Consider the following 144,179-nt stretch of genomic DNA (forward strand, 5'->3'; position numbering starts at 1 on the left):
TCAGCTCCTCCTTGTTKTTGGCCTGTCCCTCGCTGCTGGGGTGTGTGCATCCAGAATGTGCTACTCTGAAGCCCAAGTGTCTGTGTATCATTTCTGCAACCTCACGGATATTCCACCTGTGCCCAAGGATACAGGGAAGCTTCTCCTGGCTTTCAACTACATCGGACGAGTGACCGCGGCTTCGTTCCCGCTGCTGGAGCGCTTGTGGCTGCTGGAAATCGGAGGTCAGTACRTCCATCCCGTTACCATAGGGAAAGGAGCCTTCAGGAACCTGCCAAACCTTCGCATCTTGGACTTGGGGTCCAACACAGTTCTTCATCTGGATCTCGATGCTTTTGTGGGCTTGTCAAGCCTGACTGTGCTCCGTCTGTATTACAACCGCCTTGGAAATGCCATCCTGGAAGAAGGTTACTTTCAAGATTTGAGGTCATTGGAAGAATTGGATCTTTCAAAGAATGCAATCACAAAACTTCATCCTCATCCCCTGTTTTCTAATCTAACAGCCTTGAAAAGAGTGAACCTGAAACTAAACCAGATATCCAACTTTTGTCAAACCAATCTTACCAGCTTCCAAGGAAAACACTTTTTGTCTTTTGACCTTAGTTCTAATTCTATGTACAAGACAGAAGATGTGGCCTGGGCCAAGTGTCCCAATCCTTTCAAAAATATTACATTTACCTCACTAGACCTTAGTGGCAATGGCTGGAGCACAGAGAAAATCCAGTACCTCTCTACAGCCATTAAAGGCACTCAAATCCATTCTTTAATACTTGGCCCTCATACAATGGGTTCAGGATTTGGCTTTGATAATTTAAAAAACCCAGATGATTCTACTTTTACAGGACTAGGGAGAAGTAATCTTAATTCCCTTGACATTTCAAGGGGTTTCATTTTCTCTGTTAATGCTTTAGTCTTTCAAAGTCTTGGTAATCTGCAATCACTGAACCTTTTCAGAAACAAGATAAATCAGATCCAAAGGCAAGCATTTTTTGGCCTAGGCAACTTAAAAATTCTCAATCTCTCAAGTAATCTTTTGGGTGAGTTGTCCGATTATACTTTCGAGGGTCTACGTAGTGTAATGTATATTGATTTACAGCAAAATCATATTGGGATGATTATGGATGAATCATTCAGGAAATTAGTAAATCTGAAAATAATTGATCTCCGAGACAATGCCATTAAAAGGCTCCCTTCCTTTCCACATCTGACCTATGCCCTTTTAGGTGACAATAAACTAATGTCTGCAGTTGACAACAACAGAGCAATAACTGCAACACACCTTGATTTCGAAAGAAATTGGTTGGCAAACCTAGGTGACCTGTACATTCTTTTCCAAATTCCAAACCTGCAGTTTCTCTTCTTAAAACAGAACCGCTTCTCCTATTGCAAGAAAAGCACAAATGCTATAGAAAACAATCAGTTAATATTTATGGACCTAGGTGAAAATATGTTACAGCTGGTGTGGGAGAGTGGTTCATGTTTGGATGTCTTTGGGGCACTGTCCAAACTTCAGKTTCTGCATCTGAATAACAACTACCTTAGTGATCTTCCACAGGAGATTTTTAGAGGTCTGACATCTCTTAAAGGTCTTAACCTGGCTTCCAACCTGTTGTCTCATCTTTCTCCTGGGCTTTTTCCACAAAGCCTAACAAACCTAAACTTATCCGGAAACCAGCTGCTTTCCCCTGAGCCTGAAGTTTTTATGACTTTGAGTATTCTGGATATAACACACAATAATTATATCTGTGATTGCTCTTTGAAGAGCCTGCTGGTGTGGCTGAACAGTACCAACGTGACCCTGGCTGGCTCCCCRTCTGACAGGTACTGTGTGTACCCCCCTGCCTTTGAAGGGGTGCCCCTGTCCTACCTGACATACGATGACTGTGACGAAGATGAACTCCAGCAGACACTCAGATTCTCGTTATTCATCTTCTTCTCTGTCACACTTCTCCTGTTTCTGGTGGCAGGCGTCATTTTCAGTCGCTGCCGGGGGATTTGTTTCATCTGGTATAAAACCATCACCAAAAGAGTGATAGACAGCCAGCCACGAGTAGCAGATAAAGGTGAATATAAATATGATGCCTATCTGTGCTACAGCAAAAATGACTTTGAATGGGTGCAGAATTCTTTGCTAAAGCGCCTGGATTCACAGTATTYTGATAAGAACAGATTTACCTTGTGTTTTGAGGAAAGAGATTTCTTGCCTGGGGAAGAACACATCAACAATATTCGCGACGCCATTTGGAACAGCAGGAAAACAATTTGCATCGTGACCAGGCAGTTTCTCAAAGATGGGTGGTGCGTGGAAGCCTTCAATTTCGCCCAGAGCAGGTATTTCTGTGATCTGAAAGATGTCCTCATCGTGGTGGTGGTTGGGTCCCTTTCTCAGTATCAGCTGATGAAACACAAGCCAATTCGAAACTTCTTACAAAGGAGTCAGTGTTTGTGGTGGCCTGAAGATTTTCAAGATGTAGASTGGTTTTTAGATAACCTTTCTTGCCAAATTCTGAAGGAAAAAAAAGTGCAAAGGAAAACCAGCGGTATAGAGCTGCAGACTGTAGCAACTGTGTCACACTGACAGTGTGTGAGTTCCTGGCAAATATCCCATTTCCAGCTGTGCCGTGGCAGGAATAAACAGAAGTTTGCTTCATCTTTCCTTGAGAAGACAGGMAGAATGGTGACTGTTTCAGAATAAATCCTACAGAGCACAGAGACAAAGCAAGCAGCAAATRCATGAAAGTGCAGTTGTTTTATGAACTAAAACAGGCATTTTCACAAGGATTGAATGAATCACAGATGCTTCACATTTTGGATGCATCTTYGGGGACTTTAGTCCTGATTTTTGGAGTACTTCTTTCTTAATGATCTGTTTCATGAGCTAGAGAAAGGATGCTCATGGTTTTTTATCAAAGTGAGCCCACGGTACTGTCCCGGAGTGACCAAATGTGCTCTCAGGTGCTGCCAAGCCTGACCATTGTGGTTCCTGGAMAGCTCACCCCTGTGCTTGCTGCACTGGTAACTTTTCACGCTGTTTCACAGCGCAATCATGGTTTTGCACCTTTATGCTTTAAATTAGTGTAACACAGATTTCATTTGTTTATTTTCTACTCAATTAACTTCAGCTCAGCTGGAACATAAAACTTTGGACTYCATTCATGCTCTTCCCATCCACAACTTCTGGGCTTGGTGGTCAAACTACAGTGGTGGGTCCAGAGCATTTGCTGCTGTTTCAGCTTTGGTGCTTTTTCAGCTGAGCTTCCTCCTGCCCTGCAGAGACAGGGGAACAGGTGGATCTGAAGCAAGTCTGAGCTTGGAAAGCAAACAAGAAACTACCTCAGTAGCTGTGTAGACTGGTACCAGGTACCCAGGGCTTTGGCATTCTGGGAGTGTTACAAGTACGTTACCTGTACTTTGTAATTGTCCTGAGCAATTTGGGTTGTCCTCAGCACATCCTGTGGGCTGAACAATTCTAAGATGTTTTTCTGCTTCTGTTGCAGTATTTTTCTAGAGTCATTAATGCCTGATMCACTCTTACTTCTCTAATTATTTTACCACTGTCTGCTCAGGTGTGGTGTCTTCAAGGGGTTGTTCAGGGTAATTTTAATAAAAATCTGATTCAGTGTTTGCTGTTACAGAACCTGCACCTGTAATTTTGATTGTGACATGCTCCCTGAGTGTACTCTTCACCTCTGTTTGTGCATTTATTCAACAAAAGTTTCCCAAAATAACTTCAGTGTGGTCCCAGTGAGGTTTTTTGCACTGGTAAGGAAGCAGGAATGGGAGGTTTTATAAGCTGCCTGCTTCAACCTTAGCTGCAAACAAATAACACACAATAATTATATCTGTGCTTTGATAGAGAGCAAAGAGTGTAACCCACTGTATGTGAATGCATGCGCTGCAGTATAAATGTGTCTGTGGCTGATCTAATTTACTCTCAGCACACTACACACGATTTCTATTGATAAAATTACTACAGCAAAATAACTCTTCCTTCTCAATCAATGTGCTCATCCGGAAAGGCAAAAAGGGCTAACCCTTGGGATGTTTTCCAGCCGGCAGGRGACACGGGGCTGCAGRTGGAAGAAGGGCCGGACTGAGCTGSTGGAGCCCTGGGTGTCGCTGTTGGCTCAGGGAACAGCCCGGCTTTCCCGAGCCTCTCCCGCTGCAGCTGTGGCAGGAGGAAAAATCCCGCTGCAGGAAAAGCACCAGCAGCCCTGGATCCGCAGAACTCCCCCAGGCTCTCAGAAAAACCACCACGGGCATTTCAGCCCTCTGCACTTCTTACATTTCTCTCACAATGTCCGGCTCTCTCTCCTTTTTGTCCCGACAGTCCGCGCAGATATTTTCATTCATCCTTTAAAAGCAGAGGCTGCAGCAGGGAACATTTCACAAAAACCCTGCTGGCAGATAGCCAGGAAAGCAGGAATGAATCTCTACAAYGAAGATCCAGGTCCAGGTGCTCGATGGATCTAAGCTTGGTGAAAGAGTTGGGGATTTTAAAAGCATCCTTAAGAAATTTTGCTTGAATGAGTATCACAAAATATTTTTTGTCAAGTGTTAATTAAGAGCCCTCTCCACTTAGGGCCTTACTGTAGATTTACAAAATATTCCTCTCACTTCAGRCACTTAAAACTTTCTCCTGCTAACCTGTGTATGCAGGAATGACAAGTAGCTACAGGAAATGGCTTAAACCAAGGCTTTTCCATTTCATTTGAAACACTTCTGTCTGCTGATGAGAGGTGGCTACAGAGGGTTTGCATTCATTTTAGGCTTTGGAAAGGCCTGACTTTTTACATAGAGGTTTTAATAAATCCCTTGGATGAAATTTCATTGTCTGCCTCTGTGCTTAAAAACCAATTTTGAAACTTAAAGTGATCACACTTGTGCTGGAAGCAGCTGGGAAAACTTCTTTTTTCCACAGAGAMAGCTTAGAAACGTAGAATTAGTTCAGCCTTCATCTTGCAAATTCTATTGCAAGTTGTCTACAAAAAGCAGTAAAAGGATTCTTGGAGAGTATTTTCCTGAACCATCCCTGACTGTGGAGTGGTTTGCAGGCTAATGAATAACTGCAGTGTCAAATTTTAAAGAGATCCAAAATAACTTTCTTTTTTATTCTTTGTGAAACCATTCCAAGTCTGAGACTCTCAGAACATGTAYAGTTGGTACAGTCTGTCCTATCTGACGAAAAATGCCTCCAAATAGATCATGGGACCCTGATCACCACCTCTGTAGAGTCACCCATCTTAAATGACAAAGCCTGGGGAATTGTTGAGAAAGGGCTTGCTCAGACTTAATACTCCTCTGCTCAGCAGGAACCACAAAAGCATCCTGTACAAAAATGGAGAATGACTATGCTTGATGAATTAAGGCCATAAATTGAGCCTCAACCTCATAACTATTGATTGGATTTCCTTCAGGCTCRCTGGGAACATTACTGCTCTATTAGAATTTTATGGCTCCTCAGTTAAGGATACTCTCATCAGTTTTACTCACCTTCCTCAGTGGAAAACATTAACTTGTTGGAGAGGGTCCAGAATAGGGTGCGAAATGTGGCACTGGCTCTAAAGCAAGCTGTTMAGATGGAAGCTGGTGAATTTATTCACAGTAGCAGCACAGGGAATCTTCAGAGGGCGGTGACTCAGTGCCCCATGGTATCAGCCCAGATATTCAATAGCAAAAGCCCACTCCTGCCATGGCAATAGATGTTATAAACAGTAACTGGTCAAGTGGGCAGTGTTATCCAGAAGCAACATTTGCTGTCAGAGTCCAAAGATTGTCTTGAAATCCAGGCACTCAGGACCAGACCTCAGATTCTATAAACATATCCTGATGGAGAGTAACAGAAGCAAAAACTTGTATGGCCACATATTGTTTCATGTGTTACATTATTGTTATTTCACACACATGTGTTACATTATTGTTATTTCACACACAAAATCAGTGAAATCAGGGATCCCCTCGCATCTGACAGGTGGAGTGGTCTCAGCAAAACCCAACTGTGTTTGCTGATCCCCATCAGAGACTATTCCACAGGATGTATTGTGCTGTTAATTAACAAGGTGATAGATTGAATTTCCAACAGTATCCAGCATTGCCCCACCCCARGAGCTGCACTGCCTGTGTGGAGAACTGTCATGGAWAAGTAAAAYCTTATAARACAAAGGCCTCGTTACCCTTGTAAAACTCCTGCTCTCTCCTGTTACTGTGGCTAACCAGAGAAGGATTCTGGGAATGACTCAGTTAAACTAGAGGGGAAGAAAAAGTTAAAGAACCTTGGAAAACAAGTGATGGACCTAATGAGAGCTCACACTGTGGTGTAGGGTGGTTGGTTCWGACCATCATGTGTTCCTAACATGATTTATGGYRGTTGGCTCAGATGCTTCGTTGAGTTTCACAAGAATGTAAATCCATAACAAGTTAGTGGTTTTAAAACTCTAGATTTTCACAATAAACATCTTTGCATACAGTGTGAAGTTCATGTCTTAATTGCTGCAGAGAACACGAGCACAGATAACCCTACAGAGAGCTCAGTCTCGAGTGGGACACTCCTACATGCATCACCCAGGGTTTCTTTGCACTTGCACAGTACTGCCAACAGTCAGCAGGCACTTCTGCAAAGTAAGGCTTCCAAAATCAGAGATTAGTGTGAAAAMCCCCAAAGAATAGAAAACAATTATAAATGTCTGGTGTTTGACYCTGTAAGACCACATTTTTATGCATTCCACATAAGATGGTGGWTATCCATGCAGACTGTGAATACAAGAGCCAAGAAATCGCCCGAGTATTTCAGAACTTTTGCTTAGCTGTGAAGAACATTAAAATTATCCAGACCTGGAATAAAGAGCTTTAGGAACATGATGAATAAAAGACAGGTTGGCCTTTTCAGCTTCCCAGCCCCCTCTGGGCAGTGATCTTACATCACATCCTCTCGCATTCGTGCAACATATTTTAGTTGTTGCTATTAAATGGCATCAACAGGACTCCAGCGTTGACTGCAGTGAAATAACATGAAGGAGAAGTGACAACAGGAACACTTCCCACTCTGACAAACTGACATSAGCAGTCCTCACAGGGTCTCCTCCGCTGGTTGTTCCATTAGGCTGCCTGTCAGACCCTGGGAAGGTAGGATGCACCTTTGGAATGCCAAACAGCTCATTCTGCTTWTGGGAATGGGCACTTTTTTCATACACAACTTTTAGTTACCCATTTTCTGATTTGTGTCTCCCAAAGATGAGCTGAGCATCTTGGTCTTCAGCCTCMCTGTGCTGCTGCTGGCAGCCATCAGAGATTCCACACACACCTGGAACAGAGCTGCAGGTGCTGCTCCACCACTGTTTCCATTAACTAAACAAAAGCTGCAAAAGCAAAGTTTAGAAGCTGAGATTTACCCAAAAGGCTACTGTCAACACTGACTTGAACAAGAGAAYGCTGTGTGCCAAGCAGGTACCAGAAGTTTTAAATTCAACCTTGCATCACATTTAGAAACTACTTTTGGGCCAGGCTGACTCCCTACATGATTCCTCCTCTCTGTTTGCACAGATTGACAAGAGGCTTTTCTTCCCTTTCTGACCTTAACTTTCCTTTCTGTATTGTGCATGTACAGTGCAGCGGGCGCCAAAAATAAGTCTACATTTCCTTTCCCAATATGCAAAAGTCAGAATGTAGGTATGACATGAGTTATTTCATAGTGCAAAGACTATCTATTCATAGCAGACTCCRTTTGTTTCAGACATGTGGTTTTCCTTCCTTTTAGATAGTCTATTGTTTGTCGTTTTCATTTGTATTAAAAATAAAATCTTTGAGAACTGCAAGGGGGAGAGAGAAAAAAAATATATTTCTTTCTGAAACTAACAATTCTCCAAACAGGAAGGTTAACTTTTTCCTGTTTAGACATTATGTTCAAAGAGAGGAAGTTGGGATTTTCAATGATAATAATAATTACATGGTATGTAAACATCAGTAAATATCAAATAAGGCTTCACTCTTTATTTAGTGTGTTCCAAATGCTGCTTAGAGTATTTTTACCAGTTCTCCAGTCTCTTGCAAAACTGGATATATGAGCAGTCATTGCACTGGGTTGATCACCTTACACAAGATTCCACAATGTAAGGAATCAGGCTGCCAGAAGCTTCCATGAAGGGCAGTGATGGAGAGGACTGGAGCAAATGGAGAATCCTCATGCAAAACAACAATTTGAAAYGGCAGATTAGCACATTTTGGGGGGAGAGTGTTGAATCACAGGATTATACACACCAGGCTGAGTCTTTCCATGCTGCCACCTAAAACTGAGTACTTAACTCATGAAGTCTGTAGATGCTGTTCCTAAAAATTGGATTGGCARTGTAATTTGAGCACTGAGATCACGTGTAATATCAGTACACGTATTTGGTACATGTGGTACCTTGTAGCAGTGCAACTAGGAGTGTTTTATAAAGATGAGTGCACTTTATTATCTCTCCTTTAAAGATGGAGGAATTGAGGCAGAGAGAATAAGTTACGCTCTTGTGGTCATGGGCAGCACTGGGAGGAGAGCTCGGGGTTGTCAAAGCTCTTAGGTCTGTTTGCTTGGTTTGGTAGGAGTTTTACAACGTGCATTTTTATTACCTTGGAAATTAGAGTCTTCTATTTACCTGCAGGACTAATTAACAGTTCAACAGTCCATTTAATGTGCTATCACTCTGTGGGGCAGAAATGGTTTTACAGGGGGGAGAAGGGGGCTGAAGTGTCATTGAATGTCACCAACTTGATCCGAGCAAATTCGGGGTGGGAGCAAGAACCCACTGGGTGTTCCACTGCTAACATTTTTGGGAGCTGCTAACACTGTTCAGGTGCCCACACAGGCTCAGATTTCTGATGAGGGCTTGCAAATTCAGAATGATAGGAAAAACAGTGGAGGACATAAGGCCCCATAAGGACATTGTCCTCCTGAAGGATGACCTGTGGGAATGTGAGCAGTGGAGTAGGGAGAATAGGGAAAAGGCAAGGTAATCTGGAAAGTGTGAACTCTATTTTGAAAAMTCTCAGATACTAAAATTCATCAATCATCATGAAAAATCTTCAGAACGGGCCATTTGAATATGCTGCTTCAAAACAGTGAAGGCTAAAGATTTAATGTCAAAAAGGGGGAAAAGAAGGTGAAACAATAAACCGTAGAGAGCATGGTAAATGAACAAAACTATCCTAACTATAACTGTTTTTCCAAAGATCTGGTGTTCTAGAATTTACACCCTTTAACTCATCACAAAAGAGAATCCAAGGCTCATACACCCAGCTTGCCCTTTGGGATGGTGAGAAATGCCAGGTTGAATCACTCAGTTTGTGTAAGAGCCCTAACACCTGCATCCCTCCAGACACAAAAATTCAGCACTCCCAAAAWGCAGGCCTTGAATTCCTCACTCTTTTGCTAGGGAGAGCAGCCTTTAAGCTGCATTCCAACTGCCTGTTGGAAGCAATCTTGCAATTTTCAGTGTCAGCTTCCTTAATTTCAAACCTTAACTGCTTTGCAACTCCTTTTTGTAGCCTCCTTTGTTCCGCACTGTCAAACATCACCTCAATCTTTCGCGATAATCGGATTTGCAGCCACACAGGGAAAGGCCATTCCGTGAAGAGAGGGAGGGTTGGGAGCAGCTGAGAGTCCCATGGATGTCTGTGGGATTAAATATAAGTTGGGAAAGTTCTGCAAACCATTTACCCAGGTATGTCCACCATAGCCCCTAGCCAGGCTTCAGAGAAAACCCAGGGGTTGATCACAGCCCTTCCTCACATCTTTGAAGTGTGGGCTGCACTTTTCCTGTCAGAGGCAAGACTTTTTTAGAGGATGCCAGCTCACTCTTCAGCTGTACCAGTCACCGATTCTTCTGACAGACCTCATGGCACAAGGGGAAACACAGGCTGGTGTGGAACAAAGRGAAACCCACAACACACATCACCTTTGCAAAATCCCTTGATGCTCTTCAGGAACACATCCAGCAAGAGGAAAAATGTAGGCTGTCGGKTAGTACAAAGCTGGTGCTATTTCACTCAGTTCTGTCTTTACAGTTCTTTATCAGGAGTGATTTTGGAATGTGACTTGATGGAGAACAGACCCGAGATGGGAATGACAGAGCTGGGTTATTTAAATAAAGGGGGAAATTCTTTTTTGTTCTTAAACTTGAGGCATGCTTTAGAAAAGCCCATGCAGTTTTCTGCCCTGTTTTCCACTTTTGAGCGATTCTCCTCAGCTCCTCGCTGAAGCTGGAAATGAATCACTTTGCGAAAGGAAAAAAAAGTTAGAAACTATCTTTAGTCTGATTTTAAAGAGTTGAAGAACACAGAGAAGCAGAAGAAATAGCAACAACAGCTGCAGGAAAGTTATATCTGAAGATAACACAAGTTTTTCAGTGTGAAGAGAGAGGAGCTGCTCTATCACAGAGAGCACTGTCCTGTCCCCTGTTCATTCTGAGATGGACAATGAAAGACAGAGTACTGTGAGATGCCCATCACCTCAAAGAATGTAGACAAATTCAGCTTCTAAAGAATCTTGAGCAAATTGCCCTCCCCATGCCTCACTTTTTTGTCTTTCTTGTGAGAAGACAGCACAAGCCCTGTATGACAAGGATGCTGTAACTAAAGATATTAAATCTGTGGGACAATTAAACAACATGCAAAAGACAGATTAGAGCTTAGCCTTTTTTAACTTACTGAACTCCTTTTTAGAGACAAATCCATAGGCTTGTCCTATGGCCAGGGAAGAACACTGGGACTTGTCTTCACACCCTGAAGACCTTACAGTAAGGATAGACGTTATTTCAGTTTTTTCACTAAAACTGGAAAACCTTTCCTATTTAGCGTTAACTTCTGAAAAGAAAATAATGTAGTTCACTAGAAAGTGAGAAYCCACTCCCCCTGGGTGTTCTTCCTTTGGAGTATTTGCTCATACTTCTGTGGTCGTTTTTGCTAACAGTGTCCTTTTCATCAGTGTTCTTCTCTGAAGAGACTCATTCATAATATTCTCATTTGGGTACACACACATTCGCCCCCTTGACACTTCAGAAATCCGCAGTTCCATTCATACCCCGGCACACACATCAGAAGGCTGTTTAAAAAGCCCCAGGAAGTTTGCTCAGACATGCTATTTTAGGAGACCTGGACTGGGTCTTGGAATTTTACAATATTTAGAGAATTTGGCACCGTGACTGTTTCCACACCAGGCCCCGTGTGCCGTCAGAATGCGGAGCCTATGCCCCGGGAGGGAGGAATAAGCTACCTGCGAGCTGAGCACTAAAGGGAAGGCCATTAAAATGCTTAAAAGGAGCTGCAGTAAATGATTTGGGGAATTCTGACACCRTCTGCCAAGAGCCTGACCCTGAGGAGAGAGGCAGGAGAGGCTGCAGGTGGCCAAGCACACGCTGGGGACAGCTCCGTGCCCTGCCAGAAGGGCACACAGGAAAAGCTGGGCTGCCTGAGGATGGGCTGTAASACAGCTTGGGGTCAGCTGAAGGGACAGAAATGAACCATCCTKTTGGTGTTACAGCCCAGGCTGCAAAGCCTGACACCTCCTCTGCACAGCTCCACACAGGTGTTACAGCCCTAAAACCAGTGGGAGATGAAAGGGCTGCCCAGGCACATCGAGCACGAGGAATAAGAACAAATAACTCACTGCAGYTCTTTACAGGACTCCAACACACTTGGTGGGGGCTGCCACAGGCACCAGAGAGGCACCTTTTTAGTACAGTATCAGCACAGTATCCTACTGATTCTGTGGGGAGGAGGCAGCAGTGGCCACTCTACTCTGAGCTTTATCCTTCTCCTCCAACAGGAGCTGGGGACACATGCTCGGACACCACGGACTGACCTCAGAGACCTGCACCAGGGATATTCTTATTAATAAACAATAATTCCTGCCACTCAAGTTACTCTCCACGGGCTCCTTGCAGGGTCCAAGACTTAGGAAGGATCCATCAACTCAGGTTTGCATGTACTCAGTRTTTGCAAGCCCTTAGTAAAGAGGTCTGACACTATAAATCAGGAATGTATCAGGAATATCTGCAGAAAAAAGGTTTTATGAAGTAGGTTGCTGCAAGTACCCATCATGGCTGGGCTGTTCTGCYTCCTCAAGTTTCAGAGAAATGTGGTGTTTCTCAGATGTCCCGTGGGAGCAGGACATTTATCCAGAAGCTGGCTCATGCTGCACATTGGTGAGACCCAGCAGTGGGTGGTGAAATCCCCTGGACAGACCTGCATCAACTTCCCAGCAAAKCCTCACTCTTCCTACTGCCATGCCAAGGATTTGCCTCGCACCAAATGGCCTCACAATCCAGAGGTTTTAACTCAGTTTCTTACTGCTCCCTGACCTGGGATTTTGCCCTTTGAAGGAAARCTGGAGACACTCCGGAGGGATACACTCGTTCTTCCCATATAGAAGGAGAAGCTTTCCTTCCAGTGACCCTGTGGTAGCCCTTACTGAGGCTGGAGATCTCCCCATATCCTGTTGACTGTTTTCCACTGGCATGACAAGGCAGCACATCCTGCCTGAACCTGTGAACCCGAGGCCAGACCTCGTCCTGAGGGCTTCAGGATATGTGCATTAATAATTCCTGATGATCTCCCACAATGAGTTTGGTGCCTTGGTCATTGAAAGGTGACCAAAGGTGACCAAATATCTCTCTGTTCTCCTRGAATGCACATCTGGAGCCAGAGCCTTCACTCAGAGCTGCTGCACCTCCAAAGCAGTCTCCACAGCGAAACCAGCTGAGATTTCAGACAGGAGCTGCTGGGTTTGTTCTGAGTTCCTGTGAAGACTGGAGATGTGTGAAGCCTCAGTTTGCACAGCAGCATCTGGGATCAATGCAAAGCTTTGTCACAAGTGGCTTTAGGTGCAAGGCCTGGGCTGCCTCCCACCGAGACCCAGCAGCTGCACACAYCTCTGAAGGACTGATCGCTGTTTACACAGCAGTAAATATTTTCTTACTGCATCTATTTAGACTTTCGTGTTGCTTCAGAATTATTTATGTTTTTATTTTAAATCAAAGATACCGAGAAGGCTATACAATCCTGCGTGTTACTTCACAGTTTGATAGAGAAAACATGACCKAGAAGGGTAAGAGTCTGAGAAGTGAGATGTGATTACTTTAGCAGAAAGATTAATTAAATAAAATTCCTCAGGATCTAATCCCTCCCGCCTAGCTCCCACTTGGCTTTTGTGACTGCTCGGCATGTTTCAATCTACCCACTGAGAAGTCATTGAAGGGGGTAAAGGTTGCAGCCCACCTGCCTGATACCCTCTGACTTTGAGGAGGATGGGAAAAACATCTTTGACTRGTTTTTAGTTCCAGACTTAGGAGAAATAAACCTAAACAGTGTTGGTGARTGGTTAATGGGTGTTTTGGCTTTGATGAGCCCTCTGAGATGTGAACCTGAGAAACATCTCGATGGTTGCAAGCTGGATGAACTGGGGAGGGAAAGTCTTACCCAATTATGTTGTGGTAAAAAGAGAATCAGGGACCACAATCCAGAAGAGAACAAAAGGGCTTGAAAATCAGAGASAGTTAGAGGAAAATAAAAAAATGCAGAGAAAAAAAACCAGGCTTTTTACATTTTAAGCAATCTAAGATCTGACCCTGCTTTATCAGTGGAAAGATACCCAAGGAGTTCTACAGATATTTTAGGTTTTTTAAAAATCAATTTTTACTACATCTTGAGTATATTAATCCTGCAGCAAGGAGTATAATCTTTGTTTTCCTAAATCTTAGCCCTTACTGAGAAATGTTTTAAAACAGTATTAGATCTTGATGGGGCAAATCAGATGACCTCAGAGCTGGCCCAGCTTCTGACTTACAGCATCCAAAATTATCAAGATTATTCTTCTGCAGATGTGGCCCTAAGCATTTTTAAAACGTACAGTTGTCTATGAATTCCACATTTAAAAAGGAAAACATTACTGCAAGGGACCAGCATGGTGACTCACAACTCAAATCTCCCTTATAAAAGAGATGTCTTCATCCCTTCCCAAAATGTGAGTCACAGTTCTCTGATATGGGCCAGAAATCTGCCCTCTAGTTCTCAGAAAATGGTGYTTTTAACACAGAGTATCCAATGATTAAGGAATTGCAAGGCCTCTTGGAGAAACAAAAGRGGCTGCTACACCCAGGTTCCAAGCAGATAACACAACCCCTGGAGAGAAGGCATCCTTGTGGATGAATGTGGGATGGGAAAACAAAGATACAAGGATTGCTTTTGCTAAGGCACAATCCTTGCATCTTCCCTGTGACAGCCACACAGTTCCACAGTCATAGCAGGAATTYGTTTGGCGACAGCAGCTTATCAATATGCTTTTTAAATAATTCCCAGGTTTTGATGCCTCCAGGAGCTTCTTCAAAAGGTACTTGTGTTTCGCAAATCAGAGCATCAAGCACACAGGAAAAGCAGCAACCCAGGAACTGCTCTCAGCAGGAGCCACGAGCAACATCTGCCCTGCTACATTACCTTCTCCATTAGCCTTCTGAAATCAGGTTTGACTTTGCAAAAAGGAGTGTGCAGGTACCCTTGTCAGCTCCAGAGGCAGGAGACAGGAATGGCACTTTAACAATCCACTTAAAAGTAATGAAACAGCCATTTATCCTAATTGGAGGAACACTAATTATATCAGAAAGTGGCACACTCTTAGATGGCAGAGTGCAAATGCTATCTAATCAAACTTAATGAATAGGTAAAGTGTCCTGACAGAGCATCTGTGCATCACTCACGCATTCCTGCAAACAGAAAAATTAGCCTGTAGGGAGCTCATCTGGAGCTGGAGGTTTCCAAATGGAAGGTTAATTATGGTGGTTGGATACAAGTTCTTTAYGTAAAAACACGCTTGAACCGTGAGCCTCAAGGGATGTTTGCCTTTTGAAAAAAGGGAAAGTGGCTGGGACACAGGGGAACATCCGGTGTGGAAGGCTACTGGGAACCATCCAGTTGGTTACTGGAAACATGTGAGGCACTCCCTTCTATCCATGGGACAGAAAAAGGAGGCTCAAGATGGCCTGTGAGTAAAGACCCCACTGCTGGTAAGTCACAGGGGTGAATCTTACACTGGAATGTCTTTGCTTCCTCTCTAATTGGCTCCCAGAAAGAAGAGGGAGGCCTCTGGCACTGCTGCTGGGAGGAGAAGGTCAATTCCAGCATCTTCCCAGCCAGACACTCTGGAAGGCAGCAGAAGCAGTGTACAGCCCTGGGAATCCTTCAGCCTCTGTCCTTAAGGACAGCAGTGRGGCCACTTAAAACCAGGCACTGCAGAGACCTCACGTGCTCTCTGGCATTAGCCAGGAGAAGGGTGGCTGGGGTGCAAGGCTGGGAATGGACATGAAACAACCATCAGTGAAGAGGTCCTGGAGAGCTCATGGGAGAGCAGAACTCCTGGAAGAGGAGATTATTACTTCAAGGGGAGCACAGGGGTCTCACCTTGGGCAGTCTCACAGACACACTGATTCATTTGTACAAAGTGAGCTGGGCTTTCTGTGAGCTGTTCACTGACAGGATCCCAAAAGCTATGAAAAAAAAAAAAAGATAAAATGTTTGACACCCTTTAAAAAAAACCTCTAATGAGGAATAGAGTGAATTGACAAAGTTGAAACCTCTGCCAGYGAAAGGAAGTCATCAGAATTTGCTCCTGTGAGGAAGGTACAATGTTAAAGTCAGAAAACATTTACCCTCAAGCCACATTAGTCAGAGCCTTGAAATATTAGTAGAACTGGCTGCAAGGAAGCCATGCAAACAGCACTGGGTTTATGTACTGAAGATGCCAAGTAAACACACAAGTCTTGACCAAACAAGTACTGCACTGACAGCTCATCTGGAAAAATTTWAAAAAAAAAGCCATGAGGGATGTAATAAAACGCTGAGCAAAATGTGCTCCCAGCCAAAAAAACAAAACAAACCTCAACAACTCAGGATAAAAAGACATTCACAGCCTCTGAATGCTTACTGAGATTAGACATAAAAGGCTCTTCAACTTATCTTGAGTTGTGCTTTCCTCTTAATGTCAAAGGGTACCCTGCCGCATAGGGAGATGTTTATACCCTCTCATGGGAAGCCAGGGGCTTCAGATAAGGGAGTGTCTTTGGAAGAAGAGGGCTTTAAAGTCTTGGGGAGATAGCCTGTGCTATCAGCCTACCCTCTGCTGGGTTGGTGAGATTCCTGTTTGATTTGGCTGCAGTCTCTCGCCTCAAGTTCCTGCCTGAGCTTTTAAAATAGAACCAGATCTCCCTGCAGCTGAAAAAGGGCGAAGGGYGGAACGTGTAAATAGCAATTAAAGCAAAAATCTTGTTTTTAAAAAACCCTCCCCTAGAAGATACTCTGTGCTCTTCCCCAGGGGCCAAGACTGGCGGGGTGACAAAGCCAAGCACGCTCCACAGAGCAGCTCAAGTTAAATGTGACTTGCCCAGWTATTTCCAGCTGCAGATGACAACACAACCCTGACATCACTCTTTCTTGCTCTCAAGATTAAAGCAAATCCAGCCAAAAGGACAGGCTCCTTGAGTGCTGGGTGCTCTCCTGGCTTCCCCACCAGCCCACTAGGTAAGCACCTTGGGGCATGTCTGCTGCTTTAACTTCCTGARCTATTTTTGAGACCTGTAAATAGGAAGTTCTGCATTAGGTATTTGTATCTATTCTTACAATCCGTGGGTTTTGTTCCATGTAGCTTGGTAAGACTCCCTCAAAAAATAAAACAGCCAGGCAAACCAGACTTGGACTGGGGAATAAGAGCTCCCCATATTCTTTCCTTCCTTCCCATCCCTGTCAGACTCGTGCTTCTCAGGAGCTGAGTGTGCTTCTCTCCCATYTACTGCTCATGTTTTGTGACCTTCCCTTACCTGTTTCTCAGTTTTGCACTGTACTCTCATCAATCATGAATTTCTTGTCTCTCAGCATTTCAATCAATGTCAGATGAGATAACTGGTGCTCTCTCGATGTGCTCTAATGTAATTTCATAATGTGATTTCACTTTTCAGAGAAAGATTCAGAAAAGCTATTATTGGAACAGGAAGAACCAGCTAATCGATCAAGGGCACTTTAAAGRCAAAATTTTTAGAGTTTTTGAGTGCAGTATTTGGTTTTGGATTATATACAGTTGGTTTCTGTGACTTCCACTCCACTTGCACATGCTACAAACCAAAATTTTTCCAAATCCTAAGCACATCTACAACTGACCTTGGATAAAGCATCCACTGGACACCAAAGCATCACAGGATGCTTGAGGGCCAGTATTTTGAGAAGTCAGTTATGCCATGGAAGTTTTTCAGCATCTGTGATGTCTTTTGATATAGCATTAATATCACATGGAAGTCATCACACTCCAGCCCATTGTTTTCTGTCCAATTTCCAAGSAATATCTGACATATGGGATGTATCTAAGGTGAAGCATCTCCAARCATGACAACGCTGTACAGAAATCTTGAAGAGCTGCAAACTGCGAGGTGTGAAATGGAATCAACTGGAAAACATTGGGGAATAATTAAAGAATTAGGGAGAAAAAAAGAAAGAAGAAACAGAGAGGAAAAAAAATTCCAAACAAAACCAACCAGAGAAACAAACCACTTCAAAAATTCAGGCTGATTGTTGAATCTGTACTCCAATAAATACAAATCCAAGATACAGACAAGATCCAATCTCAGTGGGTGTGGAACCAGAGCTGTGCAGTCACAAGATGAAGTTSTGCTCGTGTGTTTGAATGTTTTCTCTCCATTTGTTCAGGGCCATGTCATCCCCCCTGTGTTAGGAGATGACACATTTCAGCTGGGATTCCAGGGGGGCTCCCTGCAGTAACCAGGCTGTCTCTTCCAGGATCAGATTAGGAATCTCTGGGTGAGCTGCTGACATTTTATGCCATGTAAAAGCAGCTGCTGAATGCTTTGTAAGCTTTCCTCAGCTCCCTGAAGGATCAGCATAATCTCTGCCCCACTGCTCAGACTTGGGAGCATGGAGAAATTCAATAGTACACAGCATTGGAAAAGTCAGAGTTTGGGCCATAATCACAATCCTTATGGTTCTTCCTCTTGGGCCATCCAAAATCTTTTCAAAGAATAATCAAATAGTTCCATTTTTGCTCAGCTGAGTCATCAGACCCAGTTTTTGCCCAAGGATTGGTTGGACACACTGAGCACCTCAGTGGGAAATACAAGTAACTTTCTGTGGCTGCACTTTCACTGTGCAGCTTTGATGAGCAGTTTCTTTTCGACTTGTGAAAGCTTTTGCTTCATAGGAAAGGAGGTTTGGTTGAGATTTAAAAAAAAAGTCACTGCATTGCACAGTTCTTCTTTAAACACCCCTAATTTCCAAGTGCTTTTGCCAAGAAAAACATCATAAACAGATTTTGTGTGAAACATGGAAATAAGCAAAGAAGCAGAATTAAGTATTGCTGGGACAGACTAATTTGAGATGAGAGGGGAACTGCAAACAGAAATTGGGGAATGCAGGGAGGGAAATCAGCACAATGGACATCTTGATGAGAGTAAAAACTGCCCCAAAAATCACTGAAAYCACAGTGATCCCAGATATTTTTTAGCACTGATAAGCTGTGTGGATRCCAGCACATCAACAAAGTTGTAAATTTTCTTAAGAGAAAAGAAGGAAATGAAAGTGAAGGATTGAGGAGATCCAGGCATCTCCTCACAGAAAGACTAGCAATATGGCAGAAAGAAATGCATGGCTTTTTTCAAACCCTCTGATGCTAAAATTACCAGGAATCCAGCCTTCAGTGGAGCTGGATTTCATCTGTAGCCTCTGCTTGCAGGAACTCGTGTTGCCAAGAACCAGGCACACGTGGCAGAGCCGGAGCTGCTGTTTTTAATTGTTACCTGGAAAAGTGTGGAAGGCAATTTCACCTTGAGGTGATGGAGATAAACCAGACACCTTGGACACTGTTACAGGGAGACAACTTAATGTCAGCCCGTGCCTTAAAGCACAGAAGGTTATGTGGGCAATTTGACACAGGCATACCTGACATTCTTCCCAAATTGGAGTGAAAAGACCAGCCTGTGCTTTATAAAAAAGGAGACAAAGCTGCACAAAGGCCAGGGGCAGGAGAGAGATCAAAGTCTTAAACAAGGACAAGCYTTTTTTTATCAGATTGAGGTACTTTTTTTCATTTCAGAAAGCATTTAAAATATTCATTTCCAGCAAAAACCATATTTTCAGATTCATCTTCYGAAAAAACTGAACCCTGGATTAAAGAAGCTTCAGTTTTCCTGTCTTTTTTTTTTTTAATGTTTGTTTGATTTATTTCCTTTATCTCTTTTCCTCTTCTTTTGCTTTTTCAGTGGCAAAATGAAAAGACTTACAGAGACAGAAAAAGAGAAAATGTCAAGCAGCCATAAAAAATGTGGACATTTTCTTCATAACATTTGAAGAAACCGGTGAAATATTTTGAATTAATATGGTGTTAATCCTGAATGCAAGGACCTTCAAAGTGAAAACATTTTTAAAGATTGTTTTTCTATCCTCAGCACTTCACCAGCCCTGTAATAACACTGTGAGTCTTACAAAGCATTTCTGACATTTCAGAATTGTCCAAACTGCACTYGAATAAAATCATAGCAATAACATTTGAAACAAACAATAATCCTGGAGGTCTGAGTGGATTCAGGTATCACTCAGCATCAGTTCGAAAAAAAAGAAAATAACATGATTGCTTCCTTCTTATTTTCTCTCCAGCTTCTCTTTTTAAAAATGACATTTAGTGGGGTACAGGACTCACTTTTTCTTATTCCTGCCCACTGAGATTAGACATAAAAGGCTCTGGCCCCACACTGAATGGCGAGCAGAGCAAAACACTTGCTGCTGCCAATCCATGGCCAGACATGGCTAAGGACAGTATTTTCCAGGGCTGATAAACAGAGATTTGTTCATTAAAGGGCTCGATTTCTGGTATTTGTGTTTTCCTTCTGAGTTTTCCAGCTCAGCCATGGTCTGAGGTTTTTGCTTATAGCTCAAGACTCCCAAATATTGCAGTTTCTGACAACCCCACTCACTCCAGGCCTGTGACTCTGTTAATTCTCTCCAGGCTGCCGGAAAGACGAGGTAGAACAGCAGTCAGTCAGAAAGACACACTTATTTTCATCTCTCATGCAGCTGATATCTGAGAAGAACATCTCAGTGAGGCCCTGAGGGCAACGACGACTTTGATTTATTCCAGAAACTGCTTTCTTAGACAAGTTGCTCTCTTGGCAAAATTTAGAACAAATTCTTGAACTATAAAAGCTTGGGGAAGGTTTTCGACTTCCTGCCTCAGTTGAACAAATATTGTTTGCACTTCACTTGCAGAAAATATTTTGTGTGATCCTCTCAGCCCCCCAGCAACAATACTTAGCATTTCCTCATGGCACATCAATCTGTTGTCTCCATTGTTCACAATACCAATAGCTATTACCCAAGCACAATATTGAAGAATTATTTCAAATCCTCATTAACTTCAGTACCAACAGAAAGAGGAAACCAGGGCAGAAAAACCCTGCAATTATATTGTGCATTTCCAGTAATACCAGTCACATCACATCAGTGCAGTGTCTTCCTTGTTCTTCTCCCTTCTGCTGGAATATCCTCTGGCAGAGCCAGCTCAGGGAGCAAAAGCTGGGTCAGACATTTGTAGGAATAGGAATAGTCTCTAATATTACACTGGATAATGAAAAGTGGGCAAAAGTATCGACTGCCATGCTTCAGGGGGATAAACAGAGCCAGCTGTGAGAAAATGCCTTCCCTCACCTGAACAACACTTCAGTAATTCCAGTGGGAACACAAGGAGCATTTAAACCTTTCTTGGAACAGCCATGCCTTGGAGCAGTGTCAAGAAAAATCTTGACCAGACAACTCACCCACCTCTTCTGCACCCAGAGTAGTGCAAAACCCAGGCAGAGCAGAAACCCAGGCCAAGATAACACAGGAAATTTGGCTCTCTAGTTGAAATGCTGGCAGATGAGCTGCTTGCTGCAATTCATGCCAGCACACCCATGGGTGTCTGGGGTGTCTGTGAAGGCACTCTGGTTACCTAACTCAACACATTAAAGGCTCCTATCCAACAGGACAGCTGTACACAGTCTCATAGGCAAATTCAAAACTCAGGCTCTCCTCCTCTGTCTCTGCATATGGCCTTTCTATTCCTTCAGTCAATATTAAATACATCTCTGAGCAGCCACTTCTGACTCTACTTTATTTACCAGGCAGAAGAAAGATTTTTCTAGCAGCCAGTTCTATAGATTTAACCCACTATCTGAGAGTTAGGCTTGTCTTTGTATTTCATACATTGTTTTTAATAAGACTGATCCTACAGTCACAGTGGAGATGTGATTTGTGGGATGGTGCCTTCTCCGGGAGCTCTGCAAGTTCTGAATCAGGAGCAGCTAATATTAGAAAACTGTCTCTCCCTTAATCTTTCATCTATTTCTCTTTGGTTATATCCTTTCCTCCCAGAGTTGACCTTGTATTTATCTGTAAATCCTGGAACCTCCACAAAAGGGTACAGAAGTAATACAGAACTAAAAATGCTGGACAACCAAACTATCTGCTGTGTTTTGGCACTTTTTTCACTGTTGCCCTATCCATAATATTGCAGAAACAAAGCAGACACCATGTTGTGCCTTCTTTCTTAGGAAGTGAAAGATTACAATTTTAGAAACTAATGTAAACCTGAGCTTCCTCAAGTGAAGTGTGCTGATATCTCTCAGAGCTTCAGCTGGCCTAAACACTGTAAGTAAACACTTAAAAAGATTTAAATTTTTTTTTGTTTTTTCACATTCTCAACTTTTATCACCATATCTACCATTTAAAGAAATCTGGGGCTTTGCCTACTCCTTTAGTTTTTCTTCTTATACATACGCTTATATATGTGTATAATGACAGAACTTTACAAGAAAAACTGTTTCCTGTTTAATTTCTCCTTGCAGAAAAGGATGACCGTAAATCCCAGAGTAAGAGAAAAACACCGATCCCTAAGAACAAGAGTAGATCACCTGTATTTCCTAACATCTGTATTTACTCAGTGGAAGATTCAGAGCTTAAAATTCAGTGCTTCAGTTTACAAGGAGCACACAAGAGTTACGAAGATTTTATTAATACGCACACTGCACACAGAGCACACGAGCAGCTGTCCTGGGTGAGCGCTGTCTGATGCCACAGATAAACCCCACACCTTTTCCTCCTAAAAACTACACAMAAACAAAGGGCAACAATAGGTTAGCCAAATGAATCAAGCTATCCCAAGCCAGCACGTGGCTGAGGACTGACTGCTGGGAGGAAGATGAACTGGATTTGAAGCATTGTCATGGGGGAAGACAAGAGCTTGGCTCAGAGTACTGGGCCCAGAGACGACCAAAACCACTGATTAAACCCCATTGTGACATAGGTGACCAGTCATCCTGAAAAGGAGGTGACCATTGCATAGGATGACTTCCTACAGAAGCCAAGACTGGCTTATGGTTTAATTTCCACAGCACAGAGATACTTGCAGGAGCTGAGTTCCGAAGGTGGGATAAATAAACCAGGCCAGAGCTTGTGCTGTCCCAGCWSRGKTCCTTTGGTACCTGAGGGAAGGCTGTTCACCTTTTCCTTTGCCTTAACAGAAAGGTTTRTGGAAGCCCCTTTGCCACAYTTGCTRCCTCAAAGAGACAAGAAATATATCACTTGTTGTTCCTGTGTTTTCCTACTTTCCCATGTTATTCCAGTTTCAGGTCTCAATCCGCTGGTACRTGGATTAACAGGAAAGAACCTGTGCTGCAATGCTTGCAAAAATAAAAGACATTGCAACCTCTGAAAGCCTTCAGAGGATGATGCTCCAAGTTAGGTATGATTTGGTGCTCCTGAATTAGGACCTTGGCTCTCTAAAAGACACGTGTGCTTCCAGAAGGTTGCATCTGGATTGGCTGTCTGATGGGGGCACATCCCAAGTTACTATTCTATAGTCAGCAGCTTCCTGCCCCACATTTAATTTGGAGGTTTTTGCAGTGAGAATTGAGGGATTTCAGGCGGGGCAGCACAGCCCAGGATGCACATCCCTTTCCTTACAGCAGCAGYCAGCTCTGGTTGCTGCATCCACACCCAGAAAAGCTGCAGCTCCAGGATCTCCCTTTGCTAATTTGGTACATGGGAAAATTTGGCAACTGGGAGTCAAATTTCTCAGTTCAGATCATCAGCTACAGATCAGCCACTGTTCTACACAGAAGGGATGGAAGGACTGAGTCTTTTGACACAGTTTCTGCCCATCTTTCCCATCTCCCCTTCTGCTGTAGAGAAGTTACAAAAAGGAGTTGCATCCAACTCAGTAAACTGAAATACAACTCCAGACCCTCTAAAGTAAAAACAAACCAGTCTGAGAGCTGAGATAACTTTGAGGAAATCTATATTCAGACCGGGCACACCTAAGTGCAAAAACATGAAGAGGCTGTGGCTTCCTCACTGTCTGGGTTTCCTAAGGAAGGGYGGACCCATTTCCAGATAGCTTGGGCTTGGCTGCAGGAAAGCGGGAAGACACCAGCAGCAACAACATCTGACATGGATCTTYGCTCTCCTGATCTTAAAATACAACGTGAAACCAGAGCAAGTGCAGGAACCGAGGACTCCAGCAGGGTTTCACATCCATCAGGCTTCTCAGGTTAAAGCGTGTCAAAAGGCAGGAGCAWGATGGCAAATGTGAGACATCAGGACAATTTCTCAGATCAGAAGACACAAGAGGTTTAAACCTACAGGTCCTACATTCACAGTCCACCCCAGGAGCTCACACCACCCCTGCTCTGTTCCCAGACCCCGGATGGTAGAGGAGGTGACCTTACACCTTTGGGGTAAGGACACTGGAATAAATGAATAGCACCAGCTCTCCTCCACCCAACCAGGGGCTCCACCGAGGCTGCACACAACCCTGAGAGCAGCAGGGACTCTTCCTCAGAGAGGCCTCTCTGCAACTGCAGGTATTTGAGGAACGTGAGCACCGGGAGGGAGCCACTCTCGGCTGCCCAAAGGAAGGGGAACGAATGGCCATGGACAAAAGGCAAATTCAGACCCAGTATCAGAGAGATGAATTGCTGAGAGTTCTAATCCTCAGGGATTGCATGGCCCAGTGCCCCCCTGCTGCACAGGCAGAAACACCTKCTCTGCTGCTCCAGATCAACCCCTCCCTCTGCTCAAAGCTCCAGGAGAGAGATAATAGCRGGGCTTATCCAAGTTCTGTGTCTGGAAACACTAAAAAACACTGCTTAAAAAGCAGGCACACATTGGAATCAGTGCAGCCCCTTGGAGCTGGTTGGCCCCTGGCAGTATCRTAACCAGCTCTTGACAGACAGAAACTGTGTTAAAAGACTCAGTCCCTCCATCCCTTCTCTTTAGGATGCAAGTTCAGKTACTCTGAAGCATCTATGATCCAGACCTGGCATTCTGAACTCATTATTTTAAAGGCCTCATGAAAATCAATCACGAAGTACTAAAACTGGTAAATTAAATCAGAGCTTATATGTCTCTACTGTGCTTGCCCATTTATAAAATAAGTAATAATAACATTAAACATCAGTTATAATCACAGGAGTTTAAGACAGGCATATTATTCTAGYTTTTATATATTTAAAATAAATACAAATTTAAACATAAGTGCACAGTGTTTCTTTGAGAGCACCAAAATGAAACAGATCTTACACTTTGCCAGGGTGAAGGGAAAAATTAAAGTCTGAATGCCAGTAACTTCTTAGCTACAAAAATCCAAGTGTGTATKTAGAACAGCCCAAAAATCCAGGCACATGACAAAGTTTCAGCTACATGTACATAGCACCACAAGGATTTCATTCACCTTTGGAGTTTTGAAATACCTATGCTGGATAAAGTTATTAACTTCTGTATTTAGGGGAGAAACAGAAGTGCAGATTTCAACCTCCCTTCTCCATTGCCCACAAGAAATCAGTATCTGGCACAAGCCAATGCGGCACACTCACATTCTGCTGTCAGAGCAATCTCAGTTTTGAGGGGCTCACTCAGGGGGTGCTGGAGTCCCCATCCAGTGACGGCCAAATTCACTGCACTGATGTACCTGTGAACCTATGTAACATGCCAAGTGGAGGATATCCAGTTATGGCACTAAAACCTGTTTGGATGTGCCTGAACAGAAGTGCTGTACCCCTTAGACACACACAGGTTTGTGGGGCTGGCTGGGAGCCCTCCAAGGGTGCTGAAGGAGCTGGTGGATGTGGCCTCCAAGCCACTTTTTAGCATGTACCAGTAATCCTGGCTAACTGAGGAGGTCCYMGTTTCCTGGAAATTGTTAAATTTGATGAAGCTGGGCTGAAGGAACCTCCGGGCCTTCAGCCTCACCTCAGTGGCAGGGAAATCATGAAGCGGATCAGCTGAGATGCCATCACATGGCACATGCAGGRCAAGCAGRGGACCAGGCTYTGCCAGCAGGGGTTGATGAAGGGCACGTGCTGCTTGGGCAACCTGACCTCCTTCTGTGAAGAGGTGAAGGGAAAGGCAGTGGATGGCTTTGGCAAAGCCAAATTCGGCAAAGCCTTTGCCACCATTTCCCACGGCATTCTCCTGGAGGAACCAGCTGCCCATGGCTTGGATAGTGCACTGCTCAGCAGGTAAAACCTGGCTGGATGGCCTGGCCAGTGTCTGGGGGTTCCTCAGGGCCCTGAGAGAGGCCAGCCCTGTTTAATGTCCTTATCCRTGATCAGGATAAGGGGAGGGAGTCCTCAAATGCTGTGTCCAGTTCCGGGCCCCTCATTACAGRGAGGACATTGAGGGACCGCAGCATGTCCAGGGAAGGGCAATGGAGCTGTACTGAAAGGGCTGGAAAACAAATTCTGTGAGGARCAGCTGGGGGAGCTGGGGGTGTTTAGCCTGGAGAAAGGGAGGCTCAGGGGTGACCTTATTACTCTCCACAAAAACCTGAAGGGAGGCTGTAGCCAGGTGAGGTGGGGGACAGTCTCTTCTCCCAGGTAATGAGCAGCAGGACAGGAGGAAATGGCCTCAAGTTGCACTGCAAGAAGTTTACATTGGATATTAGGAATTTTTTTCCCACAGGAAATGTTGTCAAGCACTGGAACAGGCTGGGGAAGTGGTTGAGGCCCCATCCCTGGAGGTATTTAAAGATSTGTAGATGTGGCACTTAGGGCCATGGTTTAGTGGTGGTTTGGCAATGCTGGGTTAAGGCTGGACTCAATGATCATAAAGGTCTTTTCCAACCGAAATGATTCTGTGATTTACTGCAGGTTCATAGAATGCTCCCTTTTCAAATACTGCTGTTTTCAAATGCACAGAAGTTCACAGCTCCCTAATTAAAGATGGTTCACATTATACTACTATATACTAGTTCACATGCTACTGTTTGGACCTCTGTTTCATGCTTATTGCTCTGAGATCATAAGAGTTACTGTCACCTCAAATATTGTGGTTTACACACAATTTCAAGACACTTAGTCCTTCTGTGTAGTGTACAGGAGTATTTCAATACAAACAAGGATTTGGGATTATGTCTCCTGCTCTAATCTTGTTGAAGGTTAGATGTCTAAGTTACCCAGTGCACCTACTGAGCTGTCTCAGATTCCTGCATACAGGCTCGAGTACCTTGCAGTCAAAATGTATTAGTTCCAGTCCCATGACACTTCTCAGCTGCAAATTATGAAAAAACCCAGATTAAAAGTTGAATGATTGTTTCATTGCTCGGTTCTCTTATTTCACATACGCAAACTTCTCAGGAAGGTGATACTGTCTAGATACCAGAGGAAAGTGTCTTGAATTCTCATTCAACAGCAGCATGTTGCTCACCTGGGATATATTAAACAAGGTAGTTTAAAACCTCCTTATAGAATTGAGAAAGCAGCAGAGCTTACATCGTGGCAAACCACTATAATCCAAGCACTTCTCAATTTTATGTTGTTTTGCTTAATACTTCCTGAATTACTTCTTTTAAGTTTCTTTGTGCAAAGGTTCTGCTACACAAAAGAAGGGGAGAGTAAGTTATTATCTGCCATTTATGTTACAAGGCCCATAATGCCTGTCTTTGTGAGGGGATTATATTCTTSCAGTGCTGTGCCAAATAAAACACCTCTGTGCAATGGAACTACCCACGGCTCCAAGCATGCAAACAGTGTCAGTGCAACACAGCCCTCGCTATTTCTGCCCTGGTTTGCAGTGCAATGCTGCTGTGGAGTCTGAAAAAGCTGACATATTATATTCCCCAAATATAAATAAACCTTCTCTAATAAGAAAGGCTCAAAGAAATTATGCTACACCGCTTCAGAAGCTGTATTTCAGGAGCTGGAAAAGAATCAACAAAAGGAGAGAAGACCTGCTATATGCTTCTTTTTTAATAAATGCATGGGTTACAGGGAGAATTGGTTACCTTTAATGTATACTAATGTCAGAATGAGCTACATTTGGCTCTTAACAGGTTCATTAGTATGTCAGGAAACACATTAAGGTGTTAGGGCATCTAAGAATGGTCCAAAATTTTAGGCTCAGATGWGACAGAACCCTAACTAAGAATACAGAAAAGAAGAAAAGATGAAAAATAGACTCGGAGAACTTTGCTGCTGTGACAGCCACCAGTTCAAGTTCCATCTGACTGAAAAGAGCATTTTTTAGGGAAAAGGTTTGGTGCTCAGCCATGGCATATCGGGCCACTTGGAAAATTTTGGGATAAAACTATCATATATTATAACAGAGATATTTAAAACATAAAATCAAAAGGCATAGATTTAAAAATATATACTGAGACAGACTACTTTTGTAAGAAAAAGAGAAATACATTTTCTATTTTTATACTGCAGGATGGCTCCAACAGATCTCAACACTCAAAGCAGTGTTAAACCTGCTTTTCTATGCTATCAACCCTTTTCAGGACTGAATTCACATGCCTTCAGTTGCCAATTTCTGTTCATTTTTACCTGGACTGTAARAACATCCATGGATTCTGCTTTTGCACATAAACATCTCTCCTCTAAAGTGGATTTTGGGCCAAACTCTTTGGAATTTTTACRAGAGCCARTAACTYAGCAGTTGTGATATCTCTCTTTCTYACACTAAAACAGCTCAAATAACTCCAATTAACTTCCTTCTGATTTATACCACTGAAGCAAGAGGTGAGTTATTGCTCAGCACAAAACACACTGGAAGGTTTTTTTACTACCAAATGGAGATCTTTACCAGTGAGGGGAGAAGAAGCAGCCGATGCAGTTGCTGCCCTCTGCTCCCCACCACACTGCAGGCACYGGGCAATGTCCTCTGTCAGCTCCTGAGCGCTGCCACCACAGCCAGGTGATCTCAGGTGACCTGCTCCAAGGGTTGAGCGAGGGCAAACAGAGGTGCCACCTTGTCAGACAAGCTGTCCTCACCTCTCCTTCACTTTTCTTGAAAATTACTTCAAATAGACATAAATTCAGTAATAATTTCAGTACATCATCCATCTTACAGTTTAAACTACGACGTTTCCTATTACTGAATGATACTGTAAAAATATTATTGTACACAGAAAACATGGCTTGGGTCAAATTTTTAAGATTTTGCCATTACTGAGTGTGTATTTTAGTCACACCGTTTTCCAAGGGCACTGTAATAAAGCCAGCATTACTAACCAGTCAGCCATGAATGATCTGCTCCTTCCCTAAGCCACGGAGAAACRTGCTAGAATTGCTGCTAAGATTGATCTACAGACAATTTTGGTTAAGGCTTTACAAGGGTTTAGGAAAGTTTGTTTAGGCCTCAAAGCAAAGCCATCTGTCTGCTCTAAAGACACACTGCTGGAAGGGTTCAACTTTGAACCACTGTGGCCAGCCCTCAGCAAGAGAGCAAGTGTTACCCTGCTGCTTTTAAGAAGACAGATGGGCACCAGTTTTAAATTAACAGCTTGGGAACTAGACTCAACATACATTTCTAACTAACAGAATCTAAATGAAAGCAACAAGCAGCTGCTCCTCTGGAATATGTCTATCCATTCACAGGTAAAGTGGCAGCGATCAAAACTTAAAATAACAGAATCCAAACCCAAGCTGGATGTATTACCTTTAATATATTTCAGGTGTACCAAAATACCCAAAATTACATGTCTCCAGGAAACACCTGACTCCATGCAGCTTTCTGAAGCGGGGATCTCAGGAAAAACTCTAGGAATACAGGCTGCCAAGTGAWGGGAAACAGCAGAGTTTCAGGAGTCCTTGGTGTATCAGACTACTTAGTATTCAGACAGTAGTACCTAAAACCTGCAGCCTCTTTAAGCCGTGAATGATCTATGTCACTGACTCTCCTCACTCCAGAGACCTTTTTCTGATAAAGTGACTGAATAAATAGTCAAAGGATAACACYATTAAAGTGAGGGTAGTTCTGCAAGGGTGACACCAGATCCAAATTCATGAGTCTGCAGAGATCTCTTACAGACTCAGAGAAGCTCTTGCCTTTCTTCCAGACTGTAACTTCTACAGGCTGAGCTTTTTATTGCACAGGCAAACCTTGTTTTGCACTGTGGGAATAYGCAACATTTAGCAGGATGGTGTCCCAGCTCACCATCATAAATCAAATGCTGCAAGTATAGGCACTTCAGATGTTACTGGCAGAAGTAAAATTTAATACACCTTGCCAGCATGTGGAAAAACTTTAAGGTCCAATTCAATGAAGTCAGTGTGATTCTGGCCTGAATCACCCATCTGCTACCTATATTAAGCAGTATAACATTCTTTATATAAATAAAATATATTTGATTTTTATCACGTTTGACATTTCTTACAGTGCTAAAATTTTTGTCATTTGTCAACCTGTATTTTTAGAGCTCTCTTGGACTGACTGCCAGGACTCCATCTGGCAGAATGAGGGGTGTTCCTAATTCAAAGCACTTCAAAGCGACTCTCCCACATCATTTTAAAAAGATCAAATCAAAGTAATTATGGATGATTGTGAAAAGATGGATTTTAATTTTCTTTAAGAAGACAAACAACGAAACTGTAATTTAAAACTCCTTTATGTTACTCTATCAGCTACCTACCCACCCACCAATCATTTGGATAGATAGAAGCATTTCCAGTAATTATATATTGAGCCTGTTTTAATATTTTAAAGAACTYATTGTAAATTTTTGGGGTTTTGTCAACCTAATCAATGTATTACTCACACTATAAATGTGATTATGACCTGAAAAACCCAGGCCCTAAGGACAATACAGATAACTAAGGTATCTAGTCTGTTACTTTTTTTTTTTCCCCTGGCTGAAGTGAATTTGAGTGACTTGATCTCAGATACAAGCCCCACTGTCRGGAAGGTTCTGGCTCTTGAAGAAAGCGTACCAGCAACTTAAGAGCCACAAACAGACCACTGTCTTCTCACATAAAGTCTCTTTCCTTCCTTGAATAATCAAAGRGATGTCACTTTAAAGACTCTCTACAAGTTACTGTTAAGTCTTTCCTAGACTTTGGAAAGGCAGAAAGCTCACCTATCAAGTCTCAAGCTACATGTGTCATCACTGGCAGAGCAATTCCCAAACACCCCAGCATGGATAATCCACAGAAATAAAGCTCTGCATCTTCTAAAGCATGACCATGCTACTTCTCTCACCCCACCTGGGCAGCCTCCAAGAGAAGCACCTCACTGAGCCCCACTGTGGGGTTTGCACACATCCACATCCCCCATGCAACCCCAAAGCAAGGGAGGACCTCCATGACAGCGAATTAGTTCATGGAAATTCGAGTGTTTCAGGCTCATCAGCTTCCTTTGGGACTCGGCCATCGCTGGCAAGTCTTCAAGAGATGTCTCAGTAGGATGCAGTGGTTCTTGTTAAGATTTCCTGGAGTGGAACAGAATTCCACCTATCCTTGCTTGCTCCCAGTAGCCAGTAAAAAGTGMATTATTAGTATTTATTTCTCTCCAGAATTTTCTGGGGATAGARTAATGAACAGCCTCATGTGTCACTAGAACCAACTCCTCTTCCACTCTCCACAAGTTGCATTGGCTTGGATTTTTGAGTCTGCACATGAATTGACACAGATGCAGGGCACACAYACACACATGCACACACAGTGCTACATCCAGAAGTTTCAGCCTTATSTAAGTCCACGTTTACTCCTTGTCCAGCTAACTGATTTGGAAAAGATTTGTGAACTGATTTGGAAAAGATAAAGCAGCTTGCAAGCAGGAAATGGCAAAGTCACAAAAGGCAGATACAGCAGGGATCCTCCTCGCTAGCCAAGYACATTAGTTCTTTTTAACCTTTCCTAAGAGCACATTGCATCACAGCTCCTTATCTGCTCCATTTTTTTCACTGTATCAGCCTTTAAGAACTTATAAATCATAATGGAAGCATAACATTCATCTCTGTCCCTTACATCACCCGTCATTAACATAAGCAGTCAGAGGTAGTTTCCTTACTGAGAATGCAAGATTGGAAAACTGGCTTAGGAAAAAATCTCACTTGGAGCTCATCAGCTGAGAAAGTCCTCTCTTCTGTAGATGCATTGGCTGGAGAGGCCCATGTCTCAAAGCTGTGAATGACAGCTCATGTGACAGGCACTGTGTAAGCATTACATGCTGCTTTCACAAGGTCTGACAAACTGCACTCCAGGAGATGTTGTGGACAGAAAAGTTGAACAGCAACTGCTCAGTTTATTTCTCACTGCCCTAAATTTCTTTGGATTGCTAGMACTGTAAGTCTTAGCTTACAATTAATGGCCTCTGCAGTGCACAGAAAAGCCTTGAGTTGCTCTCATTACAAACTTAAGAAAGAATCAGGCTCTAAACTGAGTGACAAGTTTGAAGGTAAGTAAAACCSAGTTTTATTTTATAACTAAGAAAGAATGCTACTCTCCCTAAACCATGCAAAACTATTGTAGCTTTTTTTCTGTAGATTTCAATCTCTCACAGTCCCTGGGACATACAAGCACTAACATCACTACTCCCAGCCAAACCAAAGTGGTTTGTTGTATGATATGAACCTTCTGCATGCCTTCAACATGAACACTAGGACAGAATTAGCCAAGCTTTTCCTCCAGTGATTCATTACACACCAAGTACCTGATATCACAGCAGCTCACGAAATCTATCTTCTGTGTCTCATAAATCAACATCATTAGCATAACCAAGTGATGTAAAAAGAGATTTGTTATTAAAGAACATAGCAATTATGACATGCTACACAGTTCAGCTCTCAAATCCACTCTCCCTGACCAGCAAGTGCTCCCACGACTACCCATAGCTATCATGTGACTAAACCCTGTACTTACACAGATATGATGATGTCTGAAATCCAATGTCTTGGTTACATGGTTTAGTTCAGTATTTGTAACTTCATCTTCGAACTTCTCAGATAGGAACACTCAGAACACAATATTTTAATTTATGGCCCTAAGCCTTTTGAATTGACTTAATCTGATACTGTTGGCAGTAAGTCTAGAACCTGTGCATTAACTACGCCTTTCTCCACAGTAGATTAACTCTGTGGGAAAAAGTTCAGTGTTGCAAGGCACTTCATGCCCAGTTTTAGAACTCCTGATTTTATATATACATACATCTGTCAGCCATATAAACTGCATTTTGTTGTCATCACTGAGAAGTAAATAATGTTCATGGACTATTGTTTCCACCTGTACTCTCTGGTATTTAATGATAAAGTCTATACAGTAACTGCCAGAAAGGCAGTTTAAAATGTTTTACTGTACTATATGCACAGAAATGCAACAGGGGCAGTGTAAACGCTGTAGACCTCCAGGAGCTTTTCTTCAGATTTTGTTAGGATGAATAGTTAAAAATATTCCCCGAACAGACTACCCTGGAGAGCTGGTCTGTCAAACAATCCTGAAAGAACACAGTTACAGTCCTGCTGCTGTTTCAAGGTGTGCAGAAGCCTGCMGAGGCAGCAGAATGAAAAAGGTAAATGATGTACCCAGAAAATGGGGCAGTCTCAGTGTGCCCCAAACATTAYTGATCTCACAAGCCCTAGCCTCAGAATAGGGAGAATTTCTTTGTAATGCTTTATTTCTTGAGATGGTTTATAAGGAGAAATCAATTGCTAATACCCTAGAACAAAACCTAAATGAAGCATAATGCATCTTATGAGTTATAGCAAAAAAACATTCTGGACAACATCAGGTTTTACTACATGTAATGGCTTTATGAAATGTATAAATGTTATTGTTCTATAAAATACATTTTTCATTCCRAAAGGCAAATTATAATTCTTATTTATTCAGGACTTTCCTTTCCAGTGCTTTAAACTTACTTTTAAAAGAAAGACGCAGGATTGCCAAATTAAAGGTTTATTATAGCGTTTTTATTAACAAACTTTCATTGGAAAGTTCTGGGCGCAATAACATAGGAGGCACATTGGCTTCGATGTTTGGCATTTGACAGTCAACAGAATTGCACTTCACTGCGATAGCCTTGCCACAACAGTGTGAACTTTCGTGGCAATCCTCAGAGCAAGTCTCTCTCCCTGACCTGGTCAGCAGGTGCTTTTTATCATTTTGGTCAGCCTTCAGAACTCGGTCATTCTGCAAAGAATGCTGATCTATCTTGCTCTCAGCTTTCTTTTTCTGCTTTGACAGAGAGGCTTTCTTGCTTTCAACCCCATTSGCTTCTGTACCACCCTTTTCATCACACTTGTCTGTCTGCTGACAGAATCCCTTTGGGTTATTTGAGACGCTGTTCTCACATTCAGAGCAATGCACTATTAGAGGTGCTGCGTTTCGGCAGAGGAACTGTGAGGAGCCCATCACCTTTGGAACAGTTCTAACGTTTTCCTCTGGGTTCTGATGAGCATGTGTATCTGTCCTGTTTATTTTTTGATGTGCCTGAAACTGTTGCACGGACTGGAGGAAAAAATTTTTAGGCAGAGAGTTTTGTGTCATCGTTCTTTTGAGCCTTTCTTGAAGGCAGCTGCAATGGAGGACGTGCTGGACTGGATGCACGTAACCCTCAGCAGTTTGCTGTAAAGCATTGAGAGGAGCCACAGAGCTTTGGATCTGCACTGTCCCYGRGGAAGGAGAGCACTGGTAACAGAASGTGTCACTTAACTGCTGACAGGAGTGTGGGCTCCACTTCACTGCCACTTGCTTATATGCATCAGGACAGCTACACTGCCTGTTCTGAGAGAAAATCGGGCATATGGTGTGTTGGTCAATGGATGTCTGGAGCACAGCTGAACCAGCAACATTTTTGATGCTTTTGCTCACTTCACTATTATAGGCTGGATGCATAGGCACACACGAGTTTTGGGGCCTGCTGCTGAAGAGCTCTGAGCAGATATGAGTTTCTTCATATGTCACCTTCTCTGCAGGGTTACAGATACCGGTTTGCGATGCCAGAGGCTCAAGCTCATAGTGTTCATGCTCCATTTCTGGTTTTTGACTTCTGGAGTCCAGCTGATACTTGCTAACAGGATGMGATTTATTTTGACTTCTGCCCCCTTGAGCTCCTGAAAAGGTCTGAGAGAAGGCATTACACCGCAGTTTTTTTGGTAGTGGGATCTGGCCACAAGTGCCCTGGGGTCCAAGGCATCGGCACATGCACTGGAAGAAGAACGTTGCGAAAGCCCAACTAATGCACATTATCAGCATCATGAAAGTGCCGAGCTGTGTGTATGCCARCACTGTGGAGGGCATCATCATTGCTCCAGCTACAAATGTAGTCAAGGCGGCCATCGCAATAGCAGAACCCATACGGCTTAGAGAAAAAATGACCTTCCCCTCTCGGTCAGGGTCAGGGGCTAAGCGATAAGCCACTCCATAATGAACAGCAAAGTCCACTGACAAGCCAACAGCCACCGAGATTGTGACAGATTCCAAAACATTCAACTCCCACCCAAGAAGAACCAGAGAACCTACAGTAACGAAAATAGTTCCAGCTATTGAAACTATTGCATAAAGGCTTATGATTATGTTCCAAGTGGTAAGAAGCATTACGCTAAATGCAACAGCGACTGAAAGGCCCATGGCAATCAGAGTACCATCAGAAAGACTGTCCTGAAGATCATAAAATTCAAGGTTACTCACAAACCAACCATTACTAAGACCTTCAGGAGCAGAACTAAGCTCACTTGAAATCCATGAGTCTACCTCTTTGTAGAACTGATGCATTTTCTCATAAGCCAGTGTGAAGAGGTAGGTGCTTTGGAACTCCAACACCACGGCCCTGATGGTGTCATTAAGGTCAAAGCGAGGCCCTGGGGTTTTGCTATCTAAATGGTACCCTGTGCTTCTTTCTAGCTCCATTATAGCTCTCTTGATACATAATTCAAAAACTTCTTGTTTGTATGGAAAGCTCCAGTGGCTGCAGCAGGGGTAAAGAGATGGCTCATCACAGTCTTGATTTTCCATCCATTGCTTAAACGTTTCAATGAAGCAGCTTGTGAAGTCTTGTTCTTCTGTCTGATAAAAAAAGGTTTGATTTCTTAACTTCTGACAGAAACGCAAAATCCAAACCTGTGAGGCTGGGCTAGCGATGTTAAAACTGGTATCCAGCTGCAGCTTTCCTTTGCTTTTGGGGTTTAAAGGGTCACCATTATCCTCAGGTGTGACACCCCAGATTACTGTAATCGGCATGTGAAGCTCTTCTCCGTGGTGGACACGTTCAAACATAAAAAGCTTTTTGTATTCTGCATCATATCGTTCAAATGGGTGAGAAGACCTAAATACCTGAAACTCGGAGAGCTCCAATGATGGCAGTTTCATCTTTGGATTTACGCACACGATATATGCTCCACCAATGGTTAAGGCAAGGAACCAGAAAAGCCAAATATAACGAAATTTGATAACAATGCATGGCAAAACTTTCTCAAAAAATATCCTGGATGCTTCTGAGACTGCAAAAATAATCTTGTGGAACATTTGGCACAACACTGTCCAGCAGTTTTTGTTGTTGTATACCCTCTGCTGAGGTTTCTTAAAGCAACTGAAAATATTGAGAAGGTATCGTTCATGTAAGACAACTACAGCAGGCAGCCATGTAACCATCAAAACATAATTCACCAGAATGGCAGTGCCAGCATAAACACCAAAACACCTGATTGCTGTGATATTGCTGACATAATTAGCATAGAAGGCAGCAGCGGTTGTAAAACTCGTGACAAACATGGAAAGAGCAGCGTGTTGCAATGTGATGCTCACTGTCTCAGAGGTTCCAGCATGAGGTTTATCAAACTTTGTGTAGTTCCAAACATCACATAAGACAAAAGCATCATCTGCTCCAATCCCAACTAGGATAATCAATGCCGTGAGATTCATGAATGGAAAGAACTCGAAATTAAATACTACCCGATAGAGAAAATAAGAAATAATCAAGGAACTAATTATTGCAAACATAGTCATCAGCGTGATAAACATGGACTTGGTGTACACACACATAACTAACAGAACAATTACAATGGCTATGGCAGGATACACAGTATCCATCAACAGGTAATCTTGAAACAACCTATGTTTTATTCCAAACTCAATCCCTGTGACGGTYGTTACACCATCAGAAGCGTTCCAGTTCTCAAAGTTATCTAGGTAAATACTCATCATGCTTTCCCCTTTCTCGGTTGGAGAGAAGAGCATGCTGTATTTTAAAGCTGGTAAGACATAGTCAGCTGTCTTTGGGCTTAGGAAATCCTTGTCCACTAGGTAGTGAAGGATCTGGTAAACTGCATTGTACTTGGTACATTTGCGAGGCACGTTTGTACACTTGAGTTGGTCCTTCCTTTTGGCATTCATATCCCAGCAGTCTGGCCCCAGGGTCCCGTTGTAGTAGTATTTGGCACATGTGCGAAGCAGCTTTAGGGTGTGAGAGACGTCCCGTTCGACGATTTTCTGACATGATGACCTRTTGTTTAGAATGGCAATATAGTTGCCCAGTGTCCAGCTGGGACAGCATGAAGCAGCAGTGGCTCTCTGGCAGAGATCACCAAACTGAGAATGGGATCTGATCTGTATAAAGACAGGCAGGGAAGAAAATCCAATTTAAAGTAACAGTCTGAAACATTCAGTCACAAAAAAAAAAACCAAACCAAAAACCAATTTAAAATTATAAAAACTCAGTTTACGGTCCTTTTGTGTTAACATTTTAAATTCTCATTTTTACACTGCTTTTGAACATTTACAAGTGTCCTCTTACATGCAGCAGACTAAACCATTCATTATATGGACTTGGCACAGTGGCACAGAATGGGCAGAAGTGTTAAGAGAATTATTTGAAGACTCACTGAGGTGTTTTGTTTCTTTCCAGACTGAGGACTGTTAACTCTCTCCTATTATCTCATGCTATACTTCTGAAAATAAGCAATCAGCAATTCATACATCAATGAAGTTTCATTCKGCTTGGAATCATATCCTGAAGTTCCTAGGAGGGGCAGAAACTTACCATCCAGAAAGAATGGATGTGACAGCTTTATGATGCCTTCCATCACCTCATCTCTCTTCTACAACCCTGAWTTCATGAGTCTGTTGTAGCTCTTGTACAGCTGACAGGCACTGTCCCCAAGCAGCTGCCTGCTACCCAAACACTGACTATCCCTCAGTCACGCAGGGTTTCCAGAGCACAAGATAATTCCATTGTTATGAAGCACCCCAAAATAACRGCTCATGCCTCTGAACAATGCACCCATGGTGGGACAAAGTCCCAAGAGTTGACTCAAGAGTGGAGTGGAGGGACCTGCAACAGCAGCAAGATCAGAGAATTCACAGGGRCAAGGAGGCAACAGTGGCAAGTGCAGAGAGGGGACAGACGTGGGACATGGGGGAGAACTGCTGTTGTCAGCTTGAGTGACTGCCCAAAGCCCAGGAACTTTACAAAATTATAGCAATTTTAATGTTCTGCTTAGAGAYTCATCTGAACTAAATGAGCCTTCATGCCTTATGGGGATATTTTTCTTTCACTTCAAGAACATTCCAGATTTAGCTGAAGGCAGGAAGAGCACAACTTAGCCAAATCACCATAAGAGACTTCCATGTAAGTTGAAAGTAACTACAAACCAGAAGTGAAACTCTTCAGTAACAAGGTTAGATCTGAAAATTTTCTCAGGATTGAGAAAACTCAAYCTTTGTAAAGCACAAGGAATATAACTCTCAAGAAACAACTTCTGGCCTTTTATACGCGACAAGGTGCAATGAGTCCTTCAAATAGAAATATGTAAAAGTTCTGTTTTAATCAAGCTACACAGAATGAACACATATTAATACAGTCACATTAATAAAGCCATGGGCTGCAGATTTTATAGGACTGGCCCCTGAAACAGTTGCTCATGTATGCTTTAAATTTAGGTGATCTGAAAGAACCCACTTAGCCTATTTTTTCTTTTTTTGTCCTTTAGCAAAATTGCACAGGTTTATTATTAGCAATCCTTCAAAAAAATACACTTGGGATTATCTCAGCAGTTATAAAAGCTTTAATATGGACCAAACTTTGTCAACCACTTTCTGAACAATAACAAACTGGCATTCCAAAAAAACAGGATAATTCACATTTGATTGTTTCCAGATAAAAACACTCACACATGCAAACTCAGGAAAAACTGAACAACCTACTAAATAAAAGGAAACACTGGAATAGCATATCTATGYTTTTCATGGCACATCTCCAGGTTAGTCCTATGAGGGTATAATAGGCAAACTGGGAGGAAAGGATTGTATTGTCTTCTCTATGTATTCAGGTTCAAGATGGGACAATGAGGTTTATATACTGCTCTTCAGCACTTGCTGCAGGCCATAAACATTCACTGGCAAAGTAACTGTTGCCAAAGATAAAGTAACATGAGCTGGCAGCTGGAAATTAAAAAGCAAAATACAAAACTTAGCTCCTGATAGSTCATTAAAATACTACATAAAATGTTAATAGATGGTAGCATTGGGCTTTGTTGGTGATCCAAAGGAACTCGAAAGGTCATTCTCTGTTTGCAGACCTGGTCTGCCACTGGCAACATTTTTATTTACTTTGGAACAAGAAAGGAAACCAAACTGTGCAACCTGCAYGCATCTGTGGGCAGATCTGCCCAAGTAGGTTTCTGCAGTGACAGAGAATCACAAATCCACTGCTTTGGGAAAGCAGTCTGAAGACATAATATACAGTCTTTGAAGTTTATAAAATAACTGTTTACAGTTTATAGGGAAAATATTCTGCAATTAACAGGTGAAAACAAAAAAATCTCTTCTTATTCAAGTAGTAAAAAATTAGAACACCTTCTATAACTATTTTGTATATAAAGTTTCCATGAAGATTATGGGRCTGGCATATGCTGAGCAGCTGCACGATAAGAGTCCCTAAGTGTCAGTAAAACCCATAGTTAAAGTACTTACAAGCAGATGGGAATGCAATTTATACTTAGAGGATATGCTGTTAGTTCCATAATAAAGCAAATACGACTTGGTGCTGATATCCTGCTTATCATCAGAAAAATACATAAATTCTAAGGTTTGATTTCCAGAAAGCAGTGCCTGATTTTCTTGTCTYTGAATGCAGAAAGCTTTGCCACTTRTTTCAACAGAGCTGTGGCCCTAAAAAAGGATGAACTCAACAACARAAATAACTATAGCCAGAAGAGAGTTTCTAAGACCTGAAGGTCACCAAAGTCATTGATTTCTTGTGATGGCAGCAGTGCAAGTCAGCTTCCTCCCCCTCCCTAGGGACTGGCTGCTACCAGAACTTAGCATAGCAGTATGGCATAGMACAGCACTTTGTGACTTCTAAAAAGTGCAAGAAGTGCTTAAAAACTGCTAGAAAGAGTTAAAATAATTAAAAATGTTATTTGTAAGTAACAAGCATTTAAAAAAGAAACCATGAAAAAAACTTCATCCCTTTCTGAGCCCTGATTATCTAATYTTTATAATAAATTTACATACACAGACTGGCAATAATTGCAAAACCTAACCATATTTATTTGTTTCCTATATTAACTAGATAAAAATCATGCTGCTTCCATGATGCACTGTTGTTTTGCCCAGCTGAGGTGTTCAATTACTTTACTCTTAAGTAAATTACAAATGAAGATCTACAAAAACATTATTTAGGAYAATATTCTCTATAAATATCTACACAACTGAGGGGTGTAGATGACACAGCCAAGATTTCTTTTTCCGAATTGTTCTTATTTCAAAGGAAGAGCTGGTTTTATGGATACAAGATGTGTGGTGCTTGTTTTTTAAACTACTTCCATCCTTCTCTCGGGAAGTAAAGCAGTATTTGAAATAATATGCTATTATCAAGGTGAGCACATGGGGAGGACCAAAAGAAAAATTCCTCAGGAGTAATGCAATCATTACAGAGATATTCTTCAGAGGTAATTAACTGTCCYCTGTTAAACTGAATGATGTTTTTTAATTCAGACTGCATTGCTTYGTAATGACCTACACTGCATGGGATTTACGTGCATCAGCTGCCTGTGTGACTAAACTTCTACAGTTAAATGCACAGATTAGCATCTCCTCCCTCASTCTCAATTTTTACCCTTGTTAAAGGTTTTTCTGCCCTAGATCTCCTGMCTGAACTCAGCTCACTCAAGGCTGAGCTGGGCTAGTTTAGATGCTGTACTCTGCTCACCTGGCTCGTTCTGATTGCAAGAGATAAGGGATAAACACATGAGCCATCCTGTCAGTGCAATAATCTCTGATGGGGAAATAAGGAACATTTCATGAGCATGTGAGGACAAAACCCACTTCCACCAAGGGAGGCCAACCAGGACAAAATGCCTGTCAGCAGACTGTCAAGGGAGATTCATTATACAATGTTCCACGACAGCTCAACATTTTAAGAAAGCAAATGATGGCTGTTGTAGAGAAAATAGTTTGGGAATTTTTAAAATTAATACAGTTGTCTAATAGGCAATGACCAATCTAATAAAAAAATATTTCTCATTTAGCAAATGAAGTGTAATATGAATTAAACTGTTTATGATTAYTTTTGTTTTGGACGAGACCAGAATGGAAATAAATTGTTCAATATTAACAGAAGAAAAACACATTGCTTCATTTCCATGCAAAGTCAYCAGTGTGTGAACCAAAAGTTCATGGTTATTCAGAGGTTCAAAGGAGTTCACTCCACAAAGGACAAGCTTATATTTTACAAATAAAGTAAAGTTTGAAGAGAGAATTAGTATTACTCTTTAAGTATCATTATCCACATCTAATTAACTGGGCTCTATWTCTAGCTATTGTACCTATGTTCCTTTGCTGGCCATTTGCCAACGTATTCTAAGCTAGCAAAAAAAAAAAAATTGAGTGAACCACTGTGTATCAGAGAAAACTACAAATACTATGAGATTATARCTAGTTCACCTGAAAGTGAAAAAGCAAAAAAAAATAATTGTTTGCTGGGAAACAAGAACAAAACTCCATGGAATAATATTCTGACGAAACACACAGTAAAAGTTAAGATAGTCCTTTCTTGAAGCAACCCTCTTCTATTGCACTCTGGATTCTATTAGTAGAAAATCCAAATAAATCCCCCAATAAATAACCTGATATACAAATTGGAAGTTCTTTAACTTCATGTGCATCCTGACTGACCATTTGACAGGAGGTGAACCATGTAAATTCCTCTCACATGCTACTGGATGGCAGTGGGCAACAAAACRAAGTTTCAATTACATGCTCTCTATCTGCAAGTCAAATAAATGCCAYGTTTACTTACCCTCAAGTTGTCTACATTGCACATTGACTTAATTGCATTCAAATTCCATAGATTCTCTCCTTCTCTTGATGTAAACACCACTCGTGAATAGCGATCACCTGAAATTACACAAAGGGGTTTTCACTGATTGTTTGGGTGGGCCTGGTATCAAAGGCTGAGGTATCAAGTGGCACACATGAAATCTTTCTCGAGTCATGGGAATTCACCTCCTTTTCAAGATGAGCTGTTTATATGTAAGAATCACTCCACATGAAAGTTTCCATTTCCTTAAAGTGCTTATAGTAAATATGGCATCTTCAATACTATACACCACTCAGAAGCTCTACAGACTTCTATTCAAGCAAACTATCTTCTGAAATATGACAAACAAATAAAAATCAAAAGACCTAATCAGCAAACTATGAAATTCTTGGCACAGCATAATGGCAGYACACTGATAATAGTAATCAAAGGCTGATTTAGTAAGTCATTTGGGAATATAAATAATAATTATAAAGCTGTTTCTACAAGAATGTTTTTGCTTTAGAAGCAAATGACTGCAGTAGAAATTGTTGTCATATCCTTGAGGCCATTTTCAAGAATTCCACAATTTAGACACATGGAGCTTAAATTACAAATTAAATCRCATTTATCAGAAGACAGATTTAGGAAAGGAAATAATTACTTAGTGGCAGTGAGATCTGTCTGCACAGCTCACAAGGGAAAAAAATATACAAATACAAATATATGGTATACTACAGTTACCATATAACACAGCATGGTACTTTGGATTAAGAAACATTATCACATTAATGAAAATATTAAAAAAACCAAAAGGCTGAATTTCTCCCACTGCTGTGAAGCTGCAGAATCGTTGCCTTTCACAAAGCTGCAATGAAAAGACTCAGGGGTAGCGCTTTATGATCTCCTACCATTCTTCAGGATCAAGGGAACTGAAATCTACAGATCCTGAAGCAGACAAAGAAAGGTACCAGGAATGACAAAAGTGGGTTAAGAGAAAATCAGCTTTTTTCTTTACATAATGGGCTGGCAAGTTTTCCCATAGAAGCACAATTCCTTCATGACTGTCACAACTGAGACTATGCAGAAACAGTAGAGGAAAGAATGAGAGTRAGGCTGTGCAGAAATAGCATCCTGGAAAAGAGGAGTTAATTCTGCTTCAAGTTAATGCTCAACAGAGTTCCAAGTACATTTCCTCTTCCTTACTTATGCTCAGTCTAAATTGGTTCTGTTCACAGGAGGAGAAATTATGACCTTGCTCCCATCCTCTCAMTTAGATGTAAGACCATACTGTAACTGGAAAAAAAAAGAACAAAAATCTGTTCTTCACCCCGGTTTTCCCTGGTCATTGCTCTCTTAGAACAAATAATTTCACAATTGTATTTTTGTGCTCTGTTATCAGTCCTCACATGGGGAAGTAGCCACAAAAGAGCTCAGGTCGTTCTATGAATAGAGGCAAGATCTACATCTCTGCCAGAATAGGACTTATCAAAGTTCTGCAGTGTGCCTTGTAAAAAATCAAGTCTTTGTCTTGTTTGTCCTCTAGTTTAACTTATTCAGCTTCATAAGCCTAAAGTACCTTAAGGTGAGGATTTTTTATTTTCATTTGTTTCTTTGAGGGGAATATTTTCTTTGTTGGTTTTTTTTTTGGTGTATTTTTTTTCCCTAAATAAACCCCTAAATTCTGTATAAGATATAATCTGTGGATGTCTTTTAGGACATACAGAGGAAAAATATTTTGATTTAGGTTTTTCAGCATTAAGCTGATAGCAGACAAAACACAACTTCTTCCCTAGTGTCAACTGAGGACTACCTCTACAGTCACCCACAAAACACTGATTTTACAATGCTCAGCATTACCAAGAACTAATAAAATTCTTTACAGGAAATGGAAACATTTAAAGGAAGCACTTCAAGTAAACACAGTTTCTTCTGAGAAAGAGCCAATAGAATGCATTTCAGCCCAGTTTTCTCAAGATTTTTCCACACACAAAGAAGGTGCTTATTGTGTGTGTATATTAAATAAAAAATACCTTCCTAATACAGTATACAATACAGAGAAAAGTTCAGAAAACATTGAACTGGCAGAAGTTTTTARCCTTCCTTCCATCATTTGTCCACTTACTTGGAATATCACAGAAAAAGGTATCCTTGTGGAAGTTCCAGTCTGCTTGCCTCTTCTCTCTTTCATAGTGATCATCTGACCATCTGTCATCCTGATGACTAAACCAGGATAAAGAGTTTTATCTTAGCAAAGAAATTATTAAAAGAAGGACCATCCAAACAAGTCACATATCTACCAGCTCTTACATAAGAAAACATGTTTTTACTGATGTGACTTTGCTATATAAAAACTGAAACAGTAATTTAATTTTTTTCTTTAAATTGAGAGACTTTAAATAAAAGGACATTGAGTCCAGCACTGAAAATATCCATAAATAAACTATACATAGCAAAAACCATAATTACACACTTTTTTAAGTTTGCAATGGAAAATATCTACCCTGAAGTGAAAGGCCTTGAGAAATTGTAGATTATCAGATTCCAGTGGCAGTTTATATATGAACTTCAGAGGGTACTGGTACAAGCACTGTGTACACAGAAAAATCACCAATAAAACAAAACACATGTTTAATATAAATCCATACCTTTTAGCTTGCTCATCTGCATATTTGAAAGGATAGTTTGCAAGTGTTGCTTTGTACCCTGTGTTTTTCACCATGTTGTTCCATGTCACCAATCTCTGTCCTATGGCTGTCCCTCTTGGTTCAAAACCCTAAGGGGAGAGAAGCACAAAATTCCATTAATGCTTTTCATTCTTCAGCTCAAACAGGAGAGTGGAAACACGATCAAAGTGATGGATAGTTTTCATTATGAAGCATAATTACTGCAGGCATCTACTTTTAGAGGTAAAATGCTTTATGACAGGTCAGACAAAATAATGACTGACTGTAGAGAGTGACAAGGGATTAAGAATTCTTGCATGTCCCACTGCTCTCCCTGAGAAGAGRTGATGTTTCAGTCCATCAAATGTTCAACATTTGGTTTTCAGAGGAAGGGCATTCTATAAAGTATTCTTCTGTATCTCAATTATCACTCTTTATTGATTACATATGATTCCATACAGATATATCTTCTCTATTTCTCCAAGAATAAGACAAATCTTTAAATAATTTTGAAAGTGACTTTGAAACAATTTTAACAACTTGGCTGTTTTCAAGAAATAGACATTACATATGGATATGTACAGATATATATACTATACTATAAATACCAATATCTTACAYGAACAGCTTATTTTTATTTGAGGATAATAATTAAATGTTGTATTTTCAATAAAAGTTCCTGAAAGCTACTCATGCTTAAGACAATTCATGGAAAGTAAAAAATGAATGCAGTATTTAATAGAATCTGATWAAAATTGCTTTTAGTCTTTCAATATAGATGTAATTTCAACCCCAGAAGGCACTTAGAATCTCCTTTAACATCCCATGGCCTTCACTCTTARAAACTTGATTTAGAATATATGGTCKGTGCTGTACATCTAAAACCGGGATGAATTTGCATTATTCAATACAAAGCAGCTCTGTTGAAGGCCCATATGACCTTAGCAAAATGCAGAGGGAATTTAAACTAGTGGATAACATTCTCTGATGGCACCTGCAGCTTTGTATCATTATTTGCTGCTCCGATGCCAAGACTGGCCAATTGTCAGTACTGTGTCAATTGTTGTATTTGCATTCACTGCTTACTGGCCCCCCTGAAAAAAGGGCAAATAAAAAATACCTATTTGATAGTGCAAATGATTAATATTGACTTACCAGCAGTGGATCAGAGAAATCTGGAAGATCTGGAACTAATATTCCCACGAGTGCACACACCACTATGAGCACAGTGCACATGCCCAGGACCACCACGGGCCAGTCGGCGATGAGGGCGGCGTAGCTACGGGAGAGGAGCAGGGAGARGTGCTACAGTATGGAAAGCTGCACACAAATTCATCCATCCTTCTCTAAAGGGCTTTTCATATTAGATTATTATTTTCCCCCAGGATTCTGACAAAAATACAAGCTTATCCATGACTGCAGACAACTAGAAAACAATGCTTTGTGGAAAATTAAATAAGAGAAAACATCACTACTTCTTTTTTTTTTTTTTTTTAAACTTCAGTACTGTAAAGAAAAAAATAAAAGAAAGAAAAAGATCAATTTAAAAGCAGAATCCAAAAAAACCCATTTCTTTTATTTTTAAAACAGTCATTCAAAAAAATTCAAATGCTACATACTTATGATCCATGAAATCTGCTGTAGATTCAAAGATGCAAGGCATTGACAACACGATACATAAATTTATCAGCATTAATTGTCTAGTCTTCCAGCATAATATCCATCCTTGGATTTAAACATCTAGTTCATTCTAAATTTTAAGAGTGGAAGAASTTTTATATGCAAACCTGTTTTCATTATTCTTGTAAAGTATTTTTATTTTTCTTAATTTGACTGAAAARTACCAGAAAATTAAATAAAACCAAGAAATCCTAATTTCTAAATAATTTCTCTTACAGCAGAGACTTGAATTAATAGAGTTTATGTTTCAAAAGCAACATTGTCTAATACTGGGAGCAAMGAGAGTATAGGAAGTCCCATAAAGGCATTAGAAAAGTAATTATAGGCTATGAATCCTTCTATACAAATGGTCTCTGTACACTCTAAATATTGATCAAGAAATCTACACTCTTATTTCCTCCTCAACTTACAAGCAGCATAACATGAAAGTTTATAGCAGAGCTCTTTTATTTCTTTCTACTGTCTTAAAAGATTATGGTTCTTTTTCAGTTTTAAGAGCAACTTGCTAATTAATTGCTAATACAATTATAAGCTCTACAGAAATTTTCTGCCCCACTAYGAAGAAGGGAGGGATTGTCCATCTCCCCATTCCAGCAATGGTTTCCCAGCATTCTGACTGCAAAAGCAATGGCAATGAGCAAGTTTATTCCTGGCTTTCCATAGCATATGGAAATAGGCATCTCTAGGGGTCTAAGTAGAGCTTTAAAGAGCAAGGAAATCCTAAGCACTGGGTGTTTCTCCATTTCCCATTAGGTAAACATGGAATAATTTTGACATGCTCACACAAGAGGTTAATTAGCAAAAGCTTGAAAAGCAATCTGAAGTCTAAGTTTTTATTAAAGTCAATCACAATGGGGCAGCTTGCCCAATGAGCAATTGTACAAAGTAGAAGTGAAGGGAAGTAAATGACCTAATAGAATTTTCCTATTTATAAGACTAAATGCTTTTATAAACACCAAGCTAGACTGACTAGCCATTACAGACATTTGCTCTGAAGTCATAAAAGTTATACCCAMAAGATTTATTTTCCTATTCATCACTAGTGCCACATTTACCACTTTGACATGTTGTCTCTACACTTCCATTCTCAGCTGAGCCCTCTCAAACTGGGTAAATTCTTTCAGCTGTAAAAGAAACTCTGTCCTAAGTGTTTAACTTGATAATAAACCACATACAGAGAACAGTAAGTGCTTGTTTACACCTGCAAATTTGTCCTGTTTCTTGTACCAYATACTGAAATTCAGATGAGCCAAGCTGACCTGGGCTGACAAAAACGACTGATCACACTAGATTTTATCTGWCTGAGCATTTTTCAGTGCTGCTGAGGGCTCTCAACCAAGTTGCCTAAAACCAGCCTCAACCCCAACCCACTGTACATGGATGGCTAAAGAGATGACAGGTTCTTTATTTTTCACCCATTAAAAAGCCAAAACATGAGTTTAGTTACTTTTTTGGTCTATGAAGGGTAAGCCACTGTTCTGACAGTTTCAGAAAGAATTTGGACCACTTGCCTAAAAACGCCTGAGGCCATGGAGAAAATGTTTAAATTAACTCCTCAGTGGAGGAGGAATCACATTCAGAAAGGCTACCCATAGTGCTAAGCACAACCTTCAGTACTTTTCCAAGTCAGGGTAGAACCTCCCACTTCTTGATGCCTAACTAAAACTATTTTTCGTTTGTGCAATGACCTGGACTGGTCATTATAGCTACACTGACACATTTTCTTCTTTTTTTTTTTTTCTTTGAAACTATTCATGCAGTGAATGATGAACTCACATAAGTTTGACACCGACTGAAATATCACTTTTGATGCCATTTTGCTCCCTGCTTTTGGTCTGTTAGAATGGTACTACTGCTTTTAGCTAGCTACATACTACTAAAATGCATACAGCATTCATTAATTTATTTTCTTCTGATGTTTTTCACACACCTAAAAAAGGTTTAGTTTGTTTTGTTTTTTTTTTCTTCATGTTTTAAGTAATTCAAAATGCTTAGGAGATACAGTAATTCATTCTGTTTTAGCACCACTAAAAGCACCACTGTTTTCAGGCAATTTGTCCAAAGGTGATCCAAGACCTCAGATGTTTTCATCAAAATGAGAAGGTAAAAAGGGAAGTATTTGGAATTTTTCCCCATTTTAAGCTACATTATAATGTGAGGCTAGAGCTAAACTTTTCAATTCAGCCCCTATATACAGATGCCCTCAGGTTCAACTACAGCCAGGCTCATATAGAGACAAAAATGTATCATATACAGTTTCCGTATTGTAGAAAGAACACTAGGAACAACAGATTTTTGTGTGACCAAATCATATCAACACACAGATTTATGTAACTCCAATACTTAACAAACAGGCCTGCTCTTTACTGAAGCAAATCCTAAAGATGAATTTTGGTTTTAATATATTTTCACTTGAGATGGTTTCTTGTTGCCATTACTGATGCACGGACAGCTTTAGGCACAATGCTCACTATTTCCTATGACCYTGCCATTGTACAGAGCCTATACACTCAAAACCTAGAGATCTATAATGCATGGGACTCCTGGTTTTAGGAAGAATCAAAAACTACTATGATGAAATTTTCTGAACTTGTCTGTCATGTTTGTTTATCACTACTGATGATACAACCAAGCCACTTCTCAGAGCAACACTTCATCAAAAAAGTACTGAGGCATGRAGTTTCCATGTTTGTGTAGGTAGTGAACATACTGTCTTGGWTTGAAAGAYAGGTGTTTGTTAATGARGGTAGGGATKKTTTTTTTKRRKKGKKRAWWWTWMYTTTTTTTAAAAGTTATTATAATTTTGAAATAATAAAAAAAGAGAAATCCTAATCTCTAACACATACACACAAGGAGAATGGCACAGATTGTAATAAAATGCCCTAAGATAGTTGAGAACAAGAAGCATTGAAATTGGAATAGGTTTTCTAATTCTGGTTGAGTATTAATGAGGAGACTGCTTCTCTGTAAACAGAGCTTGAGTTTGGCTGCCTTGTGTGCTCTATCCCATTCCTGCTTCCCCAGGATTCACAGATGTGTTATTAGGGATGTTAAGGAACTTGTCCCTGGTCCTTGTTTCATTATTTAGGGACCCATTGMAGATAAATTCTTCTAAATGTTGTTTGACATTCTTGTGCTATCTGCCTCCCCAATCTCCCATGGCAGTTGCAGAATTTTACTACCCACTGCCTGAAGAAATATTTTTAAAATCTGATTTAAYTTGAATACCTATTATTTTATTTGAATATTCCTTATTCTTGCATTGTATGGGGAATTCCAGCATTGCCATCATCTCATCTACCACATTTACAATTCCACAAACCTCAGCTATGACAGCATTGGACCTTACCTTTTTGGTAACTTGAACGGTCTGGCTGGCCTGGAGAGAGGAAAAAAGAGAGTAATTGAGAATGCATGAAAGATGCATGCATACACCAATTTGTTTAATTATTCTCATACATGGATAAGAAAATAAATTATAAAAATCATATATTTTAGGATATTAATTATTTTGAAAGGCCCACAATCATATTCAATTGAGTCTTTGCAAACAAGTAGTTCAGAAAATAATTACAGCCACAGACAGCTGGGTTTTCAAAAGTGGAGTTTTATGCAGCTGATTTTTGGGATTACTATTGCAGAGGCTTTTCCTCTTTTCAAAAAGAGACCAAATACTCTAACGTGATAAAAATTCAACACTACTGAAAATCATGACAAATTTCGCATATGATGGGAAGAGACAATCACAACACCATGTTCTGACTGTAATTCACAAAACTTAATTGTCCTTTGTAATCCCATTACAGAAATTTTTTTTGCCATAAATTCTGTCTTGCCATAGTACAAGAAATGGAATGACATACAGTAACCACTATAAAATATTTTTAAAGCAAGTTTCTGTTATTTCTTAAAGATCTAATATAAACTATACTATTTTGAGGAGGAGATAGCAAAGTGAAAATTAATTCTTTTCTGACACTGTTCAGTGAACACTTCAATTTGTTAGCCACTGGATCAGTAAGTTTCACATAAATTTCACTTACAAAAACTTCATGAAGATTCTGCAAGTCCTTTCAAGAATGTCAGACAAAATCACTCCAAAGCTGTAACATGCTATGGCTTCAATTAAGTTATGGATTTGTTTTACCACCAAAGAGATATTTAATTWTACTGCTTTAAAAAAGTACAGAAAGCACTGAATTAAGAAGCAGGCACTTGTATAAAACAGATCACTTAGTAATTCTGATATTGCCAAAAGTGTAGATCTGTATGCTTTCACACCACAGATAAACAGTATAAACTTCAGAATCCTCAAAGATTTTCAGAAAAAAACTTTATCCAGTACACAGAAATGAAATTTGCTGTTCTTCAAAGCAGTAAGAGCTGTTTACTACTACATAGTAGTAAGATTTGCTCCTTACAGCCATGAGGAATTTGGAGAAAAGCAGGTAAAAAGCAGAATAATCAGTCTGCAGTTGCAGTGACTGGAGGGTTAAGGAAAAGTAGAGACCTTTGATTCTAATGATACTCTGTTAAATTCAGCCTCAAAATTTAAGATAAAATTTATGAAGTGCAACCAACCTTCAGACAAGATGCACAAACCTGACTTTCAGAGGTAATGAACATACCAAATTTCCCAATTGATGCCAAAAACTTCTGGTACCACTACAAGAACAACAGATTCATCAGCAGCCAGAATRTAGAGAAACCCAATTAAACTGAGTTTTGAAATGATTTTGAATGGTAAATTCCCCAAGAATGAAAAAAGGTTGTGACAGGCTCAGGGGGCTGCTTGCTGCTTGTCCTCAAACACAAAATCAACTTTTCCCATCTCAGGCTAGACAAGAGGATAAGAAACCAGGTACTGAAGTCAGAAGYCACTCAATGTGAATCTGAAGTTAGCAGTAACAGGACTCTGGATGAAGAGCACACACTGAATGTGCCCTCACAACTGCATGAAAAGGGGACAAAGCCACAGTGCTGGAAATAACAATTTTTTTTTAACTGCAGAATAGACTTCTGGATTTAGAGATGAAAGAGAAATATAAACATATTTACCATTAGTATGGTGATTCAAACATGAATTTCTAGCTTTCATTTATAAAGATCTGAATGTTCATATATATTCAGTCACTTGTTTTTGTCTGTGCCATAATGGGCTCTGCCATGAGCAATGATATCAGACAATGCTTTGGCCCAAGCAACAAGCACCTAACGACAATGATTAGTACAGGCTTTGTATTTATGCTGACTTGTATAAAGGTTTCTATGACAATTCCAGTTTATAATAGCAGATAAAATTGTTTTCTTCCTTATTGGGGCTACTTTAAAATTACATTTGCCTAATTTGGTTTACACAAAGTGGATTAAAATGCCAACACAATCATTCCTCARTCTCCCCCTTTCCCATCAAAACCAAACTACATTTCCCTCTGTTTCCTCCACCTGCAAAATATATTCAGTGCTGAACAAATGAYGATGATTAAGTTCTTCAAAGTTAGGGAGGGTTAAAGGTCACACCTGCTATCAAACTGTTTTGTTTCGAAAAGCATGCATTGAAAAAACCTGTGTACACCCGGGTGAATTCCAGCAGTGTAACCAATCCCTTGCAGCTGTTGTGATGACTCTATTATATTGGTCAATAGGAAAAGTTATCCCTGAAAACTATGCCCCAAAATTCTTTAGTTATGCTCTAAAATCAAGAAATGCATGGCAAAACCAGACCTTTCCCACTTAATTAATGTTGCTGTATCTAATTTTTGAAGTATTATCCTTTCATTGAGCCAGTTTAAATAACAGYACCAGCCTCCATAAAAATGTGGAGACGAAAAAGTTCGCATCGGTTTTCATGAGAAAGGAATGGTGAATTCCATTCTTTTGCTGGGACAAAAGCCAAGTTGATCTGTATATTAAATTACCTTTGTACTCCGTTCTCACAAGTCTGATAGCAGAAAGTGRCAATCACAGTTTTTGTGGCAAGACCAGTACAGCCAAGTTACCACATAAATTGCAGTCACTGATTGAAATCTAATAAACACTTAGCACCAAGAAGGGAAAAGGGAAAGAGGAAGAAAAGGACAGGCTCTCCTACCACCATTTACTGCGAGTGTAAGCCCCTGCTCAACAGATGCTTTGCTTCATCCTGTCCTTCCCTAACAGCAAGTTTTGTCTGAACATCATACAATTAAGAAATATATATATATATATATAAAGAAAAATAGATTGGTTAAAACCTCCAGATGTTTCTCACTATGAAATGTATTTTGGATAACCAGCATCCTTCTGTGTAACACGGTGAAAAGGAGGAGTGGTGCCTTTAAAAAGGGCTGCTGTAATATTAGCAAGTTTACTCTAGGAAATAAGAGAATATCAGGAGGATTGATCAGGTTTGGACTGGACTACTACAGCTCTAAATATTCACCTTTCCAGCCTAAAAAAGCACTTAACCTCAGTGCTTCCACTGATAATTTGAACAGTGAGGTAACAGAAAACAATCATTCCTTTTTGTACAAACTTACTTGAAAAGGGGCAGCTCATAAGTATAAAAAATATGATTGCTTTACAATTGTTCAATCTGACAATGATCAGTGCCTGAGCTTCCTGGAGGGGCACATGCTGTGCCACAGGGAAACATCCCAACTTCCCGTTCCCAGTGAGGCCAAAGCCTACTTTTGATTACAGCACTAAAYGAGTTTTCTCATGGCAGTTAATAGGGTATATCAGAGGGGAGTTTGATCTCAATTTCAAGAATCACAATGGAAAACAACTTTTTGGAAATCCCATGTATTATTAAATTCAGTTTATAACCTTCATGTCACCTGGACATTACAAGGCACAAAGCAATGCTTCACAAACATTTTCCTCAGCATGGGACTGCTGCAAATTAATTGAACACTTAATAATAACACTATGGTGTTTCATTAATCTAATGCATTTCAGGGAAATGCAAACCTGGACATGTCAGAGGACAATAAAAGTATCTAGATATTCCAAGACATTTTTTCCCAGGCTTTCTTCACAAACCTTGCTTATGAGAAAGGTATCAATTTAAGCACCTCTTGGCCTCACACCATAAGGAATGTTTATTGCTTCCTTCATGGGTGCAAGAAACATTGCAGAATTAGTTATGAAATAGAAACTTATGAAAACTTAAGCTGTGTTTTAAATTATATTTTGAAGAATTTTCTAGCTGGTGAAGCAACCACCATTTCAAAAATATGTTCAAAAAGTAGCTATCAATAATCTAAAAGGTTAGAAGAGAATTAATTATGGTTTTAAATAGGAACATTCCTGCCTACATTGACAGTAATGTTGGTTGGGGTTTTTTTTTTTTGAGTCAATTAAAAAGCATCCACATATTCCAATCATATCTTTGTACCAACTTACACAAACAATACCTTCCTAAAATTCCTATTACAATTCTGAATACGGCCCTGGCTAAACATTTGATTTCTGATTTCTTTCATGTCAGCTGCAATTAATTTTTATTTTACCATGTGCAGATACAGAGACTAGAACTCAGATACAGAAGTCTRCCAACCATAATTTCAAGGCTCAAACACAGGCACAAGGATAACAAGGAAATAATCACTGACAGAAACCATAGATTAGGAAAACCCTAATTTTCCAAACAACCACCCGGAGAAAAATGACCAGGTGGCTGGTCTCCTTCACTTTGGTGCTGAGCTGCACAGAAATTTGAAAATTGATTTTTTCTACTGATATTTATCATAAAGAACTTATACAATGTAGAGTCCTAGAATATCTTGAGTTGGAAGGAACACATTAGGATCATTGAAATCCAACTCCTGGCCMTGCACAGGACAACAGATTCATTTTGCACTTCTGCTTTTCTCTTAAAGATTCACTTGAGTCGAAAATGYAAGTTGCAATAACTAGCTGTATTTACTGAAAAAAACCAACTAAAAAAAAATCATAAAGACTCTCCTGTTCAAGGATTATGAGGTGTTTAACCTCAACGCTTTACTTTGCCAGAGGGAAACTATTCCCTTTGTTGGTAGATCTGGTTACCAGAAGTGATAAAACATAGCTTTTTGTSATTATTACACTCCTGGATAAGCTAAATCCCTGCAGGATAGASTGAGATATGCATCATATTGTACATTCTCCATCAGAACATACAATACAAACTAAATCCCTGCCCAGGAAGAAAATCCTCATGTTTTCAAAATGTCATTGACCCAAGAGAACAATTTGAATTGCTCTTAAATATGAAGCTARCTTTTGCTGTTATATCAGATATAACACCTATGTGCTTCATCACTTTAACAATCACTACAATCACTCAGACAACAAATCCAACGGACTGGGTTGCCAAAAATGTTTTTATAAGCCTCCCATTTTATTTTTTTTTGGCTATGATGAGCTGCCTTCCATGATTCTACTCATGAGCTCTGTCTGGATATTTTATAAACATGCAGTGTTCATTGTATTTGTCTGCACTTAGCTTAACTTGTTTACATCCCTAAGGAACAGGACAAGCCACAGCAAAATGATGCTGTAAAGGACATAGAGAACTCAGTTTTCCGATAAGTTGCTTTTTAAAGGATTTATTAAAAACAAGAAGAATGCAACTAATTTTCAGGGGGTTTCCCCCCACAAAAAATATCATGGAATAATCCAAAAGGATTTTTTTAATCCCTAGATTATCATGGTGAAATAATCTGAAACAAACTGCTATTTCATCCCATTGAAATGTGTGAAATGTCAACRTGCAGTTTTGCCCAATGTTGTACAYTGGACTATTCTTTTGCATAAAATTAAGCAAAATGCAACTTTGCAGACCAAAATCAATGCACTATTTGGCAACTATATTACAGATGCCAATTCACATTTTTATAGTTGAGACATGAAGCTTTATAAAGGTTCTTGTCTGCTTCTYCTGTGTTCTTACCTACCTCTTTAACTCCAACTTCACGGCAAATACGAACAAATAACATTGCCTTTCTGCCCCTGAATGGGTCAGGCAGACAGGCTGGGTGACTCTTGCAGATCTCTTCCAATTGAAAGACTATTCTTTCTATCCCTTTGTAATTCATTATATGCTAAAATTTAAACTTCTATAAATTTAGAGCATACAGGTGATTTGAAACTGAAATGATCCTATTATAATAATCTACAAGGCTGGGGGAAATGTTGGCTTTTCTGCCCTTCTTTTCCTCACTGCTCCATATGGATGGTATCCATCGAAGAGCCCAGGATTAACTCACCAAGTCTTCAGCTTAAGGCTCCTGAGAAACCCATTTCTGCAATACTGACTTCTAATGTCTGACCTCTTTCATCTTCAGCAAGTGACTAAATATTATCAGCCACTAGGAAAGCTGGTTCTTTTCCCTTATAGCATCTACTTGGTTCACTGGTCTTGAAAAGAAATTAAATCATCTTCTCTGTAGGAAAATCTGACAGCATCTGAAGGAGCCAAGTCATACAGACMCTCCAAACACTTTTCTTGTATTCTTCTTTCTCTAAAATTTTCTTCAATGAGTGTAGCCACTTTTACATACTGTTCTAGAACTGTCGATAAGAAAATTGTCATCAAACATACCTAAGCTGGTTTCTCCCAGTTTTAAATGGCAATGTTTATACACAATTTAAAGCATAAACTTCTTCAAAAGGTTAAATTGAGGTTATACATATATATATTCCTTTAATTTTTGAAGYACTGAAGGCAGGACCACATAGAGCACTGCCTGGCAAATTAAACAAAAGTTCTGAACTATTTAAGACAATAAAAAAAAAAAAGGTTAGTAAAATACCACCATGAATCATTATTTGAAAACAAGCCAACAGCTAATTTGGAGCAGACTAATATTATTTCAAGATCCTTCACAAGTCTAAAACCATTAGTCTTTTCTCTTTTCTTGGTAATTACAGTGAAATTAATAGATATGTTCTGGGATTTAAATGATGGCTAGAGTAGTTTTCAGCATTTTTACTGGCAAGAAGTCCCTTCCTTAGAAATATTTTATTTCAAAGCTGTTTTTATTACACTTCCCAGTTGAATGGAGCAACGCAAGGTCATGGCCACATCTTGTATTTCTCTGACAGACAGGAAATTAACATGACCCACGAAATCACAACATACACAGAAGAAAAACCCWATCCCATGATACCAAGGAGAATGAAAAAGATGTCCAAGAGTGCCTATTTTTATCATGGTATCTCTCCACACAGGCTGAAATGCACATTCTTATAGGCATTAACGACTGACATTAAGCACATGGAAGTTTGGCCCTGGAGTAGGGAGACTTGGACTGTCATAAATCACACCTCAACTGGTACATGCCTCAGTCGTCCTTCCTGTGCAGATGTAAGAATTCTGGCTGTAATTCACTAGGGGGTTCAGTTTTGCTTTCAGAAAACCTCCTTTGACCAGAGAGATCTTCTGGAGATARACTAAAAGCACTTACAATTTCTCCAAATTATTCATCTGACTCTTCATCTGAAAAACTATTGTTTTTCCCTTTCTGCATTTTTAACCTCCTGCAGCAAATGAAAATACTGTTACTTAAGATCTTTCTACTAAATTTAGTCAAGTATTTCACTTCAMACATATATTTTGGTGTTGAACTGCTGTTCCAATGTATGCAAATTTAGTCATTTAGACTAAAACTTTCAAATTATGTAAAACAAATGCATATCAACATGATTCATATATTTTAAAGCATTTAATATTTAATTACACAAAGAACGCCCTTTATCTTTGGCYAGTGATAACGAAAACTTGTATGTATATAATGCAACATTAGCTTCAGTATCTCCTGACATTAAATTTGTTTTGCATGCTCAGTAGCAAGCAAGCAAAAAAAGAAAACATCTGCTGGACACTTAAGGTTTCCAGTATCATAGCTAAGAAAGCACTGCAAGACTGAACAGACCAYAAAASAGATTTAACATAATCAAAGCTGTTYAGCAAAAAGTTTTCAAAGTTCATCCATCTGACAGGGCAAACAAAACAGCCTACAAACTGGAAATGTAACAGAAGAATTTTGAGGCAAGGTATGCCATTAACATGCTAGAAAATACAGGAGAAGTGGGAGAAGTGACACAAGTAAACTTTTCTAATCTGGTACATTAATATGTTACATTAATCTGTTTATGATTTTAGTAGAAAAGAATCAAAACACATCCTRATTTTCAAATAGTGGGGCAAGGCTCTCTGAAATATCATCAGGGTTTCTACCTGTAACTTCCCTTACCTGCACTGATTTGYCAGTGGTACCACCTCATCTCTATTTTGCATTGATAGTCCTGGCTTTAAGAGATTTCTTTATTCAGTAGAATCTCACTTCAATTTTAGTGTAGCAAGATCAATGCCAAATTGCTCAGGCACCCTCTGTATTTYTATCTTGCACTGTGTTTGGGTTTTTGTTTYGTTTTGCTGTTCAAGCCACTGACTAATCAAAAGCATGCACATAAATTATTATTCACTAAGAGATCAAGACAAAATTGAAATATCAGAGAGGAAGGACAAGTGATTTTAGAAGGAGMTAGAGACAGAGACAATGATGGTAAGCCATAAAGAGCTTTCTAAAGGTGATGCTCATCATTCTCCAGTTTCCCCCATCATAAGGAAGACTCAAAACTTTTGTGTAGGAATATCTAAATGTTTCAAAACCCATCTCTTCAAGAGTGCTGAAAACCAGGTCATTTGCCACGCATAGTTCAAACTGTTGTTCTTTGTTGTCTGGTGTTGTCTTTATTCACATTTGAACCTTACTATAACCACCTATTAAATTAAAAGTACATGAAAACAACTACATATCATCAAAAYATTACAACAAAATTACATAATTTTGGATGTTGTGGGTTTTCTTTTTCCTAAGTGTACATAAACGCTCAGTTTTAAAAGTCATCTCAAACCCCACACCAATAAGTCCTTGTCATGAACRAGCACAGCTGATGCTGGTTTTCCAGTCAATTTAGTACAAAAGAAAGGAGCCATGTTTTTTACGGTTTCCCTCACATTATCAGCTTTACATCTTCTGAAGACAGCAGTTCAAAGGCCCAGCAGACTGCCAGTTWYGTGTKAGCTCTTCTGTTGTCCAGGGAAAGGTGAGGGATACAGGGCACAGGAAATTCATCTTCARGCACACATGGAACCTGAATTCTCTAAGGAGCAGAACCTGCAGGGCAAAATATGGCCAGGCTGCTACTCAGCTGCACTTAGACCAAAGCAGGAATCTCCCAAGCACCTCCTTCCTGTGGTAAAAAAGCTTGATTCCAAACAACTTGAAGTCTAGACAAACACTAATATTTAATTAGTACAATTAAAAGGCTGCAAAAATCCCTTGTACAGTCCAGAATGACTTTCCTAGCCATGTTATTTTTAATTTGGACTGCCACCGAATTATAAATGGCATTTTTATTTGTATTCTGGTCTCTGTGTGTCAGCCCTTTGCTCTCAGCTCTAGAAAGTGCAGCAARTTGTTTGCACAGCCAACAGTGAACAACATCATGGGAAGAGTAAATGAATTAATAAAACCAGAATAAGACTCCTAAATTATCACACMCTGGCTTAATATAAGACTAAAATAAAAATGTGTGCAAATGAGGAAGCACAGCTCATATTAGAGTGACATGAAAAATTATTTCAAACAAAGAAAAACAACCAGTTCATTTGGTTACATGAACTATTTCTCCACACATGMACAAGAGAGAATCCCACATTTGGATTCAGATGGATGCATGAGATGGCTTTACATTCCCTTCCCTTCCTTTTTCTGAACTACAACAAAACCCCTAAGTAAGTCATTGTGTTGTTAATGCTTCATAAAAGGAAGATGAGAACTCCTATTCTGGCATAGAATAARTGGCTTGAATGAGAATAGAGTTAGAATTTACATTGTTTCAGAACTCCTCATCTACAGCACAAACCAAGAGATTTGCAACGCCCCGAACACTGAATGAAATGATAGTAACAGCTTTTGCCTTTTAGCTGCTAAAGGTTGATAAAATATTTCAGAAATTCCATTTCCAGAAACCTGATCTGAAGATTTCTTCATAAAGATTCCTATTTTTAATCTTCCTAGGGGAAGGCAGAAAGGCTCCTTTATTAATTTTTAAGTCTTTATATGCATATGTATTTTTTACAAAAGACATTGTACACACTTCATATAAAAGGTGAAAACAAAAGTAGCTTTTAATGCATCAAACAAAGCAGAAGCTACCAACTATCAAAACAGGATAGGCTGTTGAAAAAAGTCCATATAGGAATTTTCRTGAACAGTTCACATTGCTGAAATATTTGAAAATATTTTATACACATGTATATACCAATCAGCTCTGCAAGCCACGCAGAATGTACTAGATAACTTTTATCCTTTTCCTGGAATCGAGCAGGGAACTGTTTCATAACAAAGTCTTGTTATTAAGATTGGTATTTGGCAARCATTCCCTTGCTTTTTGAAAAAGCAGGAGATTTTTATTTTTTTTTTGGTTCTAATCTTTATGCCAAGTAACTAGAAGGAAAAATATAAAATGGGTAAGAGGCAGCTATAATGYTCTATCCTCGCTTCACAGCTTTTTCATTTTTATAGAGCTTCTTTTTAAAGTATTAAATAAAGTGTAAGTATTCAAGTGTATCTGCAGTACTGTTTAAACAGTGTGTGGCACAGAACTCTGAGACACAGCAGAACCCAGAATCCCAGAACCGCCACATAAATCTGCAAYGCCAAAACACTTCAGAAGAAGGTTTAAATCTAACTGAAAGGAAGATGTGCAGTAAGTCTGGATGCTTTACCAGTTTCCTGACACTGTTTTTTGCCTTCTTTAGAATACAAATTGGTCTAGCAAGCAAAAACTTTGAATCCAGCAAYTTAAACTAAGCTTGTGAGCTAAAGCCTCCAAACTAGGCTGGTGGGGGATGAACAACAATTTACATATATCTCAAAGTCTTACACTGTAGCCAAAATAMGCATTCTGTGATGCTTAAAACAGATTTTATTTTGCTGTTCCAGCTTGAGATGATCGCATGATCTTGGAGAGATCATCCCATATATCCTTTCAGCCTTTTTTACCACAGATAATTCAGAYGTTTTTTACAACAGTTTTCCTTACTTGTTTGCTTTAGTCAAAACCATTAACAATATTTACAAAATGCAAATAACAGTAGGTGACATAAAGCAGGTTCACYCTGAGCCAAGAGTGCTTGTTTGAAATTACTGGTTTGATATTGCAAAAGTGCAAGCACTACACACACTGGCAGTCTGGAGCATTTTGCTTCAGCAGCACTAGCAGTTCTGTCACAGCTCCCTGACCTCTTCTGCTCTACCTTTTGTCTCTGAGTCCATAGATCAAAGTTTTACAAATTTAATGTCTCTCAAAGAAAGATTCCAGCAGAGTTGGCATCAAGATTAACAAGCACACAGTAGCTGTTAATGGTGTTTTCCCATTAAAAACTTCCCATGCATGTCAGAGGGAAGCAATCCAGTTTGGTACCAGAGACAACACCACTGTTATTTCATGCCTTCCACAATCCTGAGATGACTTCCTGAATGATCTCTGCACATCCTTCCTCTTCCACTCCTATTTACATGCCTACATTCCTATATGATGAATAGGTTTTAAAATACACTAGAAAAGACTACAAGAGTTTTCTGGCTTTATTTCTTTTTAATTGTAGTGTTTAGTTCTCCTAGAGAACTATGCAACTTTTCACTACTTTTTCATCCTCCTTTCATCCCACTAAACATGCTGCTGGGCTGTACAGTTTTACTTTTCCCTAGTGACTCCTACCTTTGTTCTTCCAGTCATTATGGATCCATCTTCATGCTTCTTTCACAGCCTCACTTGGTTGGTYTTCCCTATTTCTATTTCACTCTGCTGAAGGCTGTTGATGATTACAGAAGCAGGTGACAGCAAAGGAAGGGCAATAACTACCCATCTTCCAGTGGCTCTAAGCCCCCAGGTTTCTCGAGATATGTAAGWGTATTTCAGCAAAAAGAGTTACTTCAGCATGAGTCCTCCAAAGGGGGAGGGTAGGGAAAAAACCCATCCAAAATACTGAAGAAAATTAAACATGCCACTCTTCACACAGGTAAATTTAGGAATGGTTAGAAACCCCCAGACAACTGCATTCTGGTATGGAAATATGGCTAGAATTTCCCAGGGAGTGTTTGTGTGGTGAAGATATTATGGCCACTGAAAAAAAAAAGAGGTATGAACACGTTTGCATGAGCTCTTCTTAAATATGTGCACACAATAACACAAGAAACTTTACTCAAGATCTTCCAACCTCAAGAAAATATAAAAAAATCATCAGAATTACATTAATCATCACAAAATCATTACAATCAATAGYTGAACTATTTAACCTACTTTTACAATAGAACTTTATCACAATCAYGCTGCGAAACACCATCTACTATTTTCTTTCATGCTACAGGACTTTTTCACCAACCTAAAAAAACTAACAGTTGTCCAGACTTTCAAGATATGGTGGACAGATGACAGTTCCATGCAATTCAGTTAAACTTCAAAGCTGAACMCACTACAAAATTCCAGCCAGCTTTAAGAGGATAGGATAAGTGTGGCATTATTTCAATCTGTTTTTACACACTCCAATCTGCAATGATATACCAGAGACACATTCCTTTAATATTAGGTCACTGACAAATGTTAAGCCTTGGGCCTCAAAACCTGACAAAACCTGTTGTGCTGAAACAATTGGTTACCTGCCCAGAGCTGTAAGCATCAGTGATACAGTTTGCAAAGAGTCTTCACCCTCCTCCATCTAACCACGTTTCTTTCCCCTCCTTGAAATTATAATAATATTTGAATGTATTTTTTAATAATAGAAAGAAGCAAAATTAAATGTAGTTTGACTACATACTGAATTTAATTAATGTATTGTATGAGAACCTGCATTTTAAACAACCCTGTTAAAACATGCACATTTTATCAAGCTGGATGATTTCCAATGAACCTTGCAATAAAAATACCTGGAGAAGAAGCTGCTGTGCAGATTTTAARCTCAAACTGCAATAAAATTAGAGTGTGGAACAATGATCACATTAAAATATCACACACCTAAGTGTTACTCTTCTGTTTACAGGAAGTTACCCAAGCATGTTAGAAATGAATACACATTTATCACCTATCGTTTTTAGCACTGCCAAGTAACTACAAACGAGGCAGTTTGCTACTTCCTGAGTGCGTATCCATCCACCTGCAATGCTGCATCCAGCTGCTCCCAGTTTTTACCATCTCCCACTGTGCCTTCATTGACAGTGGCCTCTCTGTGTGATAACTGCACAATGCAATGAGAGACTGCTCTATTTAGACACACCTTTCCGAGTGTGGAGAGAGAAAGGAAGCCTTTGGTTCCATGCTAAGTCAGATGCATGCACTGTCCATTAATAGGCAGCTGAAGGAGTAAAGAGGCATGGAGGCAGTCCAGTAATCATTTAATAGGGATATGTAGCATTTGCTAACACACAGAGATGATTAAATAAGTGGAGGTGCTTTAAAGGTCAGATTRCATCTTTGTTTTGACTGCTAACAGYATGACAAGCTAATTATCATAAACCATTACCTATAATTTCTGTACATTTTTGTAGAAGTGTATGGTATGGCAAGGAAATGCGAGATGAAAAACAACATCTTGGCTCAAATGCCCAATCGGCGCAGTTCAAACAGGTTTTTTTTTATTTGTGAAGCACAACATAAAACATTATTTTACCAYATCCAAAAGAAATTTTCAGTTTTTATTTCTAGACTAAAACCAAAAACCCAGACTATGGATGGTATTTGTTCCCTTCCTCAAGACTACAGAATACCGATGAAGTTTAACAGCCCTGCTGCACAGGGAGAAAAACAGTGAAATTGGTGCAACCATTCYGACAATTTGAAAAGTATGAACTACAATAGTTCAACTTCCTGCATACCTTTGCATACAAAATGATACATCTTTGCCTGACATTTAAACAAGTATGGGGTGGAAAAAAAACATCTCTGATTGTAAGCAGTTCTGACAACTAAGATTTTTTCCATTTGTAAGTGGAATAACTGGCAGGAGAAAGCTGATTTGCACTTTGTATTATTATACCTATTTTCATCTGCTTTTACCTTAGGGGAAAAATGCTTTATTCACTATGAGTTTTTCCACATTACRTATTTTTCCCAGTCTGATATTTTTARGAGTTTAAAATYAGTTCTATTTCATTAAGACAATATAATTTCAATTGACTGAGAAATACTTAGAGCTCCACTTATAGCTTCTGGAACAAGGATGCAGATGTTGGAGAAGAGAGAGAAGGGTATGTTTTAATGCTCCAATGAAATTCCAGCCCTTTTGGCCCAACTGCAAATAAGAAAAAACATAATCTTGCATAGAAGCTTTTAAGTTTCTTCCCAAATGKGAAATTTGGTTTTTAGAAACTACCTCTTGGATTGACTTATTTTGCCCAGGACCAAGAGGCTGTAGAAGATTTTTCATGTCTTTGYTGCTCCTTGAAGATGGGATTACTGTCACTGGAACTCCAAAGCTAACAAATAAAAAGAGGTAGGTTCTTATGAAGTGGAGAAAGGCCTAAMACCTGGAACAATCCAGAATTTCTCAATCCAAGCACAACTTGAAAGTTCAGCAGATAACCTACACTGAAAAGACATGAGGGTAACTGACTGAACCAGCTGACCTGACAAAGAAAAAAACACTTCGTACACTTGAGAATAGAATTGTTGAAAACATTTTGCAATGCACCTTTTTAAGGAAACRTSCGTTTTGATTGGACTGCAGACAGAYTGGACTGCAGATTTGATTTGGATGCAGACATACCAGTTCTTTTCAGTGTATTCTTAGCCATCTCTGTATTGGTTTGTTTTACACAATAGAGGTGTACACTGTGTTTTTTAAAAGAGCTAATGAGTTTCCAAACAATCCCCAAGAAGAAGTGAAAACAGCTTTTTTTTTCCCCCAAGAAAGAACTAATTCACTTCAGGAATATTCATGCAGCCCAGCAAAACTAATCTCCTGAATTTGCTTTCTTCTGMAAACAGCAACTTGGTAATGCACCAAAGACTGACCTGTGAAATCACTGGGGGGAAAAAATGGTTCATCTTCCTTTTAGATCTTCTAATTTGCAAGAAAACAAAACAGTCCTGGAAAAGGTTACCCATCCTGAGAAATAAAGCAACCCACTTACCTAATCCTGGCTATGTGCTGCTGCACAGGCTGATGCTGGAAATGGTCAGGCCACTGATGGTGAAGGCAGAAGGATGGGGAGGGCTGAAGACAGCAGGCAGGCTGATAGACAGGGGTGTGTTTTTGGCAAATTGATGCTGAGTACTCAGTGTGTGGCTGCATGCAGCACGAGGTCATAGGAGATGGTGCTGAGCTGCCAACCACTGAATGACATTCTTGCTTGCTATTATGGCTACTTAAAGAATGATGGTATGGACAAGGGTGGCAGCATTGCGACAACATCTGCGGAGTTCTTTGGTTGTCTAAAGGCAGAAAGGATGGTTTGATTGTACCATTAAGTTGCAGGCAGCCATTTGGACTTGGTTTTGCTCTTGGGGTTTCCTTGGATGGGAGCTGTTGGACCGTGATGTCACCATCATTGGCTGCAACAACCCCTGGGCCAGCAGCATTTGACAAGATGCTGCCATTGCTCAGGACCACAGAGTCACTGACGTTGCTCATAGCCATGCTCCAGGTTCTCAGTGGATACGTGATGTTCCTAAAGAAACAAATAAAGCAAAGCTTACAGAGCYGCACTGTTCTCAGATGCTCAAAAATAACTTTAGATTAAAGTTAGTAAAGCTCTGCTCTGAGCTTCAATTTCTCAACACACGGAAACAGAAAGGAGTCACTTGCACACTGCTGGGAATGTTTTAAAGTGCTTAAATTTGTTCAACAAAWTGTTAAGAGTGAAGTTATGTAAGTTCTCAGTGATTAAACCAAATTATAAATCAAATTAATAAAAATTTGACAGCATCTGYGTCACAGCTAACAAGTAATGGCTAAAATGCACAGAACAAAATCATTAAGTTAAAGCCACTATTTATAAAACCAGATTTGGGTATAAACYATGTGACCATCCACATCTTGAACTTCAATTTACCTGTGCGCTTTGAAAACCTGCAGGAGACAGGTTCACAGAGTAGAATTGTTTAACAACCATTAATGTGCTGGTTTCAGTAACCTCCTTTCCAGTTTCTATTGAAAACAAGGCATAATCATGCTTTTAAAGAAATTCTTTTGAAATGCCTTCTTTGAATAAATCAAGCCACTTCAGCAGACATATCAAATTTTCTGAATAGTAGACTAAGTCTTTAACAGAAGCTCACAAGGAACTGCTATGAATACTAGAAAGTTAGAATGCAACTACATGTTTTTTTCCAAGTTGACAAAAAATAATTCCAGGGCTGAATTACTGCTGATTGAGAAGCTCTTGCTTCTCAGTGACACGTATTCTAAAGGCAGTACATAATGTACTGTGCTGTAAATAAAGGATATAAGAAGATTTTCTTCTAATGTTTTTCAAGCAATATGTAGGTAAATGAGAACTACTAACACWGTAGAAGTGACCAGAGCTCAAGATCAAAACTTGTTTGAGGTGCTCACAGCAGCCAGTTTCTCCCATCTTAACTAYAACCTTGTTTTAGTAAGCTATAAAGGTAGGTTGGAGATCATTATTTTGATAAATAACACGAAAGGTCAAACACCACACTCAAATCAGAGTTTGCTACCCAATTTACATGGGCAGGGGGGAGGGAGGAGGAGAAAGAAAAACACTAATTACATACTACTTAGGAGAATAAATCAACACTTGCTGAAAAAACAGAATCAGTTAATTACAACTGCTTTGACTTTTGAATACCAAATTTAATTAACAGCACTGCAAGTCCAAATTGCAAGGCTTGCATTACAGACACTGAACTTTGCAGAAAGACACAACATACAGATTAAGGCAGATAAACAAGGAAGTTTCTAACTAATTTTCTTCCCTGATACCTTTGGTGAGTGCTCAAAGAGCTAAGCCTGCCCAGCCAGTTGAGCTATTTAATCGCCTGAATGCTAATTCTGAGCAGAAAGTGCTTTGCYGACTGGAATGCTCCCCCTGGCAGCCCCCCGTGCAGCATCTCCCCAAGACAGAGCTAAATCCTCCCCTTCTGAAACGAAAATTAATCCYCTGCTATTTGTTCTAGATCATGTGCAGAGACAGATGCCCTGGGAAATTACTTTCATTTAGGTAACTGCTCAGAATGGGAGAATATGCTGCTTGACAGGCAAATTTTTCCAGCCTTCAGTTCCAAGCATTCCTGCCGAGTACCCCCTCCCCTGGCCCAGTCAAGCCCAAGGAGGACTTTCTGCTGAGCACAGAGAGCAAATTCAAGTGGCTGGCTAAGCTTCAGTTTGGTCTGAAGAGACATATTAGTTATGTGAAATTCCACTGGGTTTGAGCAGTCTGGTTTTCTCTCGCACCGCAAGCAACGTCAAACCTCAGTGGACACAGCGAGAGCTGGACATCAAGGCAGAGAAAGATCCTCTCCAGGTATCTGGCAGCATTTTAGGAATTTCTGGCTGCTTATTTTCACATTCACTCACATAAGAGATAGGCTGTATGGTGATGCTGTTACATTTGTTTCTAAGCTAGTCTGACCCATCAGTATCATCACTTGAAACTGCTGTACACAAGTTACTGCCTAATACTGCAACCAAAAAGGGACAGAGAGACTGCAAATATCCAACATTCAACACACCATCCCTCTGCTTTAAACCCAGGACACTTGCAATGTAATTGTTAGTAGCTGTTTCCAACCACTTTCTAAAGGAAATTACACATCCCTTAGCCAGGCACACATGTGCCAAACACAGATGCCCAAACTCGTGCCTGCAGCAGCCGGGCAATCCCAGCACAGACCCATGGGCTTGGCCCTTCATAGTATCTGTGTCCCTTGAGAACACTGACATGGGAATTGTAACTTCTCTCCAGGCAGCTCAATAGCCTCCATTTTAATATGCTCAAAGACAAAAATGCTTTATTTTCCACAGATGTAATATTTACCTGCACACCTTGTGTTCAGGAACTTTTAAAAACTACTAAATTCAAAGAAAAGATCATCAGCAGTACAACATATAATTCTGCCTTTTTTCTCCTGTTGAACAAGCTATTCATTAACCATTTCAAACTATTAAAATTTTAACCRATTGAGCTGATTCTTTTTTCCTTGAGGAACTGTAGGTTTCTGTCCTTTTTTATGGAGTCATTGAGAGTGGCAATGGAAGCACCTGCTTGCCTTTTAGTTCTTTCCATGGCATATTAAAGTCAGACTACTTTGCATGCTAAAGTAGCTACCTGATTAAATATTTTATTCAGTCACAGCTAAGAAGACCTGGCACTCAAACCAATTCTCTAGAATGTGAGRAGAGCTGTACATTTTCATTTGGTTTGGTARCTTTYCTATTTTYCAAAGAAATGTAAGACAGTTATGCAATTTGACAAGGCTAAWGTCATCTGAGTTTTGTTTCCCTCATGTTTGCCAGTATTAAAAATTCTGTACTATGTACTTCATTTGTGTCGTGCTCTACAGAAGTGACTGTAAATCCACTGACAGCAGAACTTCACCTGTAGCTGTCACACCAAAATATATTCTTAGATTATATTCTTATTTCTCCACTGTATTTTACCTCCTCTGCCWTAATTGCAATGACTGGGAACTTAGAAAGAGATGAACAATGGCCCAGTGAAACAGTTCACTGAGAGTCTTTTCTTTAGAGGATAAATAAATAAGCCAATYAAAATGAGACAAGTAAAAGCATAGTAAGATTTTTAATATGACATGGGCATGGTAAATCTAACAACACGTTCATAATGAAAAAGAAATTTAAAAGCAAGAACCTTTGAAAATTCAGTCTTTGACAATTCTGAATTCTTTCAATGTTGAAGTTTATTTTTGCTGCATTCCTCCGACTGCTTTAGGACTCAGTATTCTCCAGTAAAGTGGGGTTTTCAGACTTACAACAATTTACACCTGAAAACTCTGAAGCAGTGGACAGATGTTACGGAAAACACAGATTTTAATCCAGGCAGCCCTACTTAATAGAAGATCAAATACAATTAGCAAAACTGTTAAGCTATGTGTTTATTTAAATACAGCCCACTTAGGTACCCACATCTCTAGCTGGACACAARCTAATTTAAACACGATGATCTCTTTAGAAATTGTGCMAGCTGGACTGCTAAGGGAAGAAAACCAGAATTATCTTTGATTACTGCACTCTTGATAGCAATAACTGCTCAGCACTTTAACCACGCAGTTCAAAACAAGTCTTGGAAAAGTGTCATATCTGGAAAGAACCACGGTCTGCAGCGGTGACATTCCTTCATGGCAGTTTCATGGAGTAATCCATCAATTATTTGTGGAACTAACAATGAACACAGCTCACTCAGCAGACATCTGCCATCTGCACTGCAATCCCTTCAAGAAATAAAGTAATGCTGTACCACACTGAAACTATGTAGGATTTGGTGCTCCCCAACTAGCATGTTCTTTTGAAACTTGGATTATGTTCACCTGTTCCTTTGGCTGCAACTGAAAGAATTTAAGTTTCTTAAAAAAAACAACCAAGCCAACAACAAAAAAACCCCAACCAGACTTAAAAAAACATTGGTTCAACAAATCCCATCTGGACTCATAATATGTCTGCAATTGGGAATGACAGAAGTGCAAATCCAAGAGGGAATGACGTAGTGGAAATTTAGTATAACCTAGTATATTAGTACAGATAATTTATAGATCTTTAGAAGACAACAGAGAATAGCCAAGTTTTGAGGGTTGTTATAACCGTGTAAAAAAAGAATACCAAAATCTRTAACTTGCACAAAACCAAAACTAAACTGTTTGTAAGTCTTCAGATTTCCTTCCTCACATTTAAGGAAGGACAAAAGTCAAATATTATTTCAGAGTCATCTAAAGTTTTTCAGCTGTAGTCAGCACTGAACCACTCAGCCAGCTGAACCTGCCCAGGCTTTATGGGCTTTGCAGACCTGTCAGCTCCAAAACATCACGGGTTTGAGATGAACGCAATGTCCGAAGTAATGAAAGTGTCTTTTCATGTTAAAATTCATCTAAACCAGCTGGATTCTAGAAGCACTGCATTTCTGAAACAAGCAACATTTAACAATCCCAGCGCTACCTGTTAAGGCTCCTTCCAGATGAAATACCATAAYGGCCTTGCAGTCCTTGAAGAGGCTGAAGTTTTCCAATGTGGCTAATGGGTTACAMACTCTTACAGTCTGTAAACTCAGTTCAATCCTCTCTAGGCTTCGCTTGCTGTGCCAGCCAGTGCAAAGTCACTCTTAAGGAGGGGTTTCTCCTCCTTCACATTACCAGAATTCTTTGTATCTTTGCTTTTTCTCAGAGCTCAGAGGAGTAACAGGTGGTGCCTGGTATTTGATACTGGTTTCATGGGAGATGTCTACTAAGTTATCACTGCAATGGTCTTTAGCAAGTCAAACTGMTTTTTAATGTTTTATGGTTGTTGATCTCCATTTTGGCTCTCAGCTAGACATTTTTCAAATTCTCCAGCTCTTACTCCAATACTATCATATGTGGTGCTTAGTTTCTCTCAATACCTTGACTCTTGCTTTTCCATTTCAGCTGTTAACCCCTAGATTTTTCCTGAAAAGCTTCCTCTGTACAAAATACAGGCACTTCCCAGAATAAGCCATCCACAGGGCTTTGACTTTTTTCCCCCCAGGTATTTTAAGCATACTAAATACATGCATTTCAGCTTCAGAAAGTCTCGAATTCTTATTTCATCAATAAGTTCATCTGATATATTTATTAGTGCAGTCATTTCACTTCAAGGATTGATACAATGCAGCTCCTATTTTTGAGAAATGCCATTATGGTCAGTTTATTTTCTGCAGTCTATAACTACCCATTTTCTTAACTAACGTCATACTATTAACAAGCAGATTTTCAGCAACCTAAGTMCTTGTTCCATGAGGTAGTAGTTAGAAGACAACTATGAAACAGAAGAGGTTTGTAGAAGGAAAAGCTCCCTTCCTTCAAGTGTTTGGAGAGCCAGCTGTCCCTGTCATGCCTCTCCACAGCCTGCGAGGTTGTGAAGCTGTCCTGTCCTGAACCTGAGACCCCATGAGTTCATTTCCTGCGTCCCAGGCTGGGTCAGCAACTGCAATTCCTCTGAAAGGGAGTTTCCAGATGTCACCATGCCAGCATCACAGCTTACACACACATGGGCAGTGGCAAACCAGCGCTGCCAAGCTGGCACAAGAATTGACCCAACAGTGAAGCTATGGGATGAGGGAGCTGGGAAAGACTCGAAGGGTGGGAAAATCAGGATTCTTCAGACCCTCAGAAACAGATTTTGCTTTGCTTTTAARCTAAAGTTACTTTTACACTACAGACAGAAACAACAACAAGGAGCTCTGAATTCTCTTCCAGAAGTTCTGTATGAGTCTAAAGTTTCATTAAAAACAAACAAACAAACAAAAAAAGCAGCATGCATATCTGTATAGGGAGAAATGGAAGAAAATGTATTAAGAAAGTCTGAAAAAGCTTCAAATACTCTGAGTTTTGGAATGAGATACAGCTACAAGCAAAAGTGATTGGAACCATGCTACTTCAAGAAAAAATGTGCAGAGTTCTGGAAAGCAGGTATACCTCAGCTCAGTTTAAGAGACCAGAAAGCTGTTAAAAAACTTCCAAGCATTGCTTACAACTGCCACACTGTCACCACCCTAAATCTTATTTACACAACATACTGACTTTCCATTACCATATGAAAGACTTTAAAGTTTTGTAATTGCAAATATTCTGGTCCAAAATAGCTCTAATCCTGCTTACACAGAGGGGAAGAAACCAAAATATGTCTTTTTCTGGCTGCAAGAAGAGTTACTTGCATTGGAAGTTCACAGGTTTTTACTTCATCATGCCGTAGGATTAACACTGAAATTATTACAGCTGTAAAGCAACACACAGCAAAAGCATAAAAGCAACACTCTTTAAGATACAGCCCCAGCTATACCTACCATCACCCTGGCTACATAACATTATGTAAGAAGTTAAGAAATCTCTCCACCATCTGCTTAGAATCAGATTTTTTGTTTTCTCTCCAAATTTAAAAGCTGTTTGAAAATGGTAACACAGTAACAGGGATTGTTACTAATAATAGCATTTTTCTTCCTATTTCAATAGGAGAACTAATATAATTGTACCACTTCAGTACATTAAGGAAGGCAAAGACTCGGTGAGAATGTCAGGCAGGTACACACTGGCAGTCACACCTATTTGATAAACACAGAGAATTCTTCACRTCTGGCTACAGAAAACACAGCAAAGTAGTTTTACACGTCCAGTCCGGCAATAATTTTCTTCGAAAGCTAAACATKGGAGAACTGATTTTTCTCTTTTTTGCCGCTTCATTTATCAAGCGTGAGTGGGTTTTAAGTCTCCCATTTGCTGAGCCGCGCTCTGAAGGTCAAATGATAAACCTCCYACAGCACTTTAATCACAGCGCATCAGTTCAAAGAGCCGGATCTCGGGTCGGGGGGCTTTTTGATTTCTCACCAGGCTTTTCAGCGCTGGCAGGGTCCTGAGCTAAGCTCTCCGGCATTTCCCCTCAGCTAAAAAGTCTTTCCCAAGCCCAGGAGCCCGCTTGCCATTACAAAGTAGCAYTGCAATGTAAATAACACACACTAAGTTAAACCCCCATCCGAACGCTTTCTGAACGCACGGAYGGGTCCGAAGCGACCCAAAGGGACGCAGCTCTCGCCACTCACCAGCCGCAGGCCGGGGAAGATGGGCAGGAAGGAGGCGGCAGCCCCGTCTCGATGCAGGTATCCCCGGCTCCGCGCCCGCTCTCCCCGCAGCCGCAGCCGCTGCTCCGCTCGCCCCAGCACTGGCCCCGAGCGAGGAGCGCAGGGAGCCGGGGCCGCCCCTCCCCGCCGCAGGTCCGGGCCCTGGCAGCGCCCTCCGGCTCCTCCCTGCTCCTGCCGCCGCCGCGGGAGCCCCGGGCCGCTCCCCGCCCTCGCTCCCAGCCCCCTCGGATCGGGATCGGGATGGGGATCGTGTTGGGGCGGCGGGGCCAGCCGAGCCCAGCGCTGCAGCTTCACCTGCCGGCGACACCGGGGCTGCGCCACCCGCGGGCCCCGCGCCAGCCTTTCCACGTGGGGAGCACGAGTGGCATCACCCTGGCACGGCTCTTGGAAATTGAAAGAGCCGAGGAAGGGGGGGAGACTGAAAACAGCACCGGGGGTCATTTGGAGTGCTTTTCAAAATCACTTCAGCCCTCATTAGCTCCTGGCAAGGGCTCGTCCCCCAGCACCAAGCTCTTACTTCATCCTTCGGTCGTCAGGCATTTCTTACAAAATATTGCGGTGTGGCTACAAAACTCTAACGGGTCTCCAGCAACAGAAAACCGACTGGGACTTAAAGGCTCTTACCCCACCAGATTTTATTATATTTACACCTAAAAAAGCTTATTCCACACAAGAGTACTTGAGAGTCTGGTGGTTCATCTCCACATAATTCTCAGACAACATTTTTTAGTAAGACTTTATAAAGACAAACATAATCATTACAGATTATTAATGCAAAAAACCTGAAAATTTCACGGTTCACAACTCAAAAAAATTGAGATTACCCAAGTTTGGGGATATTTAAACCCTCAATTCTAGGTATTAATATGGGGAACAAGGTACCCACTCACTTAGTAGAACTATGAGGAGTTTAAAACCCTACCAGAGGAAGTGCCATAAACTGGTCTCAGTCTGTGGTAGACCAGGATATTATGTTCAAACTAACTACTACAGCTCATGTGCTCACAAGCCCTRTGTTTGGGGAGCTGACTCCTGATTTTAACTCAGCTCTGGGTATCTCAGATACAACCTCAGAACTGGCATCTTCCTGGGACAGATCTTCTGAATCAGTTGCCTGTAAACCCAAAGCAGATCACCATCCACGGGGGTCTCACTGGCTTACAGAAGTGCTCTCCTTACTCGCTAGTGAAATACAGGAGCTCTGATTTCAGGGTCAAGTTGAACTGGTTGGAAAAAAAGGAATTTCTGATCTATAAGCATCTTTACACTTTGTAAAGCAAAAGATGTAGCCAAAGGAAACACTGAGGCTCAATTTCCCTTAGTGTGACCTTAGAATTCCAGCTGTGGTCCTATATTCCAGTTGTGGTCCCAGTTTTTACACAAGGCAGCTCTTCCTGCTCATTGGTTCTGGTCTTYAACAGGTGATGGGAAACTGTGCTGCTTCCCCACGTCGAAGGCGAAGCTTTTTTTTTAAAACCTGTCTTCCTTGACTTTCTCACTGAGCTTCAACTGGGAAATTTCACTGGCATCAGCTGCCGTCTCTACCTCCCCCACACTATCAACATCCTATCTAAAACATCACTTTTCTAACATTAACAGATTCTCTAACAGAACTGCTTTCCATCCAAAGTAGAACCATTCAGCATTAATGATCCAGGACAGTTCTTATACAAGACTCACATGTATTTATTGAGCAAAACAGCACTACTACAAAGCAGGTAACTTTCAACTATACTTCAAAATTCAAGTAGGACTGCAATACAGTACWCACTTTCTGARTATCTGAAACAYRTAYTATAACSTGGGAAGCACTAGAAGAAWAATCTCAAAGTTACTTTTCTAAAGYCACAAACTCCATGTACTTTTRAAAAAGKRTCTACTAATAAAAGTATTTCGTACATGTGTAAATATGACTGTATATCAGTTCACTGCAGATACTCTATCCCTTGTATTTGCTAACCACCTCAAAGAAGTGACAAAAGACACATAATATTTGCTCACTGCTTTTATATCTAGGAGGAAAAGGACTATAAAAATCTCAAGAATTACATTCTATTAAAACTGTTAGACTATATGTACTGAAAAAATAGTGTTAGTTTCTTAGCAYATAARTTTAATGCAGATACTTTGTTCCCAWGGATGACAGTAAAATGAATGTATAATGTGTGTTCATAGTTATGCTTAGTAAAAGTATTTGTCTAAATGGGATTTWAAGAGTGTACCATATATTTGAATTACAGACTTGTAGTTTGTTGCCTTTACAGCATCTGAAAACCAAACTCAGTACTAAGTGCTGAGAAACCTTTTCCCTATGCTAGACTCAAGCCCTGAAGAGCCTTGTTTGCCCAGGGTCCCCCCARCATACCCCTGGTTTGGACATTTCCATCATACTCTCTTTGACATCCCCATCTGCGTCACTTCTAATGTTGCTATTTATCCCATTGTTAATCTCCAGCAATACCAGACAAATGCTAACTTCTTTATCTGCAAGTGATCAGAAAATAAAACTGAGCCCTACAGTATWTGGAATGCAGCTACAGGAAAACCAGGGGAAGGTGAAAAAGGATGGAAGAATTTAAAGCAATTCAAGGCAGACCAGGAACGGCAGATTTGATCTGTGGAAGCCTCAAGAGGATAAATGAGTAACACTCTGCTTTGTTCACTGCCTGCAAATGCATCTATGCAGGGAATCTGGAGGACATCTGCTCTACTAATTCAGCCATGGTTTAAGTCAATATGATCCTCCGGCATCAGGAAGTTCTGTCTATCTACGGATCTACCAATACATTTAACAAGCACTTTGCATGTCTTGATTAAAGAAAAATTCTTTAACTTAGTTRTCAGAAGAGACGTTTTGTCCATTTTTTCTATCATAAATAGCACTTTTTTTTTTTTTTACTGGGATTTTAAAATAACATTTTGCACAGTTTACTTGAAGAATAAAATCAAGTAGTAGTAAAAGGACTAATAGAGTTCCCAGATTTTTGCATACAATACTTAAGAAAAAGGTAAATACTGTTATGAAGAGAACCACATTAGAGATTCAAATGAGCTGCAGTCTCTGTAAGAAAATGAGCCTAAAACACTGAAACTTCTATTTATAAAGCAGGGCTGACAGAGCACTGTAATGCATGAAGTTTGACCATTCTCTCTCCTCTAACAAGGTACAGAAAGCTGCAATACTTGGCCATGACGCTTCCTTGGCCTCTCCTAATCTGAAGACATTGGACAATGCCATTGAGTGCCAGCCACTTCTCCGACCTACGGCTGCCCATGATCAAGAGCTGTGACCAAATGCCACCATGGTAGGTGCAGCTCCACCTGGTATCTTTATCTGGCTGGATGCCTTCACCTGCCTCTCTGAGCTTAACATGACATCAATCCCAGGCTCTTCATGTCACATTGTCACTCTCTTAGAGATTCAGAAGAAGCTAAAAGACTTTGTGCACTGAACATTAATAAGAGAGCTGGTGGCCTATCTTGGGTGTTCTAGGGACGAATGGGTGATGAGGGACTAAGCAAGTGCTCATGAAAAAAATTGCAGAGGCTTCCAAAATCCTTGTAAACCAGACAGAAGGCACTAGAAGTACTCATGAAATTCTGGTGAATTGCTAAAAAACTGGAGAGAATAAGGGAATATGGAATAAAAGAYCCAATTAGAGGTTAAAATGACAAAATTAGTTCTGCACGTGGCACATGTACTCTGCACGTATTTTATTACAGCTACATTGGATTTTTATTACAATTCCTATCCACCTACAGAATTTCCTGGCTGGTGGGTTTTTTTTTTCTCCTTGGAGCAAAACTCTATGTTACTTTTTAGATGCCATAGCACAGTACTTGCAACARGCAATTTACCAAATGCCTTTTAAAATAAACAATGTGGAAGGAAAAATATGGTAGGAACCAACCATTCATTTACTACTTTTCATACTAAAGTATATTTTTGTGCAACGCTTGAGGTAATAAGATAGCAGCACCATCAGAGCCACAYAGGGCACAGACTTGCAGCTTCCAGCAGTTCATGGGACATGCCASCACAGTATTGAGGAAGTTAATTGGGCTTAATCAGCTTGATCCATCAAAGATAACAAGGTCTAGACTGCCACTGAKCCTCACATCTGACAGCCTGCAGAGAGATCCAAGTGCCTACACGGTGTTCTCAAGTGCTCTTAGGTCCAAATACGAAGCAAAAACTTATCTGAGACTGCAGCCATGCAACTGTAAGCTGTCTCTCTGAAAAGAGAATGGCTGTGTCCATAAGGAAATGGAGTTGGAAACTCAAAATTGGCATTTAGAAGCTCTGAACATTGGAGTTTATTCACAGCTTGTGTTCCTCACCCAGAGACGAAAAAAAAAATACTGTACAATATAAAACCAAAAGCACCCAGCAGTGAAATCCTGGCACTTCCATCTGTAGGCTTATTTGAGATACACAATGAAGAAAAGGAAGAAATTGAAATTCAAGGTATTAAATGTAAAAATTTGCATCCCCTTACACTGGTAGTCTTCTACACACTTTTTTCTTCCCCTTGAARTATAGAAGAGAGATCTTCCTATAAATACAGATTGCAATATAAACAAACTGATTCAATATCATCATATACCTATGGCAGAAGCCTTAAATAAAGTTCTCCACTTTCAGACTGCTGCCTCCACAAAGATGAAACACTGTCTGATCAATAGAGGACGTGAAATAAATTGACTGTCCTTCTCCAGCTTCCACTCATCCAGACTTTATCACAAAATCTTTCATAATTGATAACCTCRAGAAAAGGTGAGAATTAAGTAAGTTTACAGGCTGAAAAATCTTTAAGCCTTGCAAAGCAGACTTTCTCCAGAACTAGTGAYAGGAGAAAAGTTAAGACATGCTCACTGCTCACACTATTCAGTGTGATTGTTTTTCAGGCTTTTGTTTGTTTGTTTGGGTTTAAGATAGGCAAAGGACATCTGGCTTGGATTTGGAAAATTTAAACTCCATAAACCAGATACCAACACATTCTTTTTAATATTCTAGAAACTGGACATTTAAGGTCACATCAGCTTAAATAACATTGAAAGTCAAAGCACAGAAATAAATTTCTGGGGGCAAAGAGGGTCTTCCATTGTCCACGAAGTGCCTAGAACAATGTTCTCTCAGTCCCTAGTGTAATGAAAGAGTCAGCTCAGTATGAATCTGCAAACAAATATAGCCTGATTCTAAACTATTTCCTTTATTGATTTTTTTTGTCCTTTATTGATTTTTTTAAAAGCTCTCAAAGTATGATAATGACATTTTACAGCCACACCTCCTCCCCCAACTCAAACAAGACACTGGCAGCCATTTCTCTAACTTCTTTCATTGAGATCCTGAGACTTTAAATCAGATCATGAGAAGGCTGAGTTTTATGACATACAAGACTGTCTTGTTTTATCTACTCACAGTACAGAAATACTAACATAAATTTAATGACTTTTTTTTTTGGTGGAGATCTAACAGACATAAACCTTTTATTTTCCATGTTTCCAAACCACATGTACTCTGAACTGAAATGCATATCTGAGACTCCACAGTAAATCAAGTCCCACATCACACAAAAGCCTTGAAAAGCTATTAAGTTTTAAAATTCCCCACACTGGATGAAGTTGTGTATTAATCATGAAAAGCAGAAGAAAACATTAGATTTAATACTCTGCAAAAAAGCTTTAACATGGAAAGTTTATAAGACAGTTTTATTAGCATCTCAAATAGTTTTCAGATACTAATATGAAGAAAACTTGTTAAAAACCCAAATAAATATGGAAGCAGAATTGGATATCTATACTTCTGATTTATCTACAGCTTACAATGTTATGAAAGAATTTTTAATAGCTTGTCTTCAGCTGTAAAAGTTTCATTTTCTAAAGAGTGCTCCAATAATAAGTTACATTAAAATGCAGCTGCATAAACATGTTTACACACAGTTACATTTTCTCATTCACATTCCTTTCTCACAGGTGTACCTTTTCCACTATGAAGTAACTAAAGTGTATCTTATGTAAGTGCACACATGTATAATGTCACTTGTARAACAGCCCAGACTGACCAGGGGGAAAAACTAACAGAATGCTTTATCTGAACATAAAATAAACAAGTGACATAAAAAGCAGTAATTCTACCACTTGTATAACACCAGCACTTWAATTACGAACACCAGCCTGATGGCAGTGAAAGGGACTATTGCAGTGTAATTTTTTTYTCCACAACAGAAGAAATGTATTTTACTAATATTGTTTTAGTAACCACATTAACTTGTCTATAATCAAAGAACTGCATTTCTCTCATCATGTGGAGAAATGCACAGAGCAACAGTCCAGAAACCACAAATACCACTATTTCCATTTCAGTTAGGGAAGCAAAGGAAAAGTCACTTTTTTCAGAATTGCATTCTTAGTTCAGGAAACAGCAAAGTCTTGCAATGTATGGGATTCTTTCAGAATGTATCAAGTATTTTTAAGATAAGGACCACTGTTTTGAACTTAATTTAGGGAAACTAAAAATGTAACGTATTTATTGCAACTGCATAAATATTGCCATACAATGCTTATGCAACATAAACAGCTGTGTGCAAAATAAACTTTTATATTGCAGATACCAGATAGCTATTCATTTTGCTGTTCATTTCATTCACTTACACAGCTAAGTAGAAGGTTCTTGCTATTCATTTAGGAGCAAACTAGGTAACAATGGTAATTCTGAAACATTTCTTCTATCTATTGCATGTTCACCCTTCAATCTAGCCTAGCTCCCTCGGCTTAGTAAAACTAACAGGAGAAGAAATCCRTACCAGCTTCTTACTTGTTCTTTTTTGAAAGATTTTCAAAATTAACTGCCTAAATCTTCAAACAATACATGAAAGAGCTTCCCCTCCTTTTGTGATCAACCAACATCACACCTTCACCTTTCTTCATTAGGAAAGTGGAATAAGCACCAGCACAAATCTTTTTTCTTTTTCTTCTTTTTTCAGAAAAAAAGAAAGATCCAAGTGTTTGGAGTAAACAAGCATTGCTAGAGCCCATAGAGGACYTTTTATTTGAAGTGAGCTTTACTGACACACAAACGAAGGCCTGACGGACAAGGCAAGAGAAAATGGTATTTGAGCACAACCTCAATGTTTGYTCACCAGGCTGCTTGCCTGCCACAGGCTTACCCAAACACAGCCCTGCAATGCGAAGTCAATCTTTTCTGGCTGTCTCTTAGCAATCAGATGTGAGCCTGGGAATTCCTCATACATTCAGATAAATCAAGAACCAGACMTTTCAGAGTCCCAACCTCCATACCTTTAGAAGGAGATGTCAGATTTCTCCATGAGCCTCTGATTTCACACTGCTCAGACTAAAGCACAGTTATTGCCTACCATATGCAAGTCACATAATTTCCAACACTGTTCACCAAGTTTGACAAGTTTCTGTTTCACCTGCTACTCTACAGAAAAAGCCTTGAGAGAAGTCTAAACAATGAAACACCTATGTAACATTTCYCTATGGCTTTTTCAGTGCTATCTCTATTCCTTTTGCATTATGCAAAGGAAGTGAGACATGTCTTCTGAAGAAACTGATCTGGCGTTTTCTAAGGTGCAGGTTCCCTGGAGCCACACAGTTCTAAACATTCAGTACAAAACTTGCCTTGTCAGTACAAAACTGCAACTGCACCTTCCTGATCAATCAAGAAATCCTTTAGAAAAGCATAAGGTACACAAATATTGCATTACAGTTGTAATAAAACCCCAGATACATTACTTCTCTGCATGAGCTCAATTTAACAAACCAGATTTTTATGTTGAAGATGACCCAGTATTGACTAAAATGTCTAAGGTGATGTACTTAAGTGCTTCTCAAACCCAAGGGTACCTCTTGAGATTTACATTCAATAAATACATTTGGGTACCTACTTAAAGATGGAATCCAAGAACAGACRTTGCCTAGATTACTTTCTACATTCTGTGAGGTATGTAGAAATTCAGTTGGACAATATTGCTTTTTTCCATTTTATCCAATTACAATACAGGCTACATATGCTCCATTTCTAGGAGATTCATTGGGACAGGATTTGGTTCTCTACTGGTTACATGAACTTTAGTATCAGATTAGGTCCCTCCACACAAGAATTAAGGAATCTAAAGGAGATCAGCTGCTGAAATGTATTTAGGAGTACAGTATCTTCCCATATCCAGGATTTGTGGATCAGGACACTGAAGCAGCAAGACTTATACCAGCCTGCAAAGGAAATCAGTGTATGGGAATTGAGAAAACACCAGTTCACTTTTGGTCATTAAGAGACTACAACTTTTGGTCATTAAGAGACTACAACTGGGGAGATGTTTTTTTTAATATTTTTTATATTTGCCTCCTCTGGCAAAGAGGAGTGCCTGGGTATGTGCCAGCAGTACCACAGCTGTACAAAGTTAACAGCAGCAAAGCACCTCCATATCAGACATGGAGACAAGGAAATAGCAGCTGTGGAAGACTCCTGGCAGCCCCAGGCAGCAGCAGCTGCACAGCCATTCCATGGCTCCAAGCAAAGTTTGGTCCTGTTGCAATTCCCTCCCTTTCAGCTCCCTTAATTGGGCCATGTACCTGTTCCAGGGCATGGGCATTGCKAATTTTAATGAAGCTGAGAAATCTCTTTACCACCAAGCCACTGGACCTTTATAGCAAGCTTTCAGATATTAAAACCTGAACATTCTTTTTATAATTTTAAATCTTATTTCACAGTACAGCCTTGTTTAGTCTACAGATTTAACAGTCACCAGCAGATATAATTTTAAAGAGCAATGCATGCAAAAGATACTGACCTTCCCAGCAAGAACTCACAGCCCAAGCAGCCATTAAAAAAAAAAAACACCAACTGCAGTAAGATCGCTCTATTTGTCAGAAGATATTAATCTTTGCATATRCCCTTTCCAAAACAACTTAAGTATAAATCTACCAGCAAAAAAATCTTTCCCAAAGAGTTTGCTTTAGAAACAAAGCCAAAAATAATCTAACCTTGAGGGAACCATCCCAATGAATTTTGTATGACTTGTTCTTCATACTTGTATGATACATCCACATTTTTCCTCACAGTGAATGAGAAAAAAGTATCACATGGATCTGGTCACAGTACTYAAAGGCACACCCAGTTACTCCTAGGCATTAGAAGAGACTGTAAGATCAACCAGTGTCCTTTCCACCTTTCCATTACAACAATGAGCTGCCAGGCAGGACCAACACTTTGTACACAGAAAGTGGGAACAGGCGATCCCGAACTCCTTATTGGCATATATGGAGAGCAAGCTGCTCACACATATCAAGGGGAAGGGGGCTGGGAAAAAGGGAGAGAAAGGAACCCAGAAGGCTTGGCCCAGGGTTGGAGGGAAAAGAATTTCAGAGCTAGGCGGTAATTTTAAGAGGCAAGTGCCTATCACGTGAACATGTGCCCATCACACTCACCCACACACTTCCTCTTCAGAGATTAGTTTAATCCCAATAAATTTTCTAAATTCAACCACTCACATATTTGCACAAGCTTGTTTGCTGGCATAAGGATGGTGACTGTAGYAGGCAAGGATAACTAGATGGGGGAGATGCATTTCTTACTGTGGCACTGATGATTTAGGTACACTCAGGAGAGCATGTGCATATAATGTGTATATTAGAGTACAAACTGCAAAAGCAACAGGCTTTACAGGACTAAAGAAACTTTCAAAAAATGCGTAAGAAAAAGCATGCAGTACACAAAATATAACTGAAAGGCAGAAATGCAAATCACAGGGATAAGCATGATGCACAATCTCTGTCTCTAAGTTTTCTGTAAAACAAGTTATTGCTGAACTAGTTCTGAATTCTCACAAAATAACAAAGCAGAAACAAAGGGCTGTGTTCAAAATGCTTACAAACTGAAATTCCAGTCCCCTACACACAGGACTTTCTTTCTTTAGGACAAGATGGAAAACAAGGCAGTGATTAGCATTCTAATTCAATACTAAAACATAGTGGGGTACAATTGGTAAAGGCACTGATGGGCATTTTCCCAGGTTTCTTGTTGAATGACTGCACTTTTTCTTTCAGGGAAAACAAGTCAACAGTTCAACGACATCATTATCTGCCAGGACTTTCTCCACAAGTGCTGCATTACTGAGCTACTTGCATGGCTACTGTAAACACTGAGCAGGAGCATCGATGTTCCTCAGATTATCAGTGAGAGCACGACCAAGAACAGTCAGGCTTCTTGTGCACAGAACACATCCAAAAGATTCCAGCCATCAGGAGCCAGTTTGCAGGTAAACRTGTGAGTGACAGCAGATAAAGCTGTATTCCATTAAAATGGCAGGGGTGAAACCTTCAGAGGGAGGTAATTCAAGGAAAACTGGACTGCGCATTACTGGATTCTGCACAGTATTTCACAAAAGCCTCATGCCTTCAGAAATCAAAGAACAGCCAGGTTCTGCTAAATTTACTGTGCTCACTCCACCTTATATTTAAAGGTGCAAAGAAATATTTCCCTCAGGGAAGAGGGGCCCAGTTCATAATTTCTGGATTAAGCCTATTACTATTAGCTGCAGAATGAAATTATTAGTGACAGGTTCACTGAATTACCTCTTTACAGAGGTCAYTGGAGCTTCCTAGAAACCTAAAACTGCCACTGTAAATTTAGCTAATAAAAACTGAGTTTTTTAAACCACCTAAATTAGAGGTAAACATAATAAAGAATCTGCTTTAATACCCTAATTTAGTCATACATTGTAGTACAATACATCTTCATTTTTTCACTTTGAAGTTATAAACTGAGAAATACAAGAGTTTTGGCATGCACCACTATTACATCAACATTTTATATCCACAGATGTGGATGTAGAATTTCTATTGATTTTAAATATGCTCATTTCTCTTTGAACTATAACACAAATCAAAAATCATTTTTCTGGCAAGTACACAAACYGTAGCTTGATTAGCACATTTAAAATAAGATTAGACAGAGGCTTAAAATAGGATTAAACAAAAGCTTTCACCACGTAAAATTTTGTTATGAAATGAATCAATTTTGCAATAGCAAGAATATGAAGGAAAAAAAAAAGAAAACCACATGTACAAAAATCTTACTTTCATTCTATGTTTAGTACTGCCATTTTAAAGTTTTGTTCAATTAYTGACCTTAGACAGAAATGGTTCAACCACCACTTTACAGGCTATGCTTAGTTCTGCTTAACCTTCCAAGACAGTTCATAAACCATGCACTGCTTCATGTAAAGTACTACAGAGTCCTCAAAGTCCAGCCTGTGTTTCCCCCTTGCAAGGAAGTGACCTCACCACCGGATTATAAAGTACTATTTCTCTTGCTCGTGCCCTCCCTCACCCTGGTCCTGTAAATTTTGCATTCCTAGTAGTACAAAGGATGCCCTTGATCCCAATCCAGTAAACAGCTGAGTAGTTAAGAGCCCACTCCTTGATGAGAAACCTCACCTTGAAATCTTTCAGCTGGATTTCAGCATTAAATCCAAGTCTTTTCTTGGCATTATMACACAGTTGCCTGGCTTGATATCGAAGTTTTGCAGTGGCTGGAGCTGGCATTGGCAGGAGCAGCACTGGGCACAGCTCTGCTCCCCGGCACACCAGTGGCCTCACTGCTGGGACCTCAAGGGGACTGGATRTTACACTGGCTTCCCCCAAGCTCTCTACTGCTCCCACATGCAATGTGAACCTCGTCCCTGCTGGCCCTCCCAACTTCTRATCTCCTTTGTCACAGGTTACTTCATGAACTCCCAGAAGTTCAGTATGCCATTCCATACTAACCAAAACCATTTCGAAATGCCTATTTCTACACAGTGTAAAAATAAACACCTTTAATTTGGATGGTTCATAAGGAATTGACAGGTAAAATGGTGCTATAACTGAATTACTGGGGATGAAATAGAACACCCCATGAAATGGTCATGGCAAATCTTACACTAAAATGAGGGTCACCTGTCACAACTGAGCTGTGTTCSTAAGTATTGAACAAGGACCTAAAAAAGTTCTCATAGTCTCACAAGCCTTAAATAGATTTAAAATGCGATCTGCTATGATTTATTTTATCAGTTGAACACTATTGTAAAAAGATCATACAATCCCATTGACCCCGGTCATGAGTTCCCTGGAACTTTTACCAAAATTGCAGTTGCCAGAGACCCTGAATCTGAAGTAGACTGCTACTAATTTGCAATTAAGAGACTAACCTACCACAGAGTGCAGGTTTCTTGGTCTAAATTCAGTTTCGCTAGTATTTCTTTTTTTTGCTCAATATTGTAAGGGGTTTTAATAACTAATGTATCTCATGCAATKATTAGACATATGCATAACAGATAATGATGCAAAATGCTGGGAAAAGKGCTTGATTAATCAGCTGTAAGATTCAATATCTGTTGCACGGGACACATCTGATTCTGAACCTATGCTGTGCTAGTCTCTGCATCTTTGTGGTAGAGAGAAAGACATATTATTTCACTTCCTCCTGGTTCTGAGTGTCTAGGTTGATAAAAATGATCACTTCTTCAGGAGTCTAGGTTGAACAAATGACCCCACTGAAATAAGAATTTCTTTGAATTGTTCCAAATCAGAATTTGCAAAGTACTCTCAATAAGATTAAGCAAAGAAAGGACAAGCACTTAAATACTGAAGTGTTTCTAATCCTGCAAATGAAACTTAGAGATAACAAATAATCATCTAAGTAGGTAACTAAAATACTGAGAAATTTGCAAGGAAACAGWGGCACTGAAGTCTTGGAATGGTTTAAACTATGTCCAGATACTATTATCTTGTTTTTCAGAACTCTAGCTCCTCTTGCAGAGCAACTTCCGCTAGCCTTCAAGACATTAGGTGATCTAAAATTCAACAAACTCTGTCAAGGGCTGTGCTGAATTATCTACCATCTGGAAACTGTAAAAATCAAAATTATAGGAAGGGACATGAAAAAAAATACTATTAAAACACAATGGTGATGGTAAAGCTTAAAAACTTTCCAGCAGAACTGGAAACCTGCCTTTTTTGAAGATCTATACAACTTCAAGCAAGCTGAGTGAGAGCTAAGAGCCCTGAGGCATCAGATAAGGCTACCCAAGCAGGGTCTCCTACCTATGCAAATTAAACTCTACTTCCTTCTACAATGAAATGCAGAATTTTTTTTGGTTTAGCTTTTAAATGGGATCAAAAATATAAATCTAATTTTGAAACACTGAAGTTCTTTCTAAAAGTACATTTCTCTTTATCCAGCCAACTCTATATGGTCTCTTTCTAAAAATCACAGCACTGCTCAAAATTAAGTTAAAGGATTATTTGGAGTTGTCTTGCACAAACACAAGCCAAGTATCAGCTTAAGTTACTATAATGGTCTTTATATAGGCTCATAAGTCATACRGCAAATTCTGGCAGAAACAGACTTCAGTCTTTACACACGTTTAGGTATTTGAACATAGTGACAAAAATCCCCCAAAGATAAGTGAAACACACCAGGAAAACTGGTTTCAATATCCGAAGAGTTACTCAAGCTCAAGTGAATTTATCAAGATAAAGAATACATTTTTCTTTCTATTCAGAGGACAGATGAATCTTTCTGCTCAATATCGAACAGCTGTTGAAAACAACAGATGCTGCAAATTCTCTAAGAGATTCCACAAAAAATCTTTTATAGAGCAAATTTGGAGCCTAAACACCATAGTTCCTATAAGGAAATCAATTTCTATGCTGTGGTCCTAATTTCAGTTTACTTCATACATTCATTCAACCTACAGCCCTTGAGCTTTATATTCGAAGATGTTCTCATACCAGCAGTTGTCTTCCATAAAGAGCCTTATTCCCTTAACAGTGGTAGTATTTGCTCAGTGAAATACTAGTTCCTGCAACCTGTCAGAAAGGAACTGAACAACAACACACTCAGAAAAATTCCCAAAAAAAAAAAAAAAAAAACTAAAAAAGCCTAAACAAGAACAAAAAGGACACATTTTCAAAACTGGGTGGTTTATTTTACATAGAACAGTTCCAGTTATTCTATAATCCAAAACTGAAAATTGTAACGTTTCACCAATTTACCAAAAAGCTTTTACTTTTTCATCCAAGGTTTAAGCCAAAAGTGTCTGAGCACTGGATCCCAAACTTTAATTTCCTTCTACTTCTGCTATTGTTATGCCAGCACTTCTAAATATTTACCCTTTCCAGATTCCTAAAATGGAAGAAGCCGGGGCTCTTTTGTAGTGCAGATGATTTGCACAGACCCCAAGCAGTGGAAAAATTCTCACGCTTTCATGGGAAGAAACTGGATTTAGGGTTTTGCTCCTAACAGGGTAACACAATCTTTAATAAATTTAAATTGAACGGTCCTTCTAACATAGAAGGATTATGTATATCTTCGTTATGTACAATGATAAACATTAAAGGTATTAGGAGACATTCCTTAGAGAACTACAGATTTACATTTTTCATAATGTGTAGATGTGATTAAACTGCATCTAAAGCTGGAAATGTTTAGCATTAAGCTACTGAAAAATTACTTTTCTGTATATGCACTTCAATTTATCTTCTGAAAAATTAAACTGTCATTATAGATAAGGATTCAGTAAAAGCTTAATCACAAATTTGAAGACAATACTAACAAAATGCAAGCATWAACAAAATTTTTAAAAACTGCATTTTTATGCCTAATGAATCTTGTGGAGTCTCCACAGAGGCAACTTAGTCATTAGTATTAAAGAGGGAAGTCAGCTTAGGCTTTGCTGGCATCAGACAGTCAGCAAAGTGACCTGCAAGAAAAATGCTCCATATACTGTTTGTTTATGAAATCAAAACCATAATCTAAAAAGTCATGCTACAGCAAATCTAAAGGAGATGCAAGCATGTAAGATATCACAGAGTCATCTGAAACAAAAGCAGTTTTCCTGTTTTTGTAAGCATACACTGAGTTATATTCTCCTACTTAACAKAAATCTGTTGCTAAGGATAGACAGAAGGCTTTTTAAAACTTGCTAAAGTCATTGATTGTGTCATTTTAGCTGAAGCTGTGAATGAAAGTATCAATATATTATTCTTTATTTTGAAGTTGTCAAATTATGTACTCTAACTGAAGAAAATCCTTCCAGAAAATCTTTGTGAGCACTGAGCCTCTTTTGTTATCACAGCAAACATTTCTTTGTGTGCCTATTCCATCTGATACAGTTGGATTTTGCCCTCTTATGGATGCTGAAAACTTGGAGGCTAAGAATCTAAATGAGATTATCGTCCTATATATTACAGAGTTCCTTAAAAATCCATACAAGTTTGTAGTAACTGACAGAGGATATAAAGAAACTTAAAACTTTTTCTGCACAGTGGGGAGCTACAGTTTCTCAGCACCCAACTCAGAACACACGGGTAAATCAAAAAGGAGAGTACAAAACAGAGGCCGTCCCAATCTGCTTTTCAGTCTAAGGCTGAAAAATCAAGACACAATTTTTACAAAACCAGGACAAAAATATTTCAAAGGAATGGCTGTTAGTACCAAACCCATTTCACACAGTTCCACCAGTCTATCAATAGCAATCTCTCCTTATACTCCTGGTACTACATCGTTTCTCCTTACTTTACATGGACCTTTTCTTCTTTCTCATCTCCTGCTTCTATTTTTATCTTCTCTCATCCTGAATTTTTCTAATTACAAAGTCTTCTAAATCAGCACAACCAGAAACATGGAAGGATGATTTCTAGAAGCAGCAGTCTAGTTAGGGAAGGGGAATTCTTGGTCTCTGTCCTGGAGGCATTCTTGCTGTGTAGAATACCTGTCTGCATAAACACCACTTTTCACTGCAAGAAGTTTAGAGGGGCAGGACAGTTTGAACACATAACCAAGGAGCTGCGGTGGGAACAAAGGTTTTACAGACTCCATTAACCAGTTTCACCTTTTATTCACTACAGTGACCTGCACTGCACTTGCACCTCACACAACACTCAAGTGCMAGTCACCATAATGCTCATTCATGAGGCATTCCTTGAACTCTCCAGTTTAGGGCAAGATTATTTCCAAGCTATTTAACCCCTAAGGGAAAGAATTGGAAAACAAAATCCAAAATTTTGTTCATGAGACTACCGAGAGACTTTAATACTCAATGGCTTCATTAAAGTGACTTTGTTTTTGAAGACTGACTTCAAGAAAGTATCTCAGAAAATCCTTTCTAAATGATTCTTACTTAACTTCCTTAAGTGGTAAGTTACAATACAGTCCCATTTCACCAATTTCAGATCAAATCCGGCAATGACTTTWAAGTGTCAAAAGACCACTGAAAAAGAAATAGCTATTTATCAGAGAAGGCTCTRTCTTTAGAAAATATTGAAAACCAGTGCTAGAGCTTTAAAACCCTTAAAAATAGAACTTTAGAAAATAACAGTGGATGTTGACAAATTGTAGGCATTTATTTTCCTTAAACCTTTTTTTCAGTAGGTATAATGGTTGTTTTAGGAGTCATAAGAAAAAAAATAAAAGAACAATTYTTTACTTCTACCATTTGAAACTCACAGCTGAACAGCTAGGCTTTGGTGCATCAAGTAACACAGCTGCTGGCTTCAAAACTAGCAATAACGAGAAAATTTTAAAAAGCTGGGAAAAAAGCTAAACTTTTAATAGTTTCCTAACTGCTGTAACCAAAGGTTAAACACTCCCAAGGACTAGACCAAACTTTAAAATATTCTTTGTTCTACCTTTCTCATTTATCTCATTCAAAGGATATACTTTCCCCAAATCTGAATCACAAGCAAAGAGATAAGGCAGCTAGCTGCACTGGGAAATTGCAATAGCATCAAAAGTTACATGGATATGCATCAAAGAAATACATTGGAAATACACTGCTAACTCTGAGTAGCAAAGTAAGATTCCTGCCTTCAGCTGGAAACAAGTTTTAAGAGCAGTCAAGGTGAATTTGCATAGTAAGGAACAGTCTTAAAATGGAAAATGTTCAGAGAGARTTAACAATTCTGTATTTATAGTAAGTAACCTCCAGACAACAGGCCACAGATCCAAGCCTTTCAAAACAATTAGTGTCTGCTGTTCTCAGGAATCTTGCCTTCTCCAATGCAGAATGGATGATGTTACTCCGGAGAGCAACAGGGAACAGGAGAAAAAGCACCTGGAAAGAAGTAGCCCACTTTTAGGGGGGATGATAACATTCTGAAAGCTGCTGCATAAGGAGACAAGTAATTTGAAATAGCTCTTTGTGTTACTCTTCAATACAAGACTTTAATGACAACGAAAACAATTCTGAAAGGGAAACGGAAAAAAAAAAATCCGACTTCAAGCTATGTAAAAAAGCGAACATGTTCTCGAGATGCAAACACTTATTGCCATTTCTTCCAAACATCAATGCAGAACATGACATTCTATGCTCATATGTCCTATGATCTAAATTTTCATCGATGTTCCTCACTAGAAAAGATGTCACTCTCTGGTTCTGGATTAGTTACGTTGAACACAAGTGAGTTGACAACTGTAACAGCACCTTCCTGATACAGCRGAATTCAAATCATGAACTTCCCAGAACCTGCACAGAGTAACCCCATCCTTCCTTACCCAGCCACGAGTGTCACTCGAGAAGCAGCTGACTGCACACAGAACCAAGTCTCTGCTGGAAACCAGGCTCATGTGTTACATTTGATGCACTTCAGGCAAGTGAAAAACTTCATTAGAACATTCCAAACAGGTTTCCAGGAACAGCAGCACACTGAATTAGGGGCTAAAGGAAGAGGAGTTGTCAGTTGTAGCTGCACTAGAAAGAAAAACAGGAACACACTTCCTGGGGCTTTTTAAATTACACTTCAAGAGCTATTTTTCCTAATAGCTGCTCTGAGCTGTAAAAACTGCAACCTTGGAGGGCAAAAGTCAAAGAAACCCTACTGGTTTTCCCCGGATTACTCACAGAATTAATAAGATCATTTGGAAAGCAGCCTTGAGGTTATCAGAAATCTCCCGTCACATGCCCACAGCAAACTTTTCCAGCATTTCTGCTTACAACTCTTTAATGAACTGCAGCACTGAAGCAGAAATCCTCTTGCCTGCTAGCAGGTCGTGCTGGAATGCAATTTGGCTACCTATGTGTTTTGTGTTTCCAATAGCAAAGTTACCAAAAAAGCCCGAAACAGATAGGTCTTCAGCATTTTTCCACTACACGATTCTGAAATAGCTTTTTAAAGTGTATTTCCCACTGAAAAAATACATGTCAAAACTAATAATGTCCTGACATTATTAATGACAATATAAGCAAGTTCTCTTGATTATTCAGTACATAATCAAACAGGTMATTGCTTTAAAGTGCCATAGAGAGTAAAACCTTTTTTAAAGCAATAGCACTGGAACAGGCTGCCCAGGGAAGTCATGGAGTCTCCCTCTCTGGAGACATTCAAACCCCACCAGCACACATTCCTGTGTCACCTGTTTCAGGTGACCCTGTCTTGGCAGGAGGGTTGGACTGGATGATCTCCAGAGGTTCCTCCCTACCCTAAGGATTCTGTGATTCTGTAATAGGTCTCAGGCAGGTAGAAACAATCTGAACAATGAGAGTTCATAGTTGAATTGAGCACTGCTGCTTTGACACACAGAAATTCCTAAGCATCAACAGAACTAAATGGTGGATATAATTCAAACAGATTCTTGTCAAGGAAGGAAGTGTAGGATTTCAGCTAAAATAATGTCTTCACAACCCCATGTTTAGGTACTTTGAGGATTTTAGCCCAAGCCACTATTTGTACACAAGCACCTCATATTCTGAGCACTTGGTTCAGCGAAGCTCCTCACAAAACTGATACCAAGGTGGATATCAAAAACACAGCTTTGCCAGCCAGAACCTCAGACATTCACTATAARTGTGWATTWGTGATGGGAGGTCAGGAGGAGAACAACCYAAAATGGCATGGCCACTACAGGACAGCCTTTCAATGYCACAAGAATAAGTGGAATCAGATAGAGCTGAGTCAAATAAAAATGACAATACTCATGGCAAAGCAGGATTTCAACTTGCCCTTAATGTGAAGGGCTTGGTTAAACATCTGGCATTGCTGGAAGTGTGCATCTGGAAGTGTTATACATCTGAAAATCTTTTCTTTTGGCCTTTTTGACAAACTTTTTGAGAAGAAAATGAAAGGGACTTGAAGAGAGTGAATCAGAGTCAGAGTAATTTACAGAAGAGCAGAGACTAAATATGTATGTCATCATCAGGTTGGAACCCTAGAGAATAATAAAAAACCCCCAAAACTTACTTCCCTCCTTAAAAGTCAAAAAGAGGCAAAAACCCCCAGAACAGCCCATCACAGGTAAAAAGCTGAGTTAACTTTTTTATCATATTGAGAGAAATCAGTATTTGTGGAAGGATTTTGCTGGTTCAATCAGTACACTCACTGGAAACTTAAGATAATCAAGCATTGATTGTCACAGCTTAAAACGATGTTTTGCAATAGTTGACTTCCCCTCCTRCATCCCAGGCAATCCAAAGTGGATTGCAAGCATGCAGGAAAATTAAGRGGTTTTAGTCAATCTCATCTGTTTTACTTGTAAAGTTATAAGCAGCACAAATTCAACACATTAGGAGGCAGAGGACACATAAACATACATCCAAATACACTGCTCTTAGTTTCCAGAACAGAAAGTTAGATYAGAATATGGAGTGGGGTTGCGCATCTCAACTGCTTGTCTTGGTTTGAGACAATATTTTCAGAGAAAAAATGTTACAGGGTAAATGTTTTCTCTGAGGTGAAAAATCTGATAGTTTTTTTTCCCACCAATATGAAATAGATGTTCAGGCAAAAGTGAAGAGAAAAAAAAAAGTAGTTTATTAACAAAACAAGGTGCCCATAGAACACAGATAAAAAGTAACGGTTGGATATTTAAAAGTCCAGGAACATGTGTCACTCCCTCCCCCCACAGCCACTTGGCATGTGGTGCAGAGAAAAGATGGCACAGCTCTTGTCCTAGGGAAAAAAAAATTGAAACAAAAGAAAAGTGCACATGGCCGCTCAGGCAACAGTGACAACCTGGTGGYAGTCCTCTCCTCAATGTGGATAAAACAGAGGGGTCGATGTGCTTTTTCTCTGGCCGGCTTGGCTTCTCTGGAGTCCGGGATGAGATGGAGCGGCACAGATTGTACCTGCCAGCCCCCGGCTGGTCAGTGCTTGCCTCCTGGTTCTTGGACCACAGCCCCGCTGATCCACTCCAGAAAATCACAGGGGTCACAGAAGGGGTGGCAGTCCAGGGAGAGCTGTTTGCCCAAGCTCACAAGCACAAGCTAGCTAAGCAGCAACAACGTAACTCCTTCAGGCAGTGAGCAGGACTCCCGCAGCGCTGAGCTGAGCTCCAAAAGCCCCTGGCAGCGTGGCAGCCCCGGCTTTGAACTGTCTGCACTGCCTTCCCAGCCACCCCTGCCCCTTCTTCCGGGTCGCATTTAAGGCACAGGCATCTTTTGGGCATACAAGCAGACGGAATATAGGAATACAGGATTGGCACAAAATCAACCCAAGACACGGCTGTACTTGGATGTTCATTGTCCAGGGAAGGGCTTATTTCATTTACGAAGAACTTACTGACCACTTGACTATGCAAACCTGAGCATGGTTTTTTGCACATTAGAAACAGCCTTAATGCACTGTCTGAGATATTTTAAGTCATAAATCCTATTGCATGACATGCAGTTTTAAGAAATGCCCTGACACCACGTGTCTGTTATCTGGGYACTGCTGATTCACTGTTTCTTGTGCTGCAAAGACTGCTGTCACATGCAATATTCTGCATCCAAGTTTAGCATCTTGTTTATGTTGGTAGGAACTTTTGCCTACTCTTGACAGAAGAGGCTTAAGATGAGATTTAGAAATTCCTTTGTCAGGGCAGATTCTCCCTTCTCCTCATACTCATTTTAGGGAGCAGGGAGGAAGGAAGAGAAGAGAAACAAAGCTATTAATAAACTCCCAGAATAGAGGAAATCGGGTACATATAATTTAAAGAGTTACCAGTTATTTACACATTTTGTTCCAAAACAGATAGAACAAAGGATGTCTGTTGCCTACCCGGTTAAACGGCCAGCTCTGGGAGCTGCATGTCCTGCCTTGGACTCACTAATTTCAGCCAAATCCCAACAGCAGCTCTTGGCCTCACTCTTTTATTTGTACCATGTTCTGTCAGCAGTAACATGAACAAAATTTGTCTTCTGAACAGGTGGGCAACAGCAGCTTGCCTGTCTTGGGCCTTCAGCTACCTTCAACTTTTGGCWACTGCTCAGTACAAACATTCTTCTATCTGGATGATGCTTTATAAGTTCAAGCAGCACAGTGTCAGCTGGAGCACCCAACAGATGGAACAGATGTCCACTGGCTGGTGACATCCGGGGAAGTAGGGATGCAGCAGACAAGGAAATGGTTGTAAATCATGGAGGTTATCAAAGAAAACCACTGCCTTGGAGAAGTCACTCAAAGAGATAAGATGGGAGGATAATTTCCATTACCTGAAAATAGCAGTCACATCAATTYCCTCATCTATCAATCTTGAAAAAAGGAAATTTTACACTACGAAAAACAAWTGTCTCTCTTGGAACTACTGGGACTAGCACCACAAATGTGTGAGGTAGAAACKATTATTTTCTTTTCCCAAAAGCCTTGTGGATGGTACCTACAGGCATTCATTAGCTTTCTTACTTTTTTTTTACAGCTTTTTTTCAGCCAATCATAGTTCCACCAACAGGCATAACTTCATTCTGCCATTACACACGGAGTCCAAAAACCCCTAGCCCAACATCTGTACAACTCCCTAAAATTTGCCCTGCAGACCCCTCTATCCAAAAAGTTAACAATTATTTTTTTCCTTTTCATGCTGCTTCATTGGCAATCCCTTCTTTTGATTTGTCTGATACAATTAAAATCTAATTTCTACATTTTCTGGATGATGACTTCTTGTCAGAACTGTGTTTAAGTTGGGACTTTTAGACCAAGATGGAATTTTTGGACAAGATAGAATAGAAATTAATAGAAATTATCATCCCAATCCCATTCTCTCTAAAAAGCAACTGGTATGGATTTATTATTTAATCTACAGTACCTTTAAGCAAAAACTTTCAAATCTGAAACAATACAGCAAAAGAAGACAACATCAACACTCCATATTGAAATTTAGACATTACCAACAAAACAAAATTAACTAGAAGTGGCTAACTATTTCTAAARCTGAGTATCAAAACCAAAGAAAATTTTAAATGGTTTAGCCTGAAAACAAGGATTGAGAACTTACAAAAATACCRAAACACTAAATATATGCATGTGAAATGGTTGAGAAAATAACTTCAAAGCTTAGATATCAGCAGTAGGAGTGGACGGTTTTTAACATGCTAGTTCATACTCAGCTTCAGGCAGTATCCACTAAAAGGAAAAGCTGTGTGATAACTTTTTGACTGCTCATGCAAGTTGAATGGATGACTTGTTTTCAGAACTGACAGTCTCAAAGACTCGAGAATTTCTAAGCACAGAATTTCCTGTTCCTACTGCAGTAAACCACCAAGACTTTTTTTATAAAAATAGAAAAAAAAACCACCAATGGTTTCTCTACTGTAAAAAGCTTTACTTGGTAGAAATCTCAGGAATGATGGTAAGGGAGCAGACTTGCCTTCAAAAATGGCCTGATGATATTTCAGCATCCCTCAAAGATTACCATCAGGGCAGAAGACTTCCAAGGATATTCCAGTCAAGGCTTCTACAATGCAGTTTGTGCTGGGTGTGGAAAGCTACATGAATTAATATTCCAAGGAATTGTAAGCACCTCACTGATCTTGCCTACTACATGATACTCAATACCCAAAATGTAATCTAATATGTATAATTCAAATAACCAAAAGGTAAATATTTGTGCGCAACTGATAGCAGATTTTTAATACTTTTAACACCTGATTTACATCAGGAATATGATCGCATTAATCTATTCTTTATTTGAGGTGGAAAATAAACCAGTACAAAGCATTTGTGCTCATTTAGGAAAATCCCACCTCTGCAAAGGATACTTACCAAAAAAGATCAGCATGAAGTTTCTCATTACCAGAATACCATGCCCCCTCACACTTTTTACATAGTTTTTCTAAGAAATCCAGTTTTTATTTTACAGCTTAGAAGAGAGTTAAAAAGCAGTTGTACCTGGATTGAAAATAGGTAGTCTGAACTGATCAGCCTCACAAGGTAATCTCAGCGTAAATTTTTAAGTGGAGCTCTGCTTAGAATTTGAACAAGGTAATTAGGTATAGACCACTTCAAAGTGGGACATGTCTATACTGATCACTGAAACACACAGTATTGCAGAAGGGGAGCCAGTACTTCCAACAACATTTGAGTAAAATATGGATTTTTAAAAAAAAATCTGTACTCTACAAGAAACCTAAGAACAGACTGAGAATATCTGAGCAGGTCTGCTTTTCATTTTCAGCTAACATTATTTATGTCCATATCAGAAGTTTCTTTGGAAGCACCAGAACTTAGCTGTTGGCTCCAAATACYTCAACATAATTGCAGTGGTTTTAAACTTTAGTTATTTTCTAACCCTTCTGTGCAGGGTACTGCAAATCCAGTTTGTCCTTCTCCTTGCTGACTTCAAGCAGCATCACACCTCAACTTGTCCTGCTGGAACTCACAAGTGTGTGTCCCATGTCTCTACTCCAGGTCACACACAGTACTACCTTTGTTCATACATGATGTGTGCCAACATCTCAGCTTCTTTCTTCTGTCTGCCCATTTTCTACTTCCAGACTCCAAGTTTTTGTGACAATAAAGGGAAAACACTAAACTGTGTCATACTTATAGTCACACACTGCCTAGATTGCCTGGAACATTTCTTGTTTCTAATAAACCCTTCCTCTCTGTTCACTGACTCGCTCAGAAGATTTCAAACTTCCAACTCCTCCTCACAAAAGCTAAACTCCCACTACATTAATTGTCTAGTGCAGCGGTAGGACTTGTCCCATCCCTCCCCCTCTGTCAGCAAGCACAAGTGAAACAAGTGTTCAATCATAGTATCTGAGAAAAGAATTGSCTGCTGGGCTCCAAGTGAGCTGATGTTGCAAAACAATAGCTAACACAAGTAGTAGGGCACCTAGCCACTATTTTAGMAAAACCAGACTTCCATGTGTTACAGAATATCCAGGTTTTTGCAAAAGGAAAATTGAAAATTCACTTGCCCTTATCCTAAAATAGAATTTCTATTTTTCAGTTTGCTGGTTTGGGGTTTTGTTTTTGTAATTAAATCATCAATTCATGTATATTCCAATGCCAAAACAGATATGCTTGCATCAAAAATATATTTTGAAAACTGAGGTGCAAAGATTCAGTGAACTAAAACTGCCTGCCAGGATATAAGCCAGGTATCTTCAGCGAAGAGATTCTAGGTACACTGTCAAAACTGGGAATACAGGCCAGAAGTCCTGGCTCCCTTTCGAGAAACCTAAACAGAAAACAGTATTTCGCTTTTAGGATGGACTACACAAAGAAAAATAACATACCTGCCTTCTAAAATAGCAGGTTTATTTGGACAGATGACCAAAGAGGTCATGCCTTCGAATTACCACAATGAGATTTGGGGTGGTTTTTTGGAAGTGTTTGTCTGTTTTTAAAATACAAACATACACACTCCTTTAYAGTCATATTTTGCTCAATGATCTTTAGAAAAAACCTGCCATATTCTGCAGTTTTGCAAACCGAGTCCATATGTGAGCATTATGCACAACACAATAAAAAGGCGAGCTGCCTGTTCAGCTGAACATCTCTTCCTGCACGTGGACACAGATGGAAGCAGCTGTTGACACTAAATAACTCACAGCTAAAAYGCATTTGAGAACTCTGCTCCGTTCCCCAGGCAGGACATGCTCTTACGGACTGCAGCAGAGCTGAATGGGATAGAAAGTAAATGCAAGTAGTGAGGTGATTTGTTATTTTCCCCTTATCTCCTGAAATGAGCTATGAACAGATACTCCTCCAGCTTTTAGAAATGAAAACACAAACACCACTTCCTCCTGTAATTGCTAAGCTAAACAGAAACACAAAGTGCACACTTTTATTTTACAGCATGGCACAAACAAGAATTAGGCTTCTTGCACCAAACCACTAGGACCTGCAATTTGACCATCAGGTCATCATAAGAGGATGAAAAAACGTAATGTCTGCAACACTGATTTATACTGAAAAAACAAGAAGGTGGAAGGATGAGGTAATGGTAAGAGGGAAAGGAGTTTATCACCCCACTCACTGTCCTCTCAGAAAAGATTCTGAGCACTCAGAAAGAGCAGAGGACTATGCTCCTACTCGTGACCTTTCTTTGAAAAAGTGCAGTGCAAATTCTCAAAAAGTAAAAGTCGGGGAGGAGGCAGAAATTTGGCATTCCAGCACTCCCACTCCCAGCTTAAAACTTCAAGGCAGACTGATTGCTATTTCATAGTCTGCTGATTTGCTCTACTTTCCATGAACCAAGAATGCTGAAGAAATTGTAACTTAATCTCTGCTTAATGTCTCAGGTTAATCATGTTAAAATTTTGCTTCTGGAATCTTTAATGTCATCAATGGTAGTAGTGGGCCACTGAAAATGAACATTCAATACTAAAAAGAAAACTAAGAATCTCCTTGCTGGAAGAAAACGAGCCACAAGTTCCTTTTCTCGATGATTTTAGAGACAGATTAGTTTCATTTGCATGTTTTTAGACAGGTATGCACCTTTAGCAGGAGAAATTACTTGTAAATCAATACAGGAATAAAACAGTTCTTTCCAACATTTATCAAGTTAGGAGAAACTWTTAGCAAGGGTAYTGAAGTATATGTATTTACAGATCAKAAAAGGCATTCCTGYRTTCTGCAGCTCTTGAAATAATGTCYCTTGTAGAAAGCAGCTATAATACTRTACACTGCAGCCTATGCAGCTGTAGATATTTACAGTTATTTCTGTGATTGAAATATAGGAATGACTGTGCTGAATCAAGAACGTCTCAAGCCTCAAAACCAACAAAATATCTGATTCTTCAAAGAAAAGTATGACTGCCACAAAATGGACAGCTCTATAGGGAATGCTTTCCCTAGAAGTTATTTGAGCCGTAAATTCATAAACATGGGGTTTTTTTACTGTTTGAATGTTTCACATTTGGAGTCTATGACATTTTTAAGGTAGGTTTCAGACATGGCAGGGGCTCCATTTCTACATTATCAGTTATGAACCATATAGCTGAATTGTCTGATCTCCAAACTATATCCCTTATAACTAAAGAGCTGCATTTCTACAAAGCTAATAAATCTGTAGAAGTAGTTAATGCTGGATGCAGTTTTTCCTGTCATAGAGCTACTTCACAATTAAATCGTTGAAACTACCAAGGCTTACACAAAGAACACACAGTATCTCGCTAATATTTAGGTATTATCTATAGGTGCAGTTCTGCATGGAAATGCAGAAGGTAAGTATTTCTAGCCATTAGCCCTTCAGAGATGTTGACTGGATAATGTGAACAYGGGGACAGGAAAGCACACACATGCAAGTTTTATTTGCAAGTTACACTCCCCATTCTGTCACCTATAAACTTTATAATTTTTCCATTTCTATACAGAAACTGTGCCAGTATCTTCACTCAGACAGCTGCACTTTTCCTTTCATCAAAAAGAAAAGGATTAATTCAAAATTACAAGTAAGTGTTCCTACAGTCACCTCCAGACTTTATCACTTATCCAGGCAATGAAGCAAACAGAAGGGAAAAAAAAACCCCTGACAAATCAACAATTCCATGAATCACAGAAATTGTTTTGCTTCCACTGACAGGATCAATGTTTAAGTTAAGCACTGATGTCATCTTAGTGGCACACCCTCCCCTGCTGCAGGACCTCACCCTCCACAGCCTGTGCCCAACTCCCATCCCACCCAAGCATATCCATCAGGTTTGCACTTCTGCAACAGGGCCCACTCATGTTTGCACTAAATTTTAAAACATTTAACTGTTCTATCTGTTTTTTAACAGAGTCAAATCAGATATAACAGTAATTACAACCAGAACAATGAAAATAGCAAAAAAAAAAAATCAGTAAAAAGAATCCTCAATTACTTAATTGCCTTTTAAATCTCATACATTCAGCTTCACTGCATCCAGTTCTTTTGAGATAATGACTCATTTCACGAGCTCTTATTTAAGAATCTATTACTGTACTTGTAAAATTTACCTTTAATGCAAACTGCCACCCAAGACCTTTTCACTGTTTTTCTTGATTGATTTCTCAAGCCCTTCTCTCAAAGTGAAGTCCTTGTCACTACTGCAGCATCCTTCCCTAAGTCCCTGTTTTTCTTCTTCTCTATCAGCATCAAGAAACCAAGTCCCAATCTCAGAATTTCTATCTACCCTCCATMCTAACTCTCCCTAATAAATCAACACTCTAGTCATTCTGACTATAACACTTTCCCAGAAGGCAAGGGGAAAAAAAGCCTATCCAATACCAAAAGACAGAAGTTTACAGAAGTTACTTCCCTTGCAAAGAAAAGGAAAGCACTGTAGTAAAAGTTATACAGAGAATAACCACACAGAAAAGTTAATCAGAACTGAGAAACTCTGTCCTCATAGTCTCAAAGACTTCAGGAGTCTCACACATTCCTAACTTGCAATTTATATTCCCAATTTACATTTTTCCCCCTCAGCTGCCTGCATCTCTTGGGTTTGAACATAGCACCTTCATTCTCTTCCCCACATCTCGCATGCTTTGAGCAAGATTCAGCTGCATGAAGCCACCAGGCATTTTGCATATGGAAATAACAAAGCAGGTGAAAGAGCAAAGCCTTATTACAGACAGATGTTGCTGCTCTTACTGCAGCTCCATGCTCAGGAGTCTCATTAGAAAGAATATTGCTCCCAGTTGCAGCCTAACAGTGGAGAGAAATASAACAGAAGCAAAGCAACTTGTCTGCTCCTGACAAGGGAACATTCAATAAAAATCAATATTTGACACCTTAATGTCTTTGAAATCTATCAGCCTTTAGAATTCCCTGCCACATGATGCTAACCATGGAATACAGCAAAGTTTAGTGCACTGCAAATTTTTATGGTTGTCAGGAACTTTTAGCTGCTCATACTATTAATGCCAACAGAAAGACTATGGGAAGAGATGCAAATATCTGCAGTTTAAGACGTTAAGCTTTTCACGTCTCTGACTCAAACCGTAACAAATAACTTCACACTGAGATGGCAAGATTCCTTATGGTAAGATTCCATACTCYTCCTAAACTTGCTTTTTTTCCAGCTTAATAATGGTGCGCTCTCTTTCTTCCAGCTTATTCTGTTCCTCAATGCTTTCAAAAGCATCACTGCTCCTATACATACCCAGCACTCTGACAGGACTTGCACAAATAAGGACTTGGMTTCTTTCAACCTGCTCATAGTTATTCGGTTCTCTGCCATCTTGTCTTGGTTTGAGACAATGTTTTCAGAGAAAAAATGTTACAGAGTAAATGTTTCCTCTGAAGTGAAAAAAAAAATTGATAATTTTTTCCCACCAATATGAAATAGATGTTTGGGCAAAAGTGAAAAGAAAAAATAGTTTATTAACTAAACAAGGTGCCCACAGGACACAGATTAAAGAAAATGAGTGACTGTTGGATATTTAAAAGTCCAGAAATGCCTGCCGCCCCCTTCCTCCCACAGCCACTTGGCACGTGTTGCAGAGAAAAGATGGCTCAGCTCCTGTCTCCAGGAAAAAAAGAAACAAAAGAAAATGTCCACGTGGCCCTCAGGCAACAGTGGAAAACCTGGTGGCAGTCCTCTCCTCAATGTGGATGAAAGAGAGAGGTCGATGTGCTTTTTTTCTTTGGCTGGCTTGGCTTCTCTGGAGTCTGGGATTAGACSGAGTGGCACAGATTGTTCCTGCCAGCCCCCGGCTGATAGCACTTGCCCCCTGGTTCTTGGACCACAGCCCCGCCGATCCGCTCCAGAAAATCACAGGAGTCACAGAAGAGGTGGCAGTCCAGGGAGAGCTGTTTGCCCAAACTAACAAGCATGAGCTAGCTAAGCCACAACAACGTAACTCCCCTGCACACAGAAAGCAGGACTCCCGCAGCAATGAGCTGAGCTCCAAAAGCCCCTGGCAGCGTGGCAGCCCCGGCTTTGAACTGTCTGCACTGCCTTCCCAGCCGCCCCTGCCCCTTCTTCCGGGTCGCATTCAAAGGCACAGGCATCTTTTGGGCATACAAGCAGATGGAATATAGGAATAGAGTGTTATCATAAAATCAACCCAAGACAGATCTCTATCTCATCTCTCCTCCAACTACCACAATAGTATAACAAAGTAGTGCATAAATGGTACAGCAAAGGGGTACTGAACAGCTCTCCCCTTTCTMATAAGGTTTTTAATGCCTTAGGCTAGATCAGATGTTTCTCTTCATGTTAGTACTAGCACCAAGTTACTATTTCCTTTTGGTATCAAGATTGTGGTGCTACCAAATAGTAATAAATCTCAGCTAAATATTTGCAAGGAATTAAGTTCTAAAATTAGACTTGAAAGTATATTTTCTAAAAACCTGTAATAACTATAAGAATGGGGGAAGATATAAAAAAAAGTGACTGAAGTGGTTTCAAAGCACAGCGTAATTATATATGAGCTTCTAGCATTTTATGATCACAAAATGAAGTTATCTTTCTTATACTGAATTATGACAAATTGTTTCTTAGGCATGAAACAACACAAAACTGGTACTACCAAAAATTTTCAGCGGAGGAAAGGTATCTTCAGCAAAAATTTTTATTGCTATTATTAYCTTGTGGTCAAATGATTATTACTTGGCCTAGCAAAACCAACTTCAATATGAATATACTTCTAATCTGTGGCTAAAGGTACAGAAAGCAAACATTCATCTGCATCTGTTCCATTATTTCCATTTGCAGAACGTGAAGGTGTAAGTACACCATGTTCTCCACAAGCTTYAGGAGAAGGGACAATTCAGCTAGAACATCGCAACAGTGAAATCAATATCCCCAAGATAGAATATGGGAGGAAAGAAAAGGCAAATTGCCTTTCAGATCCATCCCAGAAGGGCAGCAAGTTTTCAGAATTTGACATTTATAAAAACCTTTAATTCACGCATTGAAATTAAACCTTCATGAGATGCAAAACCTCTATGTAAGAACACTACTAAAAAGTGAATATATAAAATATAAACATACCAACTGCAAAACTGGATGAAACTCTCAGATCATTGWTTCTTGCTTAAGAGAGAGGGATTTTTGTAAGAACATTTTGTTTCAGTCAACTATACATAAATCACTTCACTAAGGTTATAACTATGCAAACAAACCCATCAAAATTCAAATGTGTCCAGATGGACAGTTCTATAATTTCATCTGAGAAGTTCTGGAGTTTTTTGCTAGAACTGCTGGTTTTTCCTAGCTCAAACAACTACCCATTGCTAATAGCCTAAATGATATCATCTGGTCTTTTTCTAGTTGCCACTTAGACCCAAAYCAACCATAAGGACACAAAAAATAAAACAGAGACAGCAAAACCTAAGATTATTCTGGTAAACAGCACTTTTGGTACCCAAGCCAAGCAGCAACCACAAGAATGCAATCTGGACACGATGAAGCTCTTGATATTCAGTCCCTGCCTCCCCGACTGACCCCGATCACCCAGAACATTTCAACAATTTCTGCAGGTTTGCCACGAGACATTATTGTGACTACAGTGTGATACAGAATAAGCAATCTTCATCTTACAGCACTTTAACAATCTCCAGCTTCTCCCACAAATGTAAAGCTATGGATTATTTCATTTGTCCAAGACAAAGTCCACACACTAATTTTTATGAGATTTCACTGCCATCATCTATCAAGATCAACCTAAGTACTTTCCCCAAAAGCATTTTTTAAATTAGATCTTGTAAGCAAGATATTAAGTTCTTTTCCTCAGAAGTAGGATCTCATTCTGTGCAAGTTTAAGATACCAAAAGCCACCTAAAAAAGCACACTGATTTCTTGGGTAGTTAATTCTTTGTTACTGTAAGTATTACAGCTCAAAATTATATTTCTTTTCAAATAACTGAAACATCTCTTTAACAAAGCAGCAAACTGTAGTACAGCATGAACATTGTCACTGTCTCCTTTGAGCAGATAGTTTTATTTCAGCAGTGTAAATTTTATTGTAACTACCCTTCACTACTTCTCCTCTCCTAAAGTTTTCCTGTTTCATAACATGCTGGAAACCCAACATCTTGCTTTGAAACCTCTTTGAAACCCTGGCTTAAGGCCAACTTGCAACTGATACTACAGTTTAAATACCTTCCTAGCAAAATTGCACAAACTTCAAAACACTCTGGGATCAGTCATTAATATGTTTTTGTTTCAGTTACAACACTAATGAAAACCAAATGTCTACATTTATTTTAGCCAGCTTAATGGTCCAGGGACTTTGCTTAAAAGAGAGCTCTGAATCAACCTCATTTACTTGACTGAACAGATTAGCAAAACAACATTGTACAAAGATATGGATAGCATTTTTAAAAGATTTAATAAGAGTCTTTCAGCCACAGATTCAATTAAGGAGGCCCAATTAATTGCCTCAATTTTCTTCTTCTCAAAAGTCTTCAATTACAGCATGCTCAAAACTATGCACTTTTAGCTGCAACTTTACAAGGTTCAATTTGCAAACAGATTTAAGACCCCAAACTAATGCTGTTCTACAGGATAGGTTATTGCAAACCATGTTTTTGCTATCCAAATAAGGTACAAAACACCAGATCCTGCCTGAAGTTTGAGCCTTCCCAAAGTGTCTGCTTGTGAAAGATATCACTGTGTTATGCGAGAGTACCTCTCAGTTATACAAACGCCACACGCAGCAGACTTGGGAATATTTTGGGTGGGAATTTCAGCATGGTAAATAAAATGCCCCATACAAAGCTGTCTTTCAGCTGACAGTCATGACATTCTGCTGCTCCTTTAATCCATACCCTCTACAATTAAGCCAGCAAATTCTATGCTGGTTTTGTAAAGCCTTAGCAATTCAAAACAAATTGATGTTTCAGTAACATTTTATCCCCAAATTAATTTTTGAACACTTGGTACATACTTTTCCACAGCAAAGAACATGGAARGTCTGCTAAAACAAAATCAAAACAAGCTGACACAAATATCTACATTTTCAGTTACAACACTGTTGACCATCATTTGTATCTCAAGATATTTAGAGCATGCACCACCTGTTTCCAACTAACTCTCAAACTGTTCGACCACACGATTAATGACAGCTGCTAAAATGTCTAAAATATCAGGGAAAACAAATAAAAGTTTAACAGCATCTATGCAGGACTGAGGCAAGCCACGTTCTTTTGCTAAACGTGAGTCATTATAACACATACAATACTTCAATAATGTATATTTGCACCTCACAGACTCCCTTCACCACCATTATAACCCTCAAAAGTTAAGTGCTTCTGTCTGCAGGAATGCCAGTGCCTGTGTGCAACAACTGTTTCTAGGACAGGAGGCTGCCTGTGCACTTTCAGAGTTTTACAGACCTAAGAAATTCCTAGCACAAACTTCCTAGTACACATCTCTAACATGCACATCCATCCTATTTAGCCGAAACGCAGAAAACAGAGCAAAAAGCCTCCTTGAGAGGTCACACCAAATGGACAAATGCCAACCCAAAAAGAAATTTTAAATGAATCAATCTCATATCATCAATTTTTTCTTCCCTAAAATGTGTAAAAATTGATATAAAGCAAGAATGTAAAGGTTAGAGATAACTGATCAGCCAGTAAGTAGACTTTGAAATGTCCACGTTAAGTGCATTGCCACTTTATTTCAAAGTGCAGTTTACTTATGAACACTGRCATTCTTGCCATGTTTTCAAAAGTATGTAGAACTCTCCCTGTGTAAAAATATCTTTTTCTAGCACAACGAGACATTGAAAAGAGTAACTTTTTATATGTTTAATTCAGAGTTTCACAAAAAATCACATGCTTACAGTAGTTCAATTGATTTCTCTATTTAAGAGGTTCTTTTCCAGAAATTAGAATGCAGAATTCTGGTACTAAGTAGCTGGTAACTGTTCTTCTATTAATCCTAAAAGGAGGAGAAAAAAAAATACAGGAAAAAGGGATACTTCACATTAATACACTTACGTTTCACCAAAATCCCAAAGCAACATTAAAAGGCTTCCAAGGCCTCGTCATGACTTTACAGATGATGGACATCACATCAAGAGCACCAAGCAAAGAATCCTTTCTCAAAGTTTCAGCTCAATTTGCACTAAAAGCAACAGGTAAGAAGAYCAAATAGTTCAGCTAGTTAAATGAGAATGGAAAAATTGCTGAGAAGAATTTCTTATTCCTTTATTTTGTAAATCCAYATACCTGCTCTTTACTACTTAAAGACACGCTGTTTATACAGTTATTTCTCTTATGTGGATAAGAGAAGTATGAATTCAACCACACCCTTCAAGAAACTTCAAAAATACCATTTCTCAGTATGAATTTTCTCAGACCTTGGCAGCCTTACAGAACAGCCAGCTCCAGCCAGCAAAGAGGTCCTCTTGTGAAGTTTCAAGAAGATACAGCGACGCCTTTATTTATTAAACTGAGCATACCTGCCTATCACAATTTCTCTGAGGCATTCAGCACAGAAGATTAATAAAGAGCTTGTAGATCAAACAAGCAATACCCCCTGAGATCAAGAATAACAAACTTCTGCAAGARCACAGTTGGAGGTAAGTTCCTGCTATCAAGTACTGTTTGCACAAAGCAGCATAGAAGTGCAAATTGCAAACTCTCAGGAGACTCTCACAGCCCATCTGCATACAAAGGGAACTTTCAGTTTTAAACCTAACCTATGGTTTGGGACAAACTTCGCAAATGTGACTCTTTTAAACCGTAATACACACTCACACCTCTCTCAAAGGAAAATAACTACACCAGAAGCAGATTACAGAGAAACAGTAGTACTGACAAATTAAGTCTCATAAATTCAGAATATTAAGATTGATTTTTTCGCCTCATAAAACAAGCTTCAGTTTTTGCATGCAACAGAGGATCTTTTATGTGAAAACATAATGAAGAAAGATCAGATAAATACTAAGTATTTTCCARTAAAACAGAACTTGACACTTGCCATATATTGAACATTCTCACTTTAAAGCCTCATATATTTGGCTATTTAGTTCAAAACATAACCCATATCACATGACCTGTTCCAGAAGAGTAATATGGAAGCAAGTATGGCTCAAGAACAAGGTGGCTGCTCAGCTTCCTTCATATTGACATACTCATAGGAGCAGTCACCCCTTTTGGGATAAGAGAACCAAATTCTGAGGGTTATTTTTTGATCCCAACATTCTCCATCTGGGCCATTTTCTCACTGTGTATTAAGGGTTAACCTGAAAGAATTTAATAGAGATTACTCTGTGAATATTTAGGATCTTGATGGACAGTAGTGTCAGTTCTGGAAGCTGGCTATTGGGTCAGGCCAAGAGGATTAATGGAAAATGAGGTAATTGAACAGATGTACACAGCACTTTGGGTTTTCTTCCCTGTCACTAGGTCCAAGTGGCCCTTCTGTACAGCACAATTTCCAGGTATGGGAAATAAACATATGGGATGATTGGAAAAAAAAAAAACCAACACACTGAAGAAAAAAAAAAAAAACATGGTGGCTTTTTATCTAGAAATCTACTTGAAAATTAGGCTTGAACTGCCATAAAAGCATTCTAACCCAAGAGCATTTGGTCACTGGTGATTATCAGCAGAAGAGACAGACTGGTATTGTTAAGACAACATCTAATAAAATGAAATAAATATGGACTGCAAAAGGCACTCATCCCCAAGCACTGTCATGCTGTAACATCCTGCTGAGTTTGTACTTTTGTGGGATATGGGCTATATYAGAGCAGCATGTGGAGCCAATACCACACCAGGCTTCACAACCTGAAGGTAAAAATCAGTTTCTCGGTGATTCCAGTAAAGATTCTCAGAACTTAATTTAGTCCTGCACATGCCTTCAAACCCATGCCCACTTTGTTCCCAAAGGAAGMATATGTCAAAGAAAACCAGACTAGAGCTGGTCTAACTGCTCTGCAAGGCTTCCCTCCCYGGCACACACTCCTGACTGATGTTTGGCTGCAAGGAAGGACTTAATAAAACTGCATCTCCAAAGAGGTTCACCTTCTTGTTCTGAATGGAAAATGCAGATGTTTAATGGGGGTAGTATTTAGCTAGCAGGAATGACTCAAGATATTTTGCACTACATCTATAACAGCTCTAATGAAAGAGCWCTTCTATTAAACACAAATAGTTTAAACCACAGCTATCTCTGTACCTATCACTTCACAAAGGCACCTCTGGCCATTGCTATGGATACTAAASCCAGAGAACATCTTGTCACCTTCATCTGGAAACTCAGTCCAACTACACTAAAATTAGCACACTGAGGGTATTTCATTTACACTTTTTAAAACACACAAGACATTTCTTTGTGGACACATTTCAGGGTTTTGGAACACACAAAGTATAAGTGCACCACACTTTTCTCAACATAATTTCAATAAACTTTACATGTGGGGTGACTTTGAAAGGTTGACAGCAGAGCTCTATCAGGGAACTGATTGTACAGACTGCTCACGCCCAGGTTTCTCTGCAACTCAAGAAACCACCTTTGATTACAAATGGAAAGGGACAGAATCACTGTGGCTGTGGAGTTTCACAAGTTCATCACAGAATGTACACAAGGACGAATTTTATCAAGAAAATTGCTGCTAATTCTGTTACTCCACTAACAGTGGTCATCCATTTTTAACAGCCACTTCTTTAATAGGTGTTTCTCTTATCTTGCACTTTCCACAACAGGACATTCACCTTTTCATTCTTTTCCASTATGTTGCCCCTCGACTTTTTTCTACTCTCTGGCTTATTTGACCCAAAAATTAACCAAGAATCCTGCAACAGATGTTTGTCTTGTCCTTAAGGACTGCACAGCTTACAATGAGACATGAGCAGCACTTAGTACCTTCACTATGACAAAGACAAGGTTCCTTTTCCTCAGCTTTCAAACGTGCCTGCCCATTCCTCTTGCCATGCGACCTGGGAAAGGAACAAGTTAATGTTTGACTTCTGGTTTAATGGTATACTTTTTCTAATGGTTACTGACAGCAGAGTCTGGTGCTGTGCAGGTTATTTGCATGGGCTCCAAAGTCTGCAGTCTGTATTTCTGAGTTGAGATTCAAGAGATTAAATAAACACATTGATCTCTGTGGTCTTTATTTTGGAAGAGGAGAAAAGTGTATGAGCAGCTAGGAAGGAGCAAAGCAGATTACTTGGAAGGCAGAGAAGAAGCCAGAAACACACCTTAAGTGTTGTATTATGTAAYACAACAAAATGCTCTCTCATGGGCATTTTATCTATGTATGCATGAGTTTTATGGCCTTGTTTCCTTGTTATGCCAGTTCTTAGCCAGAAAAAGAATCACCATCCCCTTTTCCCAATCACAGCAAGTCTAGGACCTCTTTGCTTCATGCACCTGCATGAGATGCATCACRTTTTGCAGCAGCAATTCCTTAGTTCTGGGTGTGTGTATTGCCTCCTGATTTCCATGCTGACTGACAGGTTTCTAACACACTACACAGGGCACAYAAAATCAGCATGGTCATTTTACAGCAGAGGGAATACAGCAACCTGAACAACTGACCAGCTAGTGCAAAAGTAAGGATACACACCTGAACATCTCTGCATTAACTCATTTCAAAGTGAACATAATCTGTTCTCAAAGCAGACAGCAGATTTACATTCACTTGCCAGTTAACTCCAGGGAGAATAGCATCACTTGAAAGCAGAATATTCATTTGAAAATAGCTACCACGAACCTTCTCTACCTCACTCCTCTCTAAACAAACATTAGGAAACTGATATACCCATGGCAACTTGTGCTGTGGAAACAAGAATTCAACATAACCTTTTAAAAAATKATGCCAGTTCTTTTACAAAGAATTCATTGAAAGAACTATAAACCCTGTAGGGGGACACCATATTAATAAATTTAAATGTCTGTGCAAGCCTAACTTAAAACAAGCACCTGCAGGAACAAGCCTGCAGGGATTTCAGCCTGATGCTAYCAGCTTTGAAAAAGGTATTTCACTCCCTAAAGACCCCACATGCCCTCTTACTCCTCAAACTGCTGGTCTGTTGAACCAGAATGACATCATACAGCATCACCTTCAGCCTCTCAAGGAACTTAAATTAAAAATTAAATCCTTTGGCTGTACTGCTGTAACAATGCTCCAAGACAAACCAGCTTATACCAATGCAGCCTCCCTTGCTTAGAAAATAACAGAACTGGGATTCCAATCTAAAATCTAAATGCCACAATCTTTCTGTACCAAATAATTAACAAAGTTAAAGTACACTACACATCTAAAGACTTTGAGAAAGTAGCTGCCTTCAACAACAGCAGGGAAGGGGGAAAAGCGATGGAAGAAAACAAGAGTTTCTATTTTCCATACATAAAGACCAAGAAAAATACCAGGAGGATAGATATTTTTAACTTATCATAATTTTAAATTATTGTTCGTTAATCTGAGGATACTGTAGCAGAAGAATTCAAACACAACTTAGGAATTCATGAATGAAAACCTTGGGCTTRCATACTAACTTCTAATGCTGAACGACACATTGGAGAGTTTTAATTCTGTAGCTACCGACAAAAATTAATCCTTACAGCATTGCGTTCTGTGTGTGGAAAACAGGGCCAGGAATTAAACATGCCCTTCAGCAAATCATAATTTAACAACATGTCTAAGATTAAGATGCTGACAGTTCTGTCTCCCAGGCCCAAGTTCCTGCTACTAGAGCACACCACCTCTTATTCATGCATTTTAATTGCCAGGTTTAGAAAAAAAAAAGGCATGCAAGATAAAGGCTGCTATCTGCTAATGAGGGAATGGTTTATTTTATATCTTAATTCTGACTCGGAGGAATGAGCTAAGCGGTCTGAAATCTCAGAATCTGATATCAAACTTACTATGGGGTTTGGAGAGTCTAATTTCTCCCTCMTCCCCAAAGCAATTTTACATATAGCTGGGGAAGAAAGATGATTCTGGAAGTTTGCAGCCATCAGTATACACTCAGTGTATCAACTGGAAGATATTTACAGACATGAAATGGAAGCGAGCCAGAAGATTTATAAAAGTATTTCCCCCTCTCCCCCAACACAACACTACTTTCTTTGAAGAGCAGAGAGTGGAAATGAGGGAGTACAGATGTGCACTTTTGATAGCAAGACCCATTATCACAAAATGAGAAGGTGATTAACATGGGCCCAGTGCTATTAACCACTCTGATACCTTTTAAATTTGAATGTCCCTGCTTTCCAGAAACCCTTCTAGGATTTTCTAATACTCTAATGRTTAGAAAGGAGCTCAATAAATCAGCTAACCCTGCCTCTCAAGACTGGAGGAGAAAAACATGGTCTAGACATAGTTAATCTGTGACTTATGAGGCACTCTAAAATAGGAAATACCACTGTCTTCCCAAGCAMTCTGTTCCAGTGGGTCACAGTWCTTTTCTATTGTCCATTTACACTCTTTCTGTTGCAGTTTAAGSACATTACCAGTGGTTCTGTTGTCAGTGACTAGACTGAAAGATGCTCTCCCTATTTATATYTCACCTGAAGAAAACCCTTCCTTCCCTCTGTAGTCTTCCATTCTCTAAGGGAAGCATTTCTAATCTTCCTATGAATAAATCAATTACATTTTCAAGACTTCATTCTTAACTTTCCTCTACACTGTCTTGCAATCTAACTTTTCCTGGGGTGAAATGTTTAAGCCCAACATGACGGACTATCATGTGATGTGTTTAAACTCATCCTGTTTATGTATCACAGTACATCCAAGTCATTTGTAGCAGACGTGTTAACAGAATTGTATCTGGCTTCTCAACTGCAACATCCCCACAACTCTTTGCACAAAACTCATTCTAATCCTCCACAATCTTCTTGCAYAGAGATGATAGATGGAGGAGCTTGAATCTTGTCCTCGTCCAAAAGGCATGGTTTTCTCCTTCCCAGATTGCTTCTTCATTTTCCTCAAGCCACTCTGAACCCTATCCAGGTTTTCCAACACACTCACAGCAATTCCATCTGCTGCTAATACTGCACAGCCTTAATGTTTCACTTAAGTCAAAATTAGTGACAGAACCCTGCAGAGACTATTCAGTCTCCACATCCTCTGGTCTGACAGTGATCCATGAAACTATTTAAGGCTTTTCACCAACTTTATGGTATTTAAAGAAACATCATTGCTTATAACACAGAAAAAGCCATTAGAATAACTAACTAAACTAAGAACATATTTGTTCATCCCAAAAAGACTGGATACCATGCCATAAAAGGAGATTTGACTGGTTGTGAATTTTGGTTTGAGAAAATCCAAATTCATGTTTATCGAACATTTTTTGTACTTATTGCTTGAAAAACTTATCAAATAGTTCACATTTGTTGCAATGCTTTTGCAAGTGAACTCCAGATCTCTCCTGCTTCTTTTCCACCTGACCCACTTAGATACAGGTGCTGGGCTTGGCTTCTCTCCCTATTTACAGAACTTCATTTGTCTACATGGAAATTGATAATGGTTCTGTGACCAGGAAGCAAACAAACCAAATTATCCTTCCTTAAGTTTYCCCTGCTTTCCAAATTAGCCCTTTTGTAAGTGTTCTTCTTCATCATCTTCCTTATAAAAGAAAAATTCCTATGCTCCTATTTCTGGTGTCAGGTATAACTACAGCTTATCCTGCAATAAAGATATATCTAAAGCAACAAGTGTATTCAACATAAAGTTTAGAATTTTTAGATGTTTTTCTGGCAAGAAAGTTCATTCAAACCTTTTCCAATAYGGTTGCAACCAACAGATGTTTTAGAATATTTTCACCACACAGATTAGCTGTCTGCACTCCAATTCCATAAACACCCAGCAGCGTCTCACATGTTAGTTAACAACAGTCCAGTTTGGTAAACTGGGAAAAYGAAGTCTCATGTTGCAGATGTAAATGATCCCACTGACCACCAAACACCTCCTCAGCACTAAATGAGGTCTCACCTCCTGTCCTGGTTGAGCTGTACCAGCCTTGCYGGTGCACACCCCACCCTGCCTTGAGCTCTTTCAGTGTAGTCTCCTGCCAGGACCTTACAAGGAGAAAGTATGACCACATTACTGGAGCACAGCAGCTGCACACAGCAGCCACATCTACACCTAAAACTACTTGATATTGTKAATTATAGACAGCCTCTCAGGAAGCTGTCTGTACATTTCTAAATTCACCGGAAGGAGGTAACTGTGAGAAAGAAGAATTTAAGCAGTGGAACAAAATACCTGTCCTTCTGCATGGAATAGCCATGAGTGCTTCTTTTGGCCCATGGTTTATTACACTACACAGCACACCAYGGAAGGCTACCCAGAAGCAGCTCACAGAAGCTGGATAACTACATCCAATTAAGAACTATAAAAATATTTTCATTATTCAAACTTTTCACTTGCTGAATTTCTGTTTTCTACTCAGCTCCAGTCATTCTGCTCAAAGCTGAAATACAATGGAGAAAATTTGTAACACAAATATGAACACAAATTTCCAGAAAAGACAAACAAGATACCACAGAACATCCTCTTAACAGGGTTGACAGCAGAACTGGTATTAAGTCTTGAAAAGTAAAGCAATCAACTGTTTTGGGCTATCATTCAGACCCAGTAGTACCAGCTGACTAAATTTTAACTTAATACCTTTAACACTGAGGCACTGACTACCAGAGCCTTCCCTGAACCAGAGAAGGCAAGGATGAGAGGTAGGGTAGACAAGAAATTTGAAGGATTAATTTGTAGGTTCTACAGATTTAGCACACTAAGTTCTCAAATCAGCAAGGAACTCTGAACAGCATACTCAAATCATCTTTGGGGGTTAGAGAATAAAATGGCAATTTAAGAAAAAAAAACCAAACATGTTTGCCATAAGCAAACAGATGCCGCTTCTCCTGCCTAGATAGTAAAAAAATATTAGAAAATAATTTATTTTTTKGAATTCAATAACTTCTTTACTGCGTATGCAATTACTAAAGCCATAAAAAAAGGAGAAGTTAAAGAGTTTTCGTGAATTAGCAAAAGCTAAGAGARAGACAAGTCTTCCCCAACTGATCAGTGATCAAAACCTATTGGAAAAAAAAATTTAAAACCTCTCTTCATTTCCCCAGAAAGTAGTTTGGTTTATAGAACTCAACCATATACAGGGCAATAACAACAAATGATGCAACCCTCTTCCATGCAAAGACCATGGAAAAAAAAAAAAGAAATCTGTCTGGAGTTCGTGCCGGCCAGGCAAATCAATATACTTAGTCATAACTCAACTGCACTACTTACAAAGCAAGTAATTGTTTTCCCACTAATGTCATCTCTACCACTTTTTAGCAGAGAACAAGCTGCCAAAGTACTCAGTTTGCAGCAGATCAAACTGGCTTTGCTTGACAGCAAAGAAARGCAGAGAAAAGCGGTTTACTGATGCAACAGTTATGCAGTAACACATTAAAAAAGCCAGCTACAGTTCACAGTCGACCACAACTACTTTCTTCAACTGTCCTGGTATATAAACATTATTACACAATGATATTCCCAAAACCCTTAATGCAAGTCTTGCTTTTTCAGTTTGTAAAGTTTCATTGTCGCAGAAAATACATGATGACGAATTCAGGCCCAAAAAGTGTCCAGGACCACTCYGGATCTTAGACTTCACTGTCACAGATGTGAGTTCTAAACTACATTAATGATTTTACATTTAGTTTTAATAATGTTTTAAAACATTTTTGGTTTTAATTYCATTATGTTTTTATAAAGCTATCAGCATGACACACATTTCACATGACTTAACTTCAAAGGGTTAAGATTAAGTTACTGAATTCTTGCAATACCTGCTGTAGTTTTTTATAGTATTAAAGAAGCTGTCAACAGTAAGTGAGAACATATGTTTAAGACTAGGGTAAAGTTTATTCCAAGAGGCAAAAATTCCCTTCAGCTTTATATAATTATTTAGAACAGCATACGTATTTAAGAAAATATTTTAACTTACTTGCATATTCAAAGTATGTGGCATAGCACTCTGTGTTTTTCTAAGCCCAAAATATCAAAACCACAGCAATCTTTAATAAATTACCTAGTTCTCAAAATCCCCCTCTTCCTTCCTCCCACCWAAAGATATCTCCACATCACCTAGTTTTGATGCAACTTCAAGAACTGCTGCCCAAGAGGGGTGGTTCAATATTAAATACCTTTACCATTAGAAATTGATCTTATCAGCTGTACTGCTGACCACAGCAATTACTTTCAGTAAACACAACAGAGAGAAAATTCCTAAGAAAGTCTTTTAAGTTCACATCAGGTATGAAAGCATTTTCAGYCTAAGCCTGAAAGTATCAAGCACCCTCGAGGTCTTACAACAACTAACAGGAAAGTGCAAAACTTGGAAGACCACAAATGAGGCTTTGCAAAAAACCAAAAAAAACCCGAACAACAAACAAACTCAAAACCCCCCAGATTTAATTCCAACACTACCCTGAAGCACAAGTGTAATCTGAGCTGTACCATTCCACTCACATTCCAGGTAAAATGGATTTTGTGTTTACAAAATGTGTCTTCTCAAATCTCACTACTGATGCTCCATCCTGTCTATAAATACTTAATCACAAACGCTTCATGAAAGGCAGCTCAAACACATCACTGGCAARTGAATCTTCTCTAAGTTAAAACACAGACAAATTCTTATATTGAACATGCAATTAAAAAAGGTATTGGAAAAGAAGTCTTCAAGAGATGTGCATTGAAAGAAACAAGTCAGTCACATCACATCTAAAAAATTTTTCAGCATATTCATTGATCAGACATGTGCAAGTCACAGGAAAATAATGCTRCACTTTAAAATGCAAAACAATTCTCCTTGAGACTCTCTCCAAACACTCAGTAAAAAGGATACTTTTGAAAAGCAAGGCAYAAGCCCAATATTAGCTGTGGCAATAAACCTTCCTGCCTTTGAGACTGAYTCCCTGGTTCAGCTCCAGCAGGCACGACTTATCACAAGCAAAGATGGCAGTGGCATAGGGAAATACCAGGAAGTCTAAAACAAAGCTGTTTACAGCCCTTGACCAACCTTGGTTACATAAAGAGGAAAGATAAGAATTAAAGCTCWAGGAGGGGAAGATATTCTTGTCAACCCAGTAATAACAATAGTTTCATTTCTAAATACACTGGCTCTGCACAAGAAAGGAGTATTGCTGAGCATGTAGGCTTCACCCAAGAACATAAGTGTTTTCAGATGACAAKGCAAACATTTTCCCTTATTAAAGCCTATCTCTCTCCCATTTTATCTGCATGTGAAGTTCATTAACAAGGAGAGACTATACAAGACCAATCCACAGTATCCATCTGCTAATAGTTATGACTTAATTCAGTCATTTTTATTAATTTGTGTTACATGGCACAAGAGTCATGTTGTACTACAGAATGTTTTTATCATGCTGTGTTTGTCTGTTTCTACAAAAACAACAATGCTATACATAAAGATACACAGCAAGACCTTTCTTCAGAGACTTGATGCAGAAAGCTGATGTTATTTCCAGTCATATGTTGACTGTACCAACCCACCAGAAAGCAAGCTTTTCATAAACTTTCAAAAACTTTTCAAGTTTTTTCTCCATAGAGGATAAAGAGAGGGACAGGAATAAGAAATGGGAGGGCAGAAAGAATKTTTCTTTCATAGCTTCTGTAAGCTGTGCACACTATGACGAACACTGCACTACTGAGGACACCCAGCATGGCACACTAGCATGTCCCTCTTGAGGTCACCATACAGYTTCTCTCATTTTGGGCTACAAGTCTTAAACTGTCTCTGTACCACAAGACCTCTGGCTCCCCACCTCAGCATTCAGGTTTTTCCCACACAGGAATGGGCTCCATATGCCCTTACTCTCATTTCCTTCTACACACTCCAAGAACATGCACCTTACAGTCACTTGTTCTTTTTCTGATGCCTTTCAGAGGTATTTTTACTTAATTTTAAATGGTACTTTCCTGCCTGTACACCAAACATTTTTTTCCTGTCTCCCCTCAATACCACCTTTACTAACCAGAAAACTTTATGCTTGCAAGGTCTATGCTACCCTACATCACCACCAGCAACMTTTAGTCTTCTGTGATCCCTGGCTTTGCCCCATTGAATTTCCCAACACTTCCTTGGTGGCATTTCTTTGTCCCACTCACCTGGCTTGATTGCTTTCACTTACAGATCTCCTTCCCAGATCACCATCTGACACTGGTTCTTCCCACAAGCGTCTCAGACAGATTTATTTCTGTCAATATTACATACTGGAGCATCTCCCACAGAGAAATTTAAGCTACTATTTATAAGCAAGGAAGAAAGGTCAACTTCAAAAAAAACCCAGCATTTTTCACCTTTATAAAACTGACTCACATACAGCTCAGAGCTTCCCAACTCCTCTCTGTTATTCTTGCTTTCACCAACTCAGCTGGACTGTGCTCCCTGATGCCCAGAATGTTTCTCAGAAGCTCTTGATTTCAAATCTTGGAAGCATTAAGGTTGGAAAAGACCTCTGAGATYGAGTCCAACCATTAACCAAATACTGCTGAGTCCACCACTAAACCACATCTGTAAGTACCACAACTACATATTTTTTGAACACTCTAGGGACGATGACTACATCACTTCCATGGGCAGCCTGCTAGAATGCTTGACCACTCTTTTAATGAAGATATTTTTCCTAATACCCAATCTACACCTCCTCTGGAGCAACAGCAAGCTGTTTCTTCTTGTCCTATCACTTGGTAACTGGGAGAAAAGACCAACTCCTACCTGTCTACAACCTCCTTTCAGGTGGTCATAAAAAGCCATAAAGWCCCCCTGAGCCTCCTTTTCTCCAGACTAAACAACCCCAGATCCCTCAGCCACTCCTCAAGTGACAGATAAAATTCACACTTTTATGATTACTGCGGCCTCAAAAAATCAGAATTTAGATGGAAATTTCCTGTGGCTGTTCTATTAATGTCATGACACATTTAACAACAGCATTAATGTATCACACCTCAAAAAGGAAACCCCTTAAATGGGTATGAAACCAAAAGAGGGGTCTCCTTTTTACAGTAAAGCTAAAAAGTATTTCATTTACAACAAAACACTGATCTGTTGATCATTATTTGCATTAAAAATCTTCACTGTCAAACAAGCAGCAGTTACAAATTTTTACTGCTTTAGCATTACAGTTTACCTGAAYGTGTGATTTAGAGGCTACAATCTACTCTTACACCAAAGTTAAAGCAACCTGCTTTTTTTCTCTTTTAATATAAGAACATTTTCACACCTTCCCATAGTATTTAACTTTTGCTGCACTTCACACCAAAGCCCAGCTGACTTTGTAAAAACCACCTACAGGAAATCACGCTAAACTCAGAAATACCGTATGTCTGCTGAACGAGAAAATAGCTATGGTTACCAAACCAAATTAATGCCATTGATCACTTTAAAGAGASATAGTTGTAGGCTTGCTAATTACCTGAGGTGCTTATTATGCATTTCAAAGTTTGAAAGTAATTCTATCCCTCTATCAAAGCCAGTAAATCAATCATCTCTGTTAAAGGCTTAGAGAAAAAGTCAAGCTTACTGCCCAAATAAATCTATGGTCAACATATGAGAAGCATTACTATGAAAGCCATTCAAAAAGCCTCCTCATGGGAAAGGGTAACATTATGAGAACTAAGTGTTTTCACATGTTGTTTTTACCTTTGTTCTTTAAAAGTCTTATTTTTCACCTCTTGTACAGCAAGATTTTTTTGGAGGCTACTAATCTGAATTCCATCTCTTTCTTCTCAAGGCCCCTTGGGACCGCTTMTTCCCCATCACTGTCCTTTGCTCCTGCTACAGTAATTCTCTGAGCAGTCAAAAATAGCTTCACATGGCATTCTCCAGCAGAGCCAGGAATCTGCGATGGTAGCACATTCAGAAAGAAGGAGTGAAAAAAAAAAGTGAAGAGAAAAAGCCCAAATTCTCAGCAATGTTGTGACTCTGTGTGCTAGGAAAGCTTCTTCATCCTAAAATCATGCCTCCTGTGCTCTACCTGAGCAACAGAAGGCAAATCCACTGAAGCAAAGGTATTGCTCTACAGACAGGAAAGCCCAGCCTTTGATGCTGCCCTCTCCCAGGTGCCTTGAAGGCAAACAGACAYCATTGTGGCCTTATCTGTCACTTCATATAACCTGCAAACAACACTAACTTTGCTATTACGAGTTCAAAAACAGGCTAAAAAAAGTGGAAACCCCAACCATAGCATTTTATTCCCTACATATATACTGCATCTCCCAAAAGGGGAAAAAGCCCCTCCTGAGTCAGGCCACAAAGTTTCAAATCCTAAATCAGTCTTCCATGCTTAGCACCACTCCAGTATCAGATCCCAACTGTACCATACATCTGCGTTTAACCAACATACATGTTCAACCTTCCAGTCTCAAAACAGGCTATGATACTACTACAGGATATTGTCCCTTCACTCCAAAGGAGAAAAAAAATCTTTCTGAGGAATCTGATTTTTCTTTCTATTTAATAATCACAAAAATATCCTACACTACAACCATAGTTGTACCCTACAGTTCAACCATTCTATKTGGAAACAGAACATGAGTGTCAAAGACTGTTTTGTTTTTTTACTTTAACATTTAAAGGTAATTACTTATGCAAAAAAGCTCCCACTTGGATATTTGTTCGCCTCTTTAAGAGGCATTTCAATTTACAGGGACATTCAGCAATCAGCACAGCAGCCTCCCAGTACTAGTTAGAGTTTCTGGGAGTTACTAAAAAACTCAAGAAGCACAAGTCATTTATTTTACRTTCAGTGAAGAACAAATATATGTAAAATAAATACAATCTGTAAATGTTATACAAATAATAATTAAGGGTGAAGTTTTGACTACAAACTTAAATATATGTCACAAGAGACTACAAATTACAGAAATCACAGAATCTCCTGAGTTGGAACAGAATCACAAGGACATTCAGTCCAACTCCYGCACAGGACAGCCCCAAGAATCACATCACATGCTTAAGAGCATTGTCCAAACACTTCTTGAACTCYGGCAGCCTTAGTGCCATGCCAACGTTTCAAGTATTTATATTTTTCTAATACACCTTTGTCTGGCCCCAGCCTGGCTATTTGACACTGGACCCCTTCCACACCCATCCCTGCAGGCTGCTTGCTTCAGGCTCTCATTCCTTTGTCCAGTTAAGAAATCTCTCATTCCTTCCGGTCTCAATTCCCCTTGCACCTATTCTCACCTGTAGTTCGATCAGTCAACGCTCTTAAACCTGAGCACTTTTATAAACCCACTGACAATCCAGACGCCTTGTCCTAAGAGTTTGTTACTATTTCACAGGTTTGTCCAAGCCAGATATTCTATAACAAGCTATTCGCAATTCTGATCAGTTTTTGTTCTTTTAAATCACACAAGTGCTACAGACACACTGTGAGTAACCACAGCTCTTCATCCTTCTCCCGAAAAGCTGGGTCTCATTTACATCCATACAAAGTGAACTATCAGCCATTCTGCAAATAAGTATTTTTTCCATTTTCTCCAGAGGCTGAGAAAAAGAGATTGTGTCCTATTGCCTTTCTCACAGAAAAGTTTTCCATTAAACTTCTAATATCCTCTCCACCTGTACTAGAACAAAGATGTGAAGAAGACTGCAGGTGAGCTGTCCCTGACACAGGAACTAACCCATTCCCAAAGTGGGGTACAATGAGAGCTCCCCCTTTGGCTGCAGGTGCCAACTCCACAGATAACGTGGGAACTGGCTGCTTCCACTGAATTCAGAAACTGAAGGGGCTTCCACACCCCTTTGGACAGACCTCTCTGCCTTCATGGTCTCTCCAAGACACCTCCWGTATTTTCCACCACTACTGGATGCAATGCTTAAGCAACCTCATCACATCGCTTGTGCAGGCAGAGGTCGGGAATCACTGTATCCTTATTTCCCAAGACAAAGGGTGCCATATGAGCTCCCTTTCGAAACCACTGCCTGTAGACCTTCTGTTCTTAAGAGTCTTTGCTCCTAACAAATAAAATCGGCAACTACAAGCAGCGTATGTCTGAACAAAGGGCAGGAGCACACGAAAGGTTGTTCACATCTCAGTTCCTAACGAACGAAAAAGTTAGGTGCTTGAACACCTTTAAAWAAARAAAAAAAAAAAAAAAGGCCCCAGGTCCTAGTAAAATAAACACAAAAGATTCACAAGTGAAGGTGAAGAATTAATTCATTTTTACAAAATATTTTAAGGTACGGCGGAGCCGACACAAGGGCACCTCCGCCCCCAGCAGGGCTCTCCCCGCAGAGGGGCCGCCGCTGTCCCGCAGGCGCGGCTCCCCGGGGCGCTGCCCCCGGCTCGGGGGTTTCTCCCCCGCTACACGAGCGCGGGGCGGCCACCGCCGCCCCCTCCCCGGCGCCGCCGGCCCGACCTGGTACCTCGGCGGCGCGGAGAGACCGCCCCGCGGGGCCCGCCCGCCCCGGCGAGCTCCTCTCACCTCGCGACCTGGTGACTGCCGGCGGCGCGGCCCGGAGGCGGCGGCTGCCCGTCGTCGCGGGCCGGGCGGCGKCAGGAAGCGAGCGGCGGCCGCGGCGTCCCCACCGTGGCGCAGTTACCATGGGACGGACGCCCTCTCCCGCTCCCTCCGGAAGTCACCGCCGGCGGGGCGGGGGAAGACGGAGCGGCCGGCGCCGCCATCTTGAGYGCGGCGCCCGGCACGGCTCCCGCCGGCCGCCATCTTGAGCGTGGCGCGGGACTCGCCTGAGGGCCCGCTCGGCTGCTGCTGCGGTGGTGGTGGCGCCGAGGAACGGAGCGTGTCGCAAACTCCCCGAAGAACCGCAGTCCAATACACACGCTTTGAAAATTATATCGAAACTGTGGCCAACTCGTGTGTGSGGTTGAAAGGATTCCTTTAGTCTAAGGAAATTACACCATGAAGGCCACCGTGGCCCCAGGACAGTTTCATCCCAGGCTGCGACACGGAGTCCATGCAATGGACCACCCTTCATCTCTAAAAACACGTCAATATTGCATGTAAAATTGCCCGTATGAAACAATATTATCTTCACGGATAAATCCGATGCTGAATTCCTGGGAAAGGCTTGCTCCAGCCCTAATTGTGCCAATTTATGCGTATGCCTCAGTTTTTAATTTACATGATTATGTACCTTTGCATTCCAAAGGCATCTGTCCTGTTTAGTGCACGGAATGGGCTGAAATACAGATGTGGAGTTTCCTAACCTTCAAGCGCTTCCTTTTACTTGGAATAAAAGTACATCTTTGTAATTTTTAAAACCAGAATTACACACGGGATAATCTGCCGTGATCCCTTGCACATGATGAGCTGTTTCACTTTCATCCATCGTGGGGATAATTGGCTCTCTAAAACCCGCTCTGAAGTGTGTGAAACACCCAGGTCAGGCTGTCGATGGCTTGAGAACCAGAGTTTGCAGCCTGAGTCAGACTCAAATCCCTTCCTTCCCTCCTCAGTCTCCCTCTGGGGTTCACTTGACGTGGTTTTTATTGGCAGCTCCAATAATTGTCATCTCCAGTCGTGACTCATACCTCCTCCTGAATGTCAGTGCCTGCTGCATCAGCCCAAGGGTTTGCCTTTGGTCAGATGGGGCAGAGTCAGAGCGTGAAAAGCTGTGGAAGTTGATGTTTTTAACACTGTCAAGTYTGGGACTAGAACTGCACTCAAGGAACACTGCGATGATGGAGAGGGAGCATCTGAATTCTGGAGGGGATTTTTCTATGAAGAAACATTAGCAAGTGAGAGAGGGAAAGCTCCACATCCCACATCTGCAAAGGGACTTTGCTGCCAGCCCTGGTCACTTAATAGCATGTTCTGCCACATTGTCTCTAATTGTTGTAATTGTAATTTTTTCCACAGACTCAAGTAACAACTGAGTCATGCAGTAAAGCTTCAGTAATTTCTACGAGTCTTCCCCCCTCCCATAGAATAGATTACAGGATATCATTTGTGCTGCAGTGATTCTCCAATGAAGTACACCAACAGCAAGAAATGTAAAATAACTGTTTTCTACCCCCTAGCTCTTGTCTTTCAGTGCCATCTAGTGCCCACTCATGGAAGACATACTGTAACTAATCGAACTTTTCCTCATCAGATAGATTTGCCATAATGAATGTATTTTGGAAATTGACATATGACACAGGTAGGAGGTATATTACTACAAGATTTCTCTATATAAAGCTAGCGACATATAAATTCATATTTTCATTTTATGGCACTAGAATCTGACACAGATCTCTTTTACATTAATTAAATTAAAATCAATAGCAATAGCACTCACAAATCAAACATATATATATCGCAGTTATTTACTTCTGGCTTGGCTGTTCTCTGTAATTAATTAGATTGCTTTGGAAAATAGTGGTCTCAGAAAAAAAATAGTACTGAAATRATTTATCACCTTGCTTCATTTTCAGCTCTAATAAAAAGGAGTGGCCATGCAGATCAGAGCCCGATCAGAATTTCATTTGCAAAGCAAAACTGCAAGGCTTGGACTGACAGATCTTTCTATCCATCTACAAAAAAGAGTAAGATTTTTGAAACGAGGAAGAGACTAAAAAGAAGGGTTATCCAGAGATCATCTGACTTCAGGTCGTTATCTCTTATCCCTTCGTACCTTTCTTTACAGTGATTGCTAGTTATTATTCTCATCAGCGGTTAAATAGTTCTTGACCTTGAAACACCCTTGYCTGTGTTTTACTGAAACACATAAACTTGAAAGACGCATGAGGGAGCTACATCATCTCCCCGCATTACTACAAAGAAAGCATTTAACGGCCACTACAGATGATTCCCYGCCCTGAAGATCTCTGATTCTGAATTAAGGTACAAATCCCGGGGAGCAAATACAACAAAAGGAATGYGAATACAGAATTTTAAACAATGGTCTTCTGCATATTCATATCTTTGTTTATATTTAACAAATCTTACCTTCTCTACCTGGCCATGAAAGAACTGGAAAGTCACTCTTCAGTGAACTATTCCAGCTAAAGAGGAAACAAAACAAGGTGCTCAGCTGCTTCCATTCTAGTAAAAATCTAATTTAATTAGAGCAATTTCAGATCACAATTCTGGCAGCTGTGTTTATCGCACTTTCTTCAAAGGATAGAAATTAGCATTGACTGACATCAGCATCAAAGCTTATTTATTCACCCGCCCACATCCTACCAGCTCTTCTGAGTTTGTCTGTTTATTTAGCACTTTAATAACACCACAGTAAATAAGATTTCATTTCAGAGTATGCATGTTTTTTGTCAAAGCATTTAGCGCAGACTTGTTGGAATGCCACATGAGGGTAGAGCCCCTCACTGCAGGTTTGATGAAAGAGCACTGGGTGTTCTCCAGAGAAACATTCTAAATGGTTAACAAGGACATAGCCTGGGATCCAGAATTTCTTTTTATTTCTTTTTTATCAACAAGTAGAAGATATGTGTCTTTCAGCAGTAGCAAGAGACAACCTGTCAATCTTTAAGCTGCAGAAGACTGTCCAAGTCTGCCAAAAGCTGGMTAGGGTGGAAATTGAGCCTCCTGTGGATATGACCCAGACAGAAATAACTGACCACAGGCCTCTCTTATGCCTTGCTTATGAAATCAGAGAAAGACAATAAGCACAGCTCTGTGAGCAAAGGGGCAGTGTAGACATTTTCTGCCTTGCAGTGAAACATCAAAACTCATGAGGGGAATAGCTGTTCCTTACCAAGGTTTATCGTGCTCCAGTCAGGGCAGTAGTCTCCCCCAGATAATGCTATTGGCCTTAGCTGAAACAAAAAAATCAGAGCTCTCACTGAAAGAGGTAATTCAGACCATGAACAATGAGCAGTATAGCTGTCAGTTGTCTCTCCAGTGGGTGCATGTTTCTGAAGAGAAGTCAAATTAAAAAACAAAACAAAACAACAAAGAAAACAGCAAGAATGACTAATGGAGATGAATTTCACTGCTTTGACCACAGAATTACTTTCTCAAATCCTGAGACTTAATATGCCACAGAATTATCATAACACAACKGTTGTGTTTAATGGAAATAATTTAAATTTCAATATTTCATCCAGCAGTGCAGACAGGCCTGTGGAGTGTGCTGTCTTAGCTGGAGCACTTATTGAGTCTGACCACTGGTTTATACAGCAGGAGCTGAAAAGGGACAAATACACCTCTCCATTTCTGAAATTAGGAAAAAAAMCAGAAATGCCAAGGAAATGAGACACTCAGCAGCTGGTGGGAGAGAGATGAAAAATTCACAACTTTCAATCACTCACAGCACGTGTTATGCAGAAATAGACTGAGCTCCCAATTTTGCTTTGGAGGTTGTGTCACTTCCAACTTTTCCTGTGAGACTCAAGCATGGCTTATGGTGGCGATTTGCATGTAGATGAATGAAACATCTGCTTTCAGTAATTGTATTTCTGTCTTGGTTTTCTCTACTAGGGAAAGAAAACAGCTTTTGAGGGGATATATTACTCTTGCAAATATTCCCATACTTGAAAACATTACACTCAGATTGCCATTTTTTTCCTAAAAAAATAAAAAAAAATATATAATAATAAAAAAAATAGAAAAAAAAAAGGAAAAAAAAAGGAAAAAAAAAAGTTTGGGGATGCAACAGTGTAACACCAATTTGCATTTTCAACTGACAGCCCAGCAACTGGAAAATTTTATCTATTCTCTTCAGCTAGCCAGAAGGCCTTTGTAACCCCAAATTTTGGACATGCTTTTTCTCAACTGTCATGAAAATGTCRGGGAAAAGCTAATTTAGATATCCCTTCAAAGGTATTGTCCAGAAACTTGTCTTGTATAAGTGGTTCCACTCACTTTCTTCAGGCATTCCAGTAACCAAAAAAGTGCAACAAAAAGTAGCTTAGGACAATCCTCAGTATCTCACAGGAGATTACCACAGCAGCATAGCAACTAGGGTAGGAGTATTCTTCTTTTATTAGATTAGTTTATCTATGAAGCAGATCTACCTTCTTTGTGAAAACTGACCAACACTTTAGTTTGCRACAAAAATACGGAATATGGAGAGCAAGAATTAAGAAAATCATTMTTATTAATGTTCAACTACTTGCTTGGCTGAATATAGGAAAATGTTGCATGTTTCCTGTCAGCTAAAGTTCTTTTTTGTTCCATTTGGTTACTTGGATGAATGAGAAAAGAAAAAATCTGCACCTGCCCAGAACAAAAGAGGATTCTACAGGCTGATTTAGGTACATCAGGATACTGAATGCCTTTGTAATGCCCCAAGCAGTAAGTTTTCCATATTCAGAAGTCATCAGGTAATGACAGGTCCAAGATCTGTGCATCAGAAAAAAAATCTTCCATTAATGGGAATCAGGTGACAAGCTCCAGCCCTCTCTTTAGCTTAAATAAAGCAGCAGATGCCACTGAAGCCATGTTCTTCCTCACAAAACTCCCTTTTCTCTTCCATGATTGTGTTGTTTTTTTCCTCTACTGCACATTAAAGTCCTGCTGGCTGGGCAAAGGAAGGAGTTGTGTTATACCACAAGTGGGYAATTCATTTTTGTAATTTACTTTAATCAGAGATATATTGGAATGACAACAATCAGTGTTTAACTCTTGAGATGCTCTTTGGAGCACATCCTAAAACTTCATWAATACTTGCAAAAGCACTTTGTGAGAAATCCACTGTATCCTTAATTGATCTTCAACACCCTGTACYCCAAGGGGACAAAAAAGTCCATGTCATTTGTCTCAGAACTCTCGCCATCTCCATGTTCCTGAAGATAAAACAGTAGAACATTCATCAGATAAAAGGCAACTAATGTAGGTGTCTTCCATTAGGAACACTTAAAATATGATAATTGTCCAGGGCTTCTACTGATCTTGCACTGAGACTCCATCACATAAGGCTGATTTATAGCTATAGTCTGTGTGGTAGAAAGTGACAAGACATTTCCAGTATCAGTAGCCACAAAACATAGTTAAAATAAACCTTGAAAAGCAACAATGTGGAAAYCATGAGCAATTCTGCTGTTACATTTTAGAAATGAACCTGTCTTGCTTTAGCAGCAAAAAGCTGCAAGAAGTTGTATGAGAGCAGGAGAGCTGCATTCACCTCTCACATTTCAAGCAGAGTCCCAACTTCTGTGCTACCCTTTTCCTCTCAAGTTACTTCTTCCACTAGCAAGCCTGCTGTTAAATAGGTTAGTGTGTTAAAGATTCACATTTAAGTCTGTTAAAGAGAGATAAGAATAGAATTTGATGGACAAGAATYAAGCTCAAGTGAAAGATGTTAGAATATGCTGCCAGAGCTGAGGTCCTGTTTCAAACATCCGTTGTATCACACCTAAAACTTGGAAAACTACACTACCAGTTTTAGATACTGGTTTTCCAAAATAGRCATTCACTTCAAAGCACAAACTGGCACAAGCTGACACTTCAGGCTTTCAAGGAAGTTGTACTGCATTTAAATTGCAAAAGCCCATGTGTGACTCTTCTGTAAAGTTAAACTGGCTAACTCAAACTTCACATACAGATTCAGACAGTTTCAAGTTCAACAGCTTTTGGGAGCCCTTCATTGACAGGCAATGAAAACTGAATTTAAAATTACGAAGTCCATAATCTGTTACCCTCACATTTAGAAAGAACCCCATCTTTATTGCTAGAAAAACTCCACCACACATTTCATGCATCCTTATTTATAAAATTTAACCCAGTTCATCATCCGTGCAGTGTTTCCTCAAGAGACTTTGGGACTTACCTTGGATCAGCTAAATATCCTGTACAGCCACCATTGTTGCAGCCATCAATAACCAGTCTTACAGCGTAACAAAGCAGGGCAGGTAATTTTCTTACTGGCAGGAATTAGTAAAGGATAATTGGAGTTACCTTACATTATCCAGCTGGATTGCCCAACAGCAAATGCCACTGATAGAACCAGGAGTGTTGCAACAGAACAACACACTTTAGGGACTTTCAGAGAACTGGTGACAGAAAAATGGTTTGGAATTCAASCTTCATGAAGAGTTTTGTATCATCTACATTCCCAAAGGTCCTTTACAATTAGACAAAGTTAATCCTGTACAGTGTCAAGCAGTTAGTGACCCATCAAAACTCCTCACATAATTTTTGGATCAGGCTGAATTTGGGATATTGCCTATTTCAAAGATGCACATAAAGGCTCAGTTATTTTCTGTTCCATGTTGAAAGGGTCCCCTGACATAAAAGCTGCTGGGTTGGGTGTTTTCCCCTGGAGAAAATGGTTTTGTAGTATGACCAAGGACCCTTAAGTGCTCTTCTCTGGACAGCCAGTGTGGTTGTCCTTCTCCACACATCATGTCCAGTTCCATGCCATGACTGTTGCTGAGGAATGGCACTCCTGCCTCTTACTGAGCACCATCCTGCTGGRAAACCTTGTGGCTTTGCGCCCCTCTCCTCAACAAACACTTGGGCAGGTGCCTGCGACAGGAAAGCATCCAGGAAGCCCAGGAAGGCCTCATTTGCAATGCAAATAAAAAGAACACACCAAGTTTAACTTCACATTCCAGTGTTGTTCATGGAAAGTGGAAACAAATGGAATAGACAACATTTATTTATGGCAATCTTGTATCGCCAGGCTGATAGATTTTCATGGTTGTACTGAGATTACATTTCTACAGCCACTTTGATTTCCATAGAATTGTTTTGTATTGGTATTCCTGTAATCAGGCCAGGAACAATCAAATGTTCCATTTAAACAATTTTTTTTTTCATTCAGTGGTAAATTTTGCATGCTCTTCTAGRCCTGAGTTCTGGACTAACTGTAAATGAGAAAAATAAAATTGTGAGGAAAAAGAAAAAGATTTATACCAACTCCTTTGGATTAAAGTCAGTCATGGCTAAGGCTGTTTTTACAACACGCAGTGGGAGCTTTTTCAGGCCAGTTCCCTCAGCAGTTGTGCRCATACCCAGCACTGGGTTCAAACCAACCTTTCATTAGCATTTGAGAGTCTGTTAAATTTTCCACTTTTTATTTATTTATTAACAATTTGTAAAATCAGTTGATGGGTATTCTGCCTATGCATTATTTACTTTATCCAAAAGAAAAGATGGCTATATAAAATCCTAGGGAAGGTTTCCTCCYGTAGCACCATTTGAAACTGCTGCCCCAGTGCAGGTTTTAATCCAATCCACTAYATTCCCTTGAAACCTGCCTGCACATATATCCCAACTCCCTGTGAGAGTGAGAAGCAGTCTGAAGTTTACTGCTGTAGCTACGGAATTTCAGTACCTCCATGGCCACAAGTGCAATGCTTATTTGTTTCTTAAAGCACCTAAACCCCYATCTTTTGCTTAATCATTGTTTTCAGTTGTGGTTATCCCCAAATCATGTTAAAAACAATTAAAGTGTATTCATTGGGTAGAAAGAGCTGAGTCTGTGTAAACTGTAAATTATATCTCCCTACAATTGCACAAGCATAGGGAGAAACAATTATTTCTGGSTCTGACTTCCTGCATCTTGGTGGATGTCCTTTGTTAACTCCACAGGCTGTGTGTAGTTGGTCAGGACATTCTCTGAGCTGGTGGAGGKGAAGAGGTGAAACCCAGCCACAGCCCTTGGTGGCTCATTTCAGACATGTCACTAGGTCACTCTGTCATATTTTCCTGAAAATCTCTCCCGAAAGTGTTTTCTTACCAAGGAGATTTTTTCTTTCAGCAGGAGACAGAAGACACTGGAAGCTGCAGAGAGACTTYGTATGTGCCTTGCCAGTAGAAAGGCTTTTCCATTAATAGTTACAATATGGTTTTTGTTTTTTTTTTAAAGCAGTGTTGCCAAAAGCAAATGGTTTGAATTTTAATGTGGCTTTGAGTTCAACATTTTCCCCTTTCTCTGTTAATTAATTTCCTCTTATATTCCTAAGGATCGACCGTGTATTACGGTACTTTTTGCAGGAGTTCACATAATCTGATTTTAAGCTTTATGTGAATTCTTTTTCTGGTCAATTCATTAATATTTAGAAGCTTCTGCAGTTTGAAATACAGGAGCAAGAAAGACCAYAGTCAGGCTGACTAAACCTAGCAATGCATGGCTCCAATTAAACAAATCTGTCAAAAATTACTTGATCTCTCTGGGTCCACTCTTAATTAGAATCATCCTACTCTGATTTTTCTGCAAGTGCTTTCTGCCATACTGGTCTAACAGTGAAGTTTGCAAAAATTTATACCATACCCAATACACCACACACTAATTGTTGTCTGTCTGTGTGATAACCATGGTTTCCTATTTTTTTTTCATCCTCTAAAGCAGCATCCAGGTATGCAAAAGCTCTTTTGGGAAAAGCTGATGGGCTGATTCAAAGCAGTGTAGTCTGAATTGTATTGATAGAGTTTGTATCATTTGATCAAAAGAAAATATCTAATTTTAAAAAACAACAAGGCTTTTAAATCATGATGATAATCACTTGAGACAATGCCAGTAAGTATTAAAAGGAGAAAAAATAGCAAAGTGCCAGCATTGTTGCTTGAGCAGTGATTGCACTACAGTTAATCCATCCTTAAAGTAAGTTAATAAAATATTAAAATACAGTTAAAAAAAAAAAAAGAAAGAATAAACTTAAACTTGCTAAGGAATTAAGTGGGTGCAATTCAAACTGCCCTAAACCAGAGATATAGCCTCTAAGGACACTGTGAACTAAGAAAGCAAGAAAATAGCTTTAATTTGCAGCATAAAACCAAGTTAATCTGTGAAGCTGCACCAAACACCATTCTGTACCATTCAGCTTCCAGTRTGATCTGCCACTTTGCAAAAAAGAAAGAAGAAAGCCTATGGTCTCTTTTAATTGATCTCCTCACACTGGTCAGATTCAGCTAATATCTTACTTGCTTTAATTAATCCTACCACGAGTAGCAGATTTTGATAGCATATTTAGTGTATGCAAAAGCCATAGAGGGATCTGAACTTGGAAAGACCCAAGTCTTGGAGATACATCACCCATATCCTGTTTGTCAAACCAAAAAAGACAAAAAAGGCAAAGTTGCATGTTTTACCYCACAGATTCCTAACTCCATGATTGAACTCCCCAGGGGAAAGGTTCACATCAGTCTCAGTTGTGTCATATTCAACGTGGCTGTCGGAAGACTCGCTCAGTGGTTTTTGCAAATAACACATTTTCTGTATTTCTGACTTTCTCCATTTTTAATACTGATGTTTCGCTGTGTGGAGATTTGTTGTCATACTTGTGATTTTTTCTGAGTATAAAAACCTCCTGTTTGCTAAACCTCCTGTTCCCTGCTGCAATCCTGATCTGCAGATGCTGACTGAGTTCCGTCATTCAGATGTTGTGTGCACAGGGCACTGCTGTTACAGTTTTACAGAGGATTGTCATGATTTACYCCTGGTTGGCAGCCCAGCACCACACAGCCAGTCACTCATTTCCTGACCCCAGCGGAGAGAATGGGAAGGGTTAAACACCGGTGGGTTGGGATAAAGGCAGTTTAACTAAAGGAAAAAACAAGGGGGAAAAAAAGGAAAAAAGAAAACAAGAGGGAGAAAAAAACCAAGAAAAACAACAAACTGATGCCCAGCCAGTTTCTGAACAAGGGGAGCCCCTGCCAACTTCAATTCCTCTGGTTTGATTGCTGAGCATGGCCTCACATGCTATGGGATGTCCCTCTGGATATCTGCTGTCCCTGCTGTGTCCCCTCACAGTCTCCTGTGTACCCCCAGCCTGCTCACTGGCAGGGCAGTGTGCAGAGGAGAGAAGCCCCTGGTTCACATTTCCAGCTGCCCAAGGCCTCATCGTCCACCTCACGGCCTCTTCCCACAGCCACGAGGAGGTGGCTGATGGACACCGCTTTGGCCACCAGTGGGTCTGTCTTGGGGCTGGAATGGGCTCTGGCCAACATGGGGCAGCTGCTGCTGCTCTCAGAAGCTGCCCCTGCAGCCTTCCCACTTCCAATCCTTGCCATGGAAACTCAGCTCATGAGAAACCCGAGAAACCCCAGATAGGCGTACGCAGCATCTCAYTGCTTTCTTCYCTGGGGGCAGATGCCTTGGAGAGGCTGCCAGGCCCTGGGACAGAGGAGCTGCTGGGACACAGGGCAAGAGATTGTCTGCATTTGTCAGCTCCTGCTCCATRCTCTTCATGGCAGTGTCCTCCACAGAAGGGTAGCGGCTCTCCTGGTCAGAGCATGCATGGGCTCCTGGATATCATCCCGTCAGTAACTGCAGAGTTCTCCTATATTAAATGGTGTAGAAGGTGTAACTTGTGACATCTCTTCCCGTTCTAAAGCTGCAGTGCTGTTCCTGGGTGCACACCGTCTGTGCTGGGCAGTTGTGTGAAAAAACAGCAGGAAAACAGGAACTCTGCTGCCCCTTGGTGGCCRTCACTCCAGCRGAGTTCTGTGGGATTTTTTTTTATACATTCAAGAGGGTTCTGCTGGCGCTGATTATGCTGCTGGTTATGCACTGTGTTTGACGATGACTAGGGAGAAGGTATTGCCTCAGTTGTGCTGGCAGAAACTGGGGAAGCACCATCAGCAGAGGAGAGGGTCCAGGCATCACAGAGGACCAGCTGACACTCAGATTTGACAGCAAATCTGTCTCTGCTTTGACAAAGCAAAGGCAACCTTACATCCATGGACATTGCAAACTGACATTCCTTCTTTGGGGAAGCCAGACAGAAAGATTGGAGGCACAAAGCAAAATTCTTAAAGGACCACCACATGGCTCTGAGAAACAGATGGGACTCTTGGTGACACCAGTAGATGCATGTCTGGTTCAGACAGAGAGGACTGAACACACTGCGCTCGTGAGGCTTCATCCAGAATATTATGTGAGTTATTCCCAAATAACCCCCTTCACACATTATACAGAATATCCTACAGTGTCATGGACCTTGGTACTAGTACTGGGATTTTGTATAGCCATTAAGAAATCCTGCCTAATTACTTTCTTTTTTTCTAAACAGGAGTTTGGGAAGTCTAACTCCCATCTTCCCACCCCAAGACTTTACATGCTTCATTGTAGCTACTACTTCTATATGCACCCACTTCACCTGAGTATCTTCCTTATTCAAGTCCTCCTATAAGCAAGGATTAAGAATTCTCTGTATGCCTTTTTCTTGATACTATCCTTAAAACTTTAGAAAATGAAACAAAACRTGATATTTTAAGATAGTTTATTTTAAATGGTATTCTGAAACTTGTGGTTATATACAAACTTCCCAGCTATGAAGCGTAAGATTGCATGGTGACTGTCTTCACAAAGTAAGGCTGCTTGGTCAATGTGTTCAGAGCTGATTCCATTGAAGTGTGATTACTCAAAGTACAGGATGGCTTCAGGTAGTTATAATCCATGAAGGCACCAACACCAAAGGAGGGAGGCCTTCCTACATAAAAAGCTAATCAAAGGKCCCCTTGGTAGCCACGGGACCTTTATTGAACTTGAGAGTATCACCAGCAGGAAAAGGTCTGAGTGAAACCAGTGGTCACTGGGGAAAGGCCTTTACACTGTGCTCACAATCTGGAGACAGATACACACTGCAGGGGCTTTTCCATGCCAGTCTTACTCACTGCTTTATTCCTAACTCAGTTGGGCCAGTGACAAGGAAAAAAAACCAGCTTATACTACCATAGTAATTTGACAATGATCTTTAGAGACAGGATTTTTTAGCGATAATTAATAGGCATGAACAGGATTYATGTTAATGCTGAAACTTCAGTTTAAATATCACACACAGGGATGGGATGAAATGTTTCATCCCGCAGCCAACACACAGAAAGTTTTCACTCCTGGAATTCCCACAGAAGACAGATGAACTACTGCCTTCTCTCATGTTCTCCAATACTGAAGGCAAGAGATATGCYTCATGAGTTTGTTTTACACACAGACAAGTAAAAATACATTTTAGTAATGTTTCCTGTTAAAACCTTACCCATAGCACAGTACTGAAATCAGTGCAACAAAATGACAGGAAGRAGTATTTACAACCATACTGTATTTTACCAAATTTGCAAGACAAGAAAATTCTAAAGTGCAAAGTTGTCTCTATTCTACATAGACACAGGGATTAATTTTCCTSCTCATTGTACAAACCACTACTATCGTTACAGACACACCACATATCCATGCTGAACATCCAAGTGACCAAACACCATCCCTAGGCTGACAGGTAGAACTCTTCTACCAAATCCAGTGGGAGGCAGACATCAGCATCCAAGGGCCAGGTTTAGTCCCTCAGTTGTAGGTGTGTCACATGCTGGATGGAGATTAACTACTGTAAACCCAGGAAACACGAAACATGGAAGAAGTGTATTTAAATACATAGAGGAAATGTATTTAAATACATGGAGGAAGGTATTTAAATAGAAATCCTACAAACGTTTTGTTTATAGTAGATTAAAGACAATCACTGCTTTTTTCAAAGCACAAAACAGAGGGCCCAGCACTCCGTATTTTATTCAGCTGCAGTTCTGTCCTGCTTCAGACGGGGCACAAATTTTTAAAGACTATTTACACCAACAAGATTTGCAGGCTTAGCCATGACAGCCTCTAAAACCAGAGAGAGGCCACAAAACCTAGCTCTTGCAACATTAGAATATTAAAAAGTCACCGTTCAAAATACCTCACTCTTAAAAATTACTAAAGGGAACTCTAAGAGAAGGAACATGGCAGCTGGGTTTCCAGATTAACTGAAACTCCCAGTTCATTCACCCATATTCTTAAGCATATTGGACAGCTAATCTATAYCCTATTTACAGTAATTCCTGCTACTACCCAACAAAACCAGAAGATAACGCTGCTCATTGCCTCACAGCTCTCTCTACTTTGCAAACTAAACAGCCTCCAGTTTATTTTTTGGCAAAACCATCCAGTGTTTGCCACAGGATTTTAGCTACAAGTAAACAAAGTTTGTCTTGAAAAGCAACACATGTTAAGTGAATTAGTTTGTTCCATTTGTCTATTTTTAAACTACTACATCATATTTACTGAAACAGCTATGGCATAAGAGGTTACATAGCTAGGCTTAAGTAATGTCATCATCTGACACAATTCACTTGGTTATGCCCCAAACTATTTACAGTGAACTTGTTTCAGACAAACCACTYGGTTTGAGAAAGTGTCCAAAGAATGCCAAGTCCATAAAACAATCTTTCCAACCAAGTTGTTTGGGAACGATTTAGTCATGATTTGTTAATTTGATTGTAAGATATTCCTCTACTGGAATCCACCCACGGGTAAAAGCTGCATTGGAAATGAGTCCCAGGACATGCACATGAATTAGCAAACAARGGTAAGTCTGTGCCACAGCTTGTAGCAGATGGAAGGGAAAATGAGGGGAGGAGGGAAAACGGGATCTAGTCCGCACAGAGAGAAAACCAATGCAGTTGATTTGTGTACATACTGACAAAGAGTTCTGAAAAATAATGAGTAACTAAAAAAATAGTGATTATGAAACTGAGTTAAAAGTATCTTGATCCTGAAAGGGGGCAGGCTGAGCAAATGTTGATGACTACAGCTGGAATATATTTTTAGAATTAAAAYCTATATAAGAAAACTAACTCCACACTCCACTGCAAAACTTAAGCTGGTCTTTTAACAGCAAGAAGTCTAATGAGTCAGCTGATCAAGTTATGAACAGATTGAGTAACTCTTCATGAAACATACCCCTAGTCCCTGTGCAGAACCAGAAGAAATGGACCAATTTTAGATATACATTCTTCTTGATACTCATTATCCTCTAGGCCCCWGCAGAACAGAAACTTCTTCCAAAGAAATTCAGCTCACTTTACACTTATTTTTATGTGCAGAACTCACAGAAATAAAATCCATCACGGGAAGCAAGGAGGTCTGCATGTGATCAACCCACAACTGGCAGCATTAAAAGCCTCTTTGCCTTTTGTAGCAACAAATTTTGTAGTTTGGTCCAGCGTCTCAGGAAGAGTCTTGAGTTTCCTATTAACCTCCTCAACAGCTTTGAGGTCTTCAAGAAGCTACCCATCTGCTCTCTAAGCTAAGTGACTCCAATCCCCATGAAAGATTTTAGAAGCACTGAATTACAGCACAGTGGAAGGTGAACAAAGAGTACAAAGTGAGGAATGTGTTTACAGTCTAAATCACGTTAAGTGCATATGCCATCATGTTTGCTGAAAGGATGAACATTGTCAGGCTGCTCAGTTTCTTTCACTGACAAGGAGAAATGCAGCAACTGGTACCCAGGGATTGCAAGGCTCTCATTTCAACACATGCATCATATTCCTTAGCATTTGCAGCAAATCAGAAAGATGTTTTTGTTGTCACGGGTGTTTGCAGCGCTCAGCACTAAAGAATGCTGTCACATTTTCCACAGCAGGCAGCAATGGAAGCAGCAAGTTCTTCCTTTCTCAGCCTTGACTGGGTTTGGCTTTTGGCAAGTCTTCTTCAGAAAGACCTGATTTCAGCTGAGAAGCAACACTGTTTACACAGGGCATAAAGGTATCTAGAGCTTGGCTTCCCAGTTGTGCCATCAGCTCTTCAGCTCRTCTTTGCTCTCTGTTCTACTGACAGCTTCCTCCAGTCACCACCCAGATGGAAACATAGCAACTTCCTCACAAATCCATTGCCTTAGCATGACAGCTTCAGGACTACCAGGGCCAGGAGATTTGAACTGTCTGAAGCCTTCAAACCTAACAAAGCTTTGAAGATTCCAAAACTCTGAACGAGTGATGTTGATGCATTGCTTTTAAGCACTTCCTTATTATGTCCTACATCATTTTCAGATACACTTTGATATTARAGGGTTTTGACTAAAGGACAGACAAGCTAAGGTACCTTACAACAAATTCTGATATAAAACCCCTAATCTACAGAGGAAAAAACAGAGTAATAGTTTGAGAACATAAATTGTGCTCTGGTTATGCAGAACTTGATGTTTCCCAAGTTCTGTGAATGTCCTGTGAAATACCATAGGAGTGTTACAAACTAAACCCAGATTTTCTTCTCTCACTACAATTACGGGAACTGGAACATGTCAGGGTGTTAAGCCTGAATGACAAAACTCGAATAAATACAACTGCTTATGCAAACTTATGTTTGCAGAATTGGACATGATATAGCATATATGGTAATGGAAAAATCCTCAAGCATTACAATCATGATACTTCCTTTGCTATTTGTGGGTAAAACTAAACCCACAAAAARAAACTCCCTAGAGGCACAATAGGAACATTTAAACCCACTCATTCTATGATATCCCACTAAACCCAAAAATAAGTCAGATATAAATAGCCTCCTAGAAATCCACCACAATCTTAAGCAAGATAGACACATATTAACAAAAGTAAATTAAATTAGTCTTCTAAATGAAAAAAGGAGAATCAAAAAAAGGGAGATTAGAACTGAAGCCCCAGAGTTCTATGAATAGGAGTTCCAAAGTGAATTCAAAGCACTTATGGTACTTAAGAAATCTGGCATCCACTGTCTTTTTGAGGCTTTATATCTGGTTCCTTCAGAGGTTTTACTTCTTCATCTGGTTTTGGTTTAGCCTGCAAACAAGAAGAAAAAAAYCCAACTAAATACCACAAGTACAAACCACTGTGTCTGCACAGTATTTGTGCGCAGCTAACTTTACATATTATAATCTAGTATTCYGCTCTTTTCAAGGCTGAAGACTTTGACTATGCAGAACTAAGCCTCAAGCAAGAGAGAAAAGCCAACTGTTTTCTGTTTCAGCATGCTTAAATGAATCCTTTTCTAAAAAAGATTCTTTCTATAGCATTCACTACTGTAACATTACAGGACATAGTGAAAAACCTGATTTTCCAGATACTGGCAGTATGGCAGAGGTTAATTGACTTGCCCCTGGCACAGCAGAAGTATAAGCTTAGGTGGTAGCCTGTGCCTGCTTCACACAGTAGCTGGGGGATGTTACACAAGAGCCAAACTCCATGTGATACACAGAGTAAAGCCAGGGGGAAAGAAGAGCATATGAGATTATCTTACAGCATCATCCTTTGGCCTCTTGGTGAGATCAAATGCTGCAACTGTTTCAGGAGTCCAGTGTRCGTTCAAGGCAGGAAACTCAAAGGGAACAGGCTCTACCAAGCCATAGTTTGCTTTCAGTTCYAGCTGGGGAGCCTCTGCTGGCACCTTCTGGAAATAGCTGTAACAACACAGAAATGTATTTAAAATACAATGCACCATATCTGAAAGTCTTGTTTGCAATTCTAAAGAAAAACAATCTGGGTTTTCACAGYGGCAATCACTGCTGCTCTCTTCCATTTCATTAAGATACTGTCTAATATGCATCCTGCCAGCAAAATTCACAAGAACAAAAGCAATTTCTTCATAGTATTATTGTTCATCTCCTAACAGCAAAGGGGGGTTTTCTCCTGATAACTATTACTCCCAGTGTTTCAATGAGAAGASTATCTTTTGTCCAAAAAAACCCTTAACTATACAAATTAGGATTTTAAATGCTTCCCAAGAGAGATGAAAAGGACAGTTCTTCTCCTCAGTCAGTYTCAATGTGCTTCAGCAGATAATGGAAACAACACTGCAGGCCCACCAAAGACTGGCTACAGGGCAAAGCCTGACTCAGGGTGTACCTGTGCCCTMGGCAGACCAGCAGGAGCTGGACTGGCACACTGACACACTCTGCCTCTCTTCCTGTGCTGCAGAGCTCTCCCAAAACAGTCACTGCTTTCTCTTTCCAAGTTTTGTTCTAGAGGGAAATGCATTTGTTGAGATCTCCCTATGCTGTTGTTGGAAGCTCTGACAATGGGTTTTTGAASCAAAGCAGAGAAGAGTATTTATTTTCCTATCTGCAGTTCAGTTTAATGTACTTGACAATCCTTTCTGTTTAGTCAGTTCCMCTATTATGCAGGTCTTTAAATGTCATAAAAAGGGAAATAACAAACCTATTACAGAATATAAAATCATAGTAGGAGGGAAGGGGAGAAATAAATGAGCAAAAGAACTCTAAAGCCAAACCAATCCYGGTATTTTCAACTGAGATAAAAACYTGGTATTTCCAAATCCTTTTTGGAAGGACATTAACTAATAATAGAAAGCCCTATTCACAGCATTAATAATACTTGGACTGGTAAAGCTTTTAGCACCCTAAGCATGACCTCAGCTGAAGGGAACACTATGTTTTGACTTCCCTTTTTGCAAAGCAGAATCACCTACTGGGCTTCTCCACTTCCCCCTCTGTCCTCTTTTGCCTACCAGACCCCAGGAGCCAGGAAGAGTGCATTAGAGCAACACAGCAAGTTCTGCAGACCTTCTCTGGTGCAGAAGGAAAAGTAAGAAGGTGGCTGAGGAACAAGGGAAGAAAACTGTCTAACCTCTCCAGATGTCAGTCCAACCCACCCTGCTGAACTGGCCCAGAACAGAGTGTCACAGCACAGACCCACTGCAAATCTGCTAAGAGAAAATCATAGAATCGTAAATTTACCTTGAACTTACATGCCATGCCCTAAGGAAATGTAATAATTGGAGAGTAAAATTTGCCATCCCATTCCTGAAATAAAGGCAAATGAGGTAATAACACTTCATACAGAGTGCTGTACAACCATGAATTACTTACATAAATCCATTCTCTCKCTGGCATTTTTCCAGTGTGTTCTTAATCAAATTTCCCAATTTCCTAAAGAAAAGATGTCCGGAAGGTTTGGCAGTAGTCCCAGGTCCCTTGGTTTCTCCATATTCTTTGCACAACGCTTCAGCCTTGGCAAAATCTTTGTAAGAAAGAAAGGAAGTAAAAATTATTTACATGACCCTCTTAAATCATGGTTCTGCTCCACAGTGCTTCACTTTTAGAAGACACCAGAATCCATTCAGGCCTCTTTCTTCCTAGAAACAATACCAAACCAAATTCAAAGGCAGCACTYCCAGCCAAGATTTACTGTATCTAACAAGTGACTAGGAACAGGAAAAAAAAAAAAAAAAAGCTTTTTTGAGTGGGAAGATACAGGAAAGCATTCTTACATGTMTACTGGGCAACAATAAGCCCAAGAACTGTGCCACATGATGGAGAAAAACAGAGAGTAAGACGGTGTCCATGCACAGTTGATATCCCAAACCAAACAAYAATAAACAACATGGAGTGGGAGAAGAAGCACCCATCTCTGAACAGCATAAGAGTATTTGGTTTACTACAAGTAATCCAACTTAGTTTGGTCTTAGTAATTTTTAAATTTATTTTAAAAATTAATATTAAAGTTTCCAATTTGAAGATTTGAGCGTTTTTATACATTGTAGTAAAGTTATGCAGTTGAGGCCATTGGGGCAGCAAGAGCTTTGAAGAGAGAAGACTGAACAGAAGACCTTGAACTACTGCAAACTTACCTGAATTTACCTTTCAAATTAATAGAAAGGAAGTAAGTTACTGAAACCTRTTTTAAAATAAACAAGCATGGTCTAGTTTTTCTATTTAACCCCCAAAGCAGAAATGGCTGTACTCCTCTAACATACAGACCAGAAAACAGGATGACCACCATTGACTTTTACAGTGTGTATTGCAGGCAGTTCAAAGACAGACTTTAAAAAAAAGCCAGGCTGAGAAGCGAAGATGAAATTTTCTGCAGCACTGTTACAAAAGACAGTCTTTCATATGACAAAAGAAAAGCATGCACTGCCTCTATCCAAAGGTGTGCTGGATTTTCATCAGGTGACAGATAAAACCTTTATTGGAGAGCAGATTAACGAGAGACAGCAAAATAGAACAGACATGCCATCATCAGACCCTGCAATCCAGTCTCAGYCACACTTACACTTTTCTGATTCTTGCAGAGATCTGATTGCCTCCCCACATTTATCACTTGCCAGCAAAGTCTGGCCATGGTAGCAGTATGCCTGCAGGGAGAGGACAAAATCATTACCAACACCATTGGGCCCTTCCTGCAACAATTCCCCTTTCCTGTTCCTTACTTCAGCTGCAGCTCTTTGAAGCTGCCATTCCCTGCAGGTAACTGACAATTGAGGAATGCAAGTCAAAGCAGTGTTCACTGAACCATTAATGAAGTTCAACATGAATACAATGAACCATAACCATAAACGCTTGTTATGAACCGACCTGTCTCAAGTCTAGCCAAGAGTAAGTGGGCTGCACAAAGCTTTGTTTGACCAAAAGCACTGGCACACAGCCACTGCAAGCTCTCACTGCAGCAGTGTGCAGCATTAAGCCCCAGCACAGAAAGAAAATGAATCCCAGTCAAGTTTACAAAGCTAAGACTGAAAACTAAAACTACTTGAACACTGGAAAACTCCATCTATGACAAACATCACTGAATCTGGAAGAGATGAGGTGTTCTGCTGTCTGAGATATTTTGTCATAGTCCAAATACTTTTTCCACCCCAAAAAGTCCCATTCCTTCATACCTATGCTTGAAGGTGATATTGTATTCCAGTGAGAACTGAATTGTCTATTATATATTATCAGGAGTCAAGTTTAAATAGTAAATACAATAGGTGAWGGAACAATCCCATCAACTAAAGCCTACCTTGCCCTGTTCCTTTAGTGTCTGTTCTCACCGTACAATTCTATCTAATCTACTGCTGCCCAGATCACACAAATTTTAAAAAAGGAAAAGAACCACAACTCTGACCCTCCCTCATCTCTCAAACCTCCTAATAAGGCAAGCAGCCTTTAGCTACAGGTTCAACCTAAGTGGAAAGACAATTATTTTAACTGCATCGCTTGGGACTTTTGTACAGTACAAAAAAGACAGATTACAGATTGTGGCAGGCTACAAGAAACAAACAGCAAATTGAGCAGCTAGGATCCCAAGAGCTAGGAGATGCACTTGCACTTGCCAGGACATCCATCAGGCAAACAGGGACAGTGCTTGGAATGGTACCTACTGGTACTTGAYGCAGTTTCATTCAGGGCCTTCCAAAAGATGCTCAGCTCTGAATTGTGCCCAGGATCAGACTGTGATGTAGGTAACAGAAGACGGCCATTATGCTCAACCTGAATGGCTTCAATTAAGGAGCCGTGATCACAATAAATTCCACACTGCTGCAATTTCATTTGGCTCCACAAAAACACTTTGAAAGYCACTGACACTGCACAATCCCTCTTCACAGAATGGAAAGAAAGCCAAGKCAATACTTAGCCCCCATTCCTTATCCAGCCCTTAGCAGACAGACAACAAGCTGTGACTGCTGCCATCAAAAGTACTTACATAGGCCATATAGAAACAGCTCTTCAAGTTTAAGTACTTCCTCCATTTACCTGCATAGGTTGGATCCAGACTGGATAATGTTTGATCTATGAACACAGATGTAAAGTTRTTCTTCAGACATTTCCAGAAAGAAAACCCCAAAGACCAGAATTCTTAAAGCTAGCAATGGATCTTAACTATAAAGTATCCAGAAGCAAGTGACAAAAATTACTCCTGCAAAGGCACACAGAAACAATGAGAAAAAACCCAAAAATATGCAGCTATCATGCAGTTGTCCCTAGAATCCCTGAAACTGCTGTCCACTAAATTTGGAATGGTTAATTCTCCTAAGTATTTTTAGGCRGCATTTCAAAGCTTGTTCCTAGTTTAAGTTGCAGTAGTGACCTATAATGTGACGTATATTACAGTGATCTCCTGACTCCCATCTTTTACACTTTTCCCACTTGCCTCAGTAAGCCCAGAGCTCATCTTACTCATCTGGAACACGGTACATAATTAACCCACTACACTTTCCATGYTCTGCATCACGATCTGCTGCCCAAAGGTGGCTGGAACACACTCCATTTACATCAGGCCATTTGTCTGCTGCTAGTCTGTCTTCCCTTGCTAACATTTCCAACCATTAGCTACAGAAAAAGATTCCCACAAAAACGAAAGGCCTTATCAAAATACATGCTGATAACTGAAGCCTTAAATATGCTAAATAGAAGCTCAATACATGCTCCATATCCACTGAGAACAGTGTTAATATTGYACTTTATGGGTGGATGAAGTGTGTCTGCTGGCAAGAATGCATAAACCAAGTCACTAAGGATACAAAACAAGACACTCACCAGATTTTTGGTAGAAGTTGGCTGTTTCATATGCAAGAGCAGCTATTAGGCCTGGATTGTGTTTCAGCTCAATAGCCCGAGCAATTGTCACTGAAAAACAGTTACACACCACGGTTTCAGTTTAATTGAAATGTCCTACCACATCAAATCAGCAGAGGCATTTAGGGTTTTAAAACCCCTGCATGAACAAAAAATAGATGTTGTGCAGTCAAGCAATCAGCAAAATAAAGACAGATTGTTTCTTGGATAGAATGATTCCAATTTAATAGAAAAAACTGAAGGAATGCTAGCTTTAAGATTAGCTAATAAACAGAACCTTATTTTAAAGTAAAGGAACTGGGAATTTATGTTATGCAAACATGGTGGTGAAAGCATTGTATGAAAGGAAAAAAAAAAAAGAGGGAGGAGTGCCACACACAAGCTCTTCCAAAGTGAAAGGTATCCCGTAATATTACATTTGTAACATCAGACTGATTTCTGGCATTTTCCTTCTATAATTGTAATGTAAGCTTCTTTAAAAGCAACTTGCCCTACTAAGCCACAGTACTTCAGGAGAATAAAGTACTTGCTGCCAAGCAGAGTTCATGAGACATCAGTGACCCACAAAGAGTCATTTCCCACACTCAACCAATGTAATTTGAAGATACCTTCTTGAGCTTCAGCTTGACACTGTACGATGTAGGAGTCTATAAGTCGAGCTTCTAAATCTCTTCCCTTTTCTACTGGAGTAATCAATTTTGGAATGTGACTTTCCTAAATACAAAGCAGGTCTCAGAGTTAGTTTAGGCTTAACATCACTGCTGCCAGTGCAAAGTGAGTGCCTCATTCCTAAATGGATGGGACACTGAGTGATGGACCCAAGACAGCTGGCTGCATTGCTGCACCTGATATGGGCAGACAAACAAATCACTCTTCCACTGCCACTGGGAATAAGTGGCACCACAATATATTAATACCCTTCTTTTTCCTGTATCATTCAGGAGGTCTGAGGTATGTGTGTACAGCAAAGGCTTTTCTAAGAGACAAAATCAAGTATTTGGAGATACCTTGAAAAACAGAAAAGCAAAGGAAGTTTTTCTACCTTCAGGTGTTTAAAAATCCCAGCTGCTATCTTCAGGCTGCGGTGAACATCTTTTGCTTCATCTTCTGTTATACTGAGAAAATAGAATCAATCGGTAAAATTAGTTAGAAAGGGCCTCTAGGTGTCATTTAATCCCCCCTCCTGCTTTGGGTGACCACAATTGGCAACAGTAGATCGCGTCAGTCATGGCTTTGTCGAGACGAATCCTAAATCCTTCAAGAATCAAGAGTCCACTAATTCCCTAAGTGACCTGTCCCACGGCTGTGCCACCCTCAGAGTGAAGGAGTTTCTTACAGTGCTCAATCATTAAATAATCAAATAGAACTTGCTAACAGAAAAGCAAAAAAAGAAACATGAGATTGTGTAATGACTTGCAAGTAAAAGGTAATCTCTGTGTTAAAAGCCAAGAATTTAGAAGTCTAAATTAGTCTAATTTAGGGCTAAAGTCAGCAGAGATGTGATTTTGAGAATCTCAGTTTCGTACCTGGACATTTAGAGTGGGGTGATGAAGCGTTTATTCCCAACTGGCACTTTCTCTGTACACAGTCATGTGGTACTAATCAACTTGGTTTACAGAGGCAAAATGGGATTCAAGTGCTTGTGTATGAAGGCCAGGTGCCACCTTGCCAGCTCTGTCTGAGCTGGACATGCCCCACAACAGGCAAACCCCACACCTGCTCAATCTTTGGTGGAATATTGCAGCAGAATTATTAAGAAAACCACTTACTCTTCTTTTCCAGTGAGTCTTGATGCRTATTTTGTGTACCACAGAGCTACRTTAAATCCCATGGACACCAGTTCAAACACTGCATCCTGCTGGGCACTGAAGAAAGACAGACAAAACCCCCCCCAAACAACTTAATGCATTCCGTTTTGTTCTGACAATCTCTCTCTGCTAATGGTTCACATAGCAGAAGTCAACATTTCTCTCCATAAAACATTTTTCATTTAAGATGTCAACAACTTCCACTTCAGAACCTCCTACTTGCTGAACTGCCTAAGAGAGACTTCAGTTTTTTACTTATTCCCTTTAAGAGCTCATAATTAGAATCTCCCACATTCAGATGCCCACCCTTCCCTTTTGGGAACTTTTATTTTAAAACTGTAACTTGAGATTTGTTTAGCTTTGGGTGTGGCTGATATTTTTCCATCTCTTTTTTTTTTTTTCAATTGCACATTTTGTGGAAAGCCTTGGAATGTCCAGTTTAAAGTTGTACTGCTAAATTAATAAGCAAGAGTCTGTTACAACTCTCTCAAATAAATGTTATTGCAAGTATTTATGTAACTGCAGACAAACAGCATGTGCAAATAG

The 144,179-nt window shown here is 39.9% G+C and overlaps 3 protein-coding genes across 4 annotated transcripts in view; 1 reads left to right on the plus strand and 2 right to left on the minus strand.

Annotated features, from left to right (window-relative positions):
* The window catches only part of TLR5 (toll like receptor 5), a 3,655-nt gene extending 11 nt beyond the window's left edge, over positions 1 to 3,644 (plus strand). The window contains exon 1 of the mRNA XM_057376954.1: positions 1 to 3,644. This exon is cut by the window's left edge and continues 11 nt beyond it. Within this exon, the coding sequence (XP_057232937.1) occupies positions 1 to 2,578 (2,578 nt within the window). The 3' untranslated portion in view covers positions 2,579 to 3,644.
* Positions 3,645 to 33,091: 29,447 nt separating this feature from the next.
* Positions 33,092 to 120,412, minus strand: DISP1 (dispatched RND transporter family member 1). Of its 2 annotated transcripts, none has more exons than XM_057376952.1 (8): positions 120,320 to 120,412; positions 64,076 to 64,612; positions 49,261 to 49,290; positions 45,387 to 45,510; positions 44,214 to 44,341; positions 43,691 to 43,788; positions 41,566 to 41,663; positions 33,092 to 36,872 (listed from the first exon to the last, which is right to left on the minus strand). In XM_057376952.1, exons 2-8 carry the CDS (start codon positions 64,579 to 64,581, stop codon positions 33,228 to 33,230), a joined length of 4,629 nt encoding a protein of 1,542 aa, XP_057232935.1. In that variant the 5' UTR covers positions 64,582 to 64,612; positions 120,320 to 120,412; the 3' UTR covers positions 33,092 to 33,227. The 2 variants fall into 2 exon arrangements, with proteins under 2 accessions (XP_057232935.1, XP_057232936.1); XM_057376953.1 differs by lacking the exon at positions 120,320 to 120,412 and adding an exon at positions 71,687 to 71,796.
* An 11,023-nt stretch (positions 120,413 to 131,435) lies between these two features.
* The window catches only part of BROX (BRO1 domain and CAAX motif containing), a 17,485-nt gene continuing 4,741 nt past the window's right edge, over positions 131,436 to 144,179 (minus strand). Inside the window, exons 5-13 of the mRNA XM_057376938.1 lie at positions 143,595 to 143,690; positions 142,868 to 142,940; positions 142,434 to 142,539; positions 141,787 to 141,876; positions 140,954 to 141,039; positions 139,541 to 139,622; positions 138,355 to 138,505; positions 136,767 to 136,926; positions 131,436 to 136,309 (exon numbers count right to left, since the gene is read on the minus strand). Of these exons, the coding sequence (XP_057232921.1) occupies positions 136,223 to 136,309; positions 136,767 to 136,926; positions 138,355 to 138,505; positions 139,541 to 139,622; positions 140,954 to 141,039; positions 141,787 to 141,876; positions 142,434 to 142,539; positions 142,868 to 142,940; positions 143,595 to 143,690 (931 nt within the window). The 3' untranslated portion in view covers positions 131,436 to 136,222. The remainder of the gene's footprint in view (positions 136,310 to 136,766; positions 136,927 to 138,354; positions 138,506 to 139,540; positions 139,623 to 140,953; positions 141,040 to 141,786; positions 141,877 to 142,433; positions 142,540 to 142,867; positions 142,941 to 143,594; positions 143,691 to 144,179) is intronic.

This window comes from Malurus melanocephalus, unplaced genomic scaffold (assembly GCF_030028575.1).
Source record: "Malurus melanocephalus ecotype Western Australia unplaced genomic scaffold, MMel_1.1 scaffold_296, whole genome shotgun sequence".
In the NCBI taxonomy this organism is placed as follows: Eukaryota; Metazoa; Chordata; class Aves; order Passeriformes; family Maluridae; genus Malurus; species Malurus melanocephalus.